This window comes from Meriones unguiculatus, chromosome 3, assembly GCF_030254825.1.
Source record: "Meriones unguiculatus strain TT.TT164.6M chromosome 3, Bangor_MerUng_6.1, whole genome shotgun sequence".
Classification (NCBI taxonomy): Eukaryota; Metazoa; Chordata; class Mammalia; order Rodentia; family Muridae; genus Meriones; species Meriones unguiculatus.
Window position 1 is genome coordinate 18,537,245 of NC_083351.1, and position 127,765 is coordinate 18,665,009.

The 127,765-nt window shown below is 48.5% G+C and overlaps 3 protein-coding genes, 1 non-coding gene and 1 pseudogene across 7 annotated transcripts; 2 read left to right on the forward strand and 3 right to left on the reverse strand.

Moving 5' to 3' along the window:
• Nucleotides 1-12,454: 12,454 nt before the first annotated feature.
• On the reverse strand, nucleotides 12,455-16,780 carry Cd164l2 (CD164 molecule like 2). Of its 3 annotated transcripts, none has more exons than XM_021644317.2 (6): nucleotides 16,241-16,774; nucleotides 15,671-15,832; nucleotides 15,507-15,578; nucleotides 15,037-15,081; nucleotides 13,277-13,421; nucleotides 12,455-12,764 (listed from the first exon to the last, which is right to left on the reverse strand). In XM_021644317.2, the coding sequence occupies exons 1-6, from the start codon at nucleotides 16,326-16,328 to the stop codon at nucleotides 12,758-12,760; spliced, it is 519 nt and encodes a 172-aa protein (XP_021499992.1). In that variant the 5' UTR covers nucleotides 16,329-16,774; the 3' UTR covers nucleotides 12,455-12,757. The 3 variants fall into 3 exon arrangements, with proteins under 3 accessions (XP_021499992.1, XP_060235356.1, XP_021500003.1); XM_060379373.1 differs by lacking the exon at nucleotides 12,455-12,764 and adding an exon at nucleotides 12,840-13,030 and having other exon boundaries at nucleotides 16,241-16,780; XM_021644328.2 differs by lacking the exon at nucleotides 12,455-12,764 and having other exon boundaries at nucleotides 13,273-13,421; nucleotides 16,241-16,778.
• Nucleotides 16,781-24,534: 7,754 nt separating this feature from the next.
• Nucleotides 24,535-27,040, forward strand: Gpr3 (G protein-coupled receptor 3). 2 transcript variants are annotated; one of them, XM_021644285.2, is made up of 2 exons: nucleotides 24,535-24,805; nucleotides 25,814-27,040. In XM_021644285.2, the coding sequence occupies exons 1-2, from the start codon at nucleotides 24,550-24,552 to the stop codon at nucleotides 26,809-26,811; spliced, it is 1,254 nt and encodes a 417-aa protein (XP_021499960.2). In that variant the 5' UTR covers nucleotides 24,535-24,549; the 3' UTR covers nucleotides 26,812-27,040. The 2 variants fall into 2 exon arrangements, with proteins under 2 accessions (XP_021499960.2, XP_060235355.1); XM_060379372.1 differs by lacking the exon at nucleotides 24,535-24,805 and adding an exon at nucleotides 25,270-25,544.
• Nucleotides 27,041-36,955: 9,915 nt separating this feature from the next.
• Nucleotides 36,956-102,043, reverse strand: Wasf2 (WASP family member 2). Its single transcript, XM_021643907.2, has 9 exons — nucleotides 101,862-102,043; nucleotides 58,602-58,774; nucleotides 51,497-51,631; nucleotides 50,837-50,990; nucleotides 48,061-48,178; nucleotides 46,905-47,035; nucleotides 44,527-44,682; nucleotides 42,023-42,531; nucleotides 36,956-40,965 (listed from the first exon to the last, which is right to left on the reverse strand). Exons 2-9 carry the CDS (start codon nucleotides 58,729-58,731, stop codon nucleotides 40,808-40,810), a joined length of 1,491 nt encoding a protein of 496 aa, XP_021499582.1. The 5' UTR covers nucleotides 58,732-58,774; nucleotides 101,862-102,043; the 3' UTR covers nucleotides 36,956-40,807.
• LOC110552693 (small ribosomal subunit protein uS9-like) lies at nucleotides 67,003-69,635 on the reverse strand (annotated as a pseudogene).
• Nucleotides 102,044-125,110: 23,067 nt separating the features above from the next.
• LOC132653284 (U6 spliceosomal RNA) lies at nucleotides 125,111-125,216 on the forward strand. Its single transcript, XR_009591060.1, has one exon. It is a non-coding gene; the product is annotated as a U6 spliceosomal RNA (small nuclear RNA).
• Nucleotides 125,217-127,765: the final 2,549 nt, after the last annotated feature.

Consider the following 127,765-nt stretch of genomic DNA (forward strand, 5'->3'; position numbering starts at 1 on the left):
GCACTCTGAGTAGTAGGTGTCACGGTAATGTTCCTGCTGGTAGGATTTGGCATCTGAGCCTTGATGAGCTGCAGTTCCCAGAGCCCCACTAGCTGTGAAGCCCTGCTGACGTTAGCCGTCCACCCAAGACTTGACAGTGGGGCTGAGGAGCACTTGCACTGTAAACACTTCTAATCTACCCTTTCAAGGAACCCCAGAAGCCCCAGCTTTTTGGGTTACAAGAGCATCGCAGCTTCAAATTCACGGAGAACCTTAGTGACGAAGGCAATGAGTTGGTATAAACCTTCATGGACCTTGAAGGTGGGAACTGGGGGCTTTGAGAGTCTGAGGTTCGGAGCATGTTTCTTACGATGTTAAAAGCGTTTGTTACTCTTTCAGAGGACCCTGGGTTTGGTCTCCAGCACCCTCATGGTGGCTCACAACCATCTGTAACTGTAGTTCTAGGGGGTTCTAGCCCCTCTCCTGACCGGACACGGTGCCCCTAAATGCATGCAGGCAAAACACTCCTGTACATAAAGTAAATAAACCTGAAAATATTTTTAAAAATAATATATCGGGGCGTTGGATGAATAGACTGTTCAACAAATGGTAGGAAGCCTCTGTTTCACAGCCCTGTTGCCTCCTGGAAGGAAAATACATCTACCTTGGTTTGAACCAACGGGACAGACAAGAAGCACTAGAGAGGGAGAATTAAGCCCATTACAGAGGTTGGGGTGGAAAACACTTTACGAGAAACAAATAGGAGCAGGGTAATGGTGCCGTATGTCTTTAATCCCTGCACTTGGGAGGCAGAGGCAGCCAGATCTCTGTGAGTTTGAGGCCAGCCTGGTCTACAGAGTGAGTGCTGGGACAGCCAGGGCTACACAGTGAAATCCTATCTCAAAAGCCAAAACCAACCAACCAAAGGGTGAGAAAGCTGTCCACATACCAATCCAGTTGTAGAGAACCGAGGGCCCAGGAGGATTGTCAGTAGATGGTTCAATCTCTCACTCTTACTGCTAGATGCCCCTCTGGCATTGTCTTGCATCCTTCTAGGGACAGAAACCCCGAGGAGGTTGACCCCTCCATCTTCCGGATTACAAGTTCTTCCCTAGCTAAGTCTGAAGCTGCTGTCCCTGGTCTATTTTCTGCGGGTTTTCTCCCTAGTAAGAAAGCATCCTGAAAGCCAGGAAAGGGTTACAAAGAAAGCAGAGGCGGTTGGCAATGAGGTGGTGAAGAGACGGAAGCTGTAAGGAGCGATAAGGATGCTGAGTGCTCTAGCTAAGCATGTGTGACCCCACTGCAGCGGTGACCCACACATGCCTTTGCCTGAGGCCCAGTCAATGCCATACTTATGGGCAGTGGCCTCAGATGGAGCACAGGCCCCTTGAGATTGGCTCTATAGCAGGAACTGTACCACCAGGCATGAGGGACAGCCACTGCACAGTGGCCCCACTTTGAATAATGGTCTGCATCATAGATGGTAAAAGGCTCCCTACTGTGGAAGCTCACAGGCCTCTGCAAGGAGGAGTGGAAGGCACCTTGGCATCCTCCAGCTTGCCTGGCACCCTCCAATCAGTGAAGAGGTGAATGTCATCAGGCTCCATGTCACCCCAACAGTGCCACAGAGCCAGTTTTTGTTGGTCTGGTTGCCGATGACCAGTCAGCTAGTCATGGTGCAAAGTAGGACTCAAACTCGGGACTATCGTGTTCCAAGCCGTCAGTTTGCCCCAAGTCTTATCCCCTCCAGACTTCCCAGTTTCTCTCCAGCCCCTCTGTCTATGCTCAGCCCGTTAGCAGCCTGGGCAGCTGTATGCCAGGGAGAGCTGGGAGGAACTTCGAGAGCCTGGGCGGGAAAGGGGGCTCCCCAGAGGCACCTCCCCATAACCACTTCCCCCTTTCAGATATCTCCTGGCACTCAAGGCTTCTCTGAAGGAACTGTCTCTGGCTCATCTCCTGGAGAAGAGAATGGTGATGCACAAGGAAGCGAAGAAAGCCGACAAAGCCGCAGATAACGGCCCTCCCCCCACACTGTGTCCTCACTCACTTCCTACAAGGAGAAACTGAGGCTGTGACTGTAGTCCCACAGGAACCACCTGCGCTCTGAGGCTATTTCTCCCCAGAGCCTAATACTTGACAGCTAGCACCATCCTGTTTCAAGACTGCTGTTTCTCAGATGAGGAAACTGAGGCCCACAGACGACACCTAAGTTTGTTCGTGAATGCTGGGACAATGTTGAGAAACAGCCAGTCCCTGCCCCCCTCTCTAGAGGCCCCCTGTAGGCCACTCACCTGCAGTAAACCCCCAAGAACTTACCCAGAGTCCACTGGTAGGAACCCTCTTCCCCCCCAGGGAGGTGGAAGGCAGCACAGCAATCAAAGGTACAGTTGCCATTGAAGTCTTCCAGCTCTGCCTGCACTTCCTGGGTACCTGGGAGGAAGAAGAGATTGGGATGGTAGGGATTTGGGCTGGCCCAGCCCTCTTGTTGGGAACTCACTCTCCCAAGTGAATTCTTATTCCCCAGCCAGGGCTCAGACTCCTGTCTCCCCAAACCTGCAGCCAAGACTGGGACCTGTGCGTGGCTACTGCTCCAAACTGGCCTGAGGCAGGAGAAGCCAGAGGGAGTGCAGCTGGGGCTGGGTGGATGTGGGCGCAGGGTGGACCCTTCCCTTCTCTTTGGACTGGGGGGTTAAGGCTCAAATGAAACTCCTCTGAGTGAGCTTAGCTCGTGAATAACGATAAACTCAATTTCCTCATTAACTTTTGTTGACACTCAACCCAAGACAAAACCTTGTAAGCTCCTGGGAAGATTAAAATGATAAAAACACTGTCCCCGTGGCTAGGAGATCGCCAGTCCTGCAGGAAGTCAGGCAAAATAACCGGCTTCCTTTGCATGATAGGAACTGAGATATTTAAAGCATAGATGCTGCCCCCAGAGACCTCAACTGGATTCCAGGCCCTTCCCTGTTGCCTTCTCTTCCTTCCCCCAGTAGTCCTCTAGCCTTGGAGTTTCCCTCTTAAGTATTTTTCAGAGTGGTGGTGGTGGTGCCCTCTTTAATCCAAGCACTTCGGAGACAGAGGCCAGCCTGGCCTATAAAGCAGCTCTCCCGCTACACAGAGAAACCTTGTCTGGGGTGGGCGAGTGCCTGCTGCTCCTCCAGTATCTTTCAGACAACATATGTCCAATCCCATGATCTTCTGCCTTGTTCATTTCTGACCTCTATGGCTCCACCTTCTCCCTTGCCCTGTATCTTCTATGGGCCAGCCTGTTTTTGTTTTGCTTTTTAGACTAAAAGAAATTGTGTGTATAAGGGAGAGAGTAGAAAGTGTGTGTGTGTGTGTGTGTGTGTGTGTGTGTGTGTACAGATGTGAGTGTATACAGTTGTAAGTGCAGATTTTATGTGTTTAGGGAGAGAGTGTGTGTATGCTGTGTGGGTACATGTGAGTGCAGGTGCTTAAGGAATCTAGCAGGGCACCTCAGAGCCCCTGGAGCTGGAGTTACAGGCAGTTATGAGCCGCCCAGTGTGGCTCCTCTGCCCGGCCAGTGCTCACTTTTAACCACAGAGGCCCCTCTCCAGCTCCATGCTTCCTGTGACCGAGAAGGGCCTCATTGCACCCGCTCTGGGCCTCTAGTTCCAGATACCCCTGCCTCTGCCTCCCAGGTGTTAGGACTACAGGCATATACTACCGCATCTGACTTATCTTGCTAAATGTAAATCTCACACGGCCTCTTTTCTGCCTAAAATTCTTCCACGGTTCCCCCATTGCCCTCCATATCAGTAATGCAATGTCCTCCATAAACTAGTCTTTTTGCAAAGGTCCTGGACACAGCATGTTAGTCCGCTGCTAAACACTCACACCTCCTCTCTCTCACTCTCATGACTCCTCAGCCCTTCCCACCTCTCTCGGTTTGTCTTTGTTTCTACCTGTAAACTGCTCCTAAGCCTCCACTTCCACAGAGATTCTCTGGTCCTTCCAAATGACACCCACCCTCTCTGTGAGGCCTCCTGCTTGTTCAGGCCCCGCAGGGGCTGGGCGTGCACCTGTCAGTGAAGGCTAGTAAGGTGTGTCTTGCTTCAGTGGACTTTGGCTCCCCCTAGCGAGCAGGGGGAGAAGTGACCACTGAGCTTTGCCTGTTTCCTCTCTTAGTCCTGAGCGAGCTACTTCTTGAAGTGTCCATGTTACAAGACTGGGAGAGAGTTCGGCCCTGACCATCCAAGGCAGCACTGCGATTCAGCAGTTTCTGGCATCTCTTGAGACCTGGGGACGGGGAGATGGGTTGAGAAAGGCCTCCAGTTATCCCCCAAACTCCTCCACCCAGATCCTGGAACAAATATGGGACCCGGCAGCCCTCTCACTCAGATCCTGGGAGCTACTGAAGAGGGTTGCTGTGAAGAACCATAAGGAGAGGCTTCACCATGCCTAGAGCCTCCCCAGCATCCCAGCTTGGCCTGATTCCAAGTTCCCTGCTCCTGTGGAGGCCTCCTGCCATCTTGGCACAGGAGTGGACTTGCTGCTGTCCTGCCCAGAGGAAAAGAACCAGGTGCCCGAGGTCTGAGTACACTCTAGCAGGCTCCACAAGCCAGCGGCGGGGAAGATTCTCGCCACTCCTTCCAACACTCACCCCTCTAAAGGCACCCGAAGCCCTAATCTGCAAAAGGCAAACTCAGGGTAGGCTCAGGCCCCAGACTTTCTCTTGGGCTCCATCTTCCCTGGTGATCCAGGTAGCCCTGAAACCAGAGGCAGATGTCCTGAGTCCTGCCCCATGCTCGGGACAGAAAAAGAAACAGAATTTGTTGTCCTAATCCTATCATCATCCTTTTCTGGCTCTGTAATTGGGGACAAGCCATTGGTCCTTTCGGAGCCTCACTGTCCTCTGCAGTAAAACATGGACAGGGTGCAATCTAGCCGGCACATCCCAGGACACTGGACACCCACCCATTTGGAGCCTGGCACAGAGGAGGCTCCCGCTTCTTTATTATGGCTGCTCAGCAGCAACCGCTGCGCCCCAGTGTCTTAGTCAGTGCTCTCTGGCTGAGAGGAGACCCAATGACTGTGGCGCCTCTTTTGTTTGTTTGTTTGGATGTTTGGCTTTTTTGAGACAGGGTTTCTCTGTGTAGCCCTGGCTGTCCTGGACCTCACTCTGTAGACCGGACTGACCTTGAACTCAGACATCCACCTGCCTCTGCCTACGGGGTGCTGGGATTAAAGGGGTGCACCCCCACCAAGTGCCATCAAGGCAACTCTTATAAGGGAAGACATAGAACTGGGGGCTTGCTTACAATTTTAGAGATTTAGTCATTTTCACTATAGTAGTGAGCATGGCTGCATGCAGGCAGGCATGGTGCTGGAGAAGTAGTTGAGGCCTACATCCTGATCCACAGGAAGAAATGAAGACACACACACACACACACACACACACACACACACACACAGAGACTGAACTTGTCATGGGCTTACTCCAGGGACATGCTCCCCCTAATCCTTCTCAAATAGTGCCACGCCCGAATGACTAAGCATTTAAATAGATGAGCCTGTAAGGACCATTCTTAGTCAAACAGCCACACCCACCCTCCACAGGTTACCCCAAGAGCCCTTCCTGCCAGCTCCCCAGCATCCCTTACCTTGGGAACTAGAGGTCCCCTTTTCCCCAGTATTTCTCGGGGCTCCCAGACAACTGGGCAGGGAGATGGCTTTGTAGGCTTCCAGTTCCCTGGGTTCTCCATGGAGACACAGGACCAGAGGGCAGAGGCTGAGCATGTCTCCTCCAGAGTCCTCTGCAGTTCCTTCTACCTCCCAGATTCTAGATGTCAAGATCTCCTGAGAGGAAAGATTCTGTGGTATTTACATCCTATTTACATATATTTGCATGAAAAGGGCAAATTATTAAACTCTTGCCCTTCTTCTTGGGATGAGGAGAGAATGGGGAGCAGGTTGATGTGGAGAGCACTGTAGGAGCCTACCTAGTCAGATGGGGTGACCTGGGTTCTCAGGCAGGAAGCCCTTTAGATAGGAGCTGCAAAAGAACAGTGCAGTCCACAGTACGTCCATCTTGTTGGGGATGGGGAGATGGGGGGTGGGGGGGGCGGGGAGGGCGGTGCCAACATATATGGACCAGCCTGTGGGGGTGGTAACTTGAAGCAAGTCTTCTTCCTGTTGTCTCCCAGGGGTTTTTCCTCCCTCAGGCCTCAGAGAACTGGCTTGTCTATCCTCTGACGCCCAGGGCTCAGCAGCTGTTTCTCCAGGTCTCCTCACTTGTGAGAAACCCCCCCCCACTCCCGTAGCTCAGCTCATTCTGCACTTTCTGGGTGGAATTTTCTCCTTTGTCTCTACCTGTGTCGCTCAGCCTCTCCATGAAGGTCCAGTCCTGTTGCTGTCTCCTTGTCAGCACTATTAATAGTGGCCATCGCCACCATTTATGGGTTACCTGTTGCACTCATTAGTCACCCTCAGTCTGGTGGGGTGGAGGGGGGTTCACTCATGCCTGCAGAGGCTAGAGGTCAGTGTCGGATGCCTTCCTCAGCTTCTGTCTACATTACTTGGAAATGTATGTTATTCATTTTACTTGTTAACTTATTTTGAGACAGGATTTCTATTGTGTAGCCCTGGCTGACCTGGAACCTGCTCTGGAGACCAGGCTGGCCTTGAACTCACAGAGATCAGCTGCCTCTACCACCCCCCATCCCCAGGTGCTGGCATTAAAGGCATGAACACTATGCCAGCACCAGGGCACGCCTGATTTTTATGTGGAAGCAAAGGATCCAAACTCATGCATTTACTGACTTATTCATCTCCCCAGACTCCTCTATTCCTTATCATTGGTCCTGTTACAAAGTGCTTATTAAACATTGGCTTGATAGGTGGGGGTTTTGCTTCATTATAGAGCATATGCTTGGCATTCAGGAGTCCTTGGGTTTAGCATTTGCAGATGCACACACACACACACACACGAGAGAAAGAGAAGAAAGGCTCATGTCAGGCGTGGTGGTATAAGTCAGCATGCCTCATCCCAGCACTCGTAGGGCAGAGCCAGCACTGGTAGGGCAGAGGCAGGCGGATCTATGTGAATTTGAGGCCAGTCTGGTTTACCAAGTGAGTTCTAGGCCAAGGCCAGCCACAGCTACACAGTGAAACCCTGTCTCAAAGCACAAGGTCCAGAGATGAGCCATGATTTTGTCGTGCCACCCTTCCATGCCCAGGGCCGCAGAACGTTCAGCCAATCCCTGTGCAACAACCCCCACCCCACCCAAGGAAAGAAGCACCCATAGGGAAATGACTGCTTTGTTCCATTTTGAGTCCCTTGGAGCCCTGGAAACAGCTGTTAGCATAAGCAAATTCAGTCGGGGGAGGGGAGGGTCAAGGTGCCTAGAGGCAGGAGGCCTGGTCCAGCTGTGAGAGGTAAAGGCTAAGTTGAAGAAGAGAGCATCAGGTGATGGGGGAGAGAGGAGGGCAACGAGATCATCCATTCAGCAAACCCTCTGGAGGGCTTGTCCTGCCTGAGACTGAGGGGGAAGGCTGAGGTGTAGCCAGGCTGAGTTTGCCTATGGGATGGATGGATGGATGGCTAAGGGGGAAGCCCTGAGATCCTATGATTCTAACTCTAGGATCTGTCTCATCCAAGCCTTCCTCCAGCGGTGCCAAGCTCTGCACACAGACCTGTATATGGCTACTTGTGAGTCAATATGGAAATTATCCCAGCAGCCATTGATGGGATCCAAGCAAATAAATTATGCCCATCTGGACAAGCCACAGAACACATCTGAGCGGGAAGAACAGCATGGACCCATCTTGTGCTATAAAAACGCTAATCATGTGTACATAGGTTATAAATCTCCAGAGAACGGTCTGAAATACACTGGTAACTGTAGTTATTATGTCCAGGGAGGGTCTTACTTTCCATTTGCTGTAATAGACACCATGACCGGGGCAACTTAAAGCATTTAATCTGGGAGTTCATGGTTGCAAAGGGTTGGAGTCTGTGGTCCTCATGGTGGGGAGGGTGGCTGCAGGCACACAGGTGTGGAGCTGAGAGCTCACCTTTGATCCTCAGGTAGGAGACAGAGAGCAGGAGCTCACTGGGCCTGGCTTGGGCTTTTGACACCTCAAAGCCCACCCCCAGTGACACACCCTCTCCAACAAGGCCACACCTCCTGATCCTTCCCAAACTGATCCGGAAACAGACCGGGCATTCAAATATATGAGCCTGTGGGGACCATTCTTGTTCAAACCTCCATATTATCATTGTCTGTTTTGTTGGGGGTTTTTTGTTTTGTTTGTTCAAAACAAGGTATCTCTGTATAGTCTTGGCTGGAACTTGTTCTAGATCTTGGCTGGCCTCAAACTCACAAAGATCCACCTGCCTCTGCCTCCTGAGTGCTGAGATTAGAGGCGTGTGTCACCGCTGCCTAGCTGTTTATTTTTGAGACAGAGTGTCCCTCTGCGAATCAGGCTGGCCTTCAACCCTCAGCAATCTTCTAACCAGCCTCTTGAGAACTATGATTCCAAGCATGGACCACACCCTGCTTTACTTTTACAATTCTTTTTTTAAGATTTATTTGTCATGTCTACAGTGTTCTGTCTGCATGTACACCAGAAGAGGGCACCAGATCTCGTTATAGATGGTTGTGAACCACAATGTAGCTGCTGGGAATTGAACTCAGGACCTCTGGAAGAGCAAGTAGTGCTCTTAACCTCTGAGCCATCTCTCCAGCCCCAATTCTTTCTTTAAAAATTATTTTCATTTATTTTTATGTGCATTGGTGTTCTACCTGAATGTCTGTACAAGTGTGTCAGATTCCCTGGAACTGCCATTACAGACAGTGTGAGCTGCCTTATGGGTGCTGGGAATTGAACCTGGGTCCTCTGGAAGAACAGCCAGCCAGCACTCTTAACTGCTGAACCATCTCTCCAGCCCCTGCATTTCTGTGTGTGTGTGTGTGTGTACACGCCATATCTCATGTGTGAGGGTCAGGGCAACCATGTAGGTCCTCGCGATTAAAATCAGGCTTTTAGCTGCTGAGCCATCCTACTGGCTCCTATTTATTTCCTACTACTATTATCTATTTAAAAGACAAGGTCTCATGCAGCCAAGGCTAGATTTGAACTCCGGACCTTCTGCCGGTATTACAGCTGCAGACAACCACCCCGGCCTTCTTGGCACCGAGGCATGCTATTTGGGGCTCTCCTGTGTGTTCCCATCTGGCTTCTTCACAGTCCGTGACGACAGCTGAAGCTGTCAGTACAGTGAAATCAGATGGATGGATGGCAGTAGAGTATTCTTCCTCTTGGGTCTGGGCCTCCTCAGTCCACCCTGTCTAATCTACCTGTGTGATCAACAGCAGTGTTCCCAGCCCCGAGGTCATCAGTGATTCTCAATTTGCCGAGGCAGCCATGCTTCATTACCGCAGCTAGAAGCCAGATGTGACTTTGGAGCGTGGCCTTAGAGGATCTTCAGCCTTGTGGATGACCTTGAGAGCACTGGCCAGGCATTCTTTGTTGTTTTTTTTTTTTTTTGGGGGGGGTTGGGGGTTTTAGACAGGGTTTGTCTGTATAGTCTTGGCTGTTCTGGACTCACTTTGTAGACCAGGCTGGCCTCGAACTCAGAGATCCGCCTGCCTCTGCCTCCTGAATGCTGGAATTACAGGTGTGTGCCACCATGCCCGGCTTCTTATGTACCATCATGGATGGCATCTTGGAAAGATAGGGGAAGAAGCCTGACTCTGACCACAACTTTTTTTTTTTCCTTTGAGATTTTTATTTTGGACTTGGCAAGGGAGCACAAACTTTTAATCCCAGCACTCACAAGGCAGAGGCAGGTGGGTCTCTGTGAATTTGAGGCCAGCCTGGTCTACAGAGTGAGCTCCAGGACAGCCAGGACTATATAGAGATAGTCTGTCTGAAAACAAACAAAAAAGATTTTTTTTTCCTGTAATTTATTTATTTATTTTTCTTTTCGAGGCAGGGTTTTTCTGTGTAGCCTTGACTGTCCTAGACTCACTTTGTAGACCAGGCTGGCCTTGAACTCACAGAGATCTGCCCGCCTCTGCTTCCCCAAGTGCTGGGCTTACAGGCGCGAACTACTGCCCAGCTAATTTATTTTTAATTATGTGTGTATGAGTATATGTGTGTGTGAGGGCAGGTACCTCAGCAGTTTAGAACAGAGTGTCCCCCGGAGCTGGGTCGTGTATGGTTTTAAGGCCCCCGAGGTGGGGGCTGGTAACCGAACAGGTCCTCTCTGCAAGAGCAGTAAAAATTCTTACCACAGAGTCCTCTCCGGCCTCTCTCACTCTTACTGTAAATGTCTAGTCTTTTTTATTGCCAATCAGAGGCGCTCGCTACTTTTAAAGGAAGAGACAAAATTCGATCAAGGGGGCAGACATGGGAAAGCAACTGTGCAGACTGAGCTCGGGCAAGGGTGACGTGGCAGGAGGAACCATGACTGGGCAGAGCAAGCAGGACGGCTGGAAACGGAAGATCCCAGGAGCTACGGGGAGCTATGGGACCACCGGCAAGGGGGAGGCTGGTGTCTGGTGGGTGGAGTATGGACCTTGCATGGACTGTAGGAGGCAGAGCGCTGAGGAGTGGACCTGCAGGGGGTTGGTGATGCCATATGTGGGCGGGTAAGCCCCCAGGCCAAGTAGCAGCTGCAGCTACCGGGGGCTCTCAGGTTCCTTTGAGGCTCTTTAGCTGCAGCCCTGGGCGGGAAGGTGGAGGCCACAGGCTCCATCCCTTTCTACATCCAGCCAAGGTGCTGTCCCCACTTTGCAGAGAAGGAAACTGAGGCCCAGACCTGTGAAATTCCTTGCTTGAGTAGGCACTGGCTGAGCCAGCAACCTCCTAGCACAGCTGGGACTGAATGTTCTCAATAAGATCCAAATACGGACCTTGGCAGCAAGTAGAGCATCGGGATTGTCAGTCAGAGAAGTCTTCTGCCTGCCAGAGCCCTGAGAGCCACCCACCCCCCACGGCTGCCACCCCCAGCCTCGGGGGCAGATGGGCTTAATTTTAGGGGCAGCAGAAGCTTCCAGAGGGGAATCCTGAGTCAGAAATCCCGAGCCTCAGGCAAGTGGCTGTGCTTACCTAGCTGAGTGTCTGCACTCTTCCTAGAAGAGAGGGTCGAAGATACCCCCAAGGGCTGGGGGGGTGACTCCTCGGTGGGTAGAGCCATTGCTCTGTAAACACAAGGCCCTGAATTTGAACCCCTAGCAGCCCTGTAAAAAGTCAGGAATGGCGGGGCTACCCTAGCACTAGGGCGGGGGCGTGCAGACAGAGACTGGTTCCAGGAGCCATCTGGCCAACCAGCTAGCCAGAGGGACCCTGGCTCTCAGCACTAAGACGGAGAACAACACAGGAGACGCCCAACGTCTTGCTCGCACAAGGGTGTGTGTTTCCTGCACGCCCACATGGACCATACACTTGACACATACCACACACACACACACACACGAATAAAAATAAAATTAACCTGAGGAAAAGATACCCCAGATGAAATTCCTTTCTTGTGTGACGCTTTTGATTCTTCCCGCCGGTGTCTCCGGTGGTTTGGGCCGGCCTTGCACTCCTTCCATTGCATCCTCACTGTACTTGATGACGGCCTTGAACGCCGGGTCCTCCTACTTCTACCTACCAGATGACAACAGTGCCCGGCCTGAAGAGAACATTTTTTTGAGGCAGAGCCCTAGGCTGCCAAGACTATCCTAGGCCTTGCTATGCAGCGGTGTCTGGCCTTGAACTCCTGATCTTGAGTGCTAGATACACACCCACCATACCTGACTCCCAGGTCCTAGCTTAGAACTATCTTAAAAAAAAAAAAAAAAAAAAAAAAAAGATTTATTTTTGGTTTTCATTATGTGTATGTATGTGTCCAGGGAGAGACACGTGAATGCAGGTGCCTACAGAGAGCGGAAACACCCTGGAGCTGTGGCTACCCGTGGCTGTGAGCTGTTCAACATGAGTGCTGGGGGTTAAACTAGGGTTCCCTTCAGGAGCAGCGCACAGTCTTAACTGCGGAGCCACCTTCACAATCCCTAAAATATCTTTTTAAAAGCTGGGCGCGGTGGCGCACGCCTGTAACCCCAGCACTCAGGGAGGCAGAGGCTGGTGGATCTCTGTGAGTTCGAGGCCAGCCTGGTCTACAGAGTGAGTCCAGGTCAGCCAAGGCTACACAGAGAGACCCTGTCTCGGAAAGATTTTTAATGTAAACATTTTTGATATTTGTTTGGGGGGTGGGCATGTGCCATGGTGCACGTGTGAAGGTCAGAGGCCAACCCACGGGAGTCAGTTCCCTCCTTCTGCTAGGTGGGATTGAACTCAGGTCGTCAGGGTGTGACACGGCAAGCCCCTTTACCCACTGCGCCATCTTGCTGCCCTCCCCTAGCTTGGAGATATCTTAAAGGGGGGAACCACAACAGCACTAGACAGAAATCCCTCCCACACCCCATCCAATTCACATACAGCCCCAGACACAGGCCAGGAGTCGTGGGGTAAAAACAGGTCCTTTATTTGGGCGGGCAGACCCCAGACTGGGTTGATGGGAGGACGCAGCGGACCTCAAGTACCAGACTGGGGGACCAGCTGGCCGGATGAGACACGAGATGGTTGGAGGGTGTTCTTGGCTGCGAGCGCCAGGCCCAGGCCGGGAAGGAATGTCAGCCGTCAGTGCTAAGCCTGCTTGGTGCCCTGTGTACACCAAAGTTGCCCCACCCCCCAGTACCCACAAAGCAACCAAGAGAGCCTCTGAGTCCTCTGTCCCTTCAAGGTGGAGCCAGGACCACTGGGGTCAGATTCTGTGGAGGTCAGACAGAGAGGACACTCAGAGGCGAGGGTAACCCCCGCCCCAGTTTCCAGAGAGCAGGCACAGCTGGAAGAAGAAACACTTTAATGCAGGCTGCACACGCTGGCCCCACGGCACACACAGCAGGCACACAAAAGCCTCGCCCAGCCCCTTCCGCAGAGAAAACCACACTGAGCACACAGACGGCCCTGACCGCTGCCCCGGGGGCTGCAGCGGGCCGAGGACTAGCCTGGGGCAGTCACCTACTGGTTCTCTTCCCTGCTGGCAGCATGAGGAAACAAAGACACAAAGGCTCAGCTGGACTCTCAGATACTGAACTCTGGGAGCTGAGGCCAGGTCCCACCAACATCTGGCAGGGATAACCTCCCCTAGAGGTCAGAAAGAAGGGGGCCGGCTCCCATGGGGAAGTTGGGAGAGGAGTCATTGTCCTTAGGACCACTCCCTAGGTCCTTAGGAAGTCAGTCAGGAAGACAGCTGCACTCGGCTGCAGGGCTCTGTACTCACAGTGTCTGGTAAGTGCTGTCCTTGGCCTTGAGGAAGCGCAGCACAAAGAAGGCTGTTGCTTGCAGGCTCAGCACCAGCACAATGCCGCCGATGAAGCTGGCTCCATCAAAACCTGGGCTGTGGGCTTCAGGGCCTGGGGGACTCCCTGTGGAGTGAGGCAGGATGGAGGTTACACAGGCCGCCAGGCTCATCCTTCTCCTGACGCTTCAATCCTCAAGATGGGGCCAAAGGCTACCCTGTTCCAAAGTCCAGCTGAGGGCTGGGGATGCAGCTCAGTGGTTGAGCCCTCCCTTGCCTAGTTTGTCTAGTGAGGCCTTTGGTTCAATCCCTACAGCAACACATACATACATACATACATACACACACACACACACACACACACACACACACACACACAGAGATGGATAGAGACAGACAGACAGACAGACAGTCAGAGAGAGGAGGGTCCACTTCAGACCCATCAAGTCCCACAAGCTGGTAGAGGGGACAGTTGGGCCTGGGGAGCTGTCCACCTCTATTCCTGAGCTGTTCGTGGCTTTATGTCACACACACCCTCTCTGGGCCTCCGGGTCACATGGAATCAACAGTGACCAAGGGCTCCTGCACCCTCCCTGTGCTCACCAGCTCAGTAGAGGAAGGACAGACCTCAGCCACCAGAACTCCCTCCCAGCTAAGGCAGCAGAGGTGAAGGGGCACAGTCCTTCTTCAGGACTTCTAAGCTTGGGGCCCTCACCAAGATGGAAGGGACAGAGGACAGGTGGAGGCCCAGGATCAGTGCCCTACGGAGCGGGCAAGAGAAGACTGGACAATGGGCTGGACCTGGCTGGCTCCCTGACCTGGCTGTCCAGACCTGGCTGGCTCCCTCTGCCCTTCACCCTTTGTCGGGAAGGTCTCAGCACCGTGGTCCCTAGTCTAGGCTTCGGTGGCTACCATGTAGCACATAACCCATCAGTTCCGACCAGGGATTTAATTTCAGGCCCTGGGCCAGGTGCCCAGGGCAGGAAAACACTGATAGGAGGAAGATCATCTCTGGGACAGTGGACAAGGGCCCAACTGGGGACAGGGTCCCCTTTCCGGAGGACATGGCTGGTGCAGAATCTAAGAACACGAAACGGGAAGGATGGCTGTGCTGGCTGGAGCTGAGAGCCGCAGAGAAGGATGCTGGGAAAGGGGACAGAAGGGAAGACGTGAGCCGCGCAAGGCAGATCTGGGGCTCAGGCCGAGGGAGCCGAGCCATCCATAATTTATTCTCCAAGATCAGTTTCCGGCTTTAATTAACCAAGAGCCTCTTCAGCCATCCTGGCACAGCTTAGCGACCTCTAGGCCTCAGAGTGGGAGTGGGGACCTACAGGCAGATGGGGTCCCTTCCCTGCTCTGCTGGGAACCCACTCTGGGACCTCAGCTTGGAGCAGGTGGTCACTGAGGGCATCTCTTAGCAACCAGAGCCCCACCTCCTCAGCTCCAAGCAAGGATCTGGAAAGGGGGTCACCCTGATTTCCCAGAACCCGTGGGGACAGAAGCTTCCATTTCCTGACTGCTTCTGATGCGTCAGACGCTGAAGCGGGCCTTACAGGGCCTCCTAAGTCCTCACGGCGCTGTGAGGCGGATATCTGTCCAACCATCTCACAGGTGTAGAGAGAGACACTGGAGAGAACTCGGAGGACTGGGGGCATGGGGCATGCATGTCAGCGCCTGTGCCCCAGGATGCCTTTCCCATCTGCTGCTGTCGCCCCACCCCCGCCTCCTGGGGAGGGCCCTACCTGTTGTGCTTGTCTTCGGTTCCTGGGTAGGATGGTGGTGCGGAGCTGAAGAGACAGGGAATCCACCATAAAACAGCTTCCCCTCCTGCCAGGAACCCCAAGACCCACCTCCCACTCAGCTCCCATCCCTGCCCCGTTCAAGCCTATTTGCCTAGTCTCCTCAGGAAGCTGTTCTTTGTCCTGGCCCACAGGGCTCATCTCTGATGCCACTCCGATCGCTTCAGGAAGATCCCTCCGCTCCAAAGACCTTGCTGTGCCTTACTTCACAGGAAGGCTGGCTCCCCCAGCCCCCGGGCACACATGGACCAACTTATGGGCTAGGAGATCAGCCGGGGCAAGGACCAGCCATTTGTGGGTGCAGGCCACTCCCTGAGAGAAGTTAGTACCTCCTGGAAGCCGGCTGTGCCTGGAAACGGCACTCCCCCCCCCACCCCACCCCTTTCATGAACGCTTAGAGTGAACTCTCTTACCTGGGCATGACTCTGAGCGGTTATAGACAGCGCAACCTTCCTTGACCACCTCTGCTTGGGTCACACAGTGTCCTGATGGGAGAAGGAGCAGGGAAGAGGTTTGGGAAGAAAGTTGGGGTGATGCAGACGGAGAATGGAGACCCAGGGAGAGCCCAACGGCGCACCTGGCTCCTCAGGCCCACATTGCTGCCAGACGCAAACGGTGAGGTTGTGGGCCCTGTCCACACAGCGTTCACAGTGTCCCAGGTGTTTGCAGCCCCCCTGGGCAGTAGGCCAGATGTTTAGGCGGATCAGGGCTCCCCGCCCAAAGCCACGAGCTCCTTTACCTGCGAGTTGGGGGTGGAAATGGGAAGAGAGCAGCAGACTGCTGGGGGCCAAGCTGAGCCCTTCTCCCTGGGCAGCCGCTCTCACAGGCCTGGAGCTTCCCCAAGTCCTGGTTACACTCACCTGGCGCCCCCTCTCCTCACCCCCCCCCGTTTCTCCCTTTACAAACTCCTGAAGTTCTCAGGGACATCTGGAGTCACCTCCTCCGCACCCACCTAAGAAGTCTCCTAGCCCCCCAACACCTGGAACCTATAAATCCGCACTAAGGTCCCAACACACCCCTGGAGTCCTGCAGACGTCGGAAAAGTTCCCTCCGACAAGCCTAGAGGTGCTGGAACAGGAGGCTAACATAAGCTACAGGGTCCACCTGCCCCTGCCTGGACCCCTGATCGCCTCCTGCTCAGCGTTACCGGCTAGAACCAGCTGGGCACACAGGAGGAGGCAGCAGCAACCGCCGCACAGAGCAGCACGCAGGGCGCGGGGGCCGGGAGCGGCCATGGACGCGGGGGCCGGGATTGGGGGTCGGCGGGCAGCTGGTGTGGCGCCTCCTCTCCTGACTCCACTCGCCGAGCTTGCCAGAGCAAAGACCTGGGCAACGGAGGCGTGGCCAGGCGGGAGCGTGGCTGCCTCGTGGGCGTGGCTAGGGGGTGTGACCGGTGGGAGGGTCGAAGACCGCAGGGGCCAAGAGGCGTGGCTGTGTTTGGCGATTTGGGGGCGGGGTCTGAACGAAAGGGGTGTGGCTCAGGACTAAGTGCAACCGGGTCGCCGAGGGCAGCTTCCAGGAAGGATTACGGAGTGGTGGCAAGAGCTTTTAGTCCCAGCGCTCGGGAGGCAGAGGCAGGCCGGTCTCTGTGAGGACAGGCCTGGCTTGTCAACATAGCAACCGCGTTTCGGTGAGTTTTTAGGGAATCACCGTGTAGCTCTGGCTGTCCTCCCTGTTGCAGACCAGTCCTGGGATTAAAGGCGTATTGCCACCGCCTAGACTCTATTTGTTTTCAACCTATGGGTCGCGCGACACCTCTGGCAAACCTCCTCAAAAAATGTTTACATTACGACTCATAACAATAGCAAAATTACAGTTATGAAGCAGCAACGAAAATCATTTTATGCTTGGGGGTCACCACAACCTGAGCTGCATTAAAGAGTTGCAGAATTAGGAAGGCTGAATTAGGCCCTAGAGACTGTTTTTAGCCCTACTTCACAGGTGAGGCTCAGAAAAGGTGGGTGACCAGTCTGAACCCAGGGTGGTGAAATCTGGACTTGATTCAGGCCAGACCTCCTAGTATACACACTCAGGTCTTGTAAAGGCTGGGCCAGGACTCCGCTACCCCCTCACCCTTGGCTGCCTATTTCCAGCCACCGTGCTGTGCTCTGCCTCCAGCTCATCACACCTCTGAGTCACAAGTGCTGCCATTACTAGCTCACTGAGCCCCCGGGGAGCTTCCTCATGGCCTCTCTCCTGTCCTGGAACAGCGTCTCTGCAGCGGTTTCTCAGTTCCTTTGCAGGGAGCAACCATTTTCTCCCCAGTTCCTTCTTAATCAGTTGTGGCCATCTTAGTCCTGAGCCTTAGTCTGTTCTCTCCTTCGATCATCAGGAATTCAAGATCATCCTTTGCTACAGAGGGGGTTAGAGGCTAAAGACCCCTGCCACAGAGGGTTGTGTGTTAGCCCGGTATAGTGGCACACGCCTTTAATCCCAGCACTCGGGGAGGCAGAGGTAGTCAGATCTCTGTGAGTTTGGGGACAGCCTGATCTACATAGAATGTTCCAGGACAGCCAGGATGACAGAGAGACCCTGTTTCAAAAACAAAACAAATGGGTGCGTGGCTGGAGATTTGGCTTAGTTACTAAGAGCACTGGCTGTTCTTCCAAATCTAGGTTTGATTCTAGGGCCACATGGTGGCTTAAACCGTCACTCTGTTCTGGGGGATTCAGTGCAGTCTTCCTAGGCATCAGGCATGAAAGTGGTCAGGCAAAATATCCACCCATATAGATTAAAAAAACAAACAAAACAGCAAAGAAGCACATGTCTGTCACCCAGCACTTGGGACGCCCGGGCAGGGCAGGAGGGTGGGCAGGGCAGGCAGGAGGGTTGAGGGCTTTAAGCCAACTCTGGCTGCATCACAAAACACTGCCCGCCCACCCCACAGCTGCTCAAGGGAAGCTACAACTCTGCAGGGCCTCAGCGGGAGGGGTACCTGTTTCCTCTGCACCTCCACCTGAGTGTCATTAAGCCTCTATTTCCTGTCCTCCGCACAGGAAGTGCCCACTGTTTCTGCCCCTCTCACTTCCTCTAGTCACCCACTTTGGAGCTCATCATTCCGTTCCCCCCCCCCAGCCCTGGAGCCCAGGTAAAATCCTCAGACTCCATCTCCCGGTTTCCCGGGCCCCAACCCCACAGCCCCACCCTGAGCTGGCCCTCACACAGATGTCCACATCTCTTCCAGTTAGCCGCCTGTCAGCATGACTTGTCCCCCACATGGAACCCTTGGACTTCTGACTCTGGACATATCTTGCTTGTCTCAGGCTTTCTCCATCACACCTCACCCCCAAGATAGCAAAAGCATTCTTGCCTTTATCCCAGCTCTCTACCCTTGGCTCCATCTGTCTAGCTAATTAATCCTTGGAGCCACCACTGAGAAAGATTATTGGAAAAAAAAAAAAAAAAAACACAACACCCCAGGCCCTGCTGCCCCTCAACCCCACCAGCTCATGGCTTCCTTCCAACTCGTGGCTCCCCATCACCCACTGGAGTCTTCCCTGATGCCTTCGGAGCTCAGACCCTGCCCTCACTTGGCTCTCTCCCTGGTTGTCAGCCTCCTCTCTGGTCCTCCCCTTCTGGGATGGCTGTCCTCTTGCTGTGCCCTGTCCTGGAAAGTCAGACTCCTCTGTCCCCTTTTCATGTGACTCACTTCCTAACCTCTCTTCTGAAAAGATGGCTCCTGCATGCCAGCACCTGCTTTCCTCCGGAGCAGGGATCCGATGCATAATTAACTGCCCATTTGTTTCCTGGTCTGCAGGCTCCACAGTGACGGGAGCCATGGCTCTCTTCCTGGGTGAGCCCCGGCTCTCCTGCTTCCTTTTGTGACTGTTCTTGTGCACGCGTGCCCAGCCCGCTGCTCTATGAGACCCTCCGGGACTCCTTAACACACAGCATCTCTTTGTACATTGCCTGTTTCTCTCTGTTAAGATAGAAATTCAGTTGGACAGCGGTGGCGCACGCCTTTAATCTCCGAACCCGGGAAGCAGCAGCAGACTGATTTCTGAATTTGAGGCCAGCCTCGTCTACAGAGTGAGTTCCAGGACAGCCAGGGCTACATAGAGAAACCCTGTCTTGAAAACAAAGACAGAAATTCCTGGAAGAAGACAGTGATTTTTGCTCACTGCAGGTTTTATTCTCTCTGCCTGGCGAACAGCAAATACTCAATATTGCTCCGTCTCTGGTGCCCACCCCGTCCCGAGACCAGGGCACTGGCTGTTTTGTTTTGGTGGGGGAGTTGGTTCAAGACAGGGTATCTCTCTATAGCCCTGGCTGTCCTGGACCAGGCTGGCCTCAAACTCGGAGAGTCGCCTGCCTCTGCCTTTCAAGCACTGGTGTTAAAGGCGGACGCCACCACCTCCTGGCTCTGAAGAGGGCACCATTCCCGGAAACCGGGTGAGTGAGGGGCTGGAGAGGTGGCTCCGCGGTGGAGGGTGCCTGCTGCTTTTCAGAAGACCTGGGTTCAGTTCTAAGTCATACAGCTCGTCGTCTCTAATAGCTCTGTTCCAGAGCATCTGATGTCCGCTCTTACGGCCCCAGAGAGTACGACACACAGGTGGCGCAGAGACACATATGCAGACAAAGTCCTGTACAGGTGACATACAAATAAATAAATAAATAAAACTTAAAAAAAAAAAGAAGACTGGTTCGATGAATGGGTCTGTACAGACATAACAACAACAACAAAAATGTGCTAACTATCCAGTCTCCTGAATTTTGGACGAAGTCAGAATGGAGACAGTGGGATGAGGTGGCACACGCCTGTAATCCCAGCACTGGGGGAGGCAGAGACAGAGGCAGGTGGATCACTGTGAGTTCCAGTCCAGTCTGGGCTGAGTGAGTCCAGGACAGTCAGGACTACGGAGAGTGACTCCCTGTGCCTCACATACACTGTATTCGTGTGTAAACTCACGCGGTAGGATGCTTGTTTAGCACTGCCGGAAGCCTGGGTCTGATTCCTGTGCTACATGAAACCATTTGTGGTGGGGCACGGCTGATGCCAGCACTCTGAGATGGAGAGGGAAGATCAGAAATTCAAGTTTGAGATCAGCCTGTTTCTCAGAAAAAAATATTCTGGGCTGGAGAGATGGTTCAGAGGTTAAGAGAACTGGCTGCACTCCCAGAAGTCCGGGTTCCATTCCCAGCTCCCACAAGGCAGCTCACAACCGCCTGTAACTCCAGTTTCATGAGATCCAACACTATCACACAGACATACATGCAGGCAAAGCACGAATGCACATGAAATTAAAAAAAAAAAAAGTTTCACCTGGCAGGAAAGCACACGGCCATCTAGTGGCCGCCTGAAGAACTGCACGTTTGTCAGTGAGCCCACTTCACTTTGGCCCCTCTTTGGGGAGAGGGTGCCCTCTATGCTAGAGCAGGCAGCACCTGGGGCTACAGCTTCACCCTCCAGCTCTACCACGCACAACTTAACTTTGTAGGGTTGCTGGTGGGAAAGATTGGCATGTGCGTTGGTGGTAGGGAGGAAGTAGGGAGATGGGAATAAGGGGGCAGGGCTGAGGAAGGGCTGCACTTCCCTTGGAAAGGAGGCCTCAGGGGAGAGAGCGGTTAAGAAGAGCTGACCACAGCCAGGTATGCTGGCTCCTGCCTCTCATCTTAGCTGAGGAGGATTCCCACAAGTCTGAGGCCAGTCCGGGATGCAGAATGAGACTCATACCTCTCTCTCTCTCTCTCTCTCTCTCTCTCTCACACACACACACACACACCATACACACACACGATTTGGTGCCTGAGAGAGCGCACATGTGAACGTTTATCTATTGCCTCATTCAGTCTCTGAGTCTCCAACAGTTCTCACAGAAATATCCTCACGCTTTCCCTCCCTGGCAGCCAGAGAGGCAAGCTTCACTGTAAAGAACACAGTGACGTGCAAGTGAGGAAGTTCGTGACCATCTGCCTACCTCAGCAGAAACAGCCGCTCCTTAGTGTCTTCACTCTGGGACGGCAACTGTCACTAAGACAAAGATTAAAGAAAACTAGGATGTCATCTTTGTATTTCGATTCAGAACCTGTTTTGGTGGTGGGTTGTTGGGGGTGTTGAAGAGGGCTACGCCATGCTTGGGTGGAGTTTATTCTATAGAGAAAAGTTAGTCCAAACAGAGTGCAGGATATGGCCTGTGTGAACCAAAGATCTCAACAGCTGGGCAGCCTGGTGCCATGATGTAGGCCTTTAATCCCATACTAGGGAGGCAGAGGCAGATGGATCTCTGTGAGTTCAAGGCCAGCCTGGTCTACAGAGTGAGTTCCAGAACAGTCAAAGCTACACAGAGAAACCCTGTGTCAAGAAGAAGAAGAGGAGGAGAGAGGAAGGAAGGAAGGAAGGAAGGAAGGAAGGAAGGAAGGAAGGAAGGGAAGGAGGGAGGGAGGGAGGGAGGAAGGAGGGAGGGAGGGAGGGAGGGAGGGAGGGAGGAAGGAAGGAAGGAAGGAAGGAAGGAAGGAAGGAAGGAAGGAAGGAAAATGGCTGGGCTGGGGTGAGTGCTGGAGAAAATGGCCCAGCAGTTCAGACACCTGCTGCTCTGCTGAAGAACCCAGTGCCCACTTCAGACGTCTCACAACCACAGTTGAAAAGATTTGATACTGTCTTCTGGCCTCTGTGAGTGCTTACACGTTCATGGCATACACTCAACACAGAAACACACAAGTAAAAATAAAACTTTTTAAAGAAATAACCATAGGGACAGGTGGACAGAGCGGAGAAGTCACAGGCCGGGGATGGAGTGACAAGCAGGAGCAACTGAGGACTGGACCTACAGTGGCAGGACAGTTCGCTTTCATTTTGAAACAGGCTGGCCTCAGTCTCGGTACGCAGCTCAGGAGGACCTCAACCTCCCAAGTGCTGAGATTACAGGCATGTGCCCCATGCCTTGTTCTCTCTTGCCCACAGATCAGAGAACTGCAAAAAACAGCCACTCAGAAAAGCAGGTGCCTCTCATCTGCCACTTTCATCCCGAGCCCTAGCACCTGCTTCCTGCTCCTTTTTGAGACCAGGGCTCTGTTGGGGACTTGGTTAAAAGTAGGGAGAAGAAGTAGATACCCAAATCTCGGGGTGCTGGTGCCCTGTGATGCCCTTGTCTTCTCTCTTGGACACGCTTCCAACAAGACTACTTCTCTCTCTCTCTCTCTCTCTCTCTCTCTCTCTCTCTCTCTCTCTCGCTCTGTGACTTTGTTTAGGTATTTATTATTTTATTTATAACTGAGTGTTTGGGATTTTTTGTTTGTTTTTTTTTACAAGACGGGGTTTCTCTGTGTAGGCTTGGCTGTCCTGGACACACTTTGGAGATGAGGCTGGCCTCTAACTTAGAGCGATTCCCCCTGCCTCTGCCCCCCTGAGTGCTGGGATTAAAAAGTGAGACTCCCACCACCTGGCAAGTGTTTTGTTTGTTTTGAATGTGAGTGTTTAACTGCTTGTTTGTAAGCATATCAGAAGGTGAACCACCACGTGGGTTCCGGGAACCGACCTCGCGACCTCTTGGAAGAGCATCAAGTGCTTTTAAGTGCTGAGCTCTCACTCCTGCCCCATGTCTTTTGGTTTGGTTGTTTTTGTTCTTGAGACAAGGACTCTCTACATAGCCCTGGTTGTTCTGGAACTCACTATGTAGACCAGGCTGGTCTCGAACTCACAGACATCTGTTTGCCTCTGCATCCCAGTGCTAGGTGTGCACCACTGTTCCATTTTCCCTGACTTTTTTTTTTTTTTTTTTTTTTACTGTTCTGTCACATTTTATTATCCAACAGATAATAGTAATTGAATATCATTATATATCAGGTGCTCTCCCTAGCACAAAACCAGTCATTGCTGTCATATGGCTTATCCCACAGTGGGGCAGGCTGAGATTCCAAGCAAACAAAAAAAGAAAATAGGGCTGGAGAGATGGCTCAGAGACTAAGCGCACTGGCTGATCTTCCAAAGGTCCCGAGTTCAATTCCCAGCAACCACGTGGTGGCTCACAACCATCTATAATGAGATCTGGTGCCCTCTTCTGGTGCACAGGTGTACATGCAGACAGAGCACTGTATACATAATAAATACATCTTAAAAAGAAAATATTCAAGTGAGTATTTCTTAAGAGTCCTGCACTCCCTAGAACATGACAGATAGAGGATGGGAGGGACAGGGACAGGATTAGTTGGTCATCTGTGACAGAGGTCAGGAAGCCCTTTTGGTGAAGAAGTGGCTAAAAGCGGCACTCTAGAGGAAGGGTTCGAACCTAGACTGCTCCTGAGCTCCTCTACCCATATCCGAAACAAACCATTCTCTCCAACCCAGGCTCTGCCATGTCTGTGAGTATACGATGTGTTCCCAGACTCTTGGCCTTCTTCCTTTCCTCAGCCTCAGACCCTCACCTAACCCCTGACCCCATCACCCTCCTACAGTCATGAACATTCCAGAAATGACCAAAGGCAGAGGGGGCGGGGTCAGATCTGACGGGGCTGTTCTCTAGGGTCGGGGCAGGCTAGGGAAGAGGACGTTTTTTCCTGCCCCACCCCCTGGGGTACCTGAGCTTGGTGCAGCAGAGGCTGCTCTGAGCGTGGAGCTGCCCGGTCCCTCTGCTTCCAAGTTCTTCCCGGCTCCCTATCTCCTGCTGCTTCGGGGAAGTGACCCCCCCCCCCAGCCCCCAAGCTGGCTTTCCAGATCCTTGAATCAATAATTCAGGTTTTGAAATCTTGCCAGACGCACCCTCCCGGGCCCCAAGGACGCTATTGGGCCCACGCGAGTGACGTCACCCAGCTCCTTATTCCAACCCAAGCATCACGGGACCGGTCCTGGCTGCAACTTACCCGCTGGGTCACCGTTCAGTCAGACCTCAGTCAGCCCCTGTTCCCTCACTCCGGGGCCCGCTCGCCAGTCATTTGCCCTTCAGTTCCAGGAGCCCACAGCCCTCATTTAGCTTGGTCCCCTCGGTCCTTCTGTACTCCAAGTTCCTTCACCTGAATACTCATCTCCAAAGTCTTCATCACCACCCCCGGGGTCCCCGAGCTCCATCATGCTGCAGAGTCACCCTGACACCGCCCCGGCTGCCCCGAGGAGTCCTCCCCCCTCCCCCGCCGTCAACGTCCCACAGCCACCATCCTCCAAGATCCTGTCACCACGCTCCTACCGTCACAGCCACCCACCTCCCTGCTCCCTCGCGCTCCTGTCACTGTCACCTCAGGGCCCTATCAGAAGCAAAGCCTGTCATCCTCGCCAGGGACGCCCATTTCGCCCCATCGCCTGTCTGTGTCAGCTCGTTTCTGCCACCCAAAGATGATCGTCACCACCCCCGCACACTACCCTGGCCCCTCGTCCTCTCCCCAACAGCCCCTGTGACCTCCCCGGAGTCTCTCCGGAGTCTCTCTCCCTAGCGCCCCCCAAAACCCCCCGACCCGCAGAGGGCGCCGCGTCAAGGACAGCGCGAGCCGGCTCTGGAGGGGGCGGGGCCGCGGCCACGGTCACTTTTTATGAATGGGGGAGCGGGCAGCGCGAGGCCTCATTACTATGCCGCGCAGCACGCGCTGCGCCCCAGCGCGCGGTGCCCATTGGCCGGCTGGCCTCCTGACGTCACCAAACCGGCGGCCGGGGGCGGGGCGGGGCGGGGTGACTCACGCCGCGTCTCCCGCGGCCGCGGGGGCTTCTTGGGGTCCGCGCACACCTTGCTCCGCCAGGACCTGAGCGGAGGTTCCCCGCGGCCCGGCCGCGCCCGGTCCGGAGCCACCGGTGAGTACTGACCCCTGTCGCGGGTACCCAGAGTCTGGGAGGACGCAGGATGCTGGGGCGCTGGGCCGGCGGAAGGCTGCTCGCGCCTGCCCGGGGTCGGGGGTCACAGCTGGATCCCTGCCTCAGCAGGCAGCTCCCCAAGTGTTCCGGCGCCCGAGCGGTGTGGCGGGGTGACCCGGCAGAGGGCGAGCCTTCCTGCGGGACCCGAGGCCCAGGAGGGACGGGCGGTCATCTGAGGTTGAGAGGGCAGGAGGCGTCTGGGGCACGGCGGCCACTTAGGAGTCCGGGCAGCGGGGGTGGGGGGAGGGTCTTATTTAGGGTCCGGCTTCCCGAGGCAGGAGGCGGAGTCAGGCCCAAGATCCAGGTGTCCCGGCAGGAGGAGGGGTCTGACTCAGGAATCCAGCCTTCCACCAGGGGGTGTCTGCTCCGGAGAGCCAGGGGCTGGGCGGAGAAAAAGAGGTCTGGCCAGAGACGGAAGTCTGCAAGAGAGTGGGGTTCCCAGGTGGTACCCTAGGAATGTGGAGGGGGGGCCGGCAAGGAGCTGCCCCGGCGTTGCCTGGGGGGCGGAGCCTGAGGCCGCCGGGGCTTCGAATCGTGAGGGGTCTGGGAGCTTCGGGAGCGAGTCATCGTCGCCGACGGGAGGGAGCTGACTGCCCTCCTTCTTGACATCTTTCCCTCCCCCTCGTCATGAGCCTATTCGGGACACACCTTGAATCCTGTGGTTCCCCATTCACTGGTGGTAAGCTTTGAGGCTCTTCTTCGACCACACCTGGCAGAGAGGTCTTTAGAACTTAGAGGAACGGAAAGGAGGGCGAAGAGACGCAGGGAAGGGGTCCCCAGGAAAAGGTGTTTAGAGGCCCGAAGACTTTAGAGGACAAAGCATCAGGACATGGATTGGGGGAACAGGACAGTGGTGCCCTACCTGTTATCCTGCGAGGTCTCTCTCCTGCAAGGGCCTTCTGCCAGGATACAGGCCTGCCAGTGTTTCATAGGGCCTTTCTTCTCCAGGTACCAGGATGTGGGGCGCAGGAAGCTCCATGGCCTGGTTTTCAGCTGGCTCAGGCAGTGCGAATGTGAGCAGCGTGGACCCGGCAGAGGAGCCCACAGGCCCGGCCACCCTGCTGCCCTCTCCCAGTGCCTGGGATGTGGTGCTGTGCATCTCGGGCACCCTGGTGTCCTGCGAGAACGCGCTGGTCGTGGCCATCATTGTGGGCACGCCTGCCTTCCGTGCCCCCATGTTCCTGCTGGTCGGGAGCTTGGCCGTGGCTGACCTGCTGGCAGGCCTGGGCCTGGTCCTGTACTTTGCGGCTGTCTTCTGCATCGGCTCGGAGGAGATGAACCTGGTGCTGGTCGGCGTGCTAGCCACGGCCTTCACGGCCAGCATCGGCAGCCTGCTGGCCATCACGGTGGACCGCTACCTTTCCCTGTACAATGCCCTCACCTACTACTCAGAGACCACGGTCACTCGGACCTACGTGATGCTGGCCTTGGTGTGGGTGGGTGCCCTGGGCCTGGGGCTGGTTCCCGTGCTGGCCTGGAACTGCCGAGACGGCCTGACCACGTGCGGCGTGGTCTACCCACTCTCCAAGAACCATCTGGTGGTCCTGGCCGTCGCCTTCTTCATGGTGTTGGGCATCATGCTGCAGCTCTATGCCCAGATCTGCCGCATCGTCTGCCGACACGCGCAGCAGATCGCCCTCCAGCGACACCTGCTGCCTGCCTCTCACTACGTGGCCACCCGCAAGGGCATCGCCACGCTGGCCGTGGTGCTCGGCGCCTTTGCCGCCTGCTGGCTGCCCTTCACTGTCTACTGCCTCCTGGGAGACGCCGACTCCCCGCGTCTCTACAGCTTCCTCACCTTGCTCCCCGCCACCTACAACTCCATGATCAACCCGGTCATCTACGCCTTCCGCAACCAAGACCTGCAGAAGGTTCTGTGGGCCATCTGCTGCGGCTGCTCCGCTTCCAAGATCCCCTTCCGGTCCCGGTCCCCCAGCGACGTCTAGCTTCACCCTGGCGAGCCGACCAGTGGCTCTGGCGGCTCGCTGTAGAGCGAGGATGGTAGGACCACCAGGGGCCTAGTTCCCTTCCCCCGCCCCAGCTCCGCGCCCTTCAGACCCAGCTGGTTCTGGAGTTCTAGGACATTTGGGTGTTTCAGGATCTTGTTCAGGATTCCCACAGGGGCCCGGCCCAGCGGGCTCCGCGGTTCTAGAGTGTTCCAGAGGGTCAGCGGCCCCCTCGGAAATGGCTCACGACCCAAGTGGTCTGTCATTCCAGAAGGCCGGGAATTTTCCGGTAGCATTCCAGCTCCTGACCTTCCTTCCCTGAAACTTGATCTTCACCACGCCACACGCCACTTTACTTTTGAATTTCGAAGCTCCAGGGTCAGAGGCCAATCACTTAGCTGCCTAGATGAGAGAAAGATTTATCTCTTATGTATGTGAACATACAGATAAGGTATATTTATTATTTATTTATTATTTATTTATTTATGAACTTACTTAGGGGTGGTGCGGGGGGGGGAAATGAGACCTACACCTTGAAAATCTAGTCCACACCAGGGTACCCCCAATCTCCCAGGTCCCCGTTTCTGACCTCAGTTCCTGGAGGGGTGGATGGAAAAAGAGAAACCACGTATTTTGTTATTTTTGCTTATTTTTTATCAGAGAGATCATAGAAACCAGAGCCTCCCCCCCAGGCCCACACCACTTGGGTTGGCAGGGGGAACACACCAGCCTCTGGTTCTTTATTTTTTTAAGAAGCCATCACCTGAGCAACCGAGAATTCCTCTGCGCTGAGGCCCGGCTTCCCTCTGGTGGCCATTTGGGGGAATTGCAACCCGGCGAGGCAGCCGGGACTGTAAACCACAACCCCACTCCAGCCTGGCTTTCAGAGCCACAGCCATGGCCTGGGGGGCCAGGCCTTACCCTGAGGTGCCCTAGAGGAGGCGGGGCGAGAGCCAGCACCCCACCCCTCTGCCAATCGGGGTATGGCCCCCAGTGCATTCCTGTTTGGCCCCAACCCCTACTCAATAAAAGTCGATTTTTTGATAAACATGTGTGTTTGTGCGTACGCGTGCTGTGGAGCTGAGCCGGGAGAGCGGGACCCCCTAAAGAATCCGGGAAGCTGGAGACGCAGGGTGAAGTGTGGCTGACGAGGCAGGGTGTCAGCGCCCCTCGGACATCACCCTGGGCACCCAGAACCTCACCACCCCCGAACAGGAACCAGGGTGTTAGACTCCTCTTGGTTTGAGGGTACCCACAGGGGGCCCAGAGCAGCCAGTTCAGCTCGGGCCTCAGCCGTGCAGAAGCTGTTCCTAGCACGCAAGTGCCTGTCACAGCAATAGCTTCCTTCCAACAATGTTTGCCCTTCGAGGCCTTGTGCTCAGGCCTAACTAGCCAGGCTCAGGCCATAGTGTCTACACCTTGCATTTAGGAAAAAACTGCAGCCAGTGGAGGTCACACAGGAATACAAGATAACGTTCAAACCTGGAACATGTTTTCAAAATCTATGTTCGGTTCCCTGGACAATGACTTTTTTTTTTTTTTTTTTAACCTACCCTGGGGTTTAGAACTTCTGGACCTTGTCTTATATCCTCGGGGGCCAGTGGCCCACCTTTGGGAGGTGGTCACTGTGGAGCTGGTAAAGCTGGAGGCTTGAACCCTGGGGCCTGGAAAGGGAGGAAGCCTGCACTCACCGTGAGGGTGAGGGCAGCTTCAGGGAAGCTCGGGCTGGTGTGGGACATCAATCCCTGTATTGGCGAGGCAGGAGCCAGAGGATTGTGTGCACCAGGCCAGCCTCAGCTACACCCTGAGTTCAATACCAGCCTGAGTTGCATAGTGAGTCTCTGCCTCAAAACACCTAAGGGCTGGAGCTAGAGCTAGAGCTCAGGGATAGAGAGCTGACAAGGCTCTAGATTGAGTCCACAGCGAAGCACACAAAAGTAACGTGAGGGCAGCAGAACAGCTCAGCGGTTAAGAGCGCTGGGCTGCTTCTACAAAATACCTACCTGGCTCCAACTCCCAGCACCCACATGGTGGGTCGTAACTGCCTGTAACTCCAGTTCCAGGGGTCCAACACCCTCTCCTGGCCTCTACCGGGCACAGATACACATGCAGACAAAAATTTCCGTTCACATAAGATGGAAACAACAAACAAACAAAACCCAACCAAGTGTGGCAATGCATGTCTGTAACCTCACCGCTGGGGGAGGGGATCGAGGAAAATCAGGAGTTAAAAGCTACCTACCCCCCCACCCCCCATAGCCGGCTACACAAGCCCCGTTTCAAGAAATAAACAAATAAGGAAGCTCTGACTAGGTCAGCCTGGCAGGCCATACACTTGGCCAAGGCCTGAAGGAGCCATCAGAACACTTCCGGCTCACTCTACCTTTCTACCGTCACACAGCTGGAAAACCTGAGGCCCCCGGACAAGCAGCTTGTTCAGTTATGTCAAGCCTGCTGGGACAGAGTCCAGTCTCCATCTCTCTTCTTTTCTTTCAATTTATTTATTTTTATTTATATGCATTGGTGCATGTCTTTGTGAAGATGTCAATCTTGGAGTTACAGACAGCCATGAGCTGCCATGTGGGTATGGGGGCTGGGATTTGAACCCGGGTCCTTGGGAAGGGCAATCAGTGCCCTCCACCTCTGGGCCATCTCTCCAGCCCTCCGTCTCCATTTCTAAGGCTACCATTCTTTCTCCTGGAGCTCCAGACCATGCCCTTGTAGCAGAAAGCCATCTTTGTAGCAGTCTTTTTAATAATAATAATAATAATAATAATAATAATAATAATAATAATAAAATAACCTCTGCTTTATTTGGCGTGTTTAGGTCTCTACCACCCTTCCACCAAACGCCCAACCATAAGTAGGAGAGAGAACAAGTTAGTGGGGGCCCAGACCCCTTTACTTCTTCTGGCTAGTTAGGGTCATGGGGTTCTTTCAGGGCTCTATTCCAATCTCCGTCAACTGCAGATACAGCCAGCAGGCTCACCCACACCCCAAAGCATTTCTGGTCTCTGGTCTCTCCAAACTGCTACACGCCACACGCCTACCACATGCCCATCACCACACAGACATACCTGTGATTCCAGTTACTGAAGCCGGAGAATCACAAATTCAAGGTTTCCTTGGGCTACAGAAACTCTGAGAGAAAAGGGGCCATGGCCTACTTACTGATATTCTTGCAGATAGCTTAATGTCTAGTAAGGGAAACAGTGATAACAGAAAAGGTTTTCAATAACTGAGGTTAGGGCTGAAGAGATGGCTTACGCAGTTAAGAACACAGGCAGCTCTTACAAAGGAACTGAGTTCTAGCTTCTCAGGACCCACACCGGGCCATGTGCAGCTGCCTGAAACTCCAGTTCCATGAGATCCAGCGCCATCTTCTGGCCACCATAGACACCTGCACTCACACATACACATACCCATACACAGACACACATGGGTACAAATAACTAAAAATAAAATACTCTGAAATATAAAGTAACAGTTATTAAAAAAAAAAACAACGACCCTATCGTGTTAGTGACTGCATCCTCAAATAAAAATAAAATAGGGAAAGAGAGAGAATATATGAGGAATTAAGACGAAAGTGGACAAAGGGCCTTCGTGAAGGCTGGGGATATAGTTTAGCTCGTAGAGTGCTTGTCTAAACATGCACCAAAAGCCCTAGGTTCAATCCCCAGCATGTGTGCTCATGCCTGTGTGTGTCTGGGGAGGGGTGATGAGCCTTGCAGCTAGCTGCTCTGTCTTCGCCATAGTGCTTACCCCATACTGGACTCTACCATCACACTAAATGGTGTGGAGACACATACCTGTAAGTAATCCTAGGCCCCGGGAGTGGAGGTGAGATGATCACCAGGTCATCTGCAGCTACATGGGGAGTTTGAGGCCAGCCTGAGCTATCTGAAACTCTATCTCAAAAGATTTAAAAAGGGGCTGGAGAGACGGCTCAGAGGTTAAGAGCACTGGCTGTTCTTCCAAATGTCCTGAGTTCAGTTCCCAGCACCCACATGGTGGCTCACAGCCATCTATAGTGAGATCTGGTGAGCAGGCATACATGCAGGCAGAATACTATATAAATTATAAATAAATAAATCTTTTTAAAAAAAAAAAGAAAGAAAGAAAGAAAAGATTTAAGAAGAAAAGAAAGGTCCCCAGAAAGGTCACATTTACTGTCAGTTGACCTGGACTTTGAACCTAGGCCACATCTGCCTCCAAATCTTTCTTTCTTTCTTTTCTTTTTTTCTCTCTTTCTTTTCTTTCTTTTCTTTCTTTCTTTCTTTCTTTCTTTTTTTTCTTTCTTTCTTTCAGACATGTGTTTTCTCTGTCTTGGCTGTCCTGGATTCACTCGGTAGACCAAGCTGGCCTCAAACTCACAGAGATCCACCTGCCTCTGCCTCCCCGAGTGCTGGGATTACAGGAGTGTGTCATGCCTGTATTCAAATCTGTTTCTTTGCTGGTTTAAGGAGTGAGTTTTGGAAGGTGGTCAAAAAAAAAAAAAGCTGGTCAGGAATGTGGGGCAGGAAGGCCCAGGCCCCCGTGAGGGTGAAGCTGGTTTCTCCAGGTTCTACCTCACCTTCTGAAGAGGCGCTGTAGGGAGGCATCTTCAGGCTTGCTTCCCTTGCCTCCCTGCCCAGGTAGTTTCCTGTTCCAGCTGGGTGCAGCTGGACCAGCTTCCTCATTCCAGCTTCCTTCTCGGGGCTAACACAGGAGCCTACTAACTGCCCTCCTGTGTCTAGAAGTCTGTGCTGGCCCCCAGCCGAGATTCTTGCTCTGTCTGGGGGCAGTGTACAGGGCCAGCAGGCATTTGGGGGAGCCTGTGTGTAGTGGACTGGTGGGGTCTTCCCTTCTTTGATTTTTTTTTTTTTCTCAGACGGGTTGATTCCCCTACAGCCAGCCCAGCAATTCTTCCCTAGAGAACCCCTTGCTGAGTCCTGCTGAGCTTAAGAAGCAGCAATTGATACAGCAAACCCTCCTCCTCCTCCCCTGAGCCGCAGCCTGTGGAAAGGTAGTCAGATCCAGGCTGTATCCTGTCTCCAACTGAGGATCCCCGAAGGAAGGGACATGTCCTTTCAAGCTGAAGGCAGATTTCTTTGTCTCCTCCTCACAACCAGAGGCTCCCAAAGACAAGGTCATGACTCTTCTCAGACCAGGAACTCACAAAGCTGAGTTTCCTCTAGGCTGAGGGCCTCTAAGAGCCCTTGAGAGCAGGGCTGAATCTCTCCTTCAAATTGAGCCTCCTGTCTCCCTCAGCCTCCTCTGGAGCTCAGCCCTGGGCTGCTCAGCCTGGTGTGTGTGTTCACGCGCCTGTGTGTCTGGGAAGGGTTACTAAGCCTCCCAGCCGCCCTGTCTCTGCCAGCTCTCCTACCCCCATCATACAGGCTGTGCATGATGGTGTATGATGGTGTATGAGGATGCTGGGCGGCGGGTTCCCTGCAGGATGAGTCAGGGGCCCTCTTCTAGCTGGGCTGAGCCCTGGTCCTTGTGTGTGGGGGGGCAGTCCTGAGTGCTGTGCCCCGCAGGAGCCATGACCGCCTCTCCCTGCAATAAGTGAGGAGACAGCAGCTATTAATATAAGATGAGTTCACGGGCTCACAGCTTCCGCAGCCTGGAAAACAGGCTCCCGGGGCCGGGGGCTGCAGCAAGGCTCGTCTGTCAGATTCCCTTCTGCAGGCTGGAGCCCACCATCCCCCAGTTCTTTCCATGCCAAGATCCCTGCATACAGACACAGATACACACACACACACACACACACACACACGGGCACACATAAGCACACATGTGGGATCCAGGCCACTGACTGTTCAGACACACGTGCAAGTATGCATGTATCCTTCCCTGGAGGCACTTACACACGTGTACAGGCACACTTTGTTGCACACCACACACACCACTATATCACTGAGATTTCTGTGCCTGCTTGGAGCACCCACCTACATGTACATATTCTCCCACATATGTCTATACAGACTCACCCTTGTAACTACCTCTATCCACACAGGCCTGGATGTGTCTGCATAAGCAAACCCATTTGCACACCACCGCACACTTAAAAACACAAGCCTACCTAAGTGCCATGTAAACACCACAGCATGCAGGGTCACATTCAAGGACGTGAACGCATCTGCGCGACACTTCGCACACAGCATGCACACACTCACACCCGATTCCTGCTGTTAGTGCTCAGCAAGCATGAATCCGTGGACCCGCCTCTGGTTCCGCAGCCCTCCCCTTCCTCATCTTCCTCTCTCCCCTGGTCATGTGACAGGCAGCTCCTGCTCCTGTCAAGCCCATGGCTGCCTTCAGCTTCCCACCCCCTGGGGGTCCCCAGTTCCCTGATTACCCCCTCACTAATTGGCCACCAGCCCCTTGACTTTGCTGCAGGCCTTCTTGGGAGCTAAGAGCAAGGCTGCAAATTGGCTGAGCAGGATGGGTCCAGGGAATTGTGTGCGTGTTGCAGGGAGGGAGCTAAGAGCCAGGGATCTGGCTAGAGCCCATCAGGGCACCACAGAATACCAGGTTGTTGGAGGACTGACATCATACTTTCTCACAAGGGTGCTCCTATTTTACATGGACTGCCACACAAAGCCATTCCTGCACACACACACACACACACACACACGCCACACACGCACAGACACAGACACACCACGGGCAGGCACACATAGGCATGTTCCACCCAGCTCTACACACCAAGGCAGGTGAACCCTTGCATATTTCTAAGTGTATTCCGTGTACCTACTGGGGACACACTCAGCAAAACCTTACCTGTTCATTAAGCCACTGCTCAGACCTGCAGAAACCGTTTATTAAAGATTTATTAGCCAGGCAGTGGTGGCACACGCCTTTAATCCCAGCACTCAGGAGACAGAGGCAAGTGGATCTCTGTGAGTTCAAGACCAGCCTGGTCTACAGAGTGAGCTCCAGGACAGCTAGGGCTGCACAGAGAAACCCTGTCTTGAAAAACAAAACTACAACAAAAAGATTTATTTTATTTTAGATGGGCCCTCAGATAGTCCAAGCCAGCTTTGAACTCACTACACAGCCAAGGATGACACTAAACTTCTCATCCTCTTGCCTCTATCTCCCAAGGGCTGGGATTGCAGACACATGCCACCAAACCTGGTTTTGTATGGTTCTGGGGACTGAGCTCAAGGATGGGTGCATTCTAGGCAAGCACTCGACCTGATTGCAGTGCCCTCGGATCCCCTGCGGCGGGGTTATTACCCTGATTGTGAGCGGCCTAACCTAGCACCTGTGAGTGCTAGGAACCAAGCTCGCTGCTGAGCCATCCCTCCAGCCCACAGCCACTGTTTAGGTAAACTCACACAGAGGGCCTAAGGCTACAGCAAAGCCTTGGGCTCAATCCCCATAAAAAAAAAAAGCCAGGCATGTGGCACAATGGCTGACACCTAGAATTTTAAGAGTTAGGAGGCTGAGGTGGAAGAATCACCGGTAGTCTGAGGCCAGCCTGGGCTACAGAGTGAGACCCTGTCTCAAAATAAATAAATAGCCACATAAACATAAACATAATTTATGCACCATGTTAAAGCGTGCATAGATTAACACAGGTGAGTGCGCTCGCTGGTCGCCCAGGCCTGTGTGCACACATCACTCTTCCGTGCATATTTTGATGAGCAAGCAAGCAGCCGTGGGCTAGAGAGAGGCTCTTCTAGCTTGCCTCAGGCCTCTTCACAAGGGCAAGCCGGAGGTTTACCCTGTGAGGTAGGAAGCAGGGCAATCCACACAGACCCACAAGTTGCAGTTTCCTAGCCTCCTTGCTGAATGCCGAAGTCTAGAACTTCTTCTGGGCTTCCCCCAAATCTTCAGATAGCCACAGGCAGCCTGTCAGTATTTTCTGAAAGGAAAAAAAAAAAAAAAGAAAAAAGAAAAAGCAGAGCTTCCAACTTTACTCCTCAGTTCCAACCTCTGGGCCCGAGCTCAGGAGGTGCTGTGTTCCCTGGAGCATCAGTATGGTTTCTATTTCAAGGTCTGATGCCAGTTTGCTGTGTGTTGCCGGGCGAGCTGCTAAGCCCTTCTGTGCCTTTCCACATCTGCACAATAGGAATCGAAGCCTTTCAAGTCTGTCCCGAGGAATCCATGGACTCCTTTAGGGATGCGCTCTGCTCAGGCGCACATCTGGGGGTGTTGCCGGCTGCGAGGAGGGTGAAATGCCGCCACAGCGGAGCAGCTGCACCCAGTATGGGGCTCCACGCCTTGCTGGATGGAGGAAGTGCAGGCCCAGACACAGAACAGCCAGCTTGGAGCTGGAGGAGCTCGTGCCTGGTCAGCAAGTAAATCGGCGCCTCTGTACCTTCCGTGAGCATGAGCAGCGCAGTGTGTGCAGCTCCCCAGGGCAGGGCGGGGGTGGCTGCTGGCTGACGTGGGAGTGAGTGTATCTGGCCTCCTGTCACACAGGACTGCAAATCTACTTTGATTCCTCAGGCTGTTCAGGCTGTTTGTGTCCTTTGGCTTCTGGTGCCCCACCCTCCCGGCCTGAGGGGAGGTCCAGAAATTGTTCCAGACCCCATGATCTAGGATAGGAACTGGTTGCCAATCTCCCTGAGCAGAACTCCAGGAAATGGTGCCAGGTTGCCCTGGTGGAAAGGTGGCCAGGAGGGGGCAGTGAGCAACTGGCCGAGGCAGCCAGCCAGCAGCGAGGCTCAGGAGGACTGTTAGATGTGCCTGCAATTAGGCCTGCTCCCGTGGCTGTGTGCTGACTTGTGTCCTTGTTTTGCACAGGAGCAGGGCTCTGTTCACGACATGTGCATGCTCTTCTGCGCCTGGACTGTACGCCACTCATGGAAAACGTGCGTAAACGAACCTGTGCCTGTGTGAATACGGCAGGGTGTGCCTGCGGCGAGCCCATACCTAGGGAAGCCACATTGTTCTCAGGCAGCCAAGGGCACAGGCTACTTCCCCTCCAAAGGTCGAAGATGGCTGGGCCCTCAGTCAAGCTTGCTTGACTTCAAAGAAAATAACCCTCACCTGTTATTGCACCTGTAAAACAGAGCACGGGAGGAGTGGGCGAGGCAGATAAGAGCTGGGACCTTAGACGCTGGCACGCCCCCACCTGCTGCTGGATGGATTGCTAAGCATGGTAAACGGCATGGCAGGCAGGGGTGGGCACCTCACCTCACCTCTCCTCAGATGGGGTACCCGTGCCTTTAAAGATCAAAACCAAGCGTGCGCTGCCTATAGCAGGTAGTGGGCGCTCAGTAAATGCCCTTTTTTTTTTTTTTTTTTTTCTAGGATGGTAGTTCCGGGAGGTGAACAGTCTTGCCCGGGGTCAGGGCCTCTGAGTGGTAGCGGTGCAGCCAGCATCCAGGCACAGGCCTCCGGCTTCCCAGAACCACACTTTGCCTCTCATCCCTCCAAGGGCGGCTCCGACACCATTTTGTCTTCCGCCAGGGCGGGCGTCTGGCTGCCTGTCAGTCACCGGCTCCGGCGGCCAAGTGCTGACTAAACACAGGCCGTGGCGGGAGGGGAGCGAGGGGCTCAGCGCCCCCTCCCAGGCACCCCACCTCCAGCGATGAGCTCAGAGCGGCTGGCGCAGCACTTGCTGACAACTCAAAACTTCTGCCCCCTCTCCCTGGATGCCCGCGGGTGACTCTGCGAACAGCAGGCGTGATGACCCACAGAGCTCCGACCCTTCTACCCCTCGTCTTCACGGGCCACCTCACGTGTCTGCTCATAAACTGTCCCTGGGACAGCGACCCACAGCAGCTGGGCTCGGAACAACCGTTGTTCCCTGGGTAGGTCATTTTGGGGGGTCAGGATGCAAACCCAGCCTCTTCAGCCAGGCAAGAGAGGGGGCGTGTAGCAGCCTAAACCTTTTTATCGGATTCCATTGTAAACCGTTCTATTTAAGGTAAGTTGCTTGGGCCTGAGAGGCAGACAAGATGCCGGCCAGATGTTGGGAGGCGGCATCAGCATTCCGCTTGTATGCCTCTCCTGCCTGGTGTAAGGAGCCGCTGTGAGCAGCCAGCTCTAGGGCTGTCCTCACAGAAGGGGACTTGTGCCTACAAACTAGCCAGAAGCCTCCTGCCCTTGAAGCTCACCCATGCTGAAGCCCTTATAGAACTCCCTCGCCCACCTGTGACCCTCTGCTGATTCCCCCTGCCATGAAACACACACATAGACACCAGAGGTGACTGGCTACTTTATCAAATTATTGGAAATGGTGGCGTTTACAGTGTTCATGTGTATACAGAAAAGTTACATGGAACCTTCTGGTCACTGGGGCACAAATGTACACACAATAAGCCTGGCAGTGACGAAATCAGACTTGAAAAAAAAAAAAAAAATCGGCTGTCCTAGGGATGGCTGAAGAAGGGGGATCAGGAATTTAGGGCCATCTTCAGGTACAAAGTAAGTTCAAGACCAGCGCGGTCGACCCGAAACCCTGCCTCAAAAAATATTGTGGCCATTCTGTTACCTGTATAAAAAGGGCAGAAAGGGCCACTGTAGGGGCAGTTTTATCTCACTGCTCGGATCCTCCTTCCCAACCTTCAGGAGAAAAGGGTCCGTTTGTAGACTGTTCCCACTATATTAGCTCACTATATTATCTTGATGTAGGAAACACACCCAAGAACCTATTGGAATATGTCCTTATAAATATATTTATATCAGAGAAAACAAGGCACTTTGGGAGTATAACTTCTCTCCTGTGTGTACATCATTCTAGGCAGAAAGTAAAAATTGGTTAGTTTCTCAAGTGAATTAACTGAATAAAGTTAATACAGTAAGAGAATTGTTCTCGGCCTTCACTGAGGCCCCATTAAAGTGAATGTGGCAGGAAGCACTGGAGAAGGCACTTCTCTGCGCGACACCTGGTCCCAGGTCGGATGGGCAGCCCCAAGCTCAAAGCTTACTGGCTCCCAGAAAGGCTGACATGTCTCCTGAGCTGCAGCGCCTGGCCCTGGCACCGTGCCTCCCTCCCCAGGCCCTGAGGTCAAGTAAGGGGCTGCAGCAGGAAGCAATCCTAGTGCAGAGCAGCGACACGGTGGGAATGCTTAAGCAGGGTCACCAAAGCCACAGAGACCTCAATCTGTCCAAGCTGGCGCTGTAGAGCCAGAGGATCGGCGCCACGGGAAGAGATTTCACATTAGCCCTGACAACACCGCCTCAGCTCTGCGGTGACATTGGCCAGGGTCGTTTCTGAGGGCGCTGAAGCTTCCACTGGAGAAGAGCTGGAGCTTGGGCCAGCTGCTCAGAGCCTCTAAGGGATCCCCCAACCCCCTTCCCTGGAATGAAATCATCTCCACACCAAGGCAAAGCTACAAGTCACTTCTGACACTACCGATTGCAAGCTGGGCCCCTGGGCCCCTGGAATGGGGGCAGGCCCCCTGGGCTAGGCAGACCAGGAAGGGAGGTGGCTCCTTGGCTGCAGCACTTAAGAGTCCTTATGGGCTTTATACTCTCACCAGCCGCAGCCCAGTTTAAATAATCGCTAAACTTTGTATTCTACCCTTACAGGATTCCATAAACACACCTACCTGCACTGGGTCCTTTATTATTTTAAAGGGCTCTGGGTTTAAAGAAGCACGTTTTAATTTTTTTTCTTTTTTTTTGGGGGGGGTACACATATACCTAAGTACAGCCTAGAGGACCTCTCAGCTGACTGGGTCCCCAACCCCCCAAGCTGAGGAGGCTCTGCAAGGCCGGCTGCTACAAAGTGCAGAGCTTGGCTGCATGGATTTTAATGAGAGCGTCAGGCAGAGCTGTGCTGTTGCTCTCCGGGACTTGCAGATCATTACCAAACCAGCTGTAGGATGAGAACACAGCACATCGAAACCCTAGGAGGTCACTGAGCTAATGATCTAATCCTACCTTCCACAGACAGCACCCCTCCCCATCTCCTCCCGCCCCCAGTCTTTCCTGGTGGACTCGGTCCATTCCAGAAGCCAGGCCAATGCTGCCCCTTCAAGGTCGGAAGAGAACCACAGTGAGCGGCTCCTGCTCTCCTTTCCCGGGGAGCAGGAGGAGGGGAGTAATTTAGTCAAAACCATTAGGCTCAAACCCTGGCCTGGCCAGGCCCCAGGACTTGTATCGGAAGGACCACTGCCCTCCCCTGCCTCTCCAGCCCCTGCTGGGCTGCAGCCAGGGTATCACCAACAGCCATTTTAAGACTGACGAAAGCACCTTCTAAGGGCAGAGTGAGAAACGTGCGCAGCATGGTCTAGCGCCAAGCCCTGTGCCAGACGCTGGACTGGGAGGGACGTGGACATGGACACTCGGAGCCCTCTGGGGCCGCCACAGCAGGAGGGCCTGCTGGCACCTGCAGCTTTAGTCCCCACCTCAGGGTTCAAGAAAGGAGGCAGAGGGGAGGTGCTCTGCACTTTCCTCAAGCCGGAGGGGTTTATGAGGGCTTTGGCAATTACTACAACCATTTGCTGTGCTGGGTAGAGACAGATCCTGTTTCTCTTTGTTTCAGGCTCTGAAGCCAGAGAAGCTGATTTCAGCACAAGAGGCCACACAATAGTTGGGGCAGAAGAGAAGAAACCTTGCTCCTGGCCAGGGCTGCTCAGTTCTTTCCTGAATAATAGCACCTGTGTGTATTAGCTCTGGGAAGGGACGTAAAGGGGAGGGGGTCAGCATCACCATGCACAGTGAGTTGGGGAATCAGGTGGAAGACCCCGTGTCCTTCTACCTTTCCGACTTCTTTACGGCTGCCAGGCCCCCCCAGGCAGGTGCCTGCTGCGGCTGCCAGCCTGAGGGACTGAAGCTTCCACAGCTGGCAGAGCCTATGCTTAGACTGAGGAAACAAGAGGGGGAGGGTGCTGCAGTGAACTGAAAGTTGCACCTGCCAAGGCTGGCTGCCCCACTCCTCTCTACTCCGGCTCCCCAGCACAGTTCCCATGCCACATGACTGGCTGGGGATAGAAAGGGGAAATAAACGGTTACAAGAGAGGGTATGAATGTCAAAGCTGTCCTAGCGGGTCTGGCACAGGCTGTGAGTCCTTCAAATGAGACCCCTGCATTCGGGGGGGGTGCTCTGCCCAGACTCCAGCAGGTGCTCATTATTTGGTCCCAGAACACACAGGTGACTTGGAGACAGGAAGCCTGGGCTCTTGTTCTATCTCTATCTGTGTGACCCTGAGGGTCACTTCTCATCTTGGCCTCAGCATCCTGACAGGGCAGGACCCGAGTCCCGCAGTGCCACACCTTCAAGTTTTGCCCCTGATGGTCAGCAGAGAGGCCCAGGTCCCTGTGTGTCAGGGCTAGTTTGGTCATGAATATCAGAGATTAAAACTGGGCTGTGCAGTCTAAAGGCACCTAGGGTGAGGGAGGGGCATGCCAAGGACACCCGAACACCACACTCACCGAGAGGGAGCGTGGGAGGAAGGCAACAGCCTCAGCCTTCAGAACAGCATCACTTCTGGGCAGAGAAGTGAGACATTCTTTAGGGGCCTGATGCCTTCTGCAACAAAGGCATCCAGACAGAGCTGAACAGAAGCAGCCCTACCCTGCAGAGGGCTGAGTGTGGGGCAGAGGGGGTGACAGTCTAGTTGCCAGGACACTTGGCCTGCTCTATACGCTCAGGGCACAGAAGAGAGACAAGCTGTGCCTACACAGGCTGTACCCACTGCTTTAAGACCAGGAGATGGAGAGCATTATTTGAAGTATGCACGGGTTTTGAGGAAGGCCACGGGTTAAAACGGTTATCAGGGGGAAGGCACTATCTCCAGTTGAAACCCTATGAGAGGGATTTTCTGTAGGGTTTTCCCTCCTTTCAATATTTAACAGTCACTTGAGGGGAAGAGGGATCAGCTCAGCTAAGGAGCCTCAAGAGCCCACGGCCAGGGAAGAAGGAAGGAAGTACACGGTAGTTTGGAGGAAGCACTTGGATAGATCTTTGGTTGCTCCAGGGAACTGCTTCCACCCCTTGCAATTCTTTGTCCTCCCTTTCTTCCCCCCATGAGACTGTTACAGTTGCTATCAAAGAAAGCAGGTAGGAAGGGCAGTAAAAGGAATGTGGGCAACAGGCAGGAAGTTAATCCGACCAGTCGTCTTCATCAAATTCAGAGGAATCATCTTCCGAGTCGCTGTACTCAACAGCAATCCGACGTGACAGAATGGTGGCCACATCATTGCCCACCACATCACGCTTTTCTTGCTCCCGTTGCTCTTCAACCCTTCGCAGCTGAAAGCCTGATGGGAAAGGGAGCAGGGTTAAGAAGCACGCCCTAGCTTCAGAATCCTCTAGTAGGAGCAATGGCTGCTGATCAAGACAGGACTGTAAAGGACAGAGAAAGAAGGACCCCTGCAGAAGCAAGGAAACAAACAAACAAAAAAAAGATAGGTCGTATAGAATCCTCATCGCTGGGTTGTGGCATCTCTAAAAGGAAGCCTGCTGTTCTTCCTGGCTGTTGGCAATGGTCCTTTCCTCACCAGGCTTCTGAAGAAGTACCACCATACCCCATCAGGCAAGTGCTCAGACTGTTCAAAGTCCCTAGATACAGTGGGGCTCAGAGAGTCACCAAAGAACAAACCACACCAAGCCCTTGGGACCAAATCTGGCCCCAATGAGGGACAGAGAAGGAGAGGGAGGGAGAAAAGGAAAGGGAGAAAAAGGGAGAGGGGGAAGAGAGAGAGAGAGAGAAAGGGCTGGTGGAGGAGGGAGGGAAGTTGATGGCTCGGAGAGAAAAAGGGAAGGGGAGCAAAGAAAAAAAAAGGATAGGAAGAAACTGGCAGGGGAGGGATGAGGGAGCATAGAGTGAGGACATACATGGTGGAGCAGAGAAGATAGGTGCAACTGAGTCTGGCTGAAAAGTTGCCTGATGGGACAGTGATTCATTTTCTTCTGGGGATCTTTTCCCAAAAAAAAGTATGTATGTAAGCACACATCGTGCTCATTTCAAAGAATTCCAGGATCCCAGCTTAAATATAATTCACATTCACAGGGTGAGGTGGTGCACAACTGAAATCCCAGCACTTAGGGAAACAGAGGCAGGTGGATCCCTGTGAGTTCAAGGCCAGCCTGGTCTACAAAGCAAGTTCAGGACAGCCAAGGCTATACAGAGAAACTGTCTTGAAAAACAAAACAACAACAACAAAAAAATCATGTTCAAAATGTAGAAAGAACTCTCAACCTCAGCATCTTTAGGGAAGCCCACCCTCCCTCACCCCAGGTCTAATCTCTCAGCTGTCCAAAGGTCAAGATCCTGCCCTATCATCTCAGCTCCACAAACCCAGCACTGGGACTTACCTTGGCGGATAGCAGAAAGCAGGTCACTACGAGCATCGCTCACAGCAGGCAATGAGGACTTGGGCTTGGCGGCATCAGAAAGAGGTGGCGGTGGTGCAGCAGGCTGGCCATCAGCACCACTGAAGGGGAGAGGCGGGGGCCCTGGAGGGGGAGGAGGAGGGGGAGGGGGAGGGGCACCTCCAGATGGTTGGGACAAGGGAGGTGGTGGCATTGGGTAGTCAGTTGCCGGCGGTGGGGGAGGTGGGGGAGGGGCAGCAAAATCAGGGTGAGGCGGGAAGGAAGGAGGTGATGGTGGTGGAGGGGTCCCAGGAGACCCAAATCCCATAGGTGGTAGTGGAGGTGGCACACTCATTGGAGGTGGAGGTGGAGGGGCAGGTGGGGGAGCAAAGCCAGGTTTAGGGCCTGGTGGAGAGCCCAGGGGAGGAGCTGGGGGTGGATGGCTTGGGCTGACCACGCTGGTTCTTTTGGGTCCAGCCACGACAGACCCTCTCTGGTTGTCCACAGGGTAGCTGAAAGGCCAAAGAGACAAGGCTTCCCGTCATAACCACGATGCTAACCCTGCACAGAGGCAGACCCTTCACGGCCCACTCTCATTTCACTTTGGCCCAGACAGATGAAAGGAGTCAAAACAGATCACCAAGGAAACGAGTAGCACTGTGGGCAAAGAACCTTCCAGCAAAAGAGGAGTACAACCAGAAACTGGAGGAAACTATCAGAGGATTGTCCTGTCAGGCAAAGCTGGCAGAGACATCCCTTAGGTCCCCCTTTAACCTTTCCAGAGATGGCTTTCCTGAACCCTTCTGCAGAGTAGCCCATAGACAGCTGTCAGTTTAAGCCTCAAGCTAGACCTCAATACATACAAGAAAGAGCTAGAGAAAAAAAAAAAAAATCAAGCCCTTGTCATGTGCTGGGCTCTGTCTCTTATGCTGTGAGTACTCATTGGACTTGGTGGGGGCAGAAGTCCATTTGGAGTTAGTGACAGGAGCTTATTATATAGTCCAGGTAGGTTTAGAATACATGACAATCTCCTCCCTTAGCCTTCCAAGTGCTAAAATTATAAGCTTGAGCCACCATATGCCCAGCTTTGTTTGTTTGAGACAGGGTTTTATTATGTAGTTCTGGTTGGCCTAAAACTTGCTATGTAGAGCAGGCTGGCTTCAAACTCACAGAAATTGGCCTGCCTCTACTTCCCGGGTGCTGGGATTAAAAGCATATACCATCACTCCCAGCTCCTAGCTAACTCTTGACCCAGATTTGAAAGAGGATGAAGGCTCACTTCAGGGATCAGATCTGTGAGGCTCCAGCTTCAAGGTCTCAGGCTCCATGTGAAGGTAAAAGGTTTTCCTCTGTACCACCCTGCACTGAGAGCTACTGCTTCGAAAAGCACCCTACTCAGAGACAAAGAGTAGGAGTATCTCTGTGAGTTTGAGGCTATATTGGTCCACATAGAGAGTTCCAGAACAACCAGATACATAAAGAGAACCTGTCCCAAAAACAAAAAACAAAGTCAGGCAGTGGTGGCACACACCTTTATCCCAGCACTTGGCAGGCAGATCTCTGGGAGATCGAGGCCAGACTGGTTTACAAAGTGAGTTTAGGATAGCCAAGGCTACACAAAGAAGCCCTATCTTGAAAAACAAAACAAAACAAAAACAAACAAAAAAGACAGGGCACCAGTAAGAAGCAATTTTGGAGGGAGAAGACTTGGGATTAGTGATTTGAAGAGCTAAGAATAGAGATAAAGTAAGAGGCCAGCACTGTTTTAGGTCTCTATCTGAGGGTCCTTCAACACATTCAGTCACTAATTAGGCAGTATCAAGAAGAGCACCCACCTTCGAAGGCCCACTTACAGAGAGGAAAGATATAACTGAGAGAACAGCAAAGTCTAAACAATCCTCAGACCCCTTTTAACCATCATGGGCAATCGTTTGTATACACTGGCCAAAGATACTAACAAATAAATACCTAAAAGGACAGACAGGAGTCACACAGTCTTATTTCCCTTTTCCCTTGATGGGTTGTTGGTCACACACCCCCGCCCCCCGCCCCGGGCCCTCGACCCCTATCACTATGTAGTCCTAACGGTCTAGCACTCACTATAGTCCTGATGGCCCAGCACTCACTATGTAGCCCACGCTGGCCTTAAATTTCTTATCCTCCTACCCCACTGAGTGCTGGGATTAGTTGTGTTGGCCACCACACTTAGCTCATGCTTTAAAGTGAACTAAACAGTGAAGTGAGCTGAAGCAGCATGAGGAAGACGGCTGTCTATTATGAAAGTTGACACACCTTAGGTAAGTTCACTGACCTTTCTGTGCCCAACTGAGGCCATTTACCTGTAACATGGGGTGTCAGTAACACTGCCGACACTTCATAAATGTCGTTCTATTATTGCACACACTTGCCTCAAGTCATTTTAGTGGTCCTGACTTAGATTCTGAGCTCTTACTTTGTTCTTGAGTGTTTTACTACCCAGGATGGATAGAAGATGTTCTACTATTTACCTGAATTCTGCTGGTGGGGGAGGCAAGTTGTCTTCAGAGAAGGAAGGAGAAGGTGAAGAGGTGGAGTCTGACTGTGGCGGTGGTGGATAGCTGGCTGCATCTACATTTTCAATGGAGCCAATGCTGCCATTCTGGTACACCAAGGCAGATGAATACCTGATAACATAGCCAATGTCAATGTTCCATACAAAGCACCAAAATGTGTTTAAACCTGCAGAGCTTGAGTGGCTCTCTCTTCTAGTACTAAAAGATACTAAATGAATGCATTTAACACAAAGGTTACAAGGGAGGAACAAAATAAGGAGATTCCCCATGTATTTTCTATGACACCAAAATTACACCTTAGGCTATGTGTGGTAGCATATGACTTTAGTCCCAGCATTGGGAAGGCAAAGATAGGTGATCTCTGTGACTTTGAGCCAGCCTGGTATACATACTAAGTTCCATGCCAGCCAGGGTCACATAGTGAGACCTTGTCTATTTAAATGCTCTCCCCCAAATATTAGATACAGCTAAACCTGAATCCCAAAACCTTCTTAAGACAAAGAATGAAGCTAGGCCACAGGTTAGCTGCATACAAGTGACTGGCACACAGCCTAATTTTGAGGTAGACAAGCCTCTGGAGTGTTCAAAGGCTAAAGAGGCATTTGATCGCAAAATCAAGCCAAGGATGAGTGCACGTTGCCACGTGGTAGAAAATGTGGTTTCCCCGTAGTCACATGATGAGTCCCTGCTTAAAGCAGGGCGTTAGAAGCCAGTTGATGGTGGTGCACACCTTTAATCCCAACACTCAGGAAGCAGGAACAGGCAGCTCTATGTGAGTTCAAGGCCAGACCAGTCTACAGAGTGAGTTCTGGGACAGCCAGGGATACCCAGAGAAACCCTGTCTCAAAAAGTTAAAAAAAAAAAAAGGAGGGGGGGGGAGAGGAGTGTGCTAGAGATACCCATTCCTCAGAGCAGTGGGCCCTGAGTGAACTGGCTCTGGACAAACCCAGAAGCTGAAAGCGTCTATACTAGCATAAGCACACTGGGCACCAGCTGGCAGAGCTGACCTATTCTGCCTCCTCTTCCTCTCCTTCCCACCACTGCTGGGCTCTACAGAGCTCATCAAACAGGTCCTAGGAAGAGAGTTGTGGGGAAGTGACTACATCAGACGATGCTCTAATGCGAAAAATCCCCAAACTAGGGCACATCTCTCTGACAGCTTCACCCACAGGCATGCTCTTATAGCCTAGCCTCATAGCCAATACCAAACCTCCAGGAAAATGGGGGGTGGGAATAGGGGGAGGCCAGCTCCTCATCTTCACTACCCAAGCCTCAAAATGAGATATACATTTCTGACAGTTGGCACTATGGCCTTAAGCATCACTAATCCTGTGCTGTGAGCCTATCAGAACAGTTGGGACTGCGGAACAAGATGAACGACCTCTTAGTGGTCTGGTGCGATCAGTGAAGGTCCCTTAGCACTGTCTTCTCTGTACAAAGGCTCTTTTCCCTCTCATCGTCTTCATTATGCTTATAAAACAAACCTCTGAGTCCAGGAAGAAAAGTGTCACAAGTGTCATGATTTTTAAGTCAAGATTTTCATGGCAGAGTTATTCCTAAAAGCAAGAACAACTCAACTCTTTCCTTTTATCACTCCTCAGCACCCAATATGGGCTGGCATGGGTCCTTTGACAGCCAGAATGCAATGACTTTAGAGGAAAAGCCAGGCGACACTCTCAACAAGCAGCCATGGTGACGTGGCTTTGAATGCCACAGGGGTCAGACATCAGGATAAGCATCAAACCAAGCTTTAAAACAACTCTGCCCCTTTAAACCGCCAGGGTGATTTGGTATTGAGAAATAGATGCCATCTCCCACCTCCCTACAGAGCTCTGCCTCCACAGTGGCCCAGCAACCTTTCCCACACTGACTCTGAGGTCTACATTCGGTCCTTTGGCTAGCCTCTCTCCCAAGACTGAAATTTGTTTTGCTAACTTGCACAGCTTGCCTGCTCTGCCCCTCCTGTGCCCAGCCCAGCCCTCCAGCATAACCTTCACAACCTTTGCTCTGGAGGCAAATGGCTTCCAAGATCATCTTTCTTGCTTTTCCAATCATTCCTCCCAGTCCCTTAGGTATACTGGTTTCTGGCAGAGTAATGGCATTACAAACTATGGGCCTTCCCTTGCAGACCATTCCAGTCACCTCATTTAAATTGCTCAGTCTCTTTGGCTTATTTAGAAATTTTAATCACCAGATGGATGAACTTAAAAGTAGTCGATTAACAGCTGTATTGGCCTAAACCCTGTAGCCATATTTCAGAAGGTGGGAATGATAGCATGTCATTGTCATGGGGTTCCTGAACCCTTCAGAGAATGCTAGAAAACATCACCTACCCAGAAGGCCCCAGCTTTTCTTTGGACTCTACAAATTCTTGTCCCATCTTCATCTTCTCCCACTCTTCCTTACGCGTCTTGATTTTACGTGGGTTTACATTCCCTCTATTTGGATTATCTTTCTTTTCTTTCTATAATGAAAAGGAACAGAAAGGCCTTTGTAAAACATTTTTCAAAGTGCTTCATTAAAACTCTACCTATCTTCATGGACACACACTCATGAGATGATTTGCCTAGACAACACATGATAAGAGCAGAATTTACAGAATTACCAGGTTTGCAGTGACCTAGAGGCTGTCCAATTCAAACCACCTCCTGTGCAAAACATTTGCTCAGCATCACACATAAGCACCTCTAGCAATAGGAAGCCACAGCTACCTCTTTGGGTAATTGTTTCACATCTTTAAAGACTCTAATTGTTAGGAAGTTAGTAAACAGTTATTTGTTATTTGCTATGCCACAAAGGTCGGTCAAGGGATGAGGACTGACAGCTTCAGAGATCTGGGGCAGACAGAAGGAAACAGTTCAAAACAAAACAAAATGCAACAAAACCAATGAAGGATTTTCCAGCTCATGCAGCCGCACTAGCCTCTGGCACTTTCTTGGGCCTGCTGACAGCCATGCTAATGGGATTGCCAGGTCAGAGCTATCAGGTCACACAGTACCAGGAGCCTAAAGGGAGAGAAGCATTCCACAAACCAGACAGCTCCTGGCCCCGCCTACCCAGGAGTGAAGAAGGGGTTAACCATCTGCTGTTGTAAACCAACTATTGCAGAAGGTGCTTATCTCTGAGAAATGAGCTGCAAAACTGTTAGGTGGGACCAGGTTAGCAAAGTGTCCAGCAGAGTCAGGTGCAAATTGCAAGAAAAATAAACGATGAATAGAGAAGTCAAATTCTAAAACTCAAATACATTCTATTGTTAAATAGTGCCAAGGGAACAAGCATATTTTTGGTGTGATTTATACTTTCATCTTGGTGGCATTTGGTATAGACACAATTCTTCTTTTTCTTCCCCCCACCCCCCTTTTAAGAGTTTTACCTGGCATCCAAGCAAGCAGCCACTTGGAATTATTTCACATAAGCCTGGCTTCCTTTTTATCCCCCCTCTACAATCGTGCCTACTGATGTGTAGAACAGAGGCCCCTTTCCCCTCACCCTGTGCTTTCTCTTCTCTTTCATGATATCCTTGGTGTCCTGCAGCATCTTCTCCTTCCAAAGATCAAAGAAGTACGAAGGGTTGGTGTAGAATTTGAGTGCCTCTTTTCCATCATCCCTGGGATAGAAATGAAGACAAGTAGCTGTCAGTAGACAGATGAGCTCCCAACCAAATCCAATATTCCAAACACCAACCAGTTAGCAGTTTTTACACTCAGGTATCAGGAAGCCATTCACGTCGATTTCATATTTCCTCTCCCATACCAGATTCTCCACAGCCCTGAAAAGTGTCCTTCTGCTCCCTCCAAACCTTTGCCTTCCCTTTAATTCCCACTCAGGAATCTGCAGGGTCATGGCAAGAACAGCTAGAGCAGCAGGAGTTCTGATTATTTCTAATCACCTGCACAATCACGGACCGTTCCCTAGAGACAGCTGGATCCTGGGAACCTCTCAGATTTCTGCCACTGGTTTCCCTTCCCTACCCATTGCCCAGGACCTGTAGCCTGTGGACTCATGTGTGTCTGTGTACAGTTGCTCTTCTAGACACAGATAAGGAATCAAGCACACTGCTACTTCTTGCTTCCTTCTAGAGCAGCTCAGTGTCCAATATTACTCCAAGGGGACCCACTGAGCACAAATGGCCAGCTGTTTTAAAAGCACACAATCAACCCAGAGGCAGGCAGATCTCTGGGTTCAAGGCCAGCCTGGTCTGGGGTGGGGAGCTTCAGGACAGCCAGGGCTTCACAGAGAAACCCTGTCTCAACAACAAAATGACCAAAGATCTTAGTGGTTATGGCAGTATGTAGTACAGAGCAAGCTAAAGGTCGATGTAAGAGCTATTTGCCAGACCCAGCGATCCTGCCTAGAATCTTCTACTCTGGTATGGCGAGGCATACATAGAAAGCATGTGCTTCAGGGTGCAGAGCTATTATTATTGTGAAATAAAAGAACAGGAAGCCAGGAGTGGTGCATGGCTATAACCCTGACACTCAGGAGGCAGAGAGAAAAGCATCAGAAGTTCAAGGCTAGCCTAGGCTATGTAGAGAGAACTTGTCACACATACACACAACACCTAAAAGGCTAGTCTGAGGACAGCCTGATGTATATAACAAGTTCCAGGACAGCTGGGACTACATAGAAAAAAAAAAAAAAGGTGTGCTTCTAAATGAAACAGTAATAGTTCCCTTTTTAAATTCTTTAGATTAAAAAACAAAAATAAAATAAAATAAAATTCTTTAGATTTATTCTCATTTAATTTATGTGATGTGTGTGTTTCTGTGTATGTACGGATATGTGTGTTGGTGCCTATAAAGGCCAGAAGGGGGTGTCAGAACCTCTGAAGCTAAAGTTACAGGCAGTTGTGAGATGTCTGATGCAAGTGCTGTAACTGAACTTGTGGCTTCTGCAAGAGCAGCAAATGTTCTTAGTCATTTAACTACCTCTCCATGCCCTAACACTCATATTTTTTATATTAACTAAATCTTGCTCTGAGTTAGAGATACTACTGCTTGTTTCTATTAGGCCAAGTCTAGAAAACTGAGACAAGATACTAATTCTAGTACTGTGTGTTTAAAAAAGAAAGGATGATGGCCCTGGAGATATGGCTCAGAGGTTAAGAGCACTAAATGATCTTCCAGAGGTCCTGGCACCCATATGGCAGCTCACCACTGTCTGTAACTCCAAGATCTGACACCTTTGAACAGACATGCATGTGTAAAGCACAGAAAACACCAATGCATATATATAAATAGAAATTAAAAAAAGAAAAGGTGAAATACCTCAATATTACTTGTTTATCCTATCCCACCATATAAATGCTATCCTATCTCCTATCGCTTTAGTATTATGAGATATATCAACCCTTTCTGTCACACAACACGATCCCCAAACTTAATGAGACTAAAATATGATAGCCACAGGGGCAAGCATGACTTCACACAGGGCAGATAACTCTGCCTGTGTTGGAAGCTACCACGCTCCTATTTGAGGCTCTCTGAAAAGGCCAGTGTCCTTGAATTTTCACGAATACACACACACACATAGAGCTTTTCAGTGTACCCATGCCTGACAGACAGCATCCAACTCCAGCTACCTGTAATCACTTTTTACCTGCACCAAAGGTATTTATGGATACCAGAAAGATAAATATTAACTTTCTACTTCTGTTCAGTTGATCCGTGCAGGACAACAACATCACCAAATCACCAGAGGGCCTCTACATCGTCTTTAAGGCTACCTTCTTCTTTTCCCATGTCTATCGGCAGCAGGGTAGGCCCTTGCAGAAGGAAATATCCAAAGGGTGTTCACAACGAAATGAATGACACTTAAGTAAGTGTCATTTAAGTAAGAAAGATGCCAATTACTCCCCACCCTTTGGAAGGCCCCTCAGAGCCCAGAGTAGCCAGTTGGAGGCTGATCCCACTAACTTGCCCAAACATCTGGTCATCTAGACTTTTCCAAGTAGGTGGAAGCCCTGCTAGAATGTGGCCCTCGGGAATCCATGCTGCAGGACTGCCTGCTAACAAGTCCTTTTGCTTCTGTTATAACAAATTCCTTGGATGGATAGACTCTGCGACATGCAACAGTACAACAAACTTTCAGTATCTAGGAGATACAAGAGTGGACTCTGTCTTTGCTGCCATAAGCACCTCTGGGGTAGGTAGGAAGCTCAGTATTGTTCTCTGATATAAACATTATCTTTAGATATTTTAGACAATGTAGTATTTTTAATCAGATAAACCCTTCCCCCCCAAAAAAAGGGAGAGTGGATGGTTACCTGTAAGGACTTAGATTGTTGAGAGGGGGTGGAGCATCACAGCTGTTGTAGGTTTCTAAGACAGGTACTGGGAGAGAATTTCTGTCAAAAAGCTTCTGGTCTTGGACGGTAGAGCTTCTGAAGGCTTTTCGCGTGTTGATTCCTTGTAGTGACACTGAGAGAAGATGGAAGGTGTTGGAAGACAGACGATAGGCTAATAACACTGAGTCACTGTAGAGATGCCCCAGCTGCTGCATTTGTTGGCTTCACTGTCTGCAGCCAGGTTATTTTTTTCCCCCTCCTGCTCTGGGGAAGCCCCACAAGGCTGTCAGCAGCCCAGCCATTTCATGACTGAACAGATGAAGCAACACAAAGGTTTACTATGTGACCAGATTTTGCAGGCCTCTCCTTAGGTGAAACGAATCCTCCAAGTACTTTTATGGTAGCAAAATACCATTGAGGGAAAGGAAATTTAAGAACAAGGGAATTGGGGAATGGAAGAAAGGGAGCGTGGGTGTGTGGTGGAGCTAAAAAGGTTTCTTTACACCATCTAGGCTTATGTAGCTTCAAAGGAGAACTGTACCAGTCTCTCTGATTTCTCCCTTTGCTTTTTAACAAACCAGTGGCAGAATTCTCAGACACTGCTTGGCAGAGCCTGTGGCTCTGGCCTGGCCTCCTTACCTTCTTCTTCCTTGGGATCCAGCTGAGTGACTTTAACTTGCACTCGGTCAACCCGCTCAGCAAGGGAGTTTACTCGGGAGGCAAAGGCACTTGCCTGAGTGCAAATCTCTCCAAAAATGTCCTCTGCATACTTACCTAGAAGGAGCAAAAAGACCAAGTCACTAGTGCATAGGAGTGACAGAAACACAAACCCAGTGACTAAAGAATGTATAGTCCACCAAACACACATGCACATGCTTGTCCTCAGAGAAAGAGCTATTCGCCACAGTCTGGCCAGTCTGTGTACACAGTCCATAACTAATAGAACCTTTTGGCAAATTCTGAACAAATATGAAATCCAAGGCAGGCAGAACAAAATAAAAAGGTGTAATGTCAACAAATTAGTCCTGGGAATCAGACAATATATATAAGCATTTTGTCTGTGGCTCTCAGCACCTCCTGTTCTGTAAAGCACCTTGCACAATGGCTCTGGAGAGCAGCTGGGAGTTAAGAGAAGCTACCAGGTGTCCATGATTAATACACTAGATAAGAAATTACTTCCTCAGTAGAATTTCAGAAGTCCACTGAAAAGCAAGATGAGGGTGTCTCTATGGGGCCTGAATTTCCACACCCCACACAGAGACGCAGAACTTCTTCTAAGGGTGAGAAGGTCACCTCACATTCTCTAACCCACAGCCTTCAAAGTCTTTGCTCTAGGTTACAATCCTTCAAATCCACACCCCAGGGGACAAGTGAAAAGCTGAAACATTCAAGCCCTCCCTGAAAAACAACATACCACTGGTCTTTTTCCACAGCGTCTCACTTTTTAGAACAAGAAAAGATTTCTGTACTTTCAACCCTGAATGCAAGGAGAATTTGTAGCCAAAGAAACAGCAATTTGGCACTACCTCCATATTGTTATTCTGAGCCACAAGGTACTTTCTTACTAGGAATAGAAAGAGGCATGGATGGATAAATTATCATCTCAGTTTTTCAGTCAAAGTGAAGGCAGACATAAGTGACTGCCCAACCTAAAGATATTTCGAGACTTAAAGTAAGTTCACTTTTTTTTTTCTAAGCTTAGTACATATTTGAGGAGAAATTAGGCAAACCTAGACAGAAAGACTGAAAGCTCGCCTTCAGGGTGAACTGCAGCTAATTCTTTACAGTGGAACCCAGAAGGCGAGTGCACTGTGAGTGAGTGATGAGTAAGGAAGTCCTAATTCTGCACACTGCATGGTCCCATGCAGCAACGTCGAGGGGGAGTTCCTGAGCTCGAAGGACTCAAAAGAGACCAACAAGCTGCATTTCTGCTCTGCAGGTAGAGGATCCCATTTGATCTCTACTGACAATATGGCAGTGTCCTGCTCCACCAAGTTACCGAAAATTGTGTTTGGAAACAAAAACAAAGAAACAGGCAGAATTATGCATGGAAAATAGACCAGCCTTAAAAACAGCCAACTGTGGTGGCTCACACCTATAATCTTAGCACTTGGGAGGCTAAGGGAGACTGCTGTAGATTCAAGGCCAGCCTGGGCTACAAAGCGGAAAAGCAGAAATTCAAGCACTCTGGCAAAAAGAAAGCCAGTCAACCTGTCATTCTGTCTCCAAGGCAGGACCCAGACTTCCCTCCCTTAGTAAAGGGGCAGGAAGACGTGTGACATCAGGTAAAACCTCACAAAAGGCCTCACTCAGTATACAAAATTGATGACTTTTATTTATTTTTTTTTTGAGTCAGGGTCTCACTGTGTAGCCCCGGCTGGCCAGGAATTTGCTGTGTAGACCAGAACTTTGAAAGCTGTGGGTTTGAGACAGAAGGTGACCTTCTCACCATTAGAAGAACTTCTGCATCTCTGTGTGGGGTGTGGATATGTTCAGGCCCCTTACAGACAGCCTCATCTTGGTTTCAAATTATTCTTCTGAGGTAATCTAGTATATTAATCATGGATACCTGGTTGTTCCTCTTAACTCCAGACTGCTCTCCAGAGCCATTGGATAAGGTGTCTTTGAACTCAGAGATCCACCTGTCTCTGCCTTCCAAGTGCCAGGATTAAAGGTGTGTGCCCAGCTTTCTTCTTCTTCCTCTTCCCCCTCCTCTTTTTCTGGGTGCTGTTGTTTTAGACAAAGTTTCTCTCTGTAGCCCTGGCTGTGCTCTGTAGACCATGCTGGCCTGGCCTTGAACTCACAAAGATCCACCTGCCTTTATTCAGAGTAAAAGCCTGAATACGCCACCATTGCCTGGCCTTTTCCCATTTTTGAAGAGTGAGTGAAGCAGGCAGGGTGAAGGCTTTTCCACTGCAACACAGGTCAGGCCCTAGGCACAGTCAGAATCACTATAGGAAACAGAAAGAGCAGTGGGCCTCAAGTCAGAAGACCCACATTGTTATGTCTCAGATTTTTATTTATAGACACTGTCTCATTATATTCCCCTGGATGCTTTAAAATTCACACTGTAGACGAGGCCAGCCTCAAACTTGCCATGATCTCATCCTTTTCTTCCTCCTCAGTGCTGAGATTACTGGTGCACATCACTATACCCAGCCTATACCTCAGCTATTTCTATTATGCTGGGATATTTCCTTTTTTATGTTTATTTCTATTTATGTGTGTTTCTGTAATGTTAGTATGCACATATGCACATGGTTGCCCAGAGACCAGACGAAGGTGCCAGATCCTTGGAACTGGAGTTACAGGAAGTTGTAAGCCACCACGTAGGTGTAGGGAACCAAACTCTGGTATAAGAACTGCAAGTGCTCACTGGGTGTTGGTGGCACACACCTTTAATCCCAGGGCTCGGGAGAGGGGTGTGGTACTCTGGGAGCTGAGAAAGAGAAGGTATGGCATTTGGTATTGGCATGTGGCATGTAGCAGTTTGGAGAAATTAGAGACAAACGGTGTGGTGGTTTGGAGAAGACAGATGGAGAGAAACACTTTGGGACGAAGCAGCGTGGAGGAGACTGCAGGAGACTGTGTCTGCGGTTAACAGAAACTGGTACATAGCCCCAAAATTAAAAGGGTGAAACTGGTACAAAGCTCCTCAACAGCCAGGAGAAGTAAAGGGGCCCTCTCTCCCCACTATCCTCCTCTCTCCTATGTAGCGTTGGAAGGTTGGAAAGGGATGCCGAGGGCTAAACACCCCAAGTAAAGTAAAGTTTAAAAAATGAGCGCTACAGAGTAGTGCCTGGTCCAAAGGTGACTTTCACTCATCTAGACATTACCACGGCAGACTCAGCACCCACCAGGATAGCCCTAACAGATACCACATTTTGCCAAAAGATTTCAGAATAGTCTTCAGGAGCCTAGCTGCCTGTTAGCAAAATTCTTCAAGTGAAATGTTATGCGGAAGTGGAAACTGGTGAAACACATTTTTTAAAAGGTGCATCTGTGCTTACTGAAATCAGAGAGTCCCAGAGCTCCAAAGGCAGTGCTACCCAATGCTGAAACCTCCAATACACATGATTTCACAGTGATTCAAGTGGGGTTCTACCCCCCCGGATGGGCACAATACTGGTCTAAGTGCTAGCTGGGGCTAGGCGTGGTGAAGATGGGCATGGTGGTGAATGCTTTAATTCCAGCTCCTGGGAGGCAGAGCGAGGGGAATCTCTGTGAATCTGAGGCCAGCTTGGTTTGTGGGATGTGCTGGGGGCTCCTGGGGGATGTCAGGGGCGGGAGAGCTAGAATCTGGGGCAGGATTAATGTGTTCAAGATACCTGTTTACATGTATGAAATCGTCAAAGAATAAATAAAAGACATTCTACTAATAAAATGTAATTTAGTAAGAGAAACACAGACAACTCGTACTGTGGGGTAGTCATCCCAGTCTTCCCACACCTTGGACTGTTGGCTGGGGAGACCCAGTGCCACACTGATGACAATGGGAGAGAAGCATCAAAGAACAGGATCTCAGCACTAGGAGGCAAAGGCAGAGAGTCGCCTGGGGGGGTCACAGGGTGACCTTTGAGGATTGGGTTCTCTCCTACCGTGCGGCTCCAAGGGACTGGACTCAAGCTCCTGGGCTGGGTAGCCACCTTTCCCCACCGAGTCATCTCACTGGCCCTCCCTTGTCTATTTTAAAGTAATTTTGTTGAATATTGTAGAATGGGAGACGATGTATTATAGAAGGTAAGAGCAAAAAGGAAGATGGGACTTTATGCTCAAACAAGGAACTTACATTGTTCCACAGTGAGGCACAAAGGAAGATTAGGGAAAAAGATGTCCTTTTCAAACAGGTATTACACTAGGCCAGGGGCACACCCCTATAATCCTAGCTATTTGGGAGGCTGAGATCACAGTCAGCCTAGGCAACTTAGCAGGACCCTGCCTCAAAATTAAAAGGGTGAAAATAGAAGGGCTGTGTGTGGATATAGTTTAGTGGTAGTGTGAGAGGATGAGGAAGAAGATGAAGATGAACAGGAAAAAGTTGTTTATAAATTAATGGACAACTTTAAAAAGAAATTTCAAGTCTAGGTTAGACAGGGTGGTATACGTGTAGTCTCAGCACTCAGGAGGGAAGGCAGAAAGGTCAGGAGTATGGCTTATCCTTAGCACACATCTGGATGAAGGGCAAGTACAGGAAAACTTATCTCAATAAACAAATTCCTAATTAGAGCCAGCAATGGTGCTGCAGCATTTTAGAAGGTTCAAGGGCCTGGGCTATATAGTGACACCTGTCACTCCTAGAATTATAGACAGAAAAGGAGAGCTGTATGTGTTAGGCACATCACTGCTGGTATACTGGACAGACACTAAAAGAAGGGCGACCAGAAGGAAGTGTAGGTGGTAGTTCATCTGGGTCACAAATTTGAATCCAGTCTGAGCTACAGAGTGAGACCCTGTCTCAAAAAAATAAGTTAATGAATTAATCCAATTTAATTAAAAATATTTTAGGATCCTGGGCACAGTGGTACATACCTGTATTACCAGAAAGCAGAGGCAGGCAGATCTATGTGAGTTCAAGGCCAGCCTGGTCTACACATTGAGTCTAGGACAGCCAGGGCTGTTACACAGAAAAACTCTGTCTCAAAAAAAAAACAAAAAAACAAACAACAACAAAAAAATACACACACACACACATTTTATATGTATGTGTGTGTATTTTTAGGTAAGTCAACAAAGACCTAAACCAGGACACTGCTAATAGGGGCAGAATTGGTGACAGTCCAAAGAAACTCTTAGCTAAGTTTAAATAGTCATGTTTGAGGCCGCACACGCAGCTCTGTGACAGAGCATGCGCTCAGCATGCACAAGACTCCGGGTTTGAGTCTTAGGATTAAGTAAATATAAAAATAAGCAATAACTGAGCACTTTGAGTCTTACTGGCTATGCCTCTTTAAGAAAGTCATTTTATGTCTCTGAGCTTTCATTTGTTCATCTGAAAAATGGGAACATAACTTCCTAGACTTGTAAAAGTAACTGAGGAGATTAAATGAAATTATATCAATATTTCACTGAAAACTGGCATAAAACAGGCAATCACCAAATATGAGTTCCCCTCTCACCCTCTCTCCACCATCCCCTCAAAAATCATTCTTCCTGTCTTTCTAGATTACGAGCTCCTGGAAGTCAGGGGCCATTTCCTTTCATTTCTGTGTCTTCACAGCACCCAGCATATACAATACTTCCAATCCATGTTCATTAGGTGACTAAACGGTAAGCTGGTGCCCTAATGTGAGGAAGAGCTGACCCTCAGATCAGCTTCAAGAGAGGAGTGGTTTGATGACAACTGGGGAAAGTCCACAATGACCTCCATCCATGCTGGCAAACCACCTGAGAGGGGGCAGGAGTGAGCAGCAGCAGCAGCTAGATGTCCTTTGTCCTGTGGAGAAGAATCGTGTCTGACTGACTTCTATCCCTCGGCCTTCGCCGGGTGACAGAAGCAGTGAGGCTCTGCAGCTTTCCCTGCTTCACCGTCAGCTGCACTGCTGCTCTCAGAGTCTGTGTGTGAGACAGGCACTGGCAATGGCTTCATTCTCTGTGCTGCTCCATCCAGGGCTCACTAAGCCCTGGATCAGCTGAGACAGGTCCCGTGCTAGGTGAAGGCTTACGGGTCTCAGACTGCACACATCATCTGGTCACAGGGCTCTGTATCCTCGGGCTTCTACTTTAAAGGTAAAGCCCATCACTATCTAGCGGAATGCAAGCTTTCTGATACTCCTCTGCAGTGAGTGAGGAGGGGTGAGTGTCGGAAATAATTCACACAAAATGCCTTTGCTAAGGAAGATCACTAAAGTGGCATTTCGACGGAGGTGCTTATGGGAGCTGGGGAAGCACCAGACAAGTGCAGGGCTGGTTCTAAGCATCTGCCTTTCCCATACCTCAGCTTCAAGGAAACAATGTCAGCTTGATTCTGAATGGAATCCAAACCACATGCACATACCCCTCCCAAGGCAGTCTCATTAATTTAGCCAATTAAAGAATTTATATATATATCTGGATTTTCCCTCAACTCCAAAACAGACTGGGCCAACTCCCATCTTCCTCTTAGAGAAGAATGGCTCGAGCGACCATTTGTGTCACTGTGTATTCACACAGCTTGCAAAACTCCTAATACTCTGGAGACTGCAGAAGTAATTTGTACCCGATCTTGGACCTGGGGGCTTGCAGCACAATTAAATGTGTACCAGGGTAGACGCGTCAGCCAGACTCTCTCTGCATGCACGCTTGATTCACTTCCCTTTGGGAAGATCGCGGTGGGGTGTTGGGTAGATAGACTATTGGCACATGTGAAGCTTCAACAAAGTCAAGCTACATGGAACAGATCACCTAATCACAGGAGCATTCTTCAACCCAAGACACTGCTCTGTGAACCTCCCACTTCACACACAGAGAATTCTGCTCTGTCACTGCGCCTGCAGTTTCTGCTGCAGCCCTTCCTGCCACCCTTTCCACAGATCCCTTCTGAAGCAGGTGGAGGGGAAGGTGGAACCTAGAGGGTGGTAAATGGAGAGACAGTAGAGGGGAAGAAGACGAAAAAAGGAGCCCTTCTCTGGGGATGGAACAGGGGTGTATTTTTGCATTACCTAGGGAAGGCAGATGGGGGAGAAATGGGAACATGGAGGAGAGGGAAACTAAATAAAGAGCACCAACGACCCCTGAGGGCAAAGCACAGGCTCTCGGAGGTACTCACTCAGGCTGCCCAGCTGTCGGATGACATTTGCCAGGGTGATGTTGGTCCTGCATTCCAGCTCGCTTGTATCGCTAGGCAACGTCTGACGGCACAGGTGCCTTGGCTCGATGTTCCTGGTTACTAACGGCATGGTGGACCTGCTTCAGGCAATGTTCTCAGTGATGAAAAACAACCTAAAAGAGAAATAGGAAAGCAGCATTCAGCCACAGATTCCAGGCACAGTGGGGCTGTGTGAATCTTTTCCTTTTTTTTTTGGTATTGCTGTGATCTGCAACCGTTTTTTTGTTTTTTGTTTTTTTTAAAGAAAACCTTTACTCCCCTTCCTACCTTCCAGTTCAAGTATCTCACCTTCCTTTCAAGGATTGCTAAAAACTCCTCCTACAAGTTTAGAAATTTTGAACTAGTGACACCATGAAGACAGCACAAAAACCTGGAAGTAGAAATTATTAGCCAGGCATGGCGGCTCACATTTGTAATCACAGCACTCAGGGAGGCAGAGGCAAGTGGATCTCTGTGAGTTCAAGGCCAGCCTGGTCTACAAAGTGAGTTCCAGACAGCCAAGGCTACACAGAGAAACCCTGTCTTGAAAAACAAACAAACACAAAGAAAGAAAGAGAGAGAGAGAGAGAGAGAGAAAGAAAGAAAGAAAGAAAGAAAGAAAGAAAGAAAGAAAGAAAGAAAGAAAGAAAGAAAGAAAGAAATTACTGCTCTAACTACTAAGAGCCATCCAGGTAAGGAGGCAGAGTCAGAAAATGGCAGGCAAGGATGATGGTACAGATCCTATCCTTGGGGTATCCACAACCAATACAGAACAGACTCTAGGCCCAGTTACAAAAATGACCTCTGTGGCTGGGGATGCAACCCAGCTGGTATGGTATTTGCCTCGCATGTATGAGATTTAGGTTTGACCCTTCCCCCCAGCACAGCATAACCTGGACACAGTAGTGTACACCTGTAATCCTGGCATTTGGAGGACAGAGGAAGGAGGATAAGAAGCTCATGGTCATTCTCAGCTAAACAGAGAGTTCAAGGCCACACAAAACTACATGAGCAGATTTGTCTTTGTCTGGCAATATCCACAATGAAGTCAGCTGTCAACAGTGATCCCACTGGTAAGTCCCTGGCTACAAGCTCTCTAGGTCTTCCTGGATGGGTGACTGTTAATGTGCAACTAAATACTAGCTGCCAGGATCTATTAACACTACCAAAGTTTAGTCTGTAAATTGACAGAATGAAGGAAAATCACGGAAAATTTTGTATGTTCAATATGTCAAGCAGGATGCTAAGCCAACTGTGCTTTAAGATTCCCTGGCCCTCTCTTCTACCCAGTGCTCCTCTACTAGATTCTATCCACTTGGGCCGGTAGCGACAGCAGGAAGCATCTGGAACAGCTGTAGACACCCTCCATTGCTGTTTCTTATGGGGGTGGCTGAGCCCTTTCCTAGGAATCCCACCCACCACACTAGCACTTCAGGTTCACATGGAGATTTAGATCACCAAATCCCTACTATGAGTTTAGGAAAAGGTTTTACTCTCAACAAGGCGGTTATGACTAGAAGAGTCAAGTCACAGTGGACAGGTCTTATTTTCATATTTTAGGAAACCATAAAGAAATCTAAAATGTCGTAACAGCTTTGCTCTAGGGAAAATAGCATATTTACATAAAATGAAAAGTCACAGAAACCCCTCTACTAGAAGAAGAAGGTGGAGGAGGAGAAGGGGGTGGAGGAGGAAGAAGAAGAAGAAAGGAGGAGGAGTCATCATCATCACCATCATCAGGTTTACTCACATCAAATCCTAAAACACCAGCTCATCACCAGACAGTTGCTTGCAAACACAAAATGCTTACAACAAGCTAATCACTGCAGAGAGTAAAAGCAAACCAACATATCATTTCACCAAAACAAAACAAAAACCCCAAACTAACAAATACACAGAGAGGCAGAGGGACCCTTTGGAACAGGCTGCTCCTTGTTATGGCCATTTTGAGCTGCTACAAGTAAAAATAAAACAGGAAGCCAGCAGCCTGGGGAGTAAGACTTCCTGTCACCAACAGCAACAGCCTAGGAACTAAAAGGGCCAGCTGTTTGCTTCTAACTTTCAATCTCCCTGATGGTCACTGTGTGGCAGCTGTGCCTATCTTTGGGGTGCAGAGGTGTTTCCCGAATACTTGTCTACTGTCTACGGAAATGACTTCCATTCCATTTCTCTGCTAAGATCCTCCTTTGACCCAACAGGTTTTTAACACAAACTCCAGACTTTTCAGTTTTAATCTTTTAACTTAAAGCAAATGGCACAAGGTACTAAGATCACACACACACACACACACACAAACACATGGTGATTAGTGAGTCGAGAACACAGGAAAAAGAATCTAGAAAAGGAAAGGAGGCAGGAAGTTAAAAGTAAAATGCTGGGTCAGTGAATGGGCTTAGTGCTGCCAAGCCTGATAACCTGAACTCAATCCACGTGCTGCAAAGCAGCGCCTGTGAGGCTGGAGAGACAGCGGCTCTGTGGTTAAGGGTACTTACTGCTCTGCAGTGCACCTATGTTTGATTCTCGGCGTCTACACAATGGCTCATATTGGTAAATCCAGTTTCAGCAGAGCTAATGTCTTCTTCTCCCCTCCATAGTGCCAGGCATGCAGGAAGTACTTTTACATATATGCAGGCAAAACACTCACACAGCCGGGCATGGTGGCACACGCCTTTAACCCCAGCACTCAGGGAGGCAGAGGCAGGAAGCTAGCCGTGAGTTCAAGGCTCGCCTAGTCTACAATGCAAATCCAGAACAGCCAAGGCTACACAGAAAAACCCTGTCTCGAAAAAAAAAACAAAAACAAACAAACAAACAAAAAAAAAACAACCACACACATAAGTATGTTGTTCCCTGATACCTTCATATGTGTACCGTGGCATCTGTGTGCAACATGTTTGTACACTCAAAACAGTCACACATGTAAAACAAATCTTTAAAAATAAAAGACAAGAGTGAAAATAATAATATCAATACTGATTAAGACAAAACAATCAAAAAAACAGATCTGCTATTTCTTTTTAAAAGATGGGTGTTTTGGGCTGGAGAGATGGCTCAGAGGTTAAGAGCACTTCCAAAGGTCCTGAGTTCAATTCCCAGCAACCATATGGTGGCTCACAACCATCTACCTTGGTATCTGGTGCCCTCTTCTGGAATGGAGGTGTACATGCAGATAGAGCACCCATAGATTAGATGGATGGATGGATAGATAGATGGATAGATAGATAGATAGATAGATAGATAGAGCTTTGCTGAATGTGGTGGCCCACACCTTTAATCTTAGCACTTGGGAGGCAAGGCAGATAGTCTGTGTGTTTGGGGACATATAACGAGTTCCAGGACAGCCAAGGTTACAGAAGAAACCCTATTTTATTTTTTAAATGCCCTACGCGCAGGTACACCTACATGCCAGAAGAGGACAGTAGAGGGTACAGATGGTTGCTGGGAATTGAACTCAGGACCTCTGGAAGAACAGACAGAGCTCTTAAACACTGTGCCATCTCACCAGCCCCCAAGAAATCCTGTTTTAACACAAAAAACATTTCTGGGCCTGGAGAAAAGACTCAGTAGTTAAGAGCACTGGCTGCTTTTCCAGAAGGCAAGGGTTCAAATCCAAGTAACTACATAGTGGTTCACAACCAGCTGTAACTGTAACTCTAGTTCCAGGGGATCTGACACCCTCTTCTGGCCTTTGAGGGCACTGTAAACAGATACAGGCAAAACACCTACACACATGAAACTAAAGTCAACCTGAGGGATAAAAAGACATCTTTATTTTTCTTTTCCTTCCTTCCTTCCTTCCTTCCTTCCTTCCTTCCTTCCTTCCTTCCTTCCTTCCTTCCTTCCTTCCTTCCTCCCTCCCTCCCTCCCTCCCTCCCTCCTTCCTTCCTTCCTTCCTTCCTTTCTCTCCTTTCTCTCTCTCTCTCTCTCCTCTCTCTCTTTCTTTCTTTTGGTTTTCCAAGATGGTTTCTCTGTGTAGCCTTTGCTGTCCTGGAGTAGCTCTGTAGAACAGGCTGGTCTCAAACTCACGAGATCTGACTGCCTCTATGGCATTTTTCATCGACACCAAAAAGAAACAAGATTTTCTGCTATATGGAAGTACCTATACCACTTGCTCATTTTTCTTTTAGATAATCAAGGATTGGTGTCTTCTGTGAAAAAAGTATGAAATTATGCATAACATGAAACACACCTATAATTTGACAAAAACAAAATCCTACATCAGAATGATAATAAACTTAAAAATGGCAAACAGACTTCAGCCTTTAGAGTCTCCCTTTCATTTTTAACTATAGAAAATACATGGGTTTTGGAGTTAGGACATGCATGGGTTGGTCTCTTGACTCTGTTATCTCATAATTGTGATCTTCAACAATTTTCCTACAGACACTGAAAAAAATATATCTAAAATTTCCTCTATCAAGTTTAAAGGTGGGGGGTTTAGTTTTTTTGTAGTTCCACAAATCATAGGCAAATCTTCCTGTTGAATGAATTCTATTCATTGATAAATATTTTAAAACACTTTAAACCATGGACATATTACATAGATGAATGCAACATTCACATAAAAAATTTAAAGATGAAACCCTAGACTTCAATGATTTTGATGGGTCTTCCCCTGAAGCTGCTATACTCTCAGACCCCCTGAAATACAACAATCTCTCCTCCAGTCTTTCACAACTGTGCTCCTCATCTGAACCACAGAACAAAGGAAATGATTACAGTGACTGTTTCCTCAATTTTCCTCAACACTGTATATAAGGAGTGCCATTGTGGATGCCCTGGAGAAGTTAATCCCTCACACACAACAGGTGCCCAGCAACAACAGGCTTTCATTCTGCCACAGAACTCTGTTTAAGAAGGTTCCTCCTTAGCAGCACGGCTTTCCTGGGAAATTGGGAGAACACTGGGTGTTGAAGGATCACTGAAGCAAAGGTTCTAATTTGCATTTTAGATCATTCTTGTGTAAGGGCAAAGGTTAGAAGAGGCAGAAGGTTGGAGGTAGAAGATGAACTGAGAACCTCACAGGTTCAGAAGAGGGTGGACCCCGAGACCCATCATACCCCAGCTAGCACTTACTGAGAAACCAGAGAGGCTACAGGAGTGTAGGCCATTAGCCCCACCTCTTCCACTTTCCATATTGTCCTGTACAGCTGTAGTCATGAAGTGATAACGTTTGCTCCTTCAGTAAAATGAAAATTTTTACTAAAATTTAAACCCTAAATGCTAGTGCTGGAGAGAAATGTAAACAATGTAAGAACCAAAAAAGTTGTTCTTAGTCCAGAAAAAAAGTTGTGAGAGCTGGGAACACAGCTTGGGGGTGAAGCACTTGGTTAGCGTGCATTAGGCCCTGGGTTTGAGCCCCAAATAAAGTTTTAAACATAGGAAAGGAGTGGAGTGCCCTGTTTTTATGGAGTCGGTAAGTGTCTTTTCCAGTCACGTGTTAATTTTTTTATTTGGGGGGTGTCTGTGAGATGTATGAAAGTACACACAGAGAAGCTAGAGAAGGGCATCGGCTGTCTTCCTCTGTTGTTTCCACCTTATTCCCTGAAGACAGCCTCTTGCTGAACCTGAAGCCTGCCGCTGTGGCTGGCCTGCCTGGCCAGAGAGCAGCCGTCTCCACGCCACACGCTCAGGTTACATGCAGGCATAACCATGCCCTGGCGTGTGTGCGTGTGTGCTGGAGATCTGAACTGGGGACCTATGCCTGCACAGCAAGAGCTCTGACCTGAGCCCTCTCTCCAGCCCTTCAGTCATGTGTTACTTTTTATTAGGAAAATTGCATGCTATAGCAGTGTTTGCTAATCTGGGGATTTGAGAAGGTCTTATCTTGAGAGTTGTTACATAGAAAATGAATTAGAACTGTCAAAGATATAAAAAGTTGCAGAAATAAATTTCAATTTATCTAGACCTAGTTCTTTGTAACTAGAGCTGCACTATAGCAGAAAGGGTTCTCTTTAGATAAAAGCATGGGTATTCCCATCCTGCGGATGACCAGCTGTCAGGCTGTTGAGGGAAGAATTCCTACTAGGATATGAGGAGGTATTGGGAGGGTGGGGTCAAATAGGTTCAAGACTGAGCCAGAGAGATAGCCAGAGGTTAAGAGCATGTACTGTTCTTGTACGGGGATCTGAGTTCTGTTCCCAGCATCCATTTAAGGTAACTCACAGCCACCCGCAACTCCAGATCCAGAAGATCCCACACCTTTTTCTGGACTTCATGGGCATGTGTGTGCATACGTGCACATACGCACATACCCACCTACCCCCCATACATAATTAAAAATAAAATCGTAGGGGTTAGAGAGAAGGCTCAGCACTTCAGAGCACTTCCAGAGGACTGAGCTGAATTCCCAGCACCCACATGGAGGCTCATGACCATCTGTAACTCCAGTTCCAAGGGATCTGATGCTCTCTCTCTGTCCTCCAAGGGCACCAGGCACAGGCATACATGCAGGTGCCCTGACATACATGCAGGCAAATACCCCATATGCACATATTTTTAATTAAAAAATATGTATAAGGCCTTGGGTTCATCCCCAGCTGTATAAAAAAGGAGGAAAGAGAACCAAGAGGTCAAACTGGATAACCTCTACAGTGCCTTCTAAATCAGGGATGCAGGGTGTGAGGTCTGTCTGGCTGAGACATGTCTGTCTCCTCGCTGACCGTTAGGGTGATCTGGCTGATGAGGCTGGCCAGGCAGGTGTCCTCTTCCTTCTTCAGCTTTAGGCCTGCGCCCCCCTCCCCAAAAAAAAGGTGTATGTGTCCTTCTGTATGCACCAACACTGTACTGGCTGCACTCCCCTGTTAGAAACTCCAAAAAAGCTCTCAGAGATGTGGGCTGGGGGTACAGCTCAGTGATGAAGTGTTAAAGCACTTGCCCAGTGTGTATCTAAGGCCCTAGGTTTGATACCAGCAAAACATCCCTCCCTCAAACCCACACCCACAAAGTTGTAATTCTCACTAGGCTTCAGTCTCCTCAACTGCAAAATAAAGAGACTAAGCTAAATGATCTTCAAGAAACTTCCAAGGCCAGACACAGTAGTACACAGGGGAGGTTGAGGCAGCAAGGATTGCTGAGAGCTCAAGGCCAGCCTGGGCTTCTAAAATTTCTGGATTTGCTTCTAAGCTATAATAACCTCCTCACTTGGCCAACATCCACTTGTGTTGAAAACACAAGGTAAGAGAAATCTGAATTTTGTCAGCTACCAGGATCTATGAAATAGATATACAATTGGCCCAGAGAATATTCTAGAGAGAATACTGGGGTTAAGTCCTTATACTCTAGGTGGGTCCCAGGCCAATCTGAGAGAGTAATACCTGAAGAAGTCCAAAGGAAAAAGGTAGCTCTGGACCAGTTCCGGATCTCCAGGCCAGACCCAGAAGCAATCCCACATTCACCCCCAGCAGGCTGCAGCCTAGGGGAATAAATCCAAACACAAATAAAATCTCTCCCACCCACCCCCTACCCTCCGGCTCTGGATTGGCAGTATAGCAACCAGTCTGCATGCTGATGTCATAATGGGGCTTATACTCTGAGAGTGAAGCTGGATGAGAGCATCTTTCAGATAGCCCTCAAATCATGAGACTCTTCAAGCGTGCACTGGAGTTTACCATGGAATATATACCTATCACATAAGGTCAGGAAAAAGCTGCATAGTGTAGGGTGATGTAAAGGTTAGGACTGGAAGATGCTGCATGTGAGAGGAAGAGGAAGCAACAGTCTGTACTCCATACTCTGAACTCCTTCCTGTTCATTACTGGAAGAGATATGCGCCTGCCCATAGTGGCGATGATACTCATCTTGAGCTATTTATGATAAACAAACAAACAATGCTGCATTGAGAGCCAAGGTCACAGATAACACCTGCAGATTTCTTTGGTCACATCCAAAAGGCAAGGGCACATGAGCCACAGCCACAACCATCAGAAGGAAAAGGCTTCTCAAGGCAGTTCCTCTTTGAAATAGCCCTTCCTACTGATCAGCAGTAGGAGACAGGAACATGTGAGGATGCTGGGTGGTGGCAAATACGACTTCTGCTTTCACTTCAACTTTTCTCACTGCCCAGTTAACAGTGCTCTGAAAGGGGGCAAACAAGTTCATTTTGTAGTTTCCTCTTGCAAAAGGCAAATTTCCTTTTCTAAAATTGTGCACTGTGGGGATGGAAAGATAGTTCAGAGGTTAAGAACAATGGTTGCTCTTCCAAACGTCCTGAGTTGAATTCCCAGCAACCACATGGTGGCTCATAACCATCTATAATGAGATCTGGTGCCCCCTTCTGGCCTGCAGGCACACATGCAGGCAGAATACTGTATAAAAAAATGAATAAATAATCTTTTTTTTTTTTAAATTGTGCATTGTGGTGGCGCACACGTTTGATCCCAGCACTCAAGAGGCAGAGGCAGGCAGATCTGAGTTCCAGAACAATCAGGACAACACAGAGAAACCTGTCTCAAAAAACAACTACAAAAAATTGTGCATCCCATCAGATTTAATATGTTTTAATAGCTGAGTGTGGTCTGTAATCTTAGCACTCAGAATGCAGACATAAGGCCATCCTTGGCTACTTAATACTCGTCTCTTTCGTTCAAAAAAACCAATGTTCACTGAGAAGTCAAATAACCATCTGACTTTAGGCTTCGAGACAAAACCCAGTTCTACCATAGTCTAAGCTGGTGCAATAAAACAGTGGGCTGGAGATGGCTTTGTGGCTAAGAGCATTTGCTGTCTTCCCAAAGGACCTGAGTTTGATACCCAGCAACCACATAAGGTGATTCACACATGCCTGCAATGCACACACACACACACAAAAATCTTAAAAATCACAACTAGCCAGACATGGTGGCACACACCTGTAATCCCAGCACTGGGGAGGCAGAAGCAGGAGGATCTCTGTGAGTTTAGGGCCAGCTTGATCTACAAAGCAAGTCCAGGACAGCCAAGGCTGCACAGAGAAACCCTGTCTCAAAAAAACTAAAAACAAAAGCAGGACAACTGTTGAATACAGCAGCAAGGACAAGAAAGAAAGCTTCCTCGGAGACTTAAGGCACACACCCACTTCCTGCTGAAACACAGGGTGGGGCTGAGCTGACAAATATAACCTAACCACTCTTTCCAAACACAAGGCATTACTGACAAATCAGGTTAGGTCACGGAAACAATGTACAACAGAGATGGCAGGACAAGAATGTCCTGCAGTGGACAGAGAAAACATGACTATGAAAGGCAAGCAAGAGAGCCTGTGATCTAAAAGTAAAAGAAATTTCCAACTTGATAGAGTGACCTCTGGCCGACATGCAGTCAAGGTAAAGAAGCTTCCTATGCTAATTTGGCTGAGACCCACCTAGGAAACAGGATTTCTAAATTTTAATAACATACTCCTTGAGAACACTGTAGACCCAAGGACCATCCACACTTTGTAATTCCACAACTTTTTTTTTTTGAGACAGGGCTTCTCTGTCTCAAAAAAACTGGAACTCACTCTGTAGACCAGCCTCAAACTCAAAACATCCACCTGCCTCTGCCTCCCTGAGCGCTGGGATTAACCAGCTTAATTCTACAACTTTCCATTAATCATTGGGGTGATTCCACCTTTCATCCTTACCTTTATTACTGTTCAAGCTTTAGTCACAACTCTGCTCTTCAAACTAAGATTGGTGATTCACCTCCTTCAAAATTAATTTCTTCTAGAAATTTTCTACATAAGTGACCAAAATTAGGCTCTATTTTCAGGAGAGTTGGATTCACCTGGTTTCCCAAAACATAATGCTTTTAAATTGTGATTTAAAACTGATTCCCTAGATTAAGAAATGTAATGATGACTGAAAATTGGAAATAAAATTTTTGTCTGTTTGGTTAGTTTAACTGTAGCATTGAAAAAAATGCTCAAGAGATGCTATAAGGAACTGAGACTTGTATTCTCAGCTCTAGAAAAAAATTATTTCTCTCATTCCTTTTATTTATTTTTTATTGCAAAAAGATTTCATCATAGAGTATTCCTTGTATATTTAATTTGGCCCAATGACTTTCAGCTACAAACAGTTTACATTTTTCTAATCTAATGTTAATTTCCAGTAATATGCATATTGTCAAAATGGTATGGTTCTAAATACTTAAAACTACCCATCACCTTTTTGTTCTGTTTTTTAATACAGGGTCCCACTATGTAGATCAGGCTGTTTCACACTCACAGAGAACCACCTGCCTCTGCCCCGAGTGATGAGATAAAATTATGTCACCATGCCAGGCCCTAAAATTAGCTTTAATTAAATATATATTATTAATAATTTCCCTCATCAACAGAAAGAAGTCTTTTTCCTAACATTTGCAGAGACCAGATTTCGTTCAGCTGTCGTCATCAGTTAAATATTAAATTACACAAGACCCCATCAATGATCAAGGAACACTGTTTAAGAAAGAATGCATGATCCAGAGGAAGCAGGAAGTGGTGTGGAATGATGACTTCCAGGAATGACCTGTCAGTGCACTCTTTTTTTTTTTTTTTTCTTTTTTAAATCCTAGGATGTTTATTACAAAGTTAACCCTGGGCTTATCCGTAGGATTTCTGGTATCGAACACGGGCACCAGGACCACCAAACTTTTTGAACTCACATGGACAGGGGTCAGCTACAAGCAGGGTCTGATCGTACTGAGGATTTGTTTGATCACCTTGTTAGGGGCTTCATCCACATACTTTTGGTAATAAGCCATGAGAGCTTTGGAGATAGGCTGTCGGGTGGCATAAATTTCGGCCACATGACCACCACCCTTCACATGGGCCCGGATGTCCACACCAACAAATTGCCCAGAAGCAGAACGGGCTCCAGTAACCTGTACTGCAGGGTGTGCGCTCGATCATCTCCAGGGATGCCTTGTTTCCATTTACAGTGCCCCACGGCTGTGGCTGTCTTCCTGCACGGACTGCAACAGACCCTTGGACGGCACAGCTCCAAGTGTGAACACGAGCTCCTCACTACGTAGGGCCGCCACCGGGAAAAGGGGTCAGTGCACTCTTGACCTCAGCAACAGGGATTGGACCCGCACAACTGCTGCTGTCGGCACTGGACGTTGAACCCTCATACAATTCTACATGTGTGCCATGGCACCGCCACCCAAAGTAAATAATGTTTAATATATAGATATATTAAATGTTTAAATATATATATTAAGTGTTTAAATATAAGAAGTGTTTTCTACATGTATTTATGGAGACATAGTCTACATAGCCCTGGCTGACATAGAGCTCACCATGGAAACCAGGCTAACCTCTAACTCACAGAGATCCTCCTGCCTCTGCCTTCTGGTTGCTGGGATTAAAGAGATGCACTATCATGTCAGGGTGAAATAAACATTTAAGACATTAAAGTATTAGTAGGGCCAATTAGAAATAGGAAGGCAATCAATTCAAGTGGGAAAGAAATAAGAAAGGGCAAAGGGAAGTGAAAATAACCAAAATACATTACATGCATGTATGGAAATGTCATAATTAAGGGCCGGGGAGAGAGCTTAGTTCTAAAGTGCAAGCATGAGGATCTGGGTTCAACAACCACATAAAAAGTTAAGTGGGACAAAGAGCTCTCATGATCTCAGCAATGGGGAAATAGAATTTGAGGATGACCTTGAACTTCCTGCCTCCAACTCCCAAATTCCAAGATTACAAGCATGAGCCACTATGTCTGGTTTATGTGGTGCTGAAGATTGAACACACACACACACACACACACACACACACAGAGCCTCCCTCGTGCATACTAAGCACTCCTTCAACTTCCTCACATCTCCACTCTGCAGCTGGTCTCTATGCAAGGTTTATTCATTTCATTTCCCTACTCTGGGGCAGTGAGGACGGTACTGAGATATTGCCTTTCTTTCTCGGCTCATCCAAGTAGCAGTGAGTATGGCACAGGGGCCAAACTATCTGTTCAAGGCACTGACCTGCCACCGGTGGGACAGATACAGAGGCATATAAAGTGAAGAGGGAAGGAGACCACCAGAGCTGAACTGCCCATCAGCCACTGATTCTCATTCATCTCACTGTCCAACCATTTTAATCTCTATGATGTCTCACTTCGTGTTTCAAGCTTCTCCATGCAGTAACTGCTCCCTCTCTGGAAATGAGCAGCCGAAAAAGTAACTGACTGTACCCAACTGAGAAAGGCCACAGAAAAAGAAGGTTGCAGCACAACAACCAAAGAGGAAATTCAGCAAAATATTCTGCTGACAGCTCAGGGCAGACACAAACACGCCGTGTGGCCACGGAGCAGGCGGACGCAGCAGTCTCGAGATGGGACTGTACACCAGGAGAGGGGGAGAGACCTAGCAACCCCGGCTCCAGCTGAGCAACAGGGAGCAGAATTAGGGAGCAAACAGCCATGCAAGTCCATATCAATGAGCCCATTCTGCCAGCTGCAACAAGAATTCCTTCCTGAAAATGTGTCACATACTCATCTGTCACAAACAGCCAAGCCACCAGCAACTGAATAAGTCAGTGAGGGTAGCTGTACCTCCACTTCCCCTCACAAGGTCTAGTCACCACTCAAAACATGGGAATTAGAAGGAAAATATGTCTGGCAGAGGAAAAATATAGATACCTTTCTGCCCCGAGTTTCCTAGGAAGTAACCAAACTTGATAAGCATTTTTGAGTTCAGAGCTGCAAAAACATAAGAGACACATTCACTCCACCATCAAAACATTCTACCTTGGATGTGCTGGAAAGTTGGTCTAACCTCTTAGTCTGTTCCCTAACCTGATAAACTAGCGTGACTCCTATTCTGTAAGTTTATTTTGAAGAAACATAAAGCACAGATATACTATGTATGATGCCAGGCTGGGAAGACAGCTGCAAGTCCCCAGCATTCATGGAGAAGCCAGGCGTGACAGTACAGCCTGCATCCCAGTACTATAGCCCAGGGACAGAAGGGTTCCTGGGGCTAACTGGACTGCCAGTCTAGTCTAATGGTGAGCTTCAAGCAAAGAGAGATCATGTCTCAAGGAAGGCATTCTTGTTTCGTTTCTCTGTACAGCCATGGGTACTGTGAGCCTGGAACTCACTCTGTAGACTAGGGTGGCCTTGAACTCACAGAGAACTGCCTGCCTCTGCTTCCCAAGCACCACCACTTCCCAGAGAAGGCGGCATTCTGAACATTGTCCCTTGGCCTCTACATGCACACAAATACACACGTTATCTCCCCACATAATTATCAATGTGCACACGCGCACACACACACAAAGTAGCCAGGTAGGATAGAGCAGGCCCATGATCCTCATAGTTAGGAGGCAGAAACAGGCTGATCTCTGGGAGTTTTTAGCCAGTCTGGTCTATATAGAGAATTCCAGGCAAGCAGGACTACACACACAGTGAGACTGTATCTTAAAAAAAAAAACAAAAAAACAAAAAACAGTGTATGACTGAAATGACAGCAGTAGTAAGTAGGAATAATGGTAGCAGCGGAAGAATGGTTAGCTCAGTGGTTTCAGAGCACTTACTGTTCTTGCAGAGGACCCAGGTTTGGTTCCCAGCACCCATACTGGGCAGCTCACAACTGCCTCTGACTCCGGCTCCAAGAGACCCAGTAATAGTCTCTGGTTTGTGAGGGTACCCATCCTCACACGCAGGTACATATACACCAACACAGAATTAAGAAAGACCAGCAACATGGCTCATCAGGTAATGACCCTTGCCACCAAGTCCGATGACTTGAATTTGATCCCTGAAATTGCCATGAAACAGCAGATACCACGTTCTACAAGTTGTCCTCTGACCTCCACTTCTGTGCCCAAACACAGACAATAAAAATAAACAAAGAGGGGACTGGGTGGACACAGTCCTGAAATTACAGCACATGGGAGGCTGGGGTCCTAAATTCAAGCCAGTCTGAGATACACAGCAGGACCCTGTCTTAGAACCTAAAATGCAGAGGTAACACATTTGACAACAGCTTTGAATTTCATCCTAGAATTAATTATGGAAAATATAGGAAAGTCACTATTTTTAGTGGACTTGTATTATATACTTCATCAAATCTGAGACTACTGACGGTAAAATGCTTCATGAGTAAACAACCAATAAAAATGTAGCCCAAAGTACTCATCTAGGAATGAATGAAATAAGCAGGGTGCTGCAGTGGCACAAGCCTGTGATCCCAGCACTCAGAGAGGCAGAGGCAGAAGGATCGCCATGAGTTCGAGGCCAGCCTGGTCTACAAAGCAAGTCCAGGACATAGAGAAATCAAGTCTCAAATAAAGGAAAGAAAATAAAAGAAATATGAGGCTAGAAAGACAGCTGCTATCCAGAGAACCAGGTTCAGTTCAACACCCATGTGAAAAGGCTAACAATTGCCTGTCAACTCTGGATCCAGGGGATTCTACAGTCTCTTCTGGCCTCCAAGGACTCTGACATATATATAGGATATACACAAACACACATGCATTTTTAAAAGTCTTTTTTAAAATGCATCTTTTTGTTTTGTTTTTCAAGACAGGGTCTCTCTGCACAGCCCTGGCTGTCCTGGAACTCACTCTATAGACCAGGCTGGCCTCAAACTCAGAGATCCACCTGCCTCTGCCTGGGATTAAAGGCGAATGCCACCACCCTGGCTCTGAGTCTCTCTACTAGCTGATTTTTCTTCTACTTCTAGTTATAAATGGTATGTCCTTGAATGTTATATACTTTTGTAAATCAGTAGTCTAGCCTCAAGTTCAGAGATCTGCCTCCCAAGCTGAGATTAAAGATATGAGCCACCTTGGCTAGCTAAGTATTTTTTTTTTAAGACTTTATTTATTTATTTATTTAATGCGTATTAGTGCTCTAAGAGGGCAGTAGAGGGTGTAGATGGTTGTGGGCCACCATGTGGTTGCTGGGTATTGAACTCAGGACCTCTGGAGGAGCAGACAATGTTCTTAACCATTGAGCCATTTCTCCAGCCCCTAGCTAAGCATTTTTATAGTGAATACTTTTGGTTAGTATACAAGCCAAGAGGCTTCATCGGGGCACATCATACATATGTGTCATTGTGCCTTGCACACATTTGCTTATGCCTTCCAGGAGAGACAGGTTTTTGGTTTTTTGATTGCTTTGGTTTTGGACAGGGTCTCACTATATAGCCCTAGCTGGCCTGGAATTCACAGATTTGCCCAGCCCTGCTCTCCACCCCCAGTGCTAAGACTAAAGGCCTAACCACATACCAGCCTAGACAGACAGCTTTAATGCTGGGATTGAAGGCGTGTACCATCATACCCAGCCCAGACATCTTTTAATCTCAGGTCCAGAGTCAGCCTATAATCCCAGTATGGCAAGCTGCAGGCAGTTGGATCTAGTTGGACCAGCCTGGGCTAAAACAAAAAGAAAAGAATAAAAAGAAACCCAGGTCCGCTGGGCAGTGGTGGCACATTCCTTTGATCCCAGCACTCAGGAGGCAAAGATAGGTAGATCCCTGAGTTCGAGACCAGCCTGGTCTAAAGAGAAGAGTTCCAGGACAGCCGGGGCTACAGAGAGAAATCATGTCTTGAAAAACAAAACAAAAATTAAAAGAAACCTAGGTCCATCTGAAATCAAAGTTCATATTCTTCCCCTACACACTGCAAACTCCTCACAAAATCTATACAACGGGGGGCTGGAGATAGGGCTCAGAGGTTAAGAGCACTTGCTGTTCTTCCAAAGGTCCTGAGTTCAATTCCCAGCAACCGCATGATGGCTCATAGCCATCTATACTGTGATCTGGTGCCCTCTTTCTGGCTTACAGGCACACATGCAGGCAGAGTACTACATACTGTATAAATAATAACTAAATAAATCTTTAAAAAAAATCTATACAACAGATAAATATGCTTGAATTTCTCATCCAAGGGTAAGCGTTCTAAACCCCAGAGTAGGATCTTCTCCCTTAAAAATCAAGACTGGGCCAGGCATGGTGGTACAGCCTGTAATCCCAAGAGGCAGAGGCAGGCAGATCTCTGTGAGTTCAAGGCCAGCCTGCTCTACAAAATGAGTCCAGAATGGCCAAGATTACACAGAGAAACCCTGTCTTAAGAAACAAAACAAAAAAACAAAAAACCAGACTGCATGCTAGCACAGGAAAGCTTCCTGACATATTTATCCTAGAACAGAAGTGGTGTTAATGAGAATAACAGTGCTTTCTCCCTCTCTGCACCCAATTTTAGCCAGCTGCTCAGGGGCTTCACGTCTTTCACTTTAAACAACATAAACACTGGCTCATTTAAAGTGCCAGCCTCAGATGATACACTTAGATGCTACTGCTTTAAAATTAAAAAAAAATGCCATTTTTGGATAGCTAGGCACTAGGGGTTTCACCATTTTTGGCTGGTTACTTTTATCTATAGATCCCAGAGAATCACTTTAAGTTTCTGTCTGTTCACTGCTCAATCTGTCTTCACCAGGGACTTCTTTTAAAAAGCATGTAATCTCTCATCTTTTTTTTTTTTTTTAAACAATAAATCAAAACATATTCCTACGGGTAATTCCTAAACTACATATGCATGTTTTAAAATAATATTCTTGTAACATTTTTCCTAAGAACATAGTTGTTTTCACCCAAGTCAAGATAGTAATACCAGAAATGAGTTTTCCCCGATCCCTTATAGGGCATACTTAAGAGATGTCTTTTTAAATTACTAAACGTAAATAGCTCATTAAATATAATACAATTACTTTAATTGTAAAAAGGGAGTAATCCCACTATGTACATGTATTCTCGCCTAGTAGATTTAATACCTTAAATTAATCTTTTCAGCATTAATATTTTAAATTAACCTTTGGCTTTGAAAAAATGTAAAAAAACCCTGATGTTTCTCATTTAAAACATACGTGTATGCATGTAAAGCCATACTTTACTGGGTCTTGTTGCAGTTTTAACCACACACAGTTTTGTCGGGAATAGTTCATCCCTTCACACAGGCCTAATTATATCATACCTGCCCAAACTTAAGTGGTATTCCCTATCTGCCATAAATTACATGAAAAGGTCTGTGTAAAATTCCAATGCTCAAGTGGGACAAAAAGCCAAAGATAAATTCTGTAGCGTTCCAATCCACAAAAATCTCACTCCAATACAAAATCTGTCACCAGAATGTAAGGGTACAGTGATCTACATTTTCTATTTCCTAATTTCTACTGTCTTCACCACCCAGTTTCCTGGGACTACCTCGGGACACTCTTCTTATTCTCTGGGTCTCTCCCTTCAAGTTTGCCATCATCACATTCTTTCTGAGCAGCCATCTGGTTCTTTGGCTTTTACTGTTTTCTGTTAAGCAACAGTAAAAAAAAAAACTGTATAGCTAAGTCTCTATTAACTGCTTTGAAAGTGGGCTCCAATATTTTCAAAGTACATCAATTAGAATAGAGGAAAGAGGATCATACACACACAAAAGAAATGACCAGGTTTAATCTTGGCAAATGCTGTGGCACACACCTGCAATCCACCATGTACTCAGAAAGCTGCAATGGGATGATCAGGAGTTTGAAGCCAGCCTGAGCTATATGAGACCCTATTTTAAAAAGTATGAGGGCTGGAGAGATGGCTCTGTAGGTAAAGATGGCCTTGCCACCAAACCTGACCCCCACATGGAGGAAGGCGATAACCAACTCTTTTTTTTTTTCAATATGTGAGTACTTCATGTAGGTGTATGAACCATGTATGTACCTGGTGCTTGCAGAGGCCGGAAGTGGGCATCATTATCCACTGGAACAGTAATTAGAGACAGCTGTGAGCCACCGTGTGGGTGCTAGAAACCGAACTCAGGTCCTCCAAAGGAGCAGCAAGTGCTATGAACCATGAGCATCTCTCCAACCTTGAGCAGTGACTCTTGCAAACTGTCCTCTGACCTCTCTATACATGGACTCAGTTCAATTACTGTTATAAATGCTTAACAGTTACCAAAAGTTAGTGGGTGGGAGGGGGTCTTGAAATCTGATGAAGATCACAGCATTCCAGTGGACAGCTTCTTTAAAAGCCCACAAAAAGAAACTTCACAGATACAGGGGTGCATCAGCAGCTAAAACTAAGCCCCATTCAAAATTTCAATGATTCAAGTTTCGTCTTGATAACACTGGTATTTCTGTCCAAAATATATCTTATTAGGCAGCTCTTGAAAGTTAAAAAGGTGTCTTTAAATGCCTGCTGACCTAAAATTGCCACGTTCTACACTCTAAAGGGACTGATTCTGTGCAGGACAATAAGATGCCAAATTCTGCTCAATGAAGATCAGAATACTATTTGGTGAACCTATTCTGCACCTGTAAAAGTAAAATAAGACTGGCTTGCACATCCCTAAGAGAGCATAGTATTTATGTGGGCTCTCCCTATGACCTCCTGGCAGAAAATCTAAGAAAGTCCTTTTCTGAGGCTAAGGGGCAGACCCAAGACTTTCAACTACCTATTCAAGCAGGGTTACAATTCCCCTCCTCCATAATTAAGTTCCCTTTTTCACTCTCCATGCATGCATGAGTTGCTGTGACACTGACATGGGGACCTGACATCAGTCTCTGAAGGTCATTTAAGTCTTTCTAAGCAGCCCTAAAATCTATGCAACATCCATTCTACAATGCCTGAATGTAGAATCTGACATAGTCTTCAGAGCAAATCACCGAAACAATAAGAGGGCTCTAAAAATATGAATCATAAAATGAACAAATCAAAGAAATAAATATGATAAAACTCAGCTACTCAGGAGACAATAGTAGGGTAGTTGAGATTGCTTATGCCTTTTATCCCAGAATGTAAAAGGCACAAACTAGAGGGTCACTACAAGTTCAAGGCTAGTCTATTCTACCCAGCAAGTTCTAGGCAGCTTGGGTTATACAGTGAGACCCTGATGTTATCTAACACAGGGAAAATGAGCTTATTAATACTACCACCTACATAGCTGGGTGCAATAGTGCACACCTGTGATCCCAGCACTTGGAGAGGCAGAGGCAGGTGGATCTCTAGGAGTTCAAGACCAGCCTGGTCTACACAGTGAGTCTAGGAGAGCCAAGGCTACCCAGAGAAAGAAACCCTGTCTTAAAAAAGGGGAGGGGACAGGGTCTTGCTAGGTTGCCAAGGCTAGTCTGAACTCCACCTTTAGCCCATGCAGGCCTTGAGCTTTCAATCTTCTGGCCTCAGCTTTCCGAGTAACTATGATAACAGGCTTGTGCCACCAGGCCTAAGTCCATCTTGGTTCTCTACATTTCACTACACCTTGTTCTATTCAGACAAGGGCTACAATTGCTGACTTTCTTACTTGCTGTCCTATAACCTGACGTTATAGGTGTGCATCACAATTAATTAAAGGTGTGCACACCTTTAATCCCAGCACTTAAAGAACCTATAACGTTCTTTGAGGCTGGCGATATTGCTCATCTTAGTCTTAAACCTGCAACCGTATTAGGAAGCAAGAGAACCTAGGCCTCAACTCCCACAGAGATGAGGCTGTGGATAACGTCTGTTCCACAACACTGAGGGGAGACAGCCAGTCTTCATAGCCCAAAGCACAGCCTGTTCTAGGTTTTGTTTAGCAAGACAAGGTCTTTCTACATAGCCTAGAACTCACTCTGTAGACCAAGCTGGCCTCAACTCAGAAAGCCACCTGCCTCTGCCTCCAGAGTACTACTGGTCTAAAGGCCTATGCTACCATACCCAACATCTGTTTTAGTTTTCTGTAGGGTTTTTGGGTTATTGTTGGGAAAGGGTCTCCTGTAACCCAAGGCTACAGTTTTTGAGTTTGCTATCTAGCCAAGGATGGTCTTGAACTCTTAACCCTTTTGCCTCTACAACCAGAATTACAGGTCCATTTTTGTGGTGCTGGGGTTCAAACCCAGCAGCTTCCAGCATACTAGGCCAGCACAACCAGTAGAACCACAACCTCAACACTAACTTATATTAAAATTCATAGCGGCAGGAATTGTGGTGCACACCTTTAATCCCAGCACTTATGAGGCACAGACAAGTGGACCTCTGTGAGTTCAAGGATAACCTGGTTTACATAGTGAGTCTGAGGATAGTCAGAACTATGTAGGAAGACCCTGTCTCAATCAAAACAAAACAAAATTCCAGCAGCTAACCAGCTCATGACACAGACAGGATCCACATACACTCCCCAAACTCAGGGAGGTGATGAAGCATTCCATCTGGGACACAGTGGAAAAATTAGGAATTAGTTAAAAATTAGAAATCAGCTAGAGGCTTCTGAAAGTGATACACATATTTTAATCACAGCAATCAAGAAGGAAAAGCATATGGATCCCTGTGAGTTCAAGGCCAGCTTGGTTTACACAGTGAGTTCCAGGACAGTCAGGGCTACACACACACACACACACACACACACACACACCAAGGCGACCACATGATCTGTCTGCCACATCCACGATTGCATTTTATCCATGCTTCTCAGAGCTCTTACTAACATGAGAACATGATAGTATTATCATCAGGCGAGAAAGAAAAACTTCCTTCCAAAAGGCCAAGGATGGTCATGAGACTTAGCCCATATCTAAGCTTCAGGGAAATCCAGAATGTTTTAAACTCTCTAGGCTGTTGCTGTAAACTATTAATAAAACACCAAACCCTTCCTTTTCCTTCCAAATAAGCTCTTCCCTTCTCTCAGTACCTTCCACATGTCCACCCACCTGCCTGCCTTTCTGTTTCACTCCACTTTCCTTCACTATCCCTTTTCCTTTCTTTCCTCCTTCCTTTACAGAGACAAAGGCATCTGGCACACAAACAACAAATACAAAAATACATGAATGACAACAATAAAATATAGCAAAACGGGTTTATAGAAGTGATATCCCACCCTATCATTCGCCATTTGTTCATTCACTGACCCAAATGCAGGCTGAGTACCAGCAGTGTGCCTTGTGCTAAAGAGTGATTCCCTGAGCTTGCAAGCTGCTGAAGCAGACCTACATGAAGGGACACTGCTACTCTCTAATAAGTGTGACTACAAATGTTAAATTGAGGTGTTACAGAGGCATCTGGCTTACTTGGGATTGGAATGGAGTCAGTTAAAACAAAAGCACCTGGGCCTGCGGTGGTGGGGCAAACCTTTAATCCCAGCACTCCCTAGGCGGAGGCAGGTAGATAAATCTCTGTGAATTCCTCACGCCTGGTGTACAGAGCAAGTTTCAGGACAGCCAAGGCTACACAAAGAAACCTTGTCTCAAAGGGGAAAAAAAAAGTAACTGTTTTTATTTTTATTCTGTCTGAAAGGTCTTGCTGTGTATCCCAAGTTAGTCTTTTTTTGGATACAAAGTCTCACTTCATATCCAACTGGCCTTGACTTACTATGTAGATCAGAGATCTATCTGTGCTACCATGCCTGGACCAAGCTCAAATTCATATTCATTCATTCATATTCTCTCTCTCCCTCCCTCCCTCCCTTTCTTGTTTGTTTCTGAGACAGGAACTATTATGTACCTCTGGCTGTGCTGGAACTCAATATTTAGGTCAGACTGGCCTCCAAATCCAGGTAGATCCACCTGCCTCTTAGAGTGCTGGGATTAAAGGTGTACACCACCACGCCCAGCCTAAACCTCAAATTCTTGATCCTTCCATCTTGGCCTTTGGAATCCTCAAATTAAGAGGGAGGGAAGAGGGGGAGGTGCCTTTAATAACAAATAGGCTAGCTACAAGAGTTTCAGGTAGACAGAGCAGAAGTGCAGAGTGCAGAAGGAATGTTCCAGGAACAGCGAACAGCTTGGTAGGGCTGAAGTACAAGAAGTAATGAGTGATGAGCCTAATAAGGCAGACAGAACTGGAGACACAAGGGCCTTACATGGGAGGCTATAGCACTTAGAGTATGCTGAAGGCTACTGGGAGCCATTTAAAATTGAGGGCAGAGAGTGACATGATCAGATTTGCATTTAGAACGCTCTCTTTGGCAGCAGTGTGGAGAATGCACTACATGAAAGGGTGAAAGACTGAGGCAGAAGCACTTCTAATTGACTGATAGAATCTACGGAACAGGACGGGAAAACTGCAACAGAAGAGGACAGAGTGCTCCACACTTAGAAAGGCAGTTTCTGTCCGATAACAGCATCTGCCTTTAACATTTAAATTACATTGCCCTGAGTAGTCATTTTTATATATTTTTTGCTTTTTAGGTTTGTGTTGTTTCTTGAAATATGGTCTCCAACTAAGCCAGGCTAGCCTCAAACTCTCAGCGTATTGAGGATGACCTGAATTCCTTATCTTCTTGCTTTCACCTCCCAAAGTACTGGGATTTTTGGTGAGTGCCACTATGCCCGGTTCTAATGCAGTGCTGGGAATCAAACCCAGGTTTTTGCGCATGCTAGGCAAGTACTCTACCAACTGAACTGCACCACCAGTCCTAGCTTGCATCAGTTTTTATATTCTGAAAAACTTGCTTATGTATGAAAGCAAAACTGGTGAGAATATTAAGCTATTGTCAAGTGTTACAGCTCTTCATGATTTGTAATTATTTATAAACTATAATTTTTAGGATTATTTTATTATTAAAAGCTATAAACTTTTTCTTTTTTTTTTTTTTTTTTTTTGGTTTCCTGAGACAGGGTTTCTCTGTGTAGCCTTGGCTGACCTGGACTCACTTTGTAGACCTCAAACTAGCCTCAAACTCACAGAGATCTGCCTGCCTCTGCCTCCTGGGTGCTGGGACTAAAGGCATGCGCCACCACCTCTGCCTAATGCACACATTCTTTAGTAACTTTTTTATTTTATAACTTTTCTTGAGATAATGCTGCTATAACTGTACTTTATTTGTTAATACTAACGTACAGTAGCCTATTATATGAACATATCGTGTTTTGCTTATCCAATCTCGAAATAATAAATAGCTTTTTTCCCCATTTCTTATTATTTTTGTTAGTTTACTGCCAATATAGTTGTTGCTATGGACACTTTTGTAAATATGTCCTGGTATACTTGTATAACATAAGAATTCTTTAAGGTCAGGCTGGCAAGATGGCTCAGGAAGTAAAGGTACCTGCTGCCCAGCTACCATACCCACATGGTGGAGGAAGAAAACCTACTCCTGTGAGTAATCCTCTGACCTCCCAACACACACTGTGACATGTTCATGCCCACATTCATAAAATACACACAAAATATGTTTAATAATTTTAAAGAATCCTTAAGGTAAGCCAGGTGCAGTGGTGCATGCCTGTAATCCCAGCACTCAGCACTCGGGGAGGCAGAGGCAGGAGGATCTCTGTGACTCTGAGGCCAGTCTAGTCTACAAAGTGACTCCAGAACAGCCAAAGCTATACAGAAAAACCCTGTCTAAAACCAACCAAACAAACAAACAAAACAACCTCCTTAAGGTAAACACCTAGGAATAAAATGCCAAGGTGTAAATGCAGTGTGTTGCACATGCTAGGCGGGTATTCTAACACTGAGCTACATCTCCAGCCACCACATTCCTGTTTATAAGGCTCTAGACTCCTTGCCAGCTTTGCTTTGTTTTGTTTTTGTTTTCCAAGATAGGGTTTCTCTGTGCAGTCCTGGCTGTCCTGGAACTCACGCTATAGAGCAGGCTGGCATCAAACTTAGAGATCCACCTGCCTGCTGGGATTAGAGGCACATGCCACTATGCCCAAGTTTTTGGTAACAATTTTTATTTTTAATTTTAGCTAATATGATGAACCAACATTACCATGGTTTTAATCTGCACCTTCCTAGTAACTAAAGCGGCTTGATATCCCCAATTTTTTTCAATAAATGACTTACTTCTTAATTTTCCCAAAATGCTGAGATCAACCAAGCACCTCTGAACACATGTAAAGTTATGAAAAGTAACACTGTGGCAGCAGCTGCCTCCCAATAATTAACCAGAAGACTGGTCTCTCTCAACAATAGAAAACTATATGACCATGTCTAAGCCCTACTGAAACTCAACCAACTGGAAATGTTTATCTGTGGTGGGGCCAGGTATTAAAGAATTTAAACAGAAACAGAGAACGCTCACTATCATTAGGCATATATGTGGCATGTGCTGTGTAAAGAAGGTCATCCTCCACTACATATATACACACTTAGAGAACAGCCTGCACAATACTAGACCCTGTCTCAAAATACCAAAAACAGCCGATCATGGTGACACGTCTTTAATCCCAATTCGGGAGGCAAGGCCAGCCTCTTCTACATATAGAGTTCCAGGCCAGCCAGGTCACTGTCTAATAAAGGCCTTTCTTAAAAAAAAAAAAAAACACACACACACACACACAAGGGGCTGGAGAGATGGCTCAGGTTAAAAGCACTAGCTACTCTTCCAGAGGTCATGAGTTCAATTCCCAGCAACCACATGGTGGCTCACAACCATCTATAATGAAATCTGGTGCCCTCTTCCAGCAGGCAGGTGTACAGACAGACAGAACATTGTATAAATAATAAATAAACGAACAAACAAACACAAAACATAAAACACAAAACCTGAGCCTGACGAGATGGCTCAGCAGTTAACAGCAGATATTTCCCTTGTGAGGACCCAGGTTGGTTCCCAGCACCCACATGGCGGCTCACAACCATCTGTAACTCCAAGTTGAGAGAAATGGATATCCTCCTCTGGCTTCCTCAGGTACTGGATGCACATGCATACAGGAAAATGCCCATACGTGTTTAATATTTTTTAATTCAGTGTACTTTATACTAGAGTAATTCTGAAAGCTTGTTTTGTAATTGACCAAAAAATTACTATTTCTGTCTTAGTGAGGGCCAACATCTGATAGGACTCAACTTCAGCAAAGTACTACTGCAAATAACTGTGATTAAAAGAAAGGCAATGCAAATTCAATGACATGTCAATGAGCCAGCACACACACCCTGCATTCCAGACTGCTATAATCCTTTTTAACAAACAGTAACACAGCCTCAGGACCATACAATAAGGTTATTTCCAAATAGCCATGAAAAGTTGACAACAGTACTAATTCTCTGCCAACCTAGTAATACAGATGACTTTCCTAGCTCCATTCCTTGTAGAAATCGTGTTAATAAAGATGTTTTGGGATTTATGGTTTAAATGCCAATATTTTAAAAAACAGGACAAGTGTTACAAAAATTCCTGCTGGTATTTTTCAGAGTTGGAGGAAATAGAGTTTGACAAAGAGTATTTCCCAAGTGGTCTGGTAGGCAGCAAACGAATTAACAATATCGAGAAAAGAAAATATGAAATGTATCAGGTGAAGACTTGACTTCTATTGGCAGGAGAAAAAAGCATCTGCACTGTATTATCAAGAATCTACAGCAAACACAATTCAATTATAATTAAAAATCTTCATGCCTTGTTGCATATGTTAAAACTAAACTTTGCCAACAGGTATCCTTTTAAGGTATTAATTCACCTTGGTTTATATCAATGCTTCCAGTAGGATTACTAATAGTATTCTCTTTGTGTTTGTTTGTTTGTTTGTTTGTTTGTTTCCCTGTGTGGCCCTGGCCATTCTGAAACTCACCTGGCTGGCCTGGTCTCTCTTGCTGTCTTTAAAAAATTTGTTCTAGCTCTGGGCATTCCTTTAACCCCAGCATATGGCGGATCACAACCATCTGTAACTCCACTTCCAGGAGTTCCAGCACCCTTCTGGCCTTCATGAACACCAGGTACACAGGCATGCAAAATGCCCATACACATATAATACAATTCTTAAATTAAAAAAAAAAAAAAAAAAAAAGGTCCAGAGAGGTCAAGTGCTTTTACTCTGGCCCATAGTCAACAGGCATTGCAGCCTGGCCTCTCTTGTGCCTGCACACCCAAGACTGCCTAAGTGAGGCCTAGGGCGATGCTGCTGCACAGCTTCGGGAAGGTTTCTCCAAGTTCCTACTACTCAGCTAAGTCTTCAGGTTACTTTTAGGTGCAACTGTGATGGGCTAAAACCACCCGAAGTTTGATTTTCAGATGTTCTTCCTCTACTTGGAAAAGTGTCTTCCTGAACTCCTCTAAATCTTACAGGCAGCAGTTTATTAGTATAGACTATACACGTTTGAAACGGGACAAATTCCAATCTGAGCTAAAGTTCACTTCTGCACTCTAATAACGAAAAGTCTATAAAAACACTAAATGACGGGCTGGAGAGATGGCTCAGAGGTTAAGAACACTAGCTGTTCTTCCGAAGGTCCTGAGTTCAATTCCCAGCAACCACATGGTGGTTCAGAACCATCTATAGTAAGATCTGGTGTGCAGGTAGAATGTTGTATAAATAATAAATAAATCTAAAAAAAAAAAAAAGAAAACACTAAATGTTTGTAGGAAAAAAAATGGTTAATGAGCTGTTGTTAAGCACTGCAAGAGTCTGATTTACATAAATTAATGTGTTTATCATTCTCAGCTATCCATTAAGCCAAATACAAGACCCTAACCTTCACCATTATTAGCCTAGTTTCTCTTACCATACATACAAAGGAACATACAACACTCCCAATCAGCCCAAATTATTAAGATTTGGTGGTACCTCAAATGATGACCTGTCTTGCTGATTGCTAGAGTAGAAGAAACTGAACTGTAGTTACATCATTTGTTCTAGAAAGTAGGTATGGAGAGGAAATGGCAATGGCACAGAGCTAAGAGGCAGAGGTCCAGACGTACAAGGCCTAACATGGCGCCACACCCGTGTGATCTTGAATAAAGCACTGAATTTCACTGGCCTTCAACTGCCCTGACTGACAACACAGAAGCCAGTAGAATGTTCTCCATACATGATATGACTAAAAGAATTCAGTTTCGGTAGGAAATGTACAAGATGAATCTGGATCATCTAGAAAGCAATGAATAGTACCAAAGACTACTGCAATTAATTCAGAAAGAACCAGCAGTCAACTTGGAGAGCCTCTCATAGGTCCAAGACATGGGATCCACATGAAGAGAGAGAAATGACTCCTGAGAGCTATCCTGACCTCCACATGCATGCTGTCACAGCATCATACAATTAATCAATCAGTGTACATTGACACACACAGACACAAAAGCAGAAGTGAAACTGTTGTTTGCTGTATAGCTCTGCAGATGTAACTCACGGTGTCAGACATGCCAGCCAAGTATTCTGCTACTGCTGAGCCAGACCTCAGCAAAGTAAGGTAGTTTGTTTTTGTTTTCATTTGGGGGGACTTTTTATTTTTATTGTTGCAAAGTTAAGACTCAAACTCTTATCTACTGAAAACAGCAATATTTTTTTAAATTAGAAAATAAAAATGTTTTGAGATAGGCTGGGGACATGGCTCAGTGGTTAAGAGCACAGACTGCTCTTCCAGAGAACCCAGGTTCAATTCCCAGCACCCTTTTTTCTCAGCACTCTGAGAGGCAGAGGGAGGAGAATCTCTGAGTTTGAGGCCAGCCTGGTCTACAAAGTGAGTCCAGGTCAGCCAAGGCTACACAGAGAAACCCTGTCTCGAAAAACAAAACAAAACAAGAAAACAATTCCCAGCATCCACACGGTGGCTCACAACTGTCTCTAACTCCACTTCCAAGGGTCCTAACACCTGCACAGACATACATGCTGGCAAAATACCAGTGCACACAAAAATAAAAATAAATGTTTAGAAATGTTTGATATAATGCCTTCTATAAAGATGTGTAAACAAATGGTCCTGAAGGACCAAGTAAAACTGAACTATCACAATTCACTTTTTTTTTTTTTAATTAAGGGGCTAGAGAGATGGCTTGGTGAGGAAAGTGCTTACTGTGCAAGAATGAGGACCAGAGTTCAGGTTCCCTGCACCTACATAAAATGCTGGGTGTGGCAGGAGAGATCTATAATAACCCCGGCCCTATCTCAAAAGGTGAGCTGGAGAGTGACAGAAAAAGACACTATGGTATCAATATCTGGCCTGTACACATGTTTGAAGCTATACACACATGTATATGCCACATATATATACTATTACCTAAAATCTGGCCTGTTGATTGCAAATTTATAATCCCAGTGTATGCGTGATGGAAACAGGAGGGTCAGGAATTCAAGACTGGCTTCAGTTAACAAGCAAGTTCAAGACCAGCCTAGGCTAGATGAGGGACTATCTCAACACCTCCCCCATCACAAACATGCAAGCACACACATCTAAGCTAGGAGGGCTGGTATGTGTCTATAACTCTAGTTCATAGGAGGCAGACATAGGTGAATCACTACAAGTTTGAGGCCAGCCTTGTATCCATAGCAACAGGGTAATTAAAAAACCAAAAACTAGGGGCTTGAGAGATGCTCAGGGGTTAAGAGTACATATTAATTTTCCAGAAAACCAGGATTTGGTCCCCAGCACTCACAGAAAGCAGCTCACAAGCTCTCCTAACTCCAGTTACAGTGTATCCAACACCGTCTTCTGGCCTCCTCAGCACCGGCACACACTCAGGCATGCATACATACACATAAATAAAAATAAATCTATAAAAAAAAAAAATAAAGCCTCCAGGTAGTGATGGTATACGCCTTTAATCCCAGCACTTGAGAGGCACAGACTTGAGTTCAAGACCAATCTGGTCTACAGAGCAAGTTCCAGGATAGCCAAAGCTACACGGTAAAACCCTGTCTTGGAGGAGACAGCATGGTGGCACATGCCTTCAATCTCAGCATTCAGGAGGCAGAGGCATATGGATCTCTGTGAGTTCAAGACCTTCTTGGTCTGCTCAGAAAGTTTGGCATGACGGCATGCATTCAACCCCAGCACTTAAAAAGTACAGGCAGGAAATGCGGAATTCAAGACTGAGTTGTATAAGATCTTGTCTCAAAAACCAGAGGAATGGAGAGATGGTAGTTAAAATGTGAACTGAGCTGGGCACAGTGTCACACACCTGTAATCCCTGCACTCAGGGAGGCAGAAGCAGGCAGATCTCTGTGAGTTCGAGGCCAGTGGTTTTACAAAGGGAGGCCAGGACAGCCAGGGCTACACCCAGAAACCCTCTCTAGATGGGGGTTGGGGGTAGACTGTTCTTGCAGAGGCACAAAGTTCAGTTCCCAACACCCACATCAGGCAGCTCACAACCATTTATTTGTAACTCCACCTCCAAGGGTGTTCAATGCCTCTTGCCTCCATGGGCATCATGCACATATCACCACACATACAAAATTAAAAAACAAGAAATCTATAAACTATTGAATCTATAGTTTGGAATCTACAGTACTAGAGAGAAGTATAAAGGTCCAAGTTTGGATGTGTCCAAACTGTGGGAAATAGCCTCCCTGTAGATAAAAATAAGGTAATGTAATTATGGAAAAATAGTTTAAATTATAATTATCAGAAGATGAACTCTAGAGCTAGCTCTGAACACAGGAAGGGGTTTTAAGTCCCTCATCTCTACCCTGAATATAGCTACAAAAAGCCAGAAAAACGCTGGATGTTATTACAGAAGCCTAGGAAACACAGGACACATTTTTCTTCTTTGTACAAACCACAGTGTGTCTGTACCTAGAATAGAATGTGCAGTTGTCGCCACACAGAAAAGGGAAAATAGAAACTGTCTAGAAAGACAACTGAAAAGAACAAAGGACGGAGATGCTTGTGTACAAAGCAGAATTTTTTAAAAATACAGACGCACCTACAAGAGACTTTAATATGAAACGAAGTGGTAAAATGGAAGATATTTCTGCATCAAATCTTAAACATTATGAAACAGAAGTCAGATGGATGTGGTAGTGTGCCTGTAATCCCAGCACTCAGAGAGGCAGAGGCAGGCAAATCTCTGAGTTTGAGGCCAGCCTAGTCTACAAAGCCAGTTCAGGACAAAAAGGCTACACAGAGAAACCCTGTCTCCAAAAATAAAATACAAACAAAAAAACAAAAACAAGGGGTTAGAGAGATGGCTTAGCAGTTAAGAGCACTGTCTGCTCTTTCAGAGGTCCTGAGTTCAATTCCCAGCAACCACATGGTGGCTAAAAACCACCTACACTGGAGTCTGATGCCCTCTTCTGGCCTGCAGGTGTACATGTAGATAAAGCACTCATATACATAAAATGAATAAATAAAATCTTAAAAGAAAAAAAGAGATCAGGAAACAATGTTTTTTTCTTTGTCATCATTGCTATGTAAGCCCAGAACCTACCAAGGTCTTACTATATATCCCAGGCTGGCCTTGAATCCACAATCCTCTGGCTTTAGGCTTCTGAATACTGGAATTAGTAGGATACAAGCATGTACCACCATGCTGGTCATGCAGAATTTTAAAATTTTGTTCTTATAAATTTCAGGCATATAACCGTATGGCATCCAATTTTTCTTAAACTCTTTTCTTTTCCTTCTCTTCCTCCCTTTCTCCCTCACTATTTCTTTCTGTATGTCTGAAGCAGGATGTCATCCGTGCAGTCTAAGTTAGCCTTGAGCTTACTATGTAGCCAAGGATAGCCTGGAACTTCTGGTTCTGTCTCTACCTCCTAAGTGCCTGGTTGTTTTTTGTTTGTGTTGAGCCTTGGCTGGCCTAGAACTCACTATATAGCAGGCTGGCCTCAAATGCTGGAATTAAAGGCTTGAGCCACCACATCCAGCTAAGTGCCTGGCTTTGATACTTTTCTGTGATAATCTGAAGGACTGCTATGAGAAGAGAAAATGTCTAATATAATGTTTTTGTATTCAGTAGCTATTGCTTTTACTAGACCCAATAAGAAGTAGCAGTTTACTTCCCAATCCAGAATTTAAAATAATCAAAATCACCGCTGAAGTGGGGATTGTAGAATATAAGAAAAATAAAATTCAAAAGTGGCATAAATTCATAGGTAACATTTCCAAAGAAACTCCTATGAGAAATATGGATTTTAGGCAACAAAGCCTTAATTTTTGAAATTGGCATTTTCATGTCTTCCTCAGAAAGCCCTACAGCAGTGGTTCTCAACCTGTGGTTGAAAGACCCTTCCTCAGGGATCTCATAAGACCATCGGAAAACACAGATATTTACATTATGATTCATAACAGTAGCAAAATATCAGTTATGAAGTAGCAGTGAAAATAATTTTATGGTTGGGGGTCACCACATGAGGAACTATATTAAAGACAACAGCATTAGGAAGGCTGAGGACCACTGTCCTACAGTAAGCTTCAAATAGAATCTTCCTTTTCACTGAAACGGTGCCAAAGAAAAATAAGAACCTTCTGCCACACCCCCAACCCTCACCCCAAAGTCAGAGCCAAAGCAAAGACAATAAATGCAAAGAAGATATTACTGAAAGTCACTGAACATCACCCACTTCTGGTAGCCCAAGACAATGTGGCTCCAAAAAGCGTCAGAAGAGCACACTCAGGAAGAAAAGCTTGACAGTTCACCATCACCAAGTCTACTCTGACCACACAGTCGGCCAGAAGCAGACAGCAGATGTGTGCTCCTAGATGTCAAGGTCAACAAGCACCAGACCAAGGAGGCTGAAAAGAACTGAATGTCACTCAAGTATCCAAGATCAACACCCTGTCGGGAAGAAGGTGCAGTCGGTGAGTTCCTGACTACAGTGCTTTGGGTTTTGCCAGCAAAACTCGGATTGTCTAAATTACTAACCCTAACTCTACTTTCTGTATCATTTGAAAAAACAAACAAACAAACAAACAAACAGTGGGGCTGGAGAGATGGCTCAGCAGTTGACAGCACAGTCCACTCTTCCAGAGGTCCTGAGTTCAATTCCCAGCAACCATAGGATAGCTCACAACTACCTACACTGGGATCTGATGCCCTCTTCTGCATTCAGGTGTACATGCAGATGGAGCACTCCTACACAAAATAATAAATCTAAAAAAACAAAAACAGAAAACAAAAACCTGAGTCCAGGTGGTGGTGGTGCTTGCTTTTTATTTCAGCACTTAGGAAACAGAGGCAGGGGGATTTCTGTGAGTTTAAGGCTAGCCTGGTCTACAGGGCAAGATTCAAAACATCCAGGGCTATTAAACAGAGAAACCCTGTCTCAAAAAACCAAAACAAACAAACAGAAAAGTATCTAGGCTAGATAGATGATGAGCCTGACCAAATATGCCATTCCTTGATTTATGGTAACAACTGTTACCAATCACTGAGCACTGGACTAAGGAGGAGCATAATTTAATCCTCCAAATATTTCTCTAAAATATATCCTGCATTTTACAAATGAGGACACAGGCTAAGAAAAGCCGCAAGAAATTACATACAAATCTAAGTAAACTTTTTGGGGGGACTGTGGAAGAGATCTCATTCTATAGCCCAGGCTGGCCTTGAACTCATAACAATCTTCCTACCCATGTGTCCCAAGTTTCCGACTGAGCATGACATACCACACCTGGCTCAATATTTATGTTCTTTATGCTGTTGCTGTTTTACATTTTGTTTTTTGAGGTAGACATCTGTAACCCGGCTGACCTCAAGCTCATTCCAAAGACCAAGCTGGCCTCAAACTCAGGGATCCACCTGTGTTAGGATTAAAGATGTGCACCACCATGCCTGGCTTCAGAATTAATTTACTTATATTTCATGTGCATTGGTGTTTTGTGTGAGGGTGTTGGATCCCCTAGAGCAGGAGTGAGCAGACAGTTGTGAGCTGCCATGTGGGTGCTGAGAATTGAACTCAGGTCCTCTGGAAGAACAGCCAGTGCTCTTAACCACTGAGCCCTCTCTCCAGCCCACAGAATTTAAATTCTTAACCAGACAGCAATACTATCATCTGGCAACACTGAATTATAAAAGTGAGGTGGGTAGTTCTAGGGTATGGTGTACACCTGCAGTTCAAACACTTGGCTGGAGGATCAGGAATGCAAGGAAATCTTGCTACACCGAGCATAAGGTCAGGCTGGGCTGCATAAAACTCTGTCTCAGACACTAAAAACCAAGAGCCAGCACAGTGGGACACTACTTTAATCCCAACAGAGCCAGACAAATCTCTTGAGTTTAAGGCCAGCTTAGTCTATATAGTAAGACTCTGTCTCAAAAAAAAAAATTAATAATAATAATCCAAATGATGATGATAATAGATAAATAAATACATCAACTGGGAGCCAGGCATGGTGGAACATGCTAATAATCTTAGCTGCTGAGGATGATGAGGTAGGAAAATGAGGATTCAAGGCCACCCTAAGCTACACATTGATTTCTAGGGCAGCACAAGGCAACCTAGCAAAACAAAACAAAACAAAAACCATATTAGGTGAGCTCATTCCTGTATTAGAAGACAGAGACGGGAGGATCAAAAATTCAGGTCATCCTCAGCTATGTAGTGAGTTCTAAGCCAGCCTGGGTTTCATGAGACCCAATCTCCAAAAAGAAAATGGAGAGGCACGTTTTAGTCTCAAGTTTGCTCTTCATGAGTAGAATGACTTTTTTAAAAGTTTATCTCTGAACTGATGTATTCATAAAATATAAAAGGTAGCTACTAACAAGTTTATCTCAAATGCTGAGGACTGACCATAACAGAACATATCACGAGCTCAGTGTACTGTAAATTATCACCATGAACCTGAGAGAGTGTTCAAGCTAGAGAGGAACAAAGCTGGTCGTCTACTTACCAAAATCTACTTTTGATTTTAGGAATCTACAGTTTCCATTATGAACGGAAAAAAATACTAACAAGTATGACCCAAGATCTTCTACACAGGTAACCAATTTCTCAAGATCTGTTTTGAAGCCAAACCTGACAGTATAGGCCTCAATCCCAACTCCCTGGAAAGCTGAGGCAGAACTGCAAGTTCAAGGTCCATCTGAGCTACAGAGGGAGTTTGAAGCCAGCCTAGGATACTTAGTAAGACTCTGGCTCAAAATAAAAAAGCAAAAAGAAGGCTGGGGAAGTAGTCAGGAGTGAAGCTCTAGGTCAATAGCAGTACCACAAAATGAGGAAGAGAAGGTGGAGGAGAAGAAAGAAGAAAAGGAGGAAGAGGAGGAGGAAACTCTTTTGAGAAAGGGTCTTTGATGCTTGCTAGAACAATGGCATCATAGGGAGAGAAGTAATTCTAAATACTTGAGAGCAAAAGAATTGTTCTTGTTATTCGATTGTGTCAACTACAGAGTTCAAATTAGTGTAAGTTTTATGAGATATATGCATGTAATAAACAGGTATGCATACACTCAAATTGAAATTAAAATGAACCATAACTCTCTCTGAAAAAAGGCGCCTATATCCTAAAAATAAGAACCTTAATTTCATTCAGCTGGAATTAATCTTACAACTAAGAGAGTACACTTCAGGTTTTCCTACATTTTATGAGAAGGAAAACCAGAGCTTGAAAGCAAATATCATAAGCAAAGCTTAATAGCCTTGCCCATCAGTCTCAACCTGTTTATTTTTAGGTATCTAGAAACCATGATGAGCAAATTTGCTCTAAGATACATCCATATCTGAACAGCATCCCCTCTGTATAATCCTTGTTTCTATTCTTCTCTTTTCTAATTCAATTCTGTTTGGTTTCTAAGTTAAGAAGTGTGTTTCATTTGCATAAATGGTAACTATTCTGAGATACTATTCATGACTATACATTTGAATTCTCTAGAGTACCATTCATAACTTCAAATGAAACAGAAAAAAAAAAAAAAACAACATTGATTCAACCTTAATGGTGACTAAGATGTGAGTGACGCTAATGTTATACTACCGTGAAGCAAGGAGTCCAATCTCCAGCTCCAGGACAGCTATGGAAACGGCCCAACGCAAAATCATTATCCTGATTAAAACATCATAGTTTTGGGGTGATTTTTTTGTTGTTCAATTTTGTGGGGTTTTTATTTTATTCACACATGCCTCTATGTTTCTAAGTGTAAGACACCAGAAGAAGGGATCAGATTCTCCAAAGCTAGAGACAGTAAGGCCCAGTTGTGGGTGACAGGGATGGAACTGGAGTCCTCTAGAAGAGCAATAAGCACTCTTAACGTCCAAGCCAGACCTCCAGTCCTTGGACTGCACAGTGCTTGAACACAAACATTGTAGAGGACAATGTCTGCTGCAAGTTGTGCAAAATAAACACACCTAAGTTCTTGCTATGTTGGCAAACATGTCCGACCTTAGTTTTCCAGAAACGCGCAGCTTTCAGTGTATTATCTCCCAAGTGCAGTCTAACTGGCACCATCAGGGGAAAATGTGACTCTACCAAGCACAACAAACCTGAGTTCTATCCCCAGAACCTACATAGAAGAGATCAGACTCCTGCAAGTTGTCCTGTGGCCTCCATGTGCACTACAGCACACACATGCCCACACCACAAAAATAAAAATGTAAAAGACAATATTGCTTGAAAATGTTTTATGTGTGTATTTACTTGGAGACAGGGTCTCACTATGTAACCCTGGCTGGCTTGGAACTCAGAGATCTGCCTGCTTTTGCTTCCCACGTGCTGACATTGAAGACATGTACCACCATGTCCAGATTGTTTTTCTTTAAAAAATTATTCTTAAAAATTGGGTTTAGGGCTGCAGAGATGGCTCAGATGTTAAGAGCACTGGCTGCTCTTCCAAAGATCCTGAATTCAATTCCCAGCAACCACATGATGGCGCACAACCATCTATCGTGAGATCTGGTGCCCTCCTCTGGAGGGCAGGTGTACATGCAGGCAGAATGCTGTATACATAATAAATAAATAAATAAAAAATTTAAGTTAAAAAACGTAACTGAAACTGTGTTTAATCAGAAGCGATGGTGCATGCCTATAATCCCAGCACTCAGGGAGGCAGAGGCTGGCAGATCGATTGAGTCCAAGACAGCCAAGGCTACACAGAGAAACCCTGTCTCGGAAAAAAACAAAACAAACAAACAAAACAAAACAAAACTGGGTTTAGAGCTACACATGGTGTTGTACACTTTTACTCTCAGAACTCAGGAGGCAGAAGCAGGCAGATCTCTGCGAGTTCCAGGCCAGCCTGGTCTATAAAGAGAATCCAGGACAGCCAGGACTACACTGAGAAAAAAAACAAAAAATATAACCTGAAAACTAAATAAATAAATTTTATATAACTATAAACAAATATACATGATATATATAAAATTATATATATAAATGAATTATATAAAAACAAGTGTTTAAAAAAAACACATATACATAAGATAATAAATATGTTTGTTATAAATATCTGTGTATATATGTGTACATATTTTTTTTGAGGGTTGGAGTAATGGCTCAGCAGTTAAAAGCACTTGTTGCTCTCGTAGAGGACCTAGAACCCAAATGGTAGCTCACAATTATCTGTAACTCCACATCTGAGGATCTGATACTCTCTTCTGACCTCCATGGTCACTAGCATACAATTACTATAGTCAAAACACATAAACAGGGGCTAGAGAGATGGCTCAGCGGTTAGGATCACTGGCTGCTCTTTAGGAGGACCCAGGTTCAATTCCCAGCAACCACATGGCAGCTCACAACTATCTGTAACTCCAAGATCTGACACCCTCACACAGACACACATACAGGCAAAACATCAACGCACATAAAATAAAAGTAAATGAATTATATAAAAACAAGTGTTTAAAAAAAACACATATACATAAGATAATAAATCTTTTTTTTTTGAGGTTTTTGGTTTTTTTGGGCGTTGTTTTTTTGTTTGTTTGTTTTGTTGAGACTGTTTTTTGTTTCTCTGTGTAGCCTTGGCTGATTTGGAATTCACTCTGTAGTCCAGGCTGGCCTCAAACTAATAGAGATCTGCCTGCCTCTGCTTCCTAAGCACTGAAATTAAAAGGCATGCACCAGGACTGCCTGGCTATGTGGTGGTTAGTTTCAATTGCAGAATCACCTCAGAAGAAAATGTCAAGGAAAGACTGTCTAGGGGGCATGGAGAGATGGCTCAGAGGTTAAGAATACTCCAAAGGTCCTAAGTTCAATTCCCAGCACCACAGGGTGGTTCATAACCATCTATAGTGAGATCTGGTACCCTCTTCTGGCGTGCAGGCAGAACACTGTCTAAACAGGAAAGACATGTCTAGGATGACCTGTGGGCATGTCTGTAAGGAATTGTTCTGACTGCATTAACTGAAGTGGAAAGACTCAGCCTACTGTGGATGGCAACATGGCCCTGGCTTTGCGACCTGTCCTGTGCAAGAAAGAGAAAATGAACTAAGCAATGGAAGCATGAATGCATTCATTCCCTCCGTTCTGCCTGGGGAAGTGGCTAGCTGCTTCAGACTCCTGCCTCACTAGATTAAGAGCTGGAATTGTGAGCCAAACGTAAAACCTTTCTCCCCTCAGTCACTTTCTGTCAGGCTATTCCATTACAGCAGCAGAAATGAAGCATGTTCAGTCAGAGACTGAACTGGGTCCTCAGGTATGATAGGAAGAGCCTTTACCCAGGAAGGCCCTCTACCTGTTTTTTAGAGTTATAAAGTATCTAAGCAGGGACAGCAAAAATAGATCTTAGCCAGAAAGCTCAAACTTCAGTTAAAAAGAATCATTTGTTTTTAAGATTTATTTACTATTTATACAACATTCTGCCTGCACACCAGATCTTACTATAGATGGTTATGAGCCACCATATGGTTGCTAGGAATTGAACTCAGGACCTTTGGAAGAACTGTGAGTGTTCTTAACCTCTGAGCCATCTCTCCAGCCTGAAGAATCAAGTTTTTAAAAACCCAATTCTGGTTGATCTTTAGGCCTGAAGCTTTCTGAGTCTTTCATTCATAAAAATAATAGTGTCCTAGCTCTTTACTCTATCTAATCTTAATCAGTGATAAGAAATTGAATTTACATAGATCTGCATAAATAATTCAGCTATCTGTACTGCTCCAATATATTTTAACTTGATAAAATAAAATCTGAACAGAATAAAAAGAATGTGGCCATTTTAAAGTTGTCAGTTCCTGATTTCCCTCGATTTCTTTTCTCATCCAGAGACAGGGGTCTATAACCAGAGAGAAGGAACAGAAGCCAAGCATCCATCTCAGGATGTCTGCACTCACTTCCTTCTATAGGCCGCCAAGCTAGCCTGCTAACTCAGTGGTTTTCTTTCAGCTGGGACAAACTGGCTCTCTAGCGTTGCTGTAACAATGTCTGGGTGTCACACTGCGGGGGAGGGGATGTCACACCACTACTGGCACCTGGTAGGGTACAAACAGGAGACTGTTTAAATTTCTAATCTGACCATGAAATGGAATTAAGAGAAACCCACTCAAAGGAAGTTAGAGAAGCCAGACCCGGTGGTGCAGGATGTCAAGAGGCTGAGGCAGAAGGATCAAGAATTCAAGACTGGCCTGGGCTACATAGTGAGGCCCTATCACATAAACAAAACCACAAAAAAAGAATAAAACAGGAGGATGTAAATGAACAAATAAATAAATTAAAGAAGAAAGAATAAATCAAAGTAATTAGCTTGTTTTTAGTAGTTAGCACTTACTAAACTTATATGCTATACACTGACCATACAAAAGTGAACAACAAAGTTGGGCAATGGTGGCCTTTAAACCCAGCCCTTGAGAGGCAGAGGGAGAGGCAGGCAGATCTCTATGGGTCTGAGGACAACCTGGTCTACATAGTGAGTTCCAAGACAGTCAACATAGATACATACTGAGACTCGGTCTCAAAGAAAAAAAAAAAGGCTGGGAATGTGGCTCTGTGGTATGGCTCTTGCCTTGCCTAGCTTGTATGAGGTCCTGAGTTCAACTTCCATTAAAAAAACAACCTGGCATGGTAGCTCAAGCCTTTAATCACAGCACTCAGGATCCAGAAGCAGGCGGATGGATATCTATGAGTTTGAGGCCAGTCTGGTCTACAAAGTGAGTTAAGGACATCCAGGGCTACACAGAGAAACCCTGTCTTGAAAAACCAAAAAGAAAGAGAAAGAGAGAGAATAGCATTAAATCCTGTTCTTAAGAAGCACACAGTAAGCCAGCCATAGTGAGTTCAGGACAGCTAAGGCTACACAGAGAAACCTGTCTCAAAAAACAAAACAAAACAAAAAAAGCCCCCTCCCCCAAAGCATGAAGAAGGCCAGGTGTGATGGTGCATGTCTTTGATCCCAGTACTTGGGAGGCAGATGCTGTAAATTCTGAGTTCCAGAATAGTCAGTGCTATAGAAAAACTCAATCTTGTATCTTGGGGAAAAAAAGAAGCAGCAGGAGCAGCAGCACACAGTCAGAGAACACAGTTTCGTACCTTATCTGACTTTGGGGGGGGGAGGCTAATAATTTTTTAAAAATAATATAATTACATCATCTCCCCCTTCCTTTCCTCTCTCCAAACTCTTCAAACACCTTCTGTGGCATGCACGCACACACACCACAATAAATAGGAGATAAACAACTCTTAACCTGGCTCTGTACTGACATCAGCATTCCTACTTAATAAGCATATTTTTCATGGAAAATCCTCATATGACCAGTTTGAAGCTCTGCTCTTTAGGAATTACAGACATAAAAGAAATATATAACATGGGTTACCTGACTTGAATTTTTGTGTTGCTGTTTGTTTTCCAGACAAGATCTCACTATGTAGCCCTAGCTGTCCTGGAACTATGTGGACCAGATTGGCCTCGAACTCAGAGATCCTTCTGCCTCTGCCTCCTAAGTGCTGGGATTAAAAGCATGAGCCACTGAGTCTGGTGGACCTGTAGAATCTACTCAGAATCGCAAGCATATCTTAGAATGCAGCATGCTAGCTCACTGTCTTATAATTATTGTCAACAGTATCGGCACTTCATGAACTGAAAGACACCGGGAGTCTGGGTAAGAATCATTTCTATTCCCTAGTCCAACCCGCAACTATTCCACTCGCAACTTCCAATCCACCACTCCACACCCTCTCTACATCCCAGTGAAAGTCTTCCTACCAGACACTACGGAGCCATTCAAACAGGGGGATGAACTGAAGTCTTCCAACACAGTGGTTCCATTGTCTTCTGAGGAACAAAAGTCTTAAAACCTATGTTGCCCTGGGTATTCTTAAGAAGAGAAGAAGGCATCTTTCATTGTCGAACAACGAACTTCATTCTATAGGAGAGGTAGCTCAGAAAAGCTAAGAGAGCAAACAGTGTCACTGAGGATGTCGCTTAACTGATCGAGGCCTTGCCTGGCATGCACTGAGGTCCTGGGTTCAATCCCCAGCACCACCAACACTGGAGACAGTGGCACAAGCCTCTAGACCCAGACCTTGGGAGCGGAGGTGGAAGGATCAAGCAAGGCTGAGGGCTAGAGAATAACTCAGCAATTAGGAGCACTCACTGGATGTTCCTCTAGGGGACCGGGTTCAGCTCCCAGCACCGACGTGGCGGCTCCCAGCTGTCTGTAGCTTCAGGGAATGCACAGCACCAGGCATGCGCATGGTGCACACACATATGCATGAGGGCGAAACACCCACACACGAAAGAGTTCAAAGTCATCCTCAGCTACACACCCAATTCCAGGCAAGTCTGTGCTACAAGAGACTTTGTCTCAATACACCAGGAAAAAGAAAAATTTGACCCAAATTCTATTTACTAGTGATTATCCCATATTACACTAAGCACCTCCCCTAAAGAAAAAAAGAAACCAACAAACAAAAACAGCTCTAAAACAGCTTTTTGCAAGCACAAATCCTTCTCTGAGTGTACAGAAAAGGTACCATTTCTCTCAATAGCTATACAAAATAAAAAGAGCAAAGAACCTATAAACTATTATCTATAAAAGAGGGGGCAGAGAGGGCTGGTGATGCAACTCAGCTGCAAAGTGCGTCTGCTTGGCAGACACAATGGGGTTCCATTAGCAACACCACAAATAAAGAAAAAGTGGAGGGGGTCATTTTACCTTTTCAAAACAAGCACAGAGAAAGTACTAAAAGATATATTTTGGTACCTAAAACGCCCATCAACGTCACAGAAAAAAAGCTTTCTAAATAACACTATTTTTCAGATACTGAAATCAACTTTGCTGTACAACATTTGCTGTGTGAGTATCTTTTTTGCATGTCCGCATGTGCCGTGTGCATGTTGGCTGTCTGAGATCAGAAGAGGGAATCAGATCCTCGGGAAGTGGAGCCACACATACTCATACACAGATATATACATATACAGACAATTAAAAATAAAATATAAAAGAAGACTTAAGGGAGCCGGGCATGGTGACACACACTTGTAATCCCAGCACTCAAGTAGGCAGAGGCAGGCAGATCTCTGTGAGTTTGAGGCCAGCCTCAAAGCAAGTCCATGACAGCCAAGGCTACACAGAGAAACCCAGTCTTGAAGAAAAATTTAAAAAAAGACTTAAGATGACTCTGCAGTTAAGAGTACTTGTTGCTCTCACAGAGGACCCAAGTTACTAACACCCATTTGGTGATTCATAGCCATTAAAAAAAAAAGTTAAATGTCAAAACCCAAGTGGGGCATGGTAATACCCCATATCTGTGATCCAACATTTGGGAGTCTGGCAAAGAAAGACAGTGCAGTCAAAGTAAGCCTGAGTTACACAGGAAGACCCAGACTCAACAAAAATAAACAAAAAAATTAATGCAACATTAAAAAGAAAATAATTAACAACATAGATACAAAATGTCCAAAGACATCACATGTTTCAAGTGATGGTGGCTTTGCATCCTCTAATAGCAAAGTCAGATTAGGTTAAAAGCCAGAGCTAAAGACAGTTAAAATTTAGACAAAGACTGGAAGGTATGGTGGGAAAAATGAACCCACAGCGATAACTCGATAAAATGTTCCTTAAACACTTATCTTAGAGGATTTAAGACTTAAAGTTACTTCGTTCTGGATTCTAGACTCTACAAGACCATTCTCAGAGACCAGCCAATTCAATGGCCTGTCTCTGGGCAAGCCTCCCACACGGCCCAGGACAGTCCTTAAAGCTCTCTGACAGGAAGCAGGGTTTGGAAGTTCTTTCCTTCCTTCCTCCTTTAGCTGCTGCTTTTCTGGTTTTAGAATTTCAAACAAAGAAAATACATATTGGCTCCACAGCTAAGAAACGCCCTCTTTCTCAGCAACTTCCTCCTCCAGTTTTCCTCCCCACCACTGACATATGAGAACAATGCCCGCAGCTGGACCCACTATTTTGATTAAGCCAAAGCTCTCGAGCTTTAGAAAACTTAAGGCCTATGGTACCCAATCACCTCCTACTCAAAGTCCACTGTCTTCACTCATCTAAAAGATAAGCAGAGCACAAAGAAAGAAATGCTACACTTAAGCACAGGCAGGCTATGGGGACTTTCACCCCAGGGAACCCAAAGAAATTTAAACTGACAAATGGGCAGTGTCTCCCTCCCAATAAAACGGAAGCCTCCTTACAGAGGCGAGAAAGACTGAGACGGCACCACCGTGACACAAAACTCGAGCCTATACCCCAGAAGCCTGTGAACTTTCTTCCGCAGGACACCTGCGTGGGGCCCAAACTGAATTCTCTGCTGTTCTGACACACTTCGAACTGACTTTTAACACTTAGAAATGGCCCTTTCGAGGTCACAGAGTAAGAAAAGGGTGAGCTCAACACCCAGCCTGTCCCCACACTAGAAGTGAGCTCAGATCTCTGGGCTAGAATCCTCCCTCCAAGTCTGACAGAGCAAACTCTTTAAGAGAGCCGTGACTTACCCCTACCCCGGGTGCTTCCCAGAGAAAAGCCCCGCAATTGGTAAGCGCCGCACGTTACCGTGCTACCCCGAGCAAGCTAACTTCTCTAAAACTTGGCTTCCTCGCCCGTAAACTTGCAAGAAGAGCTGGAAAAAAACTAAACAAGACCGTAGAGCCGAGGTTTGGCGCACAGTAGGACGACCGTTAACATTCTTCTCGGCTTTCTTCCTCTTCGGTGCTGGGCTTACTCGGCAACAGTAACCCCAAAGGCTCCAAGGATTTCCTCATCATCTCTGAACCATGGTATAAAACTTCCTCATCCCAAAGGACCAAGGGACCTGGCCCTATCCGGTCACGACCTGGGCAGCACCCATGCTTTGGCACACCTGGCCCCGAGAGCCAACCCTCCGCTCTCCCCAGCTCATCCTGTGCACACGTGCACACTTACACGGAGACCTAACACCCCCCAAGGAGTAGGCCAGGGACCTCGGGGAGCACCTCAATGACTTCACGGCCCGAGTACGGAAACTGAGGCTCGGCCTGGCCAAGAACTTGTCCAAGAGCTCGGGAAACTGCTGGGACCCAATTCACGTACTCCTGCGAGGCCTTTTCACAAAGGGTAAACTGAGGCCCAACCAAAGACGGAAGTGACTTGTGAGTTCGAGGGCAGGGCCACGGGTCGTCACACTTTCGCCGACCCCTCCAAGTCTGCGAAGGGGGCTCCGGCTCACCCCCGCCCCGAGGGGTGACAGCGCGCGAGCCGTGGCGGCGGCGGCCGGAGCAGACACGGCTCTGCCCCGGACTCCGCAGGGCCGGCCGGGCCGGGGCTCCCGCCCCGCAGCCGGGCGCGCCCGGGGGGACTTGTTGCTCACCTGACCTCGCGCGGTCGCCCTCAGCGACATGAAGGGCTGCCCAGCGCGGCCTGTGTCCCCGCGGAGTGCGCCCCGGCCCACCGCTCCGAGGACCGCTACCCGGCCGGACGCCCCCCTCAGCGCGCAACGCCCCCAGCCGCACTCCACCGGCCTGCATCCGCCATTACGTGATTTCCCCGCCCCGGGACGCAGCCACACCCCGCCGAGCGTCCTGATTGGCTCCCTGCCGCACCCGCCCTGGGCTCCCCGCTATCCCATTGGTCCCGATCCCATGCCAGTTAAGTAAGTACGCAAAAGACGTATTCAAAGGCAGTGTCCCGGGAACTCCACCCGAGCGACTTCCGCAATCGGAGTAAACAGAGGCGAGGCCAAACCAAGTGGGGTGGAGGTGGGAGTAAGGGTAAATCGAGGCCCGAGGTCGAGGAGAAAAAGATCAGCTAAAAAAGTAAGAGACTTCATCTAACGCGTATTCAAAGGCGAGTTATTTTTGTTAGAGTCCAGAGAGCCAGTACTTTAGTGTGCGTGAGGGACGGGCCGGGCCTGTGAACTTTCTGTGGACACCCCTCAAGTTGCAGATAGTTTCGTCCCTTCACGCCTTGTCCCAGGCGGGACCGAAAGTCGGGTGTGGGGGAGAGTGAGTCACAGGCTTCAGCTCGCTCCACAGGGTAGGTAGCCGGGAGCAGCTCGACTCCTGAGATGGGGAGCTAGTTCGGAGCCACTGTCGGGTGACCGGACACCTGTCACTTCACTCTGCAGCTTCAGACAACTCCTGCCTGCCTAGCTCTCACTTTTTTCTACGAAAGAGGCGTAGTAGGCCCAGTCAGACCTCCTTCCGGTCCATAGGAGGATGGACGCGCAGGTGGCTTGTTGCCTACAAAATGCTACCGCTGGGCGACATTGTGACGCATCCAGTTCAGCACCTTGGGTGTTCTAGAGCAATTGCAAATAGCTCTGTTACAGCCATGTCAGGCCCCTTTGCAGTGAACTGAACTCTTTGAAAAGGGTGTTGAGGGGCCGGGAGGAGAGGGAAGGATGACACAGCTCAGACAGTAAAGTGCCGCCTTGAAAGCTTGAGGACCTCAGTTCCAGAACTCAGATTCAAAACAAAGCAAAGCGTTAAGAGGCCCGATAATGCAGACCCGTAATACCAGCGCCGGGGAGGCAGAGACAGGCAGATCTCTAGAACTCATGGGCCCAGCCCGCCTAGCCTGCTCGTCCAGTGTGGGCCAACGAGAGACCCGGCCACAAAAACCAAGGTGGAACTTGCCTGAAGAACAGCACCTGAGATGATTCTCGTCTCTGGCCTGCGCATGTACAGCCTGACATACTAGACACCACGTAAACACAACACCCTGAACTCAGCGCTTAAGAGCGCCGGCGGCTCACAACTGTGTGTAACTCCCAAGATCTGACACCCTCACAGACATACATGCAGGCAAAACACAATGCATATAAAATAAAGATAAATAAATTATTTTTATCTAATTAGATTTCTTTTGCTATTAATTAAAATTTATTCACTTTTTATTCCCAGCTGTAGCCCCCTCCCTTGTTTCCTCCCTACCTTGCCCCTCCCCCAGTCCACTGATAGGGAAGGTCCTCCTCCCCTTCCATCTGACCCTAGCCTATCTGGTCTCATCAGGACTGGCTACATTGTCTTCTGTGGCCTGGTAAGGCTGCTCTCCCCCCACTGCCCGTCAGGGGGAAGATAAATTATTTCTAAAAAGGAAAAAGAAACATTAGGGCATGGTGGCTCATGCCTTTTTAGTCCCAGCTCTGGGGAAGCAGAGGCAAGCAGAGTTCAAGGCCAGCCTGTTCTACAAAGTGAGTCCAGGACAGTCAAAGCTACACAGAGAAACCCTGTCTCAGAAAAAGAAAAAAGAAAGAAAAAACAGGGTCTCTCTATTATGTAGCCCTTGGCTGCCCTAGAACACTATGTAGGCCAAGTTCGCCTAGAATTTACAGAGGTCTTCCTGCCTTTCCCTCCCCAGGACTGGGGTTAAAGACATGCGCCACCACCCCTGGTTGGCATTTCCAGTTCTTCAGTCATGTTTGTCACTCTTGGAACACAGCTCCGGCCATCAAAGACTTCTGTGGTATGCAGTTCAAGTCCTTTTCCCCTGAAGCTTAAGATTTCAGAAAGGCAGGCACTGCCAAGTAAGGAATACAAACAAGGCCCCAGTGACCACTGGATTTGGTGTCTTCCATGCTTGAACTGGGACACTCAGTCTGACAAGTGACTGTTTAAATCCTGGCATGACTGCTCAGGGAAGGAAGGCAGCTATGTAAATGACAGTAGCTTCGAGATCAGACTGATCTAAGATTGAAACCTAACTCCACCCACTTTCAGTCTCTCTGTGCCTCACTGACTTGTTCTCTAAAATGTGGACAAAGCCGGCTAAAGAAAGCTAGTCAGTGGTGGCCCAAACCTTTAATCCCAGCACTCTGGAGGCAGAGACAGACGGATCTCTGAGTTCCAGGGCAGCCTGGTTTACAAAGCAAGTCCAGGACAGCAAAGGCTGCACAGAAAAACAAAAAAACACCCCCCCCAAAAAAGGGGGGGCTGGAGACATGGCTCAGTGGGTAAGAGGGTTAAGAACACTTGCTACTCTAGCAGGGGATCCAAGTTTGGTTTCCAGCACCCACAAAGTGGCTCACAACCACCTGAAACCCTAGTCCCCGGGGATCTGATACCCTCTCTGACCTCCGAGGGCACTGGATCTATACACGGTACATGTGTACATCTATACATGGCACACATGCATAAACTGAAGCAAACTCACACATTTAAAAAATAATTAAACCTCAAAGAAAAAACAAAACATTTTGTGAGCAGTTGTGAGGATTCAGTGAGTTAGTTAATGATGGAAGTAATGAGTGCCCAAAGTTCCCAGTCGCTCTTCATTCATTAATGGATTCATCTACTCAATAGAAACTACTGAGATGGCTCAACAGGTCAAGGTGCTTACTGCCAAGCTGGATGACCTGAATTCACTCCCCAGAACCCACTTGGTGGAAGGAGAGAACCAAGCTGTCCTTCAGCTTTCATGCTTAGGCCTTGGCATGGCCATGCCCTTACACACACACACATACACACTCAATAAATAAATGTTGTTTTTTTTTTTTTTAAATGCTAAGCAAGCCAGGCATGGTGGTGCACACCTGTAATCCCAGCACGCAGGGAGGCAGAGGCAGGTGGATCTCTGTGAGTTCCAGGCCAGCCTAGTCTCAGAAAAAATAAATTAAAAATGCTAAGCACCCACAATATGTAGAGCGCCCTGGGAATGGGCAGCTGCGATGGTAAGCAAAACAGACTCAGCCCCTCATGGAACTTAGACTCAAAGTTAAACAAATGAGGGTGTACCTGAAAGATACTGTGTGAAAAGGAACAAGAGGGCAAAGAATAACAGTGAATGAATGTCTGTGACAGGTGGGTCCGAGGAAGCATCCCTGAGCAGGTGATATCTGGGCTGAGTTGATGAACAGTGGATTGAGGATCTGCCCATAAATGAGCCAGAGGTTGGGAAAGGTGGTACAAGTCAAAAGACGGGGTGCAGAAGGAATGAGGCCAATGAGAACGGTGGTGAGGCTGGGAGGCAGAGCAGAGCAAACATGACCTTCAGATCCTGTTGTTGCTGGATGAATAAGGAGAGGGGATGGAGCTGCTCTGTGCGGCTTTGAAAGAAGGCAGTCTTCAGAGCAGACTCTCTGGGGCTTGAACCTTGACTTTTACCACCTCCCCTGGGATTGAGTGCCCTTGAACAGTCACCATACCTTGCTGCACCTCCTCTGCTCAGGGGAGGACTGCAGAGGATATGATAACAGAAGGTCATAAAGTAGGAGGTGGTGATTGCCTGAGGAGATGTGGGTTTGGCACATAAAAGGTACTGCATAAACGGTGCTCCACTGACCCAGGAGCCCAGGAGGTGAGTCTGAAGCAACAGATCCAGCCAATGGACTGGGATAGAACATCTATGCCCAGGCCATGAAGCCTTCTGATCGTAAGACTTCCAAGCCAGGCATGCTGGCTTTACATCCATCTTTCAACAACTTCCTTAATTTGTGATTTTGTTATAATTTGGTTTTCATTGCTGTTGTTTGAGGATATTGTTTACCTTATTTGGCCTCAAACTCAGAACTCAAGGCAATCCTCCTGCCTGAGCTTTCGGAGTCCTAGAATTACCGTTGTGTACCACCAAAGTCTAACTGAGGCTTTGGGCAGGGTGCTTCGCCTCTCTGGTTTGTTTCCTTATTTGAAAGGTATGGATCATAGCTGAGCTTGGTAGCCTACACCGTTTCTGTGTGTGTGTGTGTGTGTGTGTGTGTGTGTGTGTGTGTGTGTGTCTGTGTGTGTGTGTGGATAGGTAGGTGCCTGCAGAGGACCGAAGACTGGCATTGTATCCCCTAGAGCTGGCGTTAAGGGCGGTTATCATTTGCCCTCCTCCCTCAACACAAGTGCTTGTCAGGTCTTCTGGAAGAGCAGCAAGCCCTTTAAGTCATCTCTCCAGCCTGATATTCACTCTATGGCTCATACTAGCCTCCAACCCCTAACAATCCTCCTGCCCCAGTCCCCCGCATGTTGACATTATAGGTATGTGCCACTCTACCTGGTTTGGTGGTGCACACTTATAATCCCAGAACTGGAGCAGGAATTCAAGGCCAACCTGGACTATAGAGCAAGTTTGACTTTAGTTTGGGCTGCACAGGGAGACCTTGTTTCAAAATAAACAGAAAATAAAAGTTATAGTTGTTTCCGACCTTGGTAAAGGGAGAGGCAGGTGGATCTCTCTGAGTTTGAGGCCAGCCTGGTCTACATAGCGAGTTCTCAGCCAGCCAGGCTACATTCCCAGGGCTGTAAAGAGTGAATGAGATTGGGCTAGGCTTGAAATCACAGCGCTCAGGAGGCTGAAGCTGGAAGATCAATAGTTTGACGTTAGTCTGGGCTACACTATGATACCTTGTCTTTAAAAAGTTGATGTGAAGCCTGATGCGATGGCTCACACCTGTGATCCCAGCACTCGGAAAGGCAGAGGCAGGCAGATCTCTGTGAGTTCAAGGCCAGCATGGTCTACAAAGTGAGTCCAGGACAGCCAAGGCTACACAGAGAAACCCTGTCTCAAAGAAACAAAAACAAAAAACAAAACAAAAATAAAAGTCTGACAGTGATTATGGTTATTAAACCCAGTGGTGGTTCATGACTGTAATCCTTCTGCTCTGGAAAGCTGAGGCAAGAGCATCACCTGAGCCACACAATGAACTCAAGGACAACCTGAGCAAGACTTTACTTCAAAACAACAAATCAAGCCTAGTATGGCACCTCTTTGATCCCAGAACTCAGTCAGAGGCAGGCAGCCTGATGTCTGTGAGTTCAAGGCCTGCCTGGTCTACACAGATAGTTCCAGGACAGTACAAGCTCAAACTGCCTCAAACACAAATAAAAATTATTGTTACTGCGCTGATGTCAGCAGTGATGCCTGCAATAGAAATTAAGATTTGGGGCTTTCCTTGTAGGTTGTCCAATGATAACCGTGGTATTTCCTGTGTAGATGATGTAGCTAAAAAACTTGCTTTCTGAGAAGATGTAATGTTACATATAGTAAAAATATTAATAATCGCCACCAACATGTAATCAGCACTTCCTGTATGCTGGGTTTGTGCTAATGCAAGCCTTACAGCAAGCCTATGGATTTGATTCTGTTACCCATGAGGTCAAGGAAGAAGGGAGGAGCTAAGTGCCTGGCTCCAGGACATCCAGTCAAGAAGCCCTACCAAGAATTGAACAGTGTGGCCAGACCCTCCCTCTACCCAAGGAATCAAAAGGATTCAAACTCTTGGAGCAGCTCCCCAGGAGGCAGAGCCCGTGCCCTATGCCTCTCCCTGAGCTCTAAACAGTCAAACTGTCTGGGAGCGGTGGCACACCCTCAGATACCTAGTGATACCTGTCTCCAAAAAACCACAACAAAACTGAACTGTCCTTTCCTGGAGAAGAGCATGAAACAGACCCTCTTCCTCCCCCAGGGGAGGCGAAAAGTGCTCCAGTCGCTTTGCTGCTAATGGCTCTGTCACCTCCGTCAGGCCACACCCATCACCTGTGCCTCAGTTTCCTTATCTCTGAAATAGGGGTGATAAAGCTTCAAGGCATTCAAGCAGGAAGGCCTGCTCCAACTCTAAAGTGCAGTCCACCCGGGAGCTCCTGTCAGCGTTGCTATGGGGACAGGAGCCCTTTGGGAGAACAGCCCGTCAGTCTGTCAGGCAAGAATTACCACCTGTGGAAACAGACCAGGGATCAGTTCCTAGACGTGCCTCCTACACAGCCGTGGAGCTGCAAGCCGGACACCTATAATCCCAGCACCCACAGGCCAAGGTATGACGATGTCCTGTTTCGGGCCCGTGGCTACCTCGTTTTGAGACTCTGTCTCAAAAAACAAAACCACAAAATTAGCAGCCAGGTAACCCAAACCCGCCTTCTGATTTCGGTCAAGGTGTACAACCCGCAGAGCCTCAGTTTTCTTGTCTATAAAATGGAGCGACTTATGTGCGTCTTGCAGAGAGGGAGAGAAAACCCATGTGATATTGCCTGAAGAGCTTCAAGCCAGAGTCTGGTGCAGAGCTAGCAGAGCCAGGCTCAAAACCGAGGCATCAAAGAGAATCGCCTCTCCGCATCCCTATCTGTAGGAAAGTGGGCGGAGAGCACTGTGCTCAGAGCCCAGAAAGTCCCTGCCGCTCCACTCCCCCTTCCTTTGGCATCCTCAGCTCTTGCTGGGTACACAGTCTCTCTCTCTCTCTCTCTCTCTCTCTCTCTCTCTCTCTCTCTCTCTCTCTCTCCCTCCCTCCCTCCCTCCCTCTCTCTCCCTCTCTCCCTCTCTCTCTCCCTCTCTCTCTCAACAAGTTCTTCTTCACTGAGCAATCCCAGGGGGCCCCAAACCTCGGTTCCAGCCTGGCTCACAGGCTTTCCCCGCCTCCACATCCTTAATCCGCAGCCTTTGCGCTTGCCATTCCTTCCACCTGGAATGCTCTCTCCTCCCCGGGCGCCTTTGATGGGGAGGGGGGGTGCTGGAGGGGAAGGGTCTGGAATGATGCTCCCCTACCTCCTCATTCCCCCCCCCCCGCCCCGCATCCCCAGCGGCATACCTGACCTCCCCCTCCCAGCGTGGGGGACGAGGCAGCTGGGAGGAGGTGGGAAGGGGGAAGATGGAGAAGGGCCCTCTGTGGGGTTTTCACCTGCTTGGAAGAGACTGACGGACGGAAATGAAAGCTCTAGAAAGAAACCGCCTGCTGCTCTGCTTTTGAGGCCCCAGCTCAATGGAGCCTCCCTGCCTTCCCACCATGCCTCTGTGCCATCTTCTTCTCTTCCTCCCCCTGCAGGCAGGTGCTCCAGGCAGGGAACATGGGTGGGTGGCAGGGATAGAGAGACCTGGGTTCAAATCCCGTTCCTGCCACTTACCCAGCGAGACCTTAGCAAACTGTTCGGCTTGCTTCCGTCTCATTTCTTTAGAAAAAGGGACAACAACCAATCCCTGGCTCTTTGGGTTTGGGGAAGGACTGAGATGGCAGATTAAAAAAAAAAAAAAAAAGCCTAACATGACCATTAAAGGCTCAGGACAGAAATAATAGTCACTGTAGTCACTGCAGTTAACAGGGTGCCCATGTGTGCCTGGCACCTCTCAGTGGCTTAAGGAGGAGAAGGGTTTCTGTCTGTCTGTCTTGACTCTGTTCCCATGGAAAAAAAACATGTTATGCTTTTTCTTCTTGCCTCCACAATCCTGCCTGCTGCTGAAGTATAGCCCAGTGCTATAGCAGCTGTAGACAAAGCACTAACCCCTAGCAAGACCTGAGCTCACTCCTCAGCACCCCCCCCCAAAAAAAAAGCCCAAATCCTGCCTGAACTTGACCTCCTTTACCAGTCTATTCATTTAATAAGCATAGATTGCTGTCTGCTCCTGTCGAGGCTTATGCAGGGGACTGGTGACCCAGGATCAACCCACCCAGCCTGTGTCTGAAAGTGCCTCTTAATGAGCAAGAAGCCATACAGAAAAACTCACATAAAGCCAAGCAGGCCCAGGAGCTCACGCCTGTAATTCCTACACTTGGGAGGTGGAGGCAGGAAGATCAAGATTACATAGCAAGTTTGAGACCATCCTGGGCTCTCTGCATATACCAAAAGCAAAATAAGATGGCTCAGTGGTTAGAGGTACCTGCCGGCAAGTCTAAGGACCTGAGTTTGAGCCCTAGGGTCTGCCTGGTGGAAGGAGAGACCTGACTCCTGCAAGCTATCTCCTGTTCTCCAACCGTTCCCCCTCCACACACACAAAATAAACAAATAGGCAACATAGTAGAGAGTGCCTTGGAGCCCAGCAGGTTCGAGGCCAGCAGCCAGGGCCGGAGGCAGGAGGATTGTAAATTCAAGGCCAAGCTACAGAGTGAGTTCACACTAACCTAGACAATTTAATGAAACGTTATCTCAAAATAAAAAGTAAAAAGCATGGGGATGGCACTCCGTGGTAGAGCTTGCCCAGCACATGGGGGTCCCCCATACATGCACGCACATACAGAGAAAGAGAGAAGAGGAGGAGGAGAGAAGAGAGAGAGATTAGAGGCAAGTGTTCTTGCTTTGATGGTACTCTATATGCAAGCCTTGGGTAATGGGCGAGTTAAAAGCAAGTTAAGCAGGCAAAGGGAATTTCATAGGCAAAGGTCTAGGGACAAGAGGAAAAATGGTTTACTGGGGAAAAGAAAGCCTCCCTAGGGCCTGATAAATAGAGATGGAGGTTTGCGTTGCTGGGCATGTGTGGAAGGTTTCTCTTTGTTTTTGCTGTTTTCCATGTATTCATCATAAGCAGGAGTAGCCTGTAGCCTTCTGCCAGGTGGGAACTGAAGGCAGGTCATCAGGCTTAGGAGCAAGCAGCCTTAACCACTGTGCCAGATTGCTGGCCTGAGCTGGCCTGATTTGCTTTTTGTTTGTGTTTCTTTGTTTTTGAGAAAGGAGTATTTTACTAATGTAACCCTGGCTGGCCTGGTGCTTGCTCTGTAGTGCAGGCTGACCTTGAACCCTGGACAATCCCACCTTGGCAGCTTCCTGACGCTGGGATTATGCGCTTGCACCACTTTACTCTCAGGCACGGAAGGCCTTTAACAGGGAAGGGCCATTGTCAGATGGCCCCTCACAGGATTTCTTCTGAAGATTTGGGGGTTCTGTTTGTGGCTTGCAGTCATTCATTCAAGACAGATTTCAGGCACTGAAGCAGGCACAGGAACCACACATAATTAAAGATTCTTCAGCTAGAGCGAAGGGGGGGGGGACATTGGCTGCCACCACTGTGGAGGGTTCCAATGAGCAAAGACTTAGAATGTGAAAGTAAATGGCTCTCAAAAAAAGGAAGAAAAAGAAGAAGAAGAAGAAGAAGAAAAAGAAGCAGCAGCCAAGTCCTGTACGAGGCAAGAGCAAAGATAGGGGTGATGGCCCTGGGGGAGCTTGCACTGGAAAGACTAGAGTGACAGCAGGAAGAGGAGGGGTGGGCTAGGCTTGAACAATCCAGACCCTGGAACCTCTGGTCTGGAGAAAATGGCCAAGTGGGCAGGGCAGTGAGGTCTCCCACCAGCCGCCTCTGCAGCTCCCGCATTTTCTCAGCCCTCCTGAGCCCTACAGCTTGTTTCCAAAAGACACACCAAACCCAGAAAGAAAAGAAGAAAGGTGGTGCACATGCAGGCGGGGGAGGGGGGCGGGCGGGGGACAGGTCTAGGCCTCTTGCTGGAGCAGAGCTTTCTTTCCAGGGCCTAGAGCCAACAGGCTGGCTGGGGAGGCAGAGGTTGCAGGCAAGGATTAAGGAGCTGGTTGATTTTTCTACCCAAACCAGATCTCTCTCTCTCTCTCTCTCTCTCTCTCTCTCTCTCTCTCAGGTCTCCCCCCAGCCGCCCCTCCTCTTTTTTTAAAGAAAAATGTTCCTGTACAGGCACCCGGAGGCTTTTGCAGGAGGCAGCTTTTGGAGAGCTGGGAAAACAAGCCAAGAAGCAAGAGGGAGGAAAAAGACCACGCCTCGCCTGGCAGATTCCTAATGGCCCAGGAGACCAGCGCTTTGCAGGGGGAGCTGCGGGGGTGGGGGCTGGCTCCAGTAGGAGGGGAGGGAAGGGCAGGCCGAAGGACAGCCACTTGCTGGCCAGTGACCTTGGGTGGGATGCTGCTTGTTTCCCTCTGGTATGGATAGAGGAGAAAGGCAGAGACAAGGCTGGCCGGCTGAGGTCACAGGAAGGCCCCTTCTAGCCTGAAACGTGATCTCGGGATATGGAGCCTGCCAACCTGCCCCGACCCTGGGCCAGCAAGGATGAAAGGCTGCCTGTCTCCAGCTCCCAGACACCACCACGAACAACAACCCCCACCAATTCTCCCCAACCCCCCCCCCATCACCGCCAAAAAGGCCCAAGTGCCTCCAACTCGGAGAGCAGCAAAGCTGCTGCAGCTGGCTGAAGCCAGTTGCTGGGCTCTCTGTCCCCATCCCCCCGTATGTCATCCCTCCCTCCCTCCCTTCCTTCAGTTTGGTGGACCCAGAGAGGACCGATGACCTGCATGAGGTCACACAGCAAGTTGGAGGAGCCGTGCCAAGACTCACCACAAAGTCTGGAGTCCAACTCCAGACTTGCTTGTGTTTCCCAGAAACTCGCTGCTGGGAGGCTTATCCTGGGGGCTTGGGGGTGGGGGATCTAGAGCCAGGAAGGACAGTTCAGAGCTGTATCTGTTTGAAGTCACTGCAAAACTTAATGTTGACTAAAGTAGGTTTTGGTTTTGGTTTTTTGTCTTTTTTTTTAAACAGAAGAAAATTCCAGGCCCCTGCTTAAGCCTGGGCTTCCCCTGCCGGCAGGGGAAGGAATGCAGCTCTGGCCACCACAGCTGCTGGTGGTCATCTGCAGCCTCCTCTCTTGCTGTTCCCATCCCAGCAGGCACGGGGGGGGGGGGGGGAACAATGGCCTCTTCTCAAGCCTGTCCCCTCCAGTCCCCTGAGCCACCTCCTCACTGACAGACCTGCTAAGTCACTGTCCTCTCTGGGCCTTAGTGTCCTTTCTGTAAAATGGGGCAGTGCCTTCCCTGACCTACTTCTCTGCACTGCTTTGAGGTTCAAAGAGGCAAAATGGCAGAAGCCCTGACCTTGCAGTCCCTCCGCTCTGTCCCTTCCTCCTCTCTGTCCCTTTAGCCTCTAGACCTATGCCCTCCTGCTTCCCCAGTCCAGCCTGGGTCAGCCGGCTATCACTCGGAAGCCTGCCCTACTGGCTTCCTCAGGATATTTAGCATGATGTAATGAAACAGTTAAAGTGTGTCTTTGGATCTGTCTCCTCACAGAGAGGAAACAGTGACAGCTAACACTGAGTGCTTGCTCCATTCCGGGCGTAGAGGTGCCATTAATGTTCCCATCTTACAGATGACCAAAAAAAAAAAGAGAGAGAGAGAGAGAGAGAGAGAGAACATAAAAGGTCCGCTCGCTCGCCTTGAGTCACAGCAAACTGAAGGTCGGGCCAGGACCCACCGCAAGTCAGCTGCAAACGCAGCCTTCCAATCCCTACCCGAGGCTGTAGCAGTGTACTGCTAATGATGTCTCCCCAGCTCCCAGCCCAGCAGCCAGCATCCACTCAGTGATCCATTAAGTTGGCTGAATGCATACACAAATGGCTGAGGAATGTGCTCGAACGTCTGGAGAATAGAGCCTCTTCCTGGGTGAGCCGAGCAGGTGGTGAGTGAGGGTCCCCACTCCGGAATATCGTAAAGAACAATTACTAGATTCTCCCTGCAGTACGGAAGCCACCTGGGACATCCCCTCTGACGCCTCCCCCCAGTTCATCTGCCAGGGCCAACCAGGCCCCCAGACTAGAACCCCAATGTCTGCTTGGTGTCTCCCTAGTGTACCCCTTCCTCCTCACCTCTTAACCAGCTCAGGCTGGCCTCCTGTAGCAGAGGGAGGGTGGGTGACCTTGAACTTCTCTTCCTCCTACCCCCACCTTTAAAGTGCTGCAATTACGCTTCATCAGGCCCAGCGCTCTCTCTCTCTCTCTCTCCTCTTTTTTTTTCCTACAGGCATGTGTTGAGAGAGAGAGAGAGAAAGACAGACAGAGAGAGATGGAGGCAGTGAGGATGGGGCCATACAGGTCCACACATGTCACAGCACACATGTGGAGGTCATAGGATATCTTTCAGGAGCCAGTGCCATCTTTTCACTGTGGGTTCCAGGTTTTGAACTCAGGCCTTGACCCCTTAGCCCTAGGCATATTTACCTGGTAAAACATCTCATCGGCCCCAGGCTTGGCTTTTTCTGTTGGACTTTTGTACCATGTTCCTCACAGATTGTCTCTTTCTCTAAAATGCATCTCTAAACTGGGCATAGTGGCACATTCCTTTTATCCCAGCACTCCGGAGGCACAAGGATCTCTGTGAGTTTGAGGCCAGCCTGGTCTACAGAGTGAGTGAGTTCTAGGACAGCCAGGGAGACACAGGGAAACCTTATCTTGAGACACGCCCCCCCTAAATAACTAAAGTACACCTCTGAAAATAGACAGCTAGCTGTGTCACCTCCTTTTTGTTTGTTTGTTTTTGTTTTTTGTTTGTGAGTGTGTGTGTGTGTTCTGTTGTTTGGGAGACAGGGTTTCTCTGTGTAACCTTGGCTTCCCGCTATGTAGACCAGGCTGGCCTTGAACTCACAGAAATACGCCTACCTCTGCCAACTGAGTGTTGGTGTGCCAGCCATCACGTCTAGCTCTGTGTCACCTCTTCCTCCCTCCTCTTTAATGGCTCCCCAGTGCCTTCTGGGTAAAACCCATACTTCTCACCAAATATTCTGTACTCATAACCCTGCTGCCCATGACCCAGCCTTTCCTCCTGCCCTCTCCTCATGGCTCCACGTGTTCTTTGCCCACGCTCCTCTAGCTACTCTAACGTTCAAACAATGAAGCAGACAAAGCAGGGTTCAAGCCCCACCCCCACCACCTGCCTGCTGTGGGCGTGTCAGTCCCTCTCTTTTAGCTTCTCTGCTCCTGGAATGTGGACAAAAGCATAGCATCTCACAGAGTCAGGGTGAGAATTCAATAATTCAATGACAACTTCCGTCCTGAGCTATCACTGTTAGTTCTTTTTTTTTTTTTTTTTTTTGCCTTTTGAGACAGGATTTCTCTGTATAGCTCTGGCTGTCCAGGAACTCACTCTGTAGACGGGGCTGGCCCTCAAACTCAGAGATCTGCCTATCTCTGCCTCTGAGTGCTAGTATTAAAGGCATGTGTCACCACCACCCAGCTAATTATTTTTTTAATAATATTTATTTTAAATTTATCTTATATGTATTGGTGTGATAGAATCAGATCCCCTGGAACTAGAGTTACAGACAGTTGTGAGTTGCCATGTGGGTGCTGGGAATTGAACCCGGGTCCTCTGTAAGAACAGCCAGTGCTCTTAACCACTGGGCCATCTCTCCAACCCACTTCCCTCTGCCACCGAGAGTGAGAATATTTCTTTTTTTATATTAATTTTTATTTTTTAATATTAATCACAGGTTATTTACTTTGTATCCCAGCCGTAGCCCCCTCCCTCATTCGAATATTTCTTTCTTTTAAAAATCACATGCAGTTTCTGCAGCACGTGCAGTACGTGCCAAAGGATGTGAGTGAAGTCAGAGAGCAACCTGAGGTCGCTAGTTCTTTGTCTTCGCCATGTGGGTCTCATGTAACCCAGGCTTTCCTCCAACGTGGGTCTATAACCTAAAGATGACAGTGAGTGAGTCGCTGAACCTTCTGCCTCCATCACCCAAGTGCGGGGATGCACGAGGGCGGGGTGGGGGATGCAGGTGGGCTGGGATGCAGCGGGCGGGGATGCACGTAGGGGGGGGGGAATAGGTGGGCTGGGATGCAGGCGGGCAGGGATGCAAGTGGGCGCGGTCAGGTGTAGTTCCACCGCTACCGGAGGCTCTGTTCCCTGAGGTACATCCTCGCTGTATTTCTTCTTTGTTTTTATTTTTATTTTTGGTTTTTCGAGACAAGGTTCCTCACTGTAGCCCTGGCTGTCCTGGAACTCACTCTATTGACCAGGCTGGCCTCGAACTCACAGAGATCCACCTGCCTCTGCCTCCTCAGTGCTGGATCCCCGGGTGTGCACCACGTCCACCCAGTTCTGCGAGTGCCTTTCCTGAGTGCCTGGCAGGGGAGGAGATTCTGCAGGAACCTAGTGCCTGGTGCCCTCTAGATCTGGGGCAGGTTGTGTTGTGTGGGAGTGGGGGGAGGAAACTCCTGGTTCTCATCAATGCCAAGTTCTCTCTTCCCCTAAGAGGAAGATGGGGAGGGAGGTCGGGGAGCCCAGGTGCTGAGCACAGCAGGTGGGGCTGGAACAGGAGTTGGGGCGTGGGTAGGAGCTGGCAGGCTGCAGCTCCCCTAAGACCAGGGCTAGGCCCTGCAGGACTGGGCCTCACAGCCAGTCCTCACCTGCTGTGCCCCACCTTATCCTGGCACCTGGATTAAGTGACTTTTCAAGTTGTAAAACTGCGTCTTGATTGCAAAGGGGTGGCAGCCAAGCCTGTCTCCCCTGAGCCGGGGGGAGGGGGCAGGTTTCCTTTTATTTCTTTTGTGTTGTGGGAGGCAACACCTTGCCATCGCCTGTGCAGCAGAGAAGGTAAGGAGACTTCCTAAAGCCTGTGTGGGGTCACAGCATCCCCAACGTTTGCTTCAGTTGCATTTCCTGCCACTCCCCCCTACGGTTTCCCTATGACCCACTGCCCTCAGGGTGGAGTATAACTCCCCTGCAGCCCGGAGAGCATAGGAGCATAGGGTGGTCTGCTCTTTGCTCCATCTGCCTTCTTCTTCATTTTTTTATTTATTTTTTATTGGGTCTTTGTTTGTTTTGAGAACAGGGTTTCACTCTATAGCCCTAGCTGGCCTGGAACTCCAATGTGGACCAGGTGGCTAGAACTCAGACATTTGTCTGCCTCTGCTGACCCAGGACTGTGATGAAAGGTGTGCACCAGGAGATCCACATTCTTTTTTCCGAGGCAGGGTTTCTCTGTGTAATCCTGACTGTTCTGGACTCACTTTGCAAGTTCAAGACTGGCACAGAGAGCCACCTGCCTCTGCCTTCTGCTGGGTCTTTTTTCTTTCTTTCTTTCTCCCCCATCTCCCACCCATGACAGAGTTTCTTTGTGTAGCCCAGGCTGTCCTGGAACTTACTCTATAGACCAAGCTGGCCTCAAACTCACTTTGGCAACACCAGGCTGATATGTTGTTTTGACACAGGACCTCTTGTAGAAGGACAAGGAGTTCAGGGCCATCCTGGGCTCCCAAGTGCTGGAATTTCAGGCACAGCTTGTTTTTGTGGGGTGTTTGTGTGTTTTGTTTTGTTTTCTGAGACAGGATACTGCTCTGTAGCCCAGGCTAGGCTCAAACTCATGGTCCTTCTGTCTTGGCCTCTGAGTGCTGAGATGAGGGCAGGTTTGTACCTCTGTGTCAGACTATGGTCAGTGCGTCTGAAACCTGCAGAAACCTTTGCCTCTCACAGGTCATAAAGGTTCTCCCAAATGTTTTTTTTTGTTTTCCTTCCTTTCTTTCTCTCCTTCTCTCCTCCTTCCAGATTCTCCTCGCTCCCTTCCTCCTCTTACCAACTCCTTACTTTTCTAGCGATGGGGATCAAACCTAGACTTTTGCACATGCTGGTCACAGACCCTATCACCAAGCCCTTGGCTTTTTGAGATGGAATCTTGTTATCTAGCCCAGGTTGGCCTCAACGCTGTAATCCTCTGTCCTCGCCTCCGAGAGCTTGGCTTGCAGGCAGGCACCACCTTGCCTAACGGCGTATGTCATCTTGCACAGCTGTATCCCGTTTACACCTGTGATTCATGGTGACTTGCCGTCGGTGCCGTGGGAGGCAGGGGCAGAGAAGCACTCCTGCTCTTCACACCTGTTCATTTCTTCCAAGTTTTGAAGGCACCTCTCCTCCGATAACATCCCACCCCCGCCACTCCCGTGCCGGACCAGGTCCTCGGTTCCCGCGGTCCTCACACACTTACCTTAGAGCGCTCCTCTTCCGAGTTGTAACCGGACAGTTGCCAGTGTCTCCTCTACCCTGGCAAACCTCTATAAGCCCAGTTGCTCAGTGTCTATGGTTGTGCCCCTCAGCCCACAGCCCTTCTCCCCCATGCTGGAGGAAGAACCGGGGCCCTGGTGTAAGCTAGGCAATCACCCTTCTCAGCCGAGGTGTACACCCTGCAGCCTATAACCGTGTGTGCAAAAGTACTTCTTAGAAATGATTTCTAAGGATTTTATGTAGTTGATGTACATGAGCGCTCTCTCTACATGTACAGCTGCATGATAAAAGAAAGCATCAGATCTTGGCATGGATGGCTGGGAGCCACCGTGTGGTTGCTGGGAACTGAACTCAGGATCTCTAGGAAGAGCAGACAGTGCTCTTAACCTCTGAGCCGTCTCTCCAGACCCTAGAATTTGATCTGTAGACCAGGCCGGCCTTGAACTCACGGAGATCTGCTGCCTCTGCCTTCCCAAGTGCGGGGATCACAGGCATGCGCCACTGCACCCTGCTGGGTTTTATTTTTAATTTTCACTTATGTGTATGCACTTGTATAAGTGTATGCGTGTGTGGGTGCCTGTGGAGGCCAAAAGAGGGTGTCAGATGGAGCTACAGGCATTTGCGAGCCACCCAACATGGTGCTGGGAGCCAAATTTGGGTCACTCTGAAAGAGCAGGAAGTGCTCTAAACCACCAAGCCAAGACTCCAGGCCTCAGAAACACTTTTCAGGGAAAGATATGCCCAGAAGAATGTACACAAGAAATACACATCTTGATGAATTGTCACCCACGTAGCAGAAGCCAAACCAAGATACCTTTCCCATTTCCTGTATCCAGAAGCCCCTTCCTGTCCCTTCAGCTTGACTGTCTTTATTTATGAGATGCTGTGGATTGAACCCGGGCATTCTTCTGTACTAGGCAAGCTCCCTACCAAAGAGCTGCATCCCCAGCCTGTATTCCAGTCTTTTGAATTCTCAGTTCTAACACGGATCCAGGAATTAGTAGACTTCAATAAATTAGTAGATTTATTGAATGAGTGAATGGGTTGGTGACACTGTTACTGTTTAGGGGTCTTGATCAGTTATTTTTCTCCACCATTTAAAGAATTAAAAAGGTAGGAGAATCTGCCAAATAGAGGCAAGACTGCAGAAGCCAAAGCCAGGTCTATCCTTGGAGGGCTGCTTTTTTGTTTTTGTTTTTTTCTGAGACAGATTTTTTCTGTGTAGCCCTGACTGTCCTGGAACTCGCTCTGTAGACCAGGCTGGCCTCCAAACTCAGGGATCTGCCTGCCTCTGCCTCCGGAGTGCTGGGATTAAAGGCATGAGCCACCACACCTGCCGAGGGATGGAGGGATGGGGTCTTTAAAGGGAGGCTTGCTTCTCTCAATTTAGGGTTGGCCAGTTTGAAAAAAATCACAGGGAGGGTGATAGGTCTGACAGTTTGGTGTTAACAGGCCCTGATCTTGTCAGAATGACAGGCAGAGAGGCCCTCCTAGGCAGAGAAAAAGCTCGCTAGGCCTCTGTCTCAAATCAAGAGGGTGAAGAAGGCAGCCATCTTGGAAATTCGCCTGGTCATGTCCCTCTTCCTGTCTACCTGCCTATCAGGGACTCCATCTAACTCCTCATCCCTCAATACTGAATTCATCAAAGAAGGCCACATGGATTCCTTAGTTGTAGTCCCAGCTTGGTGTGACCCCCAAGGAGGTCTCTTCTGTTTTCTGGGTCTCAGTTTGTAGAAGAAGGGAAGTTGGACTAATGATCTCCTTAGGGTTTTCCAGATGTGGTGTCTGGAGCAGGATTAACCCCTGGGGTTCAGGCCTTACACCACGGGGAGTTATTCCGGTTTCCTGCTTGAAAATGAGGCCCTGAGGGGTTTGGAAACCTGATCTGTGTCAGAACCTGGGTCTGAGAATCGGGAGACAGAGTTTGAGTCCTGGGTCAGCATCTGGGCGATCCCGGCTCAGTCCCTTCCTTTTCCTGGCCCCCCTGGGAACTTCCCTTGGCACAGAAAGGGTTGTAGGAGAATGGCTGAGCTGGCTCCAGGCCTCCAAGCTCTAACGTTTGGTTCCTGAGGAAGGGCAGCTTTCTGGCTCTGGGTTCAACTCTGCCAGGCACTGGGAGGGGGGAGGAGAGAAACACATGGTGTGATACCGCCCAGGGGAAGGGAACTCCAAGTCTGGCCAGGGACCCAGTGTTCAGCCAGGAACCAAATGGAAAATGGACTGATGGTCCAAGTGATTCTCAATGGGGGGGAGGGGTGTAAAGGGAGACTCACTAGGGGACACTGAGTGGTGGGTATAGGAGACCCCCCCAGGGGGAGCTTGTAGGGGAGACAGAAGTGGCTTCCTGGGGGAGAAGACTTTGAAACTGGCAGGGCAGTCAGTCCAATGGTGCTTCCCAGAGACGGGAGGAGGCAGGAAGAAGGAAATTGGGTCCAGGTGACCACAGAGCAGCAGTTTGGCCTGGTGTAGGAGAGGTGGGGCTAGCCTGTGGGAGCTTGGACAACAGCCACAGCTAGGCCACAGAGGGAAAGGGGGCGGGCCTGGCCTCAGCTCTGCAAAAGCGCCATCTTCTCGGGCCACACAGACAGTTATTGACTGCAAGGGACCCTCCCTGCCTGGCTGTCCTAGGCCTGCAGGACAGAGATGAGGAGCAGGGTTAAACTCTGGTCCCCGGCCCCAACTTAGCTCCTTCTCTAGGGGCCATCAAGACACCTTCAGTCTGGATAACACATTCTTTCTGGCATTCCAAGCAGAGGCCACACAGAACATGTCTGTGTCTCATTTCTCAGGCAGATGACTGAGGCCGGTGGCTGCTGGCCAGATTAGGAGGCTGTCTCACAAAGATACTAGTAATGGACACCAGAGCAAGGGTTAGAAGCTTGCCTGCCAGGGTTTGACTCTGTTATTTATCAGCTGTGCAACCTCAGGCAAGTCTCTCCATGTTGCTGTGCCTCTGTTTCCTCACCGGAAATGTGGGGAGAATAAGATTACTCCCAGGGCGTCGTGGTAAGAGTTAAATTAGAAACTAGGTGTGTGACAGCTCGGAGGCAGCCTAGGAAACAGACTTCAACGTCACTGTCATTTCAGTCTGAGCCCAGGTTCCTTTATCTCTAAAATGGAGCCGGTAGTTCCTGCCTTCCCAAGCACTCGGAAGGACAAACTGTTCCTTGCGAGAGCCCTTCTCCCACACCGCCTCTCCCTGCCCCACTGCTTTCCTCAGCACCTCCTCCTGGTGAACAGCTGCCCTTGGCTACCCCTCAGGCCCAGGAATCTAGGCTGGCAGTGTGGTTTGGACTAGGGAAGGGAGGGCCCACGCCCTGTCAGCTGGCTCGGGGATTCTAGGATCCTTGGTATCCAGAGCTGTTTTAGAAGTGGGTCACAGTGGTGGACTCTTGCTGGGTGCGTCCTCCTAGCCTCTCTGACTCTTTATTCTGTGCGGGAAGGACCAGTGGAGGAGTGCTGGAATGAGTTTTTGAAGGATTGAGGCCCCAGGTCCCTGACTGCCTGGACTTAAGGGTGGTACTAATTAGGACTAAGTCAGGGCTGGAGAGATGGCTCAGTGGTTAAGAACACTGGCTGCTCTTCCAGAGGACCCAAGTTCAGTCCCCAGCACCCATGTCAGGGGATCTGGTGCACTCTCCTGGCTTTCTCGGGTACCTGCACTTACATATGCACACACTCACATACAGACACACATAAACACACACACTTTAAAAAGGAAACAACCTGGTCACGGTGCCTCACACATTTAATCCTAGCATGTAGGAGCCAAAGGTATGAGGTCTCCATGAGTTCTGGGCCAGCCTGGTCCACACAGTGGGAGACTCTCTCTACATAAATAAAGACATAAATAATACAATTAATTCATTTTTTTTCCCCACAGCACACAGACACTTGGGAAACAATAAGAATGGCCACATTGTTTACCTCTACGGCAGCTCCAGGGGACAGATACTTGATGGAGGCTCAGAGAGAGGACGCCAGTTGCACAGAGTCACACAGCTCTAGCCAAGGGCAGAACCAAAGTTAAAAACAAATCTGTCTGATCCCAAAGTTGCTGCTAGACAAAGGGATGGAAACACCAGAGATCTTCGGGGGAGGAGGGTCACCGATTGAGGACCCAGGGGCTGGGATGGACAAGGGGCCAGTCCCAGGATAAGGACCGGATCCCCTCAGGGTGCAGGGTGTTTATTCAGCCTGAGGAGCCTGTCTGTGAGCCCCTCTCCCAATCTTCTAGTAGCACGCTAGCTGAAGTCATGTGTGCCTTCTGTGTACACGTACACGCCAACCTGTGGGTGTGGCCGTGTCTTAAGGCTCTCAGAGCCCAAACGCATGCCACTTGGATTGTGCCCTCCTGGGTGAAGATGAGAAAAATAATAATAATGTTACAGTGGCAACACCCAACCTGGATTCCACTTACGACCCTCGGGGACCAGCATAGTCACTGTGACTTTCCCGAGCCTTACTCTCACCTGAGTGAAGTAGGGAGGATGCTAAGGTGCTCGCCGTCTGGGAGAGCTTTGTTCTACTTTTTTAATTTATGTGTAAGCGGTTTGTTTTTTTTTTTTTTTCTTTTCTTTTTCTTCACATATGCCCGAAGAGGACAGAAGAGGGCGTCAGATCTCCTGGAACTGGAGACCGTTGTTAGCGTCCATGTGGGTGCTGGGAATTGAACCCAGCGTCCTCTAGAAGAGCAGCCAGCATTGTTGTTAACGACTGAGCCATCCTCCCAGCCCCACAAACTGGAAGAGTTAAATAAAATCATGACCTTGGGGCATGCGGGTAAGGAGGTGCAGTGGGGAGAGGGGGTACCTGGAGAGATGGATATGAGTGGTTATGAGCACTGGCTGCTCTTTCAGAGGACTGGGGTTCAATTCCCAGCAACCACATGATGGCTTTTGTAACCCCAGTTCCAGGGGATCTGATGTTTCCACACAGACATTTATATGCAGGCAAAACACCAATAAACACAAAACAAAAATAAATTTAAGACTTTTTTTTTTTTCTAAAGATTATGGCCACGGAGACACATCTATAAAGTCTCCCACAAAGCTGAGCATCAGCTATCCGATATTTGGCACACAAAACTGCTTTTTTGTTGCATGAGGGCAGAAAGGAGAAACTCCCTGGGATTGGAGAACTAGGGTCAGGAAGGCTTCCTGGGGGAGGGGGCATCCGTGTCGGCCCAAGGGTAAGTGGGGGCGGGAGGACATTCCAGGAGGAATGTACAATCTGGACTAAGGGCCAGAGACAAAGGAAATGACCTGTTTGGGTGTGGCTGAAGAGAGCTGGCTGGGAGGAGCAAGTAGAAAGCCAGCCGGCTGGGAGGGCCTTTTGGAGTGCTTCAAGGGCCACGTTCCCGAGCTTGCTTGGACTTTGAGTGCAGAGCAGGCCTGCGTTAGAGAATTCGTGCTGACTGTGGAGCAGAGAGTGAACCGGAAAGAAGAGGCTGGAGGACGCGCTGGGGAGGAGATCTGTGCACATTCCCGGTGGGAGCAGCCCCCACCGCAACCTCTGGTTCAGCTCTGACCTCTCCTATTTCCTGCCTCCCCAAGTGTGTACTTGTTCCTTGCCTGGAACAGCTTCCCGCTCCTCGCCCTCTGCCTGACTAACTCCTTGTCTCTCAGGTCCCCACTGAGCAGCTTGTCCTCCTGGAATGCCACTGGACACCCCTGTCTTGGCTAGGCACTCCCTCCTCTGTGCTTACGAACCGAACCTGTCGCCTTCCTGACTGGACTCCGGCCCAGGGCAGCGGCTGCGCACCTGCCCTTTGTTGTGTCCACAAGGCCGGCTGTGGCTCAGTGCCTGGCACCCAGGGTACCCGACCTATGACTCAACACATGAGGGGCTGGGCCTGTTGGGGACAGGTGTGGTAGATGGTGGGGGTGTACATGGGGAGGTCAGCGGCGAAAAGAGCCAGAGTGGACAGGAACAAGGGCCGAGGAGAGGCGCACAGGGGAGAAGGAAGCGTGGACAATGACTCAGAGCTCAGAGTTGGGGCTGTTTTCACCCCCTCCCCTGGATAAGCCCTGCCTGTAACCAAGTTAGGAAGAGTGAAGGAGGGGTTGGTAGCCGGGAGAGGAAGCTGAGGAGGCCAGAAGGACAAGGACGGGAGGCTGGGACCCTGGCACACACCCTCTTGAGCACTTCGTGTAGTCAGTCGCTAGCATGCTTCTCCAGCAGGCAGGACACCCTGGGCTCAGTCTGAGCACCACGTAAGTTGAGTGTGGTGGTGTATACCTATGTTCCAGCACTCGGGAAAGGGAGGCAGGAGGATCAGAAGTTCAAGGTCGGCCTCGGCCTCGAATACAGTTGAAGCTCCACCTGTGAGACTTAGCACCAGTGCTGAGAGCCATCTTGTGCTCTTCCAGAGGACTTGCATTCAGTTCCCAGCACCCCCATCAGGCATCTCACAACTCAATAGAACTTTAGCTCCAGGGGATCGGACACCCTTTCCCACCTGGTCTCCTTGGGCACCCACACATGTGTGATACGCATACACACACACACACACACACACACACACACACACAAATAAAATAAAAGTAACAACAACAAACTTGCCAAGCCAGACGTGGCGGTGCATGACTTTGATGCCAGCACTGAGGAGACAGAGACAGATGCGTCTCTGAGTTCAAGGCTAGCCTGGTCTATACCCTGCCTCAAGACAAAACAAAACAAAAATCCCTAATAGATGTGGTAGCACACATCCTTAATTTCCAGTATCTGGGCAGCAGAGGCGAGGCAGATGTTTATAAGTTTGAGGCAAGCCTAGGCTACATAGGCCGTACTGGGCTAGCCAGGGATACATAGTGAGAACGTGTCTAAATAAATAAACAAACAGGAGCTGGAGATGTGGCTTACCAGTTTGAATGCTTACTGATCCTGCGAAGGACCTCGTTCAGCTCCCAGCCCAGGTTTCAGCAGCACAAACTTCCTCTAACTCCACCTACAAGGAATCTGATGCCCGACTCTGGCCTGTGATGTATATGTATGTGGATGTGTACACACGAACTCACAGGCATACACATACATGTAGACAGATAATTGACAAGTGGGGTGTGGGGAGATGGCCCAGCTAATAAAATGCCACACAAGGAGCCAAACTAGTCTATAATCTGTGAAAATAATGAAGACAGGAGGCACCCTGGGGCTTGCTGGCTGAATTGGTGAACTCCGGGCTCTGCGAGAAACCCCGTGTCAAAAAATAAGATGGTGTTAGCTTCAGCAGCTCGATAAAATTGGAATGATAAGGAGAAGATTAGCACGGCCCCTGGCAAGGATGACACTCAAACTCTCTAGAAGCATTCCGCAAGGGGGGTGGAAATTATGAGGTGGAGAGTGATTGGGAAAGACACCTGAAGACTGACCTCTGGCCTCCATGCATGTGGTTGTCTCCGTGCACACACCTGAATACAGACTCTCCTCCTTAACGTCCATCGCTCAAGGTAGGCTGTCTCCCTGTTACTTTGTTTTGTTTCAGGGAAGATCTCACTACATAACCCAGACTGGTCTTGAATTCGTAATCCTCCTGCCGCAGCTTCCCAAGCGCTGAGGACATTATAGGCCTGTGCCGCCTTGCCAAAAGCTCCTGATTTATGCTTATTTAATGGCTGCCCCTCCCAATATTGGCAGGTTGCCGTCCTCCACAGAGGCAGAGCACTCGCCTGCCTCCTTGATTTTGCACACCCGGCAGGCTCCCTGACCCGTATAGTAGGACTCTCAGAAATCATTTGGGGGGGTGGGGAGGCTGTGGCTCAGTCTGTGGAGTGCTCCGCTCACCTGCCCTTCAGGAAGCCCATAGTTCAGTCCCCAGCACCATGTAAACTGGGCGTGCTTGCTCCTGTTCATCCTCCGTCTTTCTCCTAAAGCGCCTTGACTCTAGGCACTCGGGAGCTGGAGGCAAGGGGATCAGTTCAAAATCATCCTCAGCTAAGTGTCAGTGTGGGGTACCCTGGGACACAGGAGACCCTGGTTTCTTTGAGAGAGAGAGAGAGAGAGAGAGAGAGAGAGAGAGAGAGAGAGAGAAGAGAGAGAGAGAGAGAGAGAGAGAGAGAGAGAGAGAGAAAGAAAGAAAGAAAGAAAGAAAGAAAGAAAGAAAGAAAGAAAGGCGCTGAACCCAGCCTCCAGGGTGTCAGGAGCCATGGAATGCTCTTAAGGAAGGCAGTGTCAGGATTCAGCTCGTGTTTTAGAAAACTCACCCTGGTGGCTGTGTGTAAGATGGATTATGGATTGTGGAGGGAAGGCAGGCGACTAGAGGAGGGGGAACTGAGGAGTCACTGGGGGAGACAAAGACACAGCACCTGAGGCTGGGCCTGAATGCCCCCTGCCTGTGAGGCTCTGAACCCCCACCCCCAGCCCTCCCTCCACCCCCCAGGCCTGTTGTCTTGAGCAGGGGTGGGAAGGACAGGGCTGGCAAAACTGACACTCACTAATCACGGCCCTCACCCCAGAGCCGCACTGACTGTCTGGTCTCCATGGAGACACGGCAACCTCCGGCCACTTGTTAATGGCAACTCAACAAGGCTGCAGCAATGCGGATGGGCCTGACCAGTGTGCCAAGCCCCGCACCGTTCATCCCAGCCTGGGACTCTGAAGAAGACCCTGGGGGTGCCAGAGCTGGGGCACAGAAAGGAGGTCTGGTGGCTGAACCCCACCGCAGCCCCGCCTCCCTTGGCACTGCCAAGCAGCGAGGGCAGAGGCAGTCTCTGCCCTGGCTGACTCCTCCGCAGGGCTGCTGGGAAGCTGAGCTCATGCAGGTCACCCAGGCAAGGCCAAAGGGCTGGCGGGAGGCGGGAGGGGGGGAAATGGTGAGGAGTCTGAAAGGGACCTGCCTGCATCCCACACACACAGCAGAACGGAGGGGGCTGAGCTACTCCTGCACCAACAACCCTCTGCTCTGCTAGCCTGAGGCAGGGGCCCAGTTGGGAACCATCTGTCCAGAACCTCTTCCCAGAGCACTGTCGCTGCATCGGAAATGCCACCATTAGCAATTCGTTCCATCAGGAGGCAGCATGGCTTAGCACACAAAACACTGGCTTTGCAGTCTGGCCGGCCTGGGTATAAAAGCCGGGGCTCTGTCCCTACCACTGAGCACTGATTTCTCCATCTGTAGGATGGGGACGATAATGGCACGTATGCGCACGGGAGCAAGTACCACAGATGTTTCCTGGAGATGGATCGGATCTCAGTACCTGTGCCTTCCACTCCAGAAGCCATTCCTTTTCGTTTCTTTTCTTACCATACTTTCAGAAAGAAAGAAAGAAAGAAGGAAAAGGAAAAAGAAACCGTTTATGAGCAGGGTGGTGGAGGTGCATGCTTTTAATCACAGCACTTGGGAGGCAGAAGCAGGCAGATCTCTGGATCTCTGTGAGTTCGAGGCTAGCCTGGTCTACAGAGCACAGCCAGAGCTACACAGAGAAACCCTATCTCGAAAAAAAACAAAACAGAACAGAACAACAACAACAAAATGTCTTTTGAGACAGGGTGTGCTAGTTTAAGCTAATCTTGAACTAGCTCTGTAGCTTAGAATGACCTTGAATCCTTTGTGCTCCTGCCTTCACTTCCCCAGTGCTGGGATGGCAGGCATGTGCTACTTCTTCCAGCGACTCCAGGCCTTTCTTCGCCACCACAGACCATCTGGGTCCTCTTCCACACTTCCCAGGATGATCCCACAGATGCTCCACCCTCCTGTAACTGTCCCACATTTGTGGTCCCCAAAGACTGGGCTGGGTAGAGTGAGCATCAGGACAAAGCTGAGGAAATAAACAAGGGGGAGGGATCTCTGCCTCTCCCCCCCTTCTTTTTCCTGCTAAGCACGCCATGGAAATGGAGACCTCTTTTCCTCTCTCCTTCACACTGCTGTCCA

Coding starts and splice junctions, on each gene's coding strand:
- Cd164l2 (XM_060379373.1), bottom strand. CDS start 16,328: ATGGCCGCTCCCGGCCCCCGCGCCCTGCGTGCTGCTCTGTGCGGCGGT. Junction 15,833..16,240: donor TGCCCAGCTGGTTCTAGCCG/GTAACGCTGAGC, acceptor CCCAACTCGCAG/GTAAAGGAGCTCGTGGCTTT. Junction 15,082..15,506: donor CCGCTCAGAGTCATGCCCAG/GTAAGAGAGTTC, acceptor CTGTCTCTTCAG/CTCCGCACCACCATCCTACC.
- Gpr3 (XM_021644285.2), top strand. CDS start 24,550: ATGAATGGGGGAGCGGGCAGCGCGAGGCCTCATTACTATGCCGCGCAG. Junction 24,806..25,813: donor CGCCCGGTCCGGAGCCACCG/GTGAGTACTGAC, acceptor TTTCTTCTCCAG/GTACCAGGATGTGGGGCGCA.
- Wasf2 (XM_021643907.2), bottom strand. CDS start 58,731: ATGCCGTTAGTAACCAGGAACATCGAGCCAAGGCACCTGTGCCGTCAG. Junction 50,991..51,496: donor GGATCCCAAGGAAGAAGAAG/GTAAGGAGGCCA, acceptor ATCTTCTCTCAG/TGTCACTACAAGGAATCAAC. Junction 47,036..48,060: donor AAGAGAAGAGAAAGCACAGG/GTGAGGGGAAAG, acceptor TTTTCATTATAG/AAAGAAAAGAAAGATAATCC.